At 38.3% G+C, this 144,179-nt stretch overlaps 3 protein-coding genes across 7 annotated transcripts in view; 1 reads left to right on the forward strand and 2 right to left on the reverse strand.

Moving 5' to 3' along the window:
• The first annotated feature begins 339 nt into the window (after positions 1-339).
• Positions 340-102,334, forward strand: MYPN (myopalladin). Of its 3 annotated transcripts, none has more exons than XM_081075099.1 (20): positions 340-459; positions 29,642-30,541; positions 48,069-48,244; positions 50,838-50,886; positions 53,982-54,096; positions 55,718-55,789; positions 62,542-62,683; positions 64,453-64,476; positions 67,045-67,161; positions 68,017-68,389; positions 74,433-75,011; positions 75,344-75,482; positions 86,053-86,274; positions 87,470-87,619; positions 88,504-88,586; positions 89,763-89,889; positions 91,076-91,283; positions 92,856-93,021; positions 94,345-94,478; positions 97,200-102,334. In XM_081075099.1, the coding sequence occupies exons 2-20, from the start codon at positions 29,643-29,645 to the stop codon at positions 97,367-97,369; spliced, it is 3,945 nt and encodes a 1,314-aa protein (XP_080931225.1). In that variant the 5' UTR covers positions 340-459; position 29,642; the 3' UTR covers positions 97,370-102,334. The 3 variants fall into 3 exon arrangements, with proteins under 3 accessions (XP_080931225.1, XP_080931224.1, XP_080931226.1); XM_081075098.1 differs by lacking the exon at positions 340-459 and adding an exon at positions 18,189-18,431; XM_081075100.1 differs by lacking the exons at positions 340-459; positions 64,453-64,476 and adding an exon at positions 18,196-18,431.
• Positions 102,335-109,480: 7,146 nt separating this feature from the next.
• ATOH7 (atonal bHLH transcription factor 7) lies at positions 109,481-109,939 on the reverse strand (the record flags this gene model as incomplete). Its single annotated transcript, XM_081074322.1, has 1 exon — positions 109,481-109,939. The coding sequence occupies one exon, from the start codon at positions 109,937-109,939 to the stop codon at positions 109,481-109,483; it is 459 nt and encodes a 152-aa protein (XP_080930448.1).
• A 31,121-nt stretch (positions 109,940-141,060) lies between these two features.
• The window catches only part of PBLD (phenazine biosynthesis like protein domain containing), a 43,564-nt gene continuing 40,445 nt past the window's right edge, over positions 141,061-144,179 (reverse strand). For all 3 annotated transcript variants that reach the window (XM_081074892.1, XM_081074891.1, XM_081074890.1), the window contains exons 9-10: positions 143,345-143,407; positions 141,061-142,267 (exon numbers count right to left, since the gene is read on the reverse strand). In XM_081074892.1, coding sequence (XP_080931018.1) covers positions 142,155-142,267; positions 143,345-143,407 — 176 coding nt within the window. In that variant the 3' untranslated portion in view covers positions 141,061-142,154. The remainder of the gene's footprint in view (positions 142,268-143,344; positions 143,408-144,179) is intronic.

A 144,179-nucleotide genomic window follows, 5' to 3' on the forward strand; every position in this document is an offset into this window, starting at 1 on the left:
AACAGTTTACCCACAGTAAAAACCTAGTAAATATTTAAACCTAGATAAACATGATTTGGAAATATGGCTACTGAAAGGTACAACTAAAATCGAATATAAAAAGTTTTTTTTTGATTCAGGAATAAATTCAGATTAAAGTAAGCATAATTCTGAATGATATTTTATTTATTACTATTAAATAGCTCAACCCCACAGAGGTGGGGAGGGGTGGGGAGAGAAGAGAAAGAAGTTGGAAACAAACAAGTGAGGCTCATAGGAGAAAATAGCTCCTCCGAGGGGAACCACATGCTCTGATACCCATGGCAGCCACATGAGGAAGCAGCCTAAAATTAGCAGGATGGGCAAGCCCGGGAAGGGAAAACCATCGCAACATTTCCTGCCCTCAACAGTGAGGTGAGGGGGCTGGATCCCCAGAGGAGCCCTCCTTAGCCTGTGAAGCTCCACTGCAGTGTGTGCCAGGTAAGACTCATCCTGGGCACTCACCCTGGAGGGGAAAGCAAGAGATTTCTTCAGGGGATGTCCAGACAATTGAAAGGTTTAATATTGCCTAGTAAAGAGATGCCTCCAGGAATCTAATGATTAAGCAAGCAATAAAAGTATTCTTATATCCATGCTCACCTAAGGTATTCATCTGATGCCTTTTAACCTTGTGGAGTTGAGGCTCTCTGGTGCTGTTTTTTTAAGTGTTGGAGTACTAGAGGAGGCTGTCCTAGAAAATTTGTAAAACCGTGTGGAAGAGGAATGAGGAAAGGGTACCTCTAAGGATATAAAAAAATGGATGAGATAATACAGCATTAAAAAGGAAAGATTGGAAATAACAGAAACAGGACTTGGTGGGCAATAGTGTGCTGTTTTTCATTGTTGAAGTACACAGAATGATTGAACTGGCCGAGGACAGATAACAGAATCCTGGAGGGGGCCAGGATTTTCTCAATTATTATTTCACAAAGCACTAGATGAATGATTTATTTTATCATGGATATGAGTTATTCCCAGTCAGAGTACTTATCATTCTCCGTGGTTTCTGTAAGTTCCTGCTTTCTGTACTGGAATTCATTTTTATATTACTGATTGCTTTTTAAAGTTACAACTCATTAATGGTAAAACCTTCCAGTGCTATTAGGAGGGTATCTCAGAAGATTAATCTGAAGGGATTATGTAATTAGCAGAAATTCAGAATTTTAAAAAAATTACAACTTTTTTGAGATACATTCACATACCATGCAATTCAATTGTTTAAAGTGTACAATTCAGTGGTTTTTAGTATATTTATAGAGTTTCCTAACCATTGACATAATCAATTTTAGAACATTTCATCATCCTTCTCCCAAAAAACACATACCCAGTTAGCAGTCATTCCTATTTGTACATTTCATATAAATGACATTGTACAATATGTGGTCTTTTGTGAGCTTTTTTCTTCTTTCCATTTTTTCTGTTATTTCTTAAGGGGATGCTTACTGTGTAGCAAGAGAAAAGAAAAACTCTTCTATTGGGAGTGTTAATTGTTGATTCATCATAAAAGGGAACTGTCATTGTCTTATTCACCATTTATAATCCATTACTCTAAGATTACTCCATGATATGGCACTTAAGTGCTACATAAAATTATATAATAAACGCTTTTCAGTAATAATGATTTTTATTCAATGATAATCTTGCATATGACCTGATGGAATGAAATGCATCCATTTAGAATATCATTAAGGAACATATATGGTACATATCCTAAGGTTTTAGTAAATAAATGAAGATGTAATGTGTTTAGAACAGTGCCTGGCAAGCATTAGATTCTTAGTAAATAGCCATATATTTCCCCACCCTACTTTCAATGTTAAACATTTACTCATATTATAAAACATACAGAGCAGATTTGAAGAAAATCTTAACCAAGCAGAGTGCTTTGAACATACTAGTTATTCAATAAATGCTTATTAAAACAGAGAAGGGAGATTTACTCATGGATATATGCTTTATATAGCTGTGTCATTATTTCATAAAGGCTGTATAAAACAGTTTCATATGCTAGATTAGGAGGTGCCAATTATAATGTCAAGTTTGAGGCTGACATCAACTGCAATCTGGCTTACTTTCTTTGGCCCTCAATTCATCTACAACTCCAGATCCAGATATGTTGGATCATAGCTAAAATGCCATCCCCATTGTTCATAGTGTGGAATATTTTATGGCAAGGTCTCTTAGACACACCAGCTTTATACTTATTTCATGGTAAAGGTCACTCATTGAATTATAGGATTGCTTCTTAGGGAAGTCCAGTGATTGACTCATAAAATATTGCAGCTTGTAATTACCTTGATGAAATCACCAGGTTCCATTGTCTGGTCTTCAGCTGTCCAAGCTCAGAAACCTAATTTGTTTTTAAAAAATACTTCCAGTGATCCAGTCCTTTAGCAAAGCACTTACATTAACCAAACTCCCAAAAGAGTAATATAGCAGCCAGAATTTTGTTATTTACAATGAGAAAGATGGTTTTAGAACAAACCAACTATCATGTTCTCCTATCAACATAATTTTTCTCTATAAGGAAATCTACTTAAATTTACAAAAAAACTAAATTGAAGTTAGAATGTTGCTGTATGACCATGGATGAGAGCAAGGCAAGTAATTGGTCATCGTATCTGGCAGTCTTGGAATGGGGCTCCCAACTCCACCATCTAGAACAGATAATATGGCTCTCGTGAATGAACACTGCTGATTCTTTCTTCTTTTTCCTTTCCTGATTTTCCTTTCCTACCTGTCATTCTGAATACATACCTCCTCAAATGTAGATATAGATGTAGATGTAGGTATAGATATAGACGCACATATTTATATTTACATATACACATTTATATTTGATAGCTAGATACCATCAATTAGGAAATAGCCAAATTTTGCCCTTTTTTCCCTTCTGGTGTGCTTGAGGCTTTTATTTGTTTATTTGTGGGGAGACTTTCAGTATTTTTATATCTTTATAACTATAATACATTCTTATTAGGAGTTTTTATTTTTTTGTTTAAGTACAGCTAAAAAAGAAATATGAGAGGAAAATCTCGCATAATTCCACTACCTAGATATAACTATTTAACATTTTGGAATATTGTACTCCAGAATTTCAAAAAATAAAATAGGGTCTATGTCAACAATAATTAAGAAATAAATTATAAATGAGTAAATAAATAAAATAGTCATAAACACTGTTTTGAAGACTTTTTAAATTATTATTTATCATAATTATCTTTCCATGTCAGAAAATGTATATCGTTTCCATTTTTTTCTTTTTTTAAGATTTTTATTGGGGAAGCAGAACAGGACTTTATTGGGGAACAGTGTGTACTTCCAGGCCTTTTTTCCAAGTCAAGTTGTTGTCCTTTCAATCTTAGTTGTGGAGGGTGCCGTTCAGCTTCAGGTTGTTGTCCTTTCAGTCTTAGTTGTGGAGGGCGCAGCTCAGCTCCAGGTCCAGTTGCCATTGCTAGTTGCTAGTTGCAGGGGGCACAGCCCACCATCCATTGCAGGAGTTGAATCGGCAACCTTGTGGTTGAGAGCCTGCACTACAACCAAGTGAGCCATCCGGGAGCTCAGCTGCAGCTCAGCTCAAGGTGCCCTGTTCAATCATAGCTGCAGGGGGCGGAGCCCGCCATCCCTTGCAGGACTTGAGGAGAGAGCCCACTGGCCCATGTGGGAATCGAACCGGCAGCCTTTCGAGTTAAGAGCACGGAGCTCCAACAGCCTGAGAACCAGGCTGGCCCTATCATTTCCAATTTTTTGCTATCACTTACAGTTCTTTATAAACATCCTCATAAGTAGATTGCAATGTTAGTTGTTCATTTCTTAAGGTCCTTAAATTTACATACTTTAGTCATTTTATGCTGAATTTTTAAAATTATCAGTGTTTAAGGTACTCTGCTGATGTGTCCATGGGTTTTCTATAATATAAAATTCTTTCATATTTGTACATCAATTTTAAAACTTTTTTTGTTTTATATAATCACATTTAGATTTTTAAATGCTTTGTATATTTTTTTATTTTTATACAAATTGTAAACTCCTGAAATAAGCAAAAAAATCCATTTTCCTCATTTTTCAGTAACTGAAAAGATATGTTAACTAAAGCACCTGGTTGGGCGGCAGGATGGCTCAGTTGGTTGGAGCGCCAGCTCTCAACAACAAGGTTGCCAGTTCAATTCCCACATGGGATGGTGGGCTGCTCCTCCTGCAACTACAGACTGAAAATGGCAACTAGACTTGTAGCTGAGCTGCGCCCTCCACAACTAGATTGAAAGACCACTTGGAGCTGATAGGCCCTGGAGAAACATGTTTTTTCCCAATAGTCCCCAATTTAAAAAAAAACCACACACACAGAAAACTAAAGCATGTGGAATGATTTGCTCAAGATCATATAGCTGGGTCTAGAAGGTTCTTTTTTTCTTAGATCAGTGATTTCCAACTTGTCAGCAAGACTCCTGGAGGGCCAGGAAGAAATTATAAAGGGTCCACAAATCTATGTGTGCATCAAGCATTGTCTGAAAACAGAATAAACATTATTTATTAGATAGTGCTACAATTAATAAAACACGAATTTGTTGGAAATAAGTACCATGTTTCCCCAAAAATAAGACCTAGCCGGACATCAGCTTTAACTTGTCTTTTGGAGCAAAAATTAATATAAGACCCGGTCTTATTTTAATATATGACCGGATCTTATAATATAATGTAATACAATAATATAACATTAATATAATATAATATAATATAATATAATATAATATAATATAATATAATATAATATAATAAAATAAAATATCAGGTCTTATTTTAATATAAGACCCAGTCTTATATTAATTTTTGCTCCAAAAGACACATTAGAGGTGATAGTCTGGCTAGGTCTTATTTTTGGGGAAACACGGTATTAAATTAGTGGTTGCTTTTTGTCATTATGTACTTTATAAATCAATGGATAAAAAATTATATTTATCATTGCTTGGGATATACACAACATTTTTTAATGTTGGAAAGGCATCCCTGTACTTGAAGTAATTACAGTGTTTCCCCGAAAAAAACCTTGACGTACAATCAGCTCTAATGCATCTTTTGGAGCAGAAATTAATATGAGACCAGGTGATATTTTACTATAAAACCGGGTCTATAATATAATATAATATAATATAATCTCAGTCTTATACTAATTTTTGCTCAAAAGACACATTAGAGCTGATTGGCTAGGTCTTATTTTCGGAGAAACAGGGTAGAAACTGGTGCTTTTGCGCTTGCTGGGGTTCACTATATTTGCTCTCAAGTATTATAAAACAGTTTAGAACTCTTGACAAAACCATGGTATAAAAATATAACCAGCAGTATTTTATCCCAAATAAAAGTTCCCCCACAGTATATAAATTATGCTGTCCTAAATAATCTTACTGGATCCTGCTCTTTAGAACTTTCAAAGAAAACAAAATAAATAGGTGGATGTAATTATGTAAAGATGTAAGACATTAAAGGATTTGAGACATGAAAGGCAGTACATACAGATAACTCTTTCCTGCCATAGTTTGCAGAAGTATCCTGAGTGCTGCAAGGTGCTCTAAACAACTGAGCCATCTGGCCACTTGGGATCTCATTGATTTCATTCTCATTGCAGAGAGTGCAGCTCGCTAGCCCATGTGGGAATCGAACCGGCTGCCCTGTTCTGCAGAGCTCATGCTCTAACCAACTGAGCTGCCCCTGTGTATGTCTTTCCATCTGAAATGAGTCTCTTGTAGGCAACATATGTAAGGAGTTTGCTTTCTTTTCTATTCAGCTACTCTGTGTCTTTTGTTGGAAGCATTTAATCTATTTACATTGAAAGTAATTGTTGATAGATAAGTAGTTATTGCCATTTTATTTTTCATATTTTTCTTCTTCTCCTTCTTAAAGAAGTCCCCTTAATGTTTCTTGTAATACTGGTTTTATTATATTTTTTGTAATATGGGGCTCACTGAGGCAAGATGCTGCTTGTTTGGGGTTTGTGATCCTTTGAGAGATTTTAGGAAAGGCCACAGCATGAGCCAAAACAGGCTGTTTGTATGGAAAAGCTACTGGAAGCAGCTTGGATGAGCCCACAAATTGGGTGGGGCAGGGTCTCAGGGAATCATCAGGGTGGGATGAACAGTCTCATCTGCACTCTGGGAGTGCAGGAGAGCTCAACAAAGAAACAATGGCTTTTACCAGCACTTCTGTCTGGATGAAAGCTGCCTCTCCAGCCTTTGCCCTGAGCCAGACTGTTCAGTTCTTCCCCATATGTCCCTCGCACCTTTCAAGCTGCTTCCCCAGCACTGGAACTCAGGGTGAGTCAGTCTGCTAGTAAGTCCATGCATAGGCCCGTTAAGAGGAACGCCTGGGACTCCAGCCCCTTCTGCCACACTCCACCATAATATCCATTGGTTTTCACAGCCAGAAGTTATGGGGACTTCTCTTCCTGGTGCTAGAACCCTAGGCTGGGACCTTTGTGTAGGACTGGGACCCCTCGCTCATCAGAGGGGACTTCTGTGCCCTCTTTTTTTTTTTTATTGGGGAACAGTGTGTTTTTCCAGGGCCCATCAGCTCCAAGTCAAGTTCTCCTTTGACCTAGTTGTGGAGGGCACTGCTCAGCTCCAAGTCCAGTTGCCATTTTCAATCTTAGATACAGGGGGCACAGCCCACCATCCCATGCAGGAATTGAACCAGCAACCCTGTTGTTAAGAGCTTTTGCTCTACCCAACTGAGCCATCCGGCCGCATTCTCCTAATATTTTACGGCCAGACATTGATGTGGGAATCAGCTTGTTCCGCATCTCTACCCAGCCTATCAGTCTCAACAGGCTTCTTCTGTACATCCTTAGTTATAAGACTTCTGTTCAGCTAGACTTCAGGCGATTCTCAATGATGTTTTTTCTGTAGTTTAGTTATAATTTTGATGTGGTCATGAGAGGATGCAAGCACAGCATTTGTCTACTGCACCATCTTGACTGGAAATCTTCACCAAGTTTCTAAATAAAGAACCAAAACATTTCTAATATTGAACATTGAAATAAATGTGAGCTATACATACATTTGAAAAAGATTAATAAAAACAAGTAAGACAATTATTTTCCTACCATCTTATTCCAGTTCAGGGTTGCAAGTGGTAAGAGCCCATCCTGGCAGCTCAGGGCATGGCAAGACAGGCACCCACTCTGGACAGAAGAGCTCTGCATCTCAGGATGCATCACACTCACACCCACACTCACTCAGACTCAGACAATGTAAACATGCCAATTCAGCCCGCATTCACATCTTTGGGATGTAGGAGGAAACTGCAGTCCCAGAGAAAACCCATCTAGACATTGGGAGAATGTACAAACTCCACACAGACAGTGCCCCTCACTCCAATCTATTTTTTTCCTCATTAACATTATAAGGAAGCCATGAAAAGACACTGAATGAAATGACATTATTCAAGATTCTTCTGTATTGGGGCCGGCCCAGTGGCACAGGCGGTTAAAGCTCCATGCTCCTAACTCCGAAGGCTGCTGGTTTGATTCCCAATGGACCAGTAGACTCTCAACCACAAGGTTGCCAGTTAAATTCCTCGAGTCCCGCAAGGGATGGTGGGCAGCGCCCCCTGCAACTAGCAAAGGCAACTGGACCTGGAGCTGAGCTGTGCCCTCCACAACTAAGACTGAAAGGACAACAACTTGAAGCTGAACAGCACCCTCCACAAGTAAGATTGAAAGGACAACAACTTGACTTGGAAAAAAGGCCTGGAAGTACACACTGTTCCCCAATATAAAGTCCTGTTACCCTTCCCCAATAAAATCTTTAAAAAAAAAAAAAAAAGGCTGCTGTATTGAGGTGTGTGACTCTAACTAATTATTCTTTTTGTATGTCAGTTTCCTTATATGTAAAACATGTGTATTAAAGCAGACAGGATTCATGAGAAAAAGCTAATAAAACTCAATAAAACACTTTTTAAGTACAGTGCTAATATATAAGAGCATTTAAATAACAGTATTTAAAACATCACTGTTCTTCATATTTCACATCTGCCCCAGTTAATCGGCATTATCATTGGCAGCATTTATTTAGCAGATCTAAATCTGCTTTATCTTATTGCACATGCTGTTTATATGACTTGAACATTATTTATTAGACAATTCAATATCATGGAAAGACTAAGATATCCCTCACTTCCCTATATTTCTCCTCTCTAAATCACTTAACCTAAACAATAGTTCTGTTTACCTAAGTTTTATACCAGTCTTATGTTGACATCCTTTCTTAGATCAAAAGAGAAGTAAGATGTTTACCAATACCCTCAATTATCATTTTCTTCTCATAAAGCACATACCATAGAGTGGATATACTATTCTGATATTTGTCACCACTCTACTTATCTGGCTAAAGAAGACTTGTTTGATACCTGCTTGTCAGATCAAATTATAATTTAAATCCTTTAGCTATGTTTAGCCCCTTGGCAGTAGGTAAGTTGAGAATTTATAGAATTCAGAAGCAGATGGTTCAGGAGCATGGTAACTAGATACGAAACATTTACCTCTGTGTCATTGGTTTGAATCTGAACTTGGTTGATCACTATTCATGTTCTATACAAGATGTAATTGATCTGATTTGAATCTCTAATGAACAGCACCCCATGTTACAAAAACTCATCACTCTTTGGCACTAATTGGCATTCTTGTTGTCAGCGTCAGGCTAGAAGCCAAAGACTGAATCAGTCTGGAAACTTGAACTGCTGCTGTGTCTGAGTCATCAGTCTAGGTGGCTCATTCAGCCTTTGGCCTTTCTTTAGAGTTTACAGCTCAGTGCAACTGTGTATATATACTTCACTCCCTGTGACTTCACAAAGCCAGATTAAAAGACATTTACTTAAAATATATCTTTTTATAATAATAATGTATAATAATAATGGTGGTTAACATTTATCGGCCACTCACTAGGAACCAGCTGTTGTTCTAACAGTACTAAATCGTCTCAGCAATCTTTTGAGGTAGATACTATTATTTCCCCTATTTTTTTTTAGAGATGAGGAAACTGAGGCACAAAGATTAAATAATTTGCCTAAGGCTTTGCGGATAATAAGTGATGGAGTTGGAATCCAGCTCTAAATACAATTATTCTCTGCCTAATTATAGCATCTGTTTCATTTCTTCTTTTACCATCTTACTATACCACTGATACATATTTTTAAAATTCTTGTTCAAACCAAATAGGGTACACATCAGTCAAACAGGGTAAACATCAATCTCTCAACTTTAAAATTGTTCATCTTCCTGTACTAGTTATTATTGTTTCTGAAAGAGGTAATGTATCTTTCTTAAATTTAATTCATGTGCATCATCATTCTGAGCTTAAGATACTTAAACATCTTGATTTTACAATGGTTCTTATGTCATCTATTTTTTTGTTGTTTGAGCTAAACATTACTTGAACGTGTAGACAGGCCACTGGCCTGATAATTTTGTTAAGATTTCAACAAAAAAGAAAAGCCTTGGTATAAATGTGATCATCCCAAACATATAAAATATAAACAACCTTTTTCGTCTTACCTGCCATTCTACACAAATGCTTGTCTCCAACCCCAAAGTTCTACCAATATTTCCTCCTTTATTTTTCTTCCTTGCCTTTGTTCAGTTACTATGTACTATATACTATGTACAGTTACTAATGTTACAAGTGGAAACATTCTCTGACCTTATCTTTCTAAATTAATAGAGAAGAGAGAATCAAATAAAATAAAACCCTGCCAACCACTCCATCCCAAAACAAAAACAGTGAATGATGACCAAATAGGCAGTCTATAACTGCCTCTTTTTTGTTAAATTACGTAATTGAATTCCTTCCATCTACTATTCATGCAAGATTAGAAAGCAGATAAGAATAATTTTGAAAATCTGCACCTCTGTTTTATGCGATTCCCTATAGTAGCTCAGGAGGAAGTATTTAGTACACTGAGATAAATGATATTTAAAATAAAGTTCATGAGCAATTAGATCATTTTAATGAAGAAAATAAATTAATCTGATTCTCACAATAGTTTTTCAAGGTTTAGTAAATATTATTTGCTATAATTACCAACTAAAAGTCAAAAACAATCTATGATCATCTTTTAGTTTCCTTTAGTTGCCTTCTATACTAAGTTACTCAAAGTTTGTTGTCAGTCTCATTTGGCACATATTTATTGCTCCAGTTTTGCTAACAAAGGTATCCCCAAAAATAGCTCTTTTTAAGCTAAACTAATAATATAATGTAAACTTAATAATGTTACAATAATGAAAATGCAATCTGGGTTTTACTGCTGATTTACATTTACATGTAGCATGACCATTCTAGTACTTAATTTTCCCACGTACAAAATAATCATAATAAAAACCAACTTCAAGGGCAATAGTGTTGTTTTGCTTTTGTAGTTGTCTTTCATTAGAACATAATAACCAATATGTGACTATAAGTAACTCCAAAATGATGAAATGCTAAATGTCTACCTGAAATATGGTAACCACACGGTGTCTCATGCCTAATTTCACTATGTCTAGTAACTTGCAGATAGACATGCACAGAGAGAATTATTTATTTATTGTTGCTTCAGTTCCTTTGTTTCTTTGACCAGTCAGAGATAGTAAATCATCCACATTTCTAAGGACTTGGATGGACTTTGGAGGAAGTCACTAAAGCATCATAATCCCAACATCACTAGAGTTCTCCTTTTTACTCTACATCTTCTGAGTGTTGATGTTTTGTTTTGTTTTTTTCCTAAATGCATTACTAACAAGCAGGATGCCTCTGAATGGTGGTGTGGTGTAGTAGAGAACAACTTGGGCTTTGGTGTCATGTCGACCTGGGTGTGAATCACAGCTCTGAGTGGCCTTGTGCAAATTTTTTCTCTGATCTTCAGTTTACTCCTCTATATAAAAAGGATAATGATGTAGTATTCCTTGGACAATCTCAAGGTGTACTTCCTGAGACTTTTTCAGATCCCTGAATTTGTGAAAATCACAATGGCATATAATTTTTTCAGTTTCAGCCTCCATAAAATGGGGATAATGACCCATACTTCATGGGTTGTAGTATTAAATTATATATTAAATATGATCAACAGAGCTTGGTTTGTTTGGACACTGGGCTGGATCAGCTAGGGTCACTCAGAGAGCTAAGTAATTCATTCTGGCTTATCTGTATTTCAGAAAGTTCAATCTGGAGTCAGTCCCAAACAGTTGAAATCTTGATCTAAATAGAAGGATGTCATGTGTGTTTTAGGTACTTTTTATTTCTAGGATAACAGGGAGCCCAGTCTGTGACTTGAGCTGGAATTCCAAAAACCAAGGCATGAGAGTGGACAGAACTGCCCCTCAGCTATGGACAGTAGGGTCTTGAAGTTTAAAATTCATGAGAAGGAGTCTATGGAAGCAAAAAAGAGTCTGATTTTAGGAAGTAGATGAAAAACAAGAACCTAATATAAAACAAAGGTTGAACAAAGGTGGACAGAAAAAATAGTAGTAAGCTAGCTCAGAAGTATGCAAAATACGTATAAAAGTGCCTCTTATAGAGCACCTATGGAACAACTTTTGGGTAAGGTGGGTACTTTAAATAGCCCCAAGCTTTTTCCAAAAGCAAGGGTCCCTCATTGCAATTATCTAAGGAATTGTGAGCATCCACTGAGCCAAAGCACTTACAGCTCTTTACTGGGTGACTAGTACACAATAAACATCCCCAATCATTTTCAGCTCCCTTCTTCATTTGAATCGATTCTTAACAGTATTTCCATGTTTAACTAATATCAAAAACATTAATTACAATTAAATTAGTTAATGTTGCTGAGAGTTTAGGTCCTTTGCTTTTTTATGGCACACAATAAGTGTTCAGTAAATATTTGTTGAATTCAGTGAATAATTTAGAAATCAACAATCAACATGATATCATTTTTTTTCTTTTTTTTAATTAAATTTATTGGGGTGACAATTGTTAGTAAATTTACATAGATTTCAGGTGTACAATTCTGTAATACATCATCTATAAATCCCATTGTGTGTTCACCACCCAGAGTCAGTTCTCCTTCCATCACCATATATTTGATCCCCCTTCATGATATCATTTTTATGGCATGCCATGGACAAATATTTTTTAAGTGCCTACTTTGTGCCTTGCCTTCAGGTTAGAACTGTGTAGCCTATAGAAAAAAAATTTTAATGGCTCTGATTCTCAAAGAGTTGATTTAACTAAACAGGTAAAGGATAAACATAAATGAAAAATTAGTTTAAATCAGCAAAACAAGAAATGTTACAACCACTTGTTGTGACATTAGTAATTGTACATAGTATATAGTACATAGTAATTGAACAAAGGCAAGGAATAAAAATAAAGGAGGAAATATTGGTAAAACTTTGGGGTTGGAGATAAGCATTTGTGTAGAATGGCAGGTAAGACGAGAAATGTTCTTTATATTTTATAGGTTTGGGATGATCACATTTCTGATTATACCAAGGCTTTTCCTTTTTGTTGAAATCTTAACAAAATTATCAGGCCAGTGGCCTGTCTACAAACAGATTTATCCCCAGCTCAGTTTACATTGTGGTAAATTTTTCTGTTTAACTTCTCTGTGACATTGTCTATTTACTTATCCCTTTTATTGACATTATCACCCACATTTGTAGTTAAAGTTTATCGTCTAGGCTGGAAGATGAAATGAGAAGACCTCTAAGATATTAACACAAGACTTTGTTTAGAAGAGATTTTACCTAATCCATTCTCAGTTTGGAATGAGGAGTAATGAATTGTGTGATAAGCAGAATGAATGAAAAGGCAAAACAAAAAAGGTTTTCCAGGTTTTCCCACATTAAGGTATGCTGCCTTTATTTGATAGGAAGTTTGCTAGAGCAAGAAAACACCAAATGGATAGATCCATATGCAAATAAAAAAGTGAGCTTGGCTAGGGATATAAATTACAAATTGCTTTTGAATTTGCCATGGTTTATATTCTCCAAGCTCATCCTCTGTACTCTTCCTTTCTTGGCAACACGTTGCTCCCATTCAACATTTACTAATTTCATGTAGTGAAATGGCAATTTTTCAGAAATGTGTATCAGCCCTTGCTATTTCTGTCAACTAATTCTATTGGGCCTTCTTTGTGAAAATAGGCCTAGACTTAGTCACATGCTATTTTTCTGCTCTCTTCTTGCTTCTGTTAAATAAACACCAAGTCCCTAAAAGCAAAGTAATAGCTTTAATAACCCTTTGCACACTACTTATGAAAATAATGCATTTCCTCCTCTGGGCGATTTTTGTTTTTTGAACTAACTTGCATAATTATTCTTCATGAGAAGGCAGTGGGGGGCAATGGAAAGACAATACATTTTAAATTAAAAGACCTAGGTTTGAATTTACCCAGCTGTGCAACTCATTGGTTAAGTAACTTAGAGAAAGCTAAACTTCTTTAAGCCTTAGTTTCCTCCTTCTAATATGCAGATAACAATACCTTGCAGAGTTGCTTTAAATAGTAAATAAGAGATAAATGAGGGTGCGCCCCATTTATAGTACACTAGGAAAAAAATGTTAATTCCCGTTTCCCTTTCTTCACATCATTAATGCTAGTGTGATTATTTGAATCATGCATAAGAACACTGAACTTTGTTTTCAGCTTTTTGAGATGTCATGCTGCCCCAAAATAGAATCTGAGCAGAATCACCCAGAGCCCGGCATACTGGCATTTAAGATATTTAGCACTAAGGTTATGAAGAGAGACTATGCCAATTATTTTTCTGCCCCTAACTTAAAAAACAATTATTGACCCGTGTTGATGTGTTGAAAAATAACACCAACACATTGAAATTTACTTTCAAAAGAGCAAATCTCTTAAATTCTCTCTCTCTGCATAAATAGAAACAACAACAAAAAAAATAGGTCTGTCAAGCATTCAGACTGCCTTCCAATGCCCTACCTTTCAGTTTAATGCTTCAGTCTACATATCAATTCATGTTCTCAGCTAAAATATTGCAGATAAAGTGTTTCTGAAAGCATTTCGCTTTTTTTCCTTCTGTATTTTCTCTTGTGTTTTTTTTTTTTTTGGTTTGTTTAGACATTCAAAAGAATTTCAAGATTGGTTTCAGTCAGAAAAACTATAAACTTAAAATTCTACATTAAAACACTAAAAGAGAAAGTATATTTTATGTTTGTTTTTACCCTTCATACCTTAGAAATGTAAACGTTGAAATATTTGCAGTGGTTATGAGCACAGATTTAGAGTTAGCCTTAGATTTAATCCCGGCTCAGTCACTTAGTTGTTGTGTGACCTTGGGCAAATTTTTAACCTCCTTTTAAGCCCCAGGGTCTCATCTGTAAAATGAGAATTATAACATTAGTTACTTTATAGATTGTTGAACGGATACATAAAATAAAGCACAATGTACACAAAGAGCTTAGCATAGTGCCTAGCACATAAGGACTCCTACTTTATTTCTACTGAGATGATATAGTTATATTGTGTTAATATAATCATTTATTAACGTGGTGAGAAGTGGGAATCAACTGTATACCTTCAGGCGTACATACTTGATGTTAATTGCTTTGGATATCTTCAGTAACGTAATGATAATCACAGGAGGCTCTTTTAAAAAATTCTAGGAATATATTTTCTTCTTGGAAATAATACTTTCTACAAAGTGTACATTTTGATATATGCTACATATCAAAAACACAAGTAAAGCGTTTTCACAGAAATTACATAATAAAGCTTTCATCTAGTTACCCTAAAATTGGGGCAGCAAACATTAGTATTATAATCATTTATTGTTTTTCCATATTTACTTTCATAAATATGTTTACCATATTCTTAGTTTTCTATCAAATAAAGGTATTTACCCGTGTCACCTGCATCCTGTGTATGGATATTTTGTGCATTTCTTACGCTTTATTTTTTAAAATTTCATCACCATTATCCTTTTCATCTGTTCTAAAGAGAGATCAAGAAAGTCTGTTTCCTTAGTCATCTTCATCATTATCCACCTCCACTATCCTTCCAGGCTAAGAAGTTCGTGCAGACTGAGTTATTAAAGTTGATCTGAAAGAGCAATCTGTTCTAAATGACTGTCCCTGGATCTGCCACGAAACCCTGTAAATACTCTTCATTACTCTGGTGGGGCAGTGTCACATTTCCTTCATGCTACTTTTGTGGCTGACACAAGTTAGGCAGTGAGATTTGGGCTTTGGATGACCCTGGTTGATTGATATAGCAATGGTGCTTCTCCTCAGACAGGTAACCACACGCTTATTTTTCAGTATAATCTTTGAAAATAGGTATTCTGTTTGTAGTTTTTAAAAAAGCTTTTATTTTTAAAAAACTAAATAGGTTTTAAAGTCCTCTTTTTTTAATGTTTTTAGTTTTAGGCAAGCGTTTCAATACCATTCAGATGAATTTTTTTTTAGTATTTAATTGTGTTTCTCAATTTCATTGTATTATTGGGTTTGTATAAGACCCTCGATAATCCTGTACATATATTGTTTTGAACGGTCATGAACTTGTTTCTGGTGTGAGTATTAGAAAATACATATATGCCTCTGTTTTTTTAAAAAATAAGATAGAGGGGTGTGTTTTTTCTTTCACCTGATACTGGAAAGTGGTACCTCAATATAAATCTATGAACTTTAAGCAAAACATACTGAAGCTTTAGTTTATGAGTGATTTCTTTTAAAGAATTAGAATCTATAGCAACATGGAAAATAGCAAACACAAAAATTCTATATAAATCCACTAGCACAGAAATGCTGGCATGCCTATCCTCCAAGTGAAGACTTCCTCTGTCAATACAACTTCCCGATTCCTTGACATTCCTGTGGATCATCCCAATGTGAGTAAATTGTTTCTGTAGCTGAGTGACTGAATTAAGAAAACAGCTGAAGGCAAGCACAGGATCATGTTCAAACCACAATAAACACAACTGTTGGACGGGACACTCAACTTTATGGGGAAGGCTTAAGACATGTAACCTTTTATTTGTCACTGTGAAATTTGTTTTTAACTATGTTGGATTTTTTTTTAATTTTAAAAATTATTCTTTGTACGAGTGAACTCTGGTAAAATCTGAACTTGTAGGTTTGTGATATAATGTTTATACAATTAACACTGATGATATGCAGGGTAGGGGCTTCTTTACCTAGAAGCAGAAACTAATTTTAAAAATCTAAAAGCTAGAATAGGAGTTTGATGTAGTGTAAGCAAGGTGTCCACAGTTGCCTTGCTTAAAATATTTATTTTAAATATTTAAAATATTTATATCCAGGTTTTCCCAAAGAGCTCGAAAAATTCTGTACACTATCTGCATCTAAAGTGTTACAGTAAATGAGAAAGATTACTGCTATTCAGAAATTCTTTGGCTCTTTCTTCTATAACTCGTTTTTGCATTTTAAGCCTAATTATTCCTGTTAATTCCTAATTCCACTACTCAACCAACTCTATTTTATCTTTCAATATGGTCTCAGTACTATTCTATACCTGGGTGAAAGGTGGGACACCAGGTTTATCATGACACAGCTTGCAGGGAAGTAGAAATATGGTCACTTACAGTGTGTGTAAGCACTTCCCTTTGGAAAATCAAATTGCTACCTGAAGTAGAGGTTCCACCTTCCCGTGTGCCTACATGAGACCTAGCAGCACTTATATTGATTATGCATCCAGATGTGAGTGAGATAGTGAGGGAAGATCCTCGCTTTAAGTATAAAGAAATGGTTGAAACATCTAGGTAAACTGAAAATGCAGAAACCCAGTTAAGTACTCCTGCGGTAAACACCAGCACAGGATTAGATAAGAGAGCAAATGAACTTGTACATTGAAAATCTGGATTATTGTGGTAATGAAAATAACCTATCTATATAATTCAGTTCTTCTTCTACCCTTTTCTCTCCTCAGTAATAGTTCTTTTGACCTGGATTATTTAAAATTTTTCCTCAATTTTTTTTCATTTTGCATGTGTAAATAAAAGTTCCATAACAACAGGTGTAGTGAAACCTCTAATGTGATCACAACAAACAAAGAAATTTTATATCTATTCAATATCCTACAGGGAATCTCAAGATGACTGAAAAGGTAAACAGATCTCTTAGTAAATTCCATGAGGTCAGGAACTTTGGTAGATTTGTGCGCTACATTATACCCTGTACCTGGTACATGATAGACATTAGGTAAATATTTGTTGAATGAATGAATGGAAAGACTCCAACAAGCAGTTGTGTGATTTAATTCAGAAAGCTAGATTTAAACCAATGTATTTCATGCTATCCAAATCGAAGAACGATCCTTTCAAAAAATAACCAATGGCATTTATCTGAATTTTCGAAACCCAGGCTTCTACCAAGATTGATGATGTTATAGCACTCTTAATCTGTACTAAATCATGGTATTAACTTTTCTTTCCAAATTCATATTCTGAAAATGTACGAAAATATCAAAGAACCTATACTTTAACAAAATAGGCTTTTGAGCAGATGTTGGCTTGGTTAAGGATTCTTTTTTTATTATTATTATTGATTGGTAGTGCTTGTAAAAGAAGACATCTAGCATAGAACAATATACAAAAAAGTTATTCCAGGTACTAACACATGAATAGGAGTTGTAATATATTATGTTGTATAGTAATTTTGACTTTTAAATAGTATACGAGTATACGATTAGTTTTTTCCTGAAGAAGTTTGTTCAAACTAATTTGTTACTGTTTTCTTCCTGTCCATCTTTTCTGTGATCTCTAATGAACAACTTTTAACGTTAGTTATCTTTTCTGCTTTAGCTCAGCCTTTGGACAAACAGTTCAAAGACTCTCAGCTTCATGTTGACACATTCATTTTCGTGGCCAAATTTCCTAAAATGTATCCGCAATGAAATGAAAGTAAATTTCCCATTAATTAAAATAAGGCCTTTAAAAATTAAGAAGTTTGATATAGTATTTCAAAAATAATTTCATTTTCTTTGACACATAAGATGTGATATGATGAATTCAGTGTTAATTTCAAACATAAATCAATAAACAACTTGGCTGTCTAGCTATAAGAGAAATTCTATAAGTAGAAAAACTCATTGACCCCCACCACCCATAGGTGCTGTACGGTTGTGGAATCCCTTTGCTCAGTTTTCTCCTGTCCAATCAGGTGGAATGTTTGACAGGCACATGGTTTATACAGCTCAAAATAACTTGGGACCTGTGAGCTGACAAATGCTCTGGCTCCGGTGGTGACAGGTTGTCCAGCTTCTTACAGCCATCTTCACTGAAACTAAGGTTAACTCCTCACTCTCTATGGACGGCTACTTTCTATTTCCAAGGGCGTGAAGAATTTTCTTTTTCTCCTGTGCTTTCATCTAAAAGTTCTCTTTGGATAATTATCATCACAGTGGAGTGCCTGGGTTGAACATCCTCATCTGAGTCAACTAAAAAAAGAAAGGTAATATTCAGATTTAAGTTCTCAAGTGTGTTTTTTGATAACAGGCACTGACAATGGGAAAGAGGATATTTCAGACCTCATTGCTGTTGTTTAGAGTAAAATCTAGGATAACTTTCTAATTATGTATAATGGGATACAAAATTATGGGAAAAATACATTTTTCTCCATGTAAAGGTTTTGGAGGGGATTCAGGAAATTCACAGAAATCACAGCCCACCCGGTTCTTAAGGAAAAATGTCTCAAGAGAGGAAGTCATGACCTGCTACATGTATCATTGGCATTTTCCACACATTAATTTATTAAAATAATGGTTTTTGTGTAGAGAATATGTATGCGATGCCTATTTCCTTTTTAAAGGAAATCAAATCTAAAATAATATGACTCCACAGTGAAAGACTTTCATTTAAAATTTTTTTTATCATGTAAGAGGATACGCTCGCTATATTTAGTATTGGGAGATCTGCTCCCTGGATTAATGTACACAACAGCTGCAGAAAGTCTTGCTCAAAGGACATTGCTCTTTCTTTCTCCTCTCTCTCTCTCTCTCTGTCTCTCTGTCTCTCTCTATCTCTCTCTCTGTCCGCCCCCCTCCTCTGTCTCTCTCTCCGTTTTCAACTACATCAGAAAGACACTTGACAGTTAGTGGCAAATGTTTGGCCTGATACATTGCACTATTAGCACTAACTAAACGCACATCCTGAATTATATTTTAAAAACTATATAAGCAAAGAAAAAGAGAAACTGGGTTAATCTGTATTTCTATTCCCCAAAAATGAACATTACAGTAATGATGCTGCAAAATTTTATCTTATCAAAAGATTTTTACTCATGCATGTTAAAGATGCTAGCATCAATCAGTGTGAAAGAAACAAAACAGCTATCCTCTTTTCTTTCTCTAAAATTATTATAATTCAATTACTTTCACATTGGTAATGATGAAATGAATTCTATAAACTCTAAATTAAAAATCTGTCATAATTTGGGGTGGCCGGTTAGCTCAGTTGGTTAGAGCGGGGTGCTAATAACACCAAGGTTGTCAATTTGATCCCCACATGGGCCACTGTGAGCTGTGCCCCCCCTTAAAAAGAAAAAAAAGTTTTTGTCATAAATTTTCAGTCTTTCCTTAATAATAACTCTTAAATTCACATAAAATCCATGATACTTTTCTAGGAAATTGAGAATGTCTATAACTATAACAAACATATTTTTAAACAAAAATTAAGATATGCTGTCTGACACATGATTTAACAACAAGCAAAATATTTAACATCAAGGCCAGCCCAGGAAACTTGAAATATATATACACTATACTTACTCTATCAAGAGACAAAATTATAAACATTACAGAATCTTATAATAATGGACTATGAAACAAACAGCTGAACACTATCCAAATTTTGGAAGTTTGTCTCAATTCCCACTTACAGAATATGCCTAATGCTACTGGAACTGATAATAATGTGTTAAAACCCCAATGTTCCATATAATTTAGAATACAGACTCAAGTGCATGTTTCTATTACAATTGGCTTACAAAGGCACACATTCAGTGGAATAGACTCAGAACTACAATTCATGGACACAAGAAACTGAATGAGTTTTCATCCAGGCAGGGTTTTGGAATTCATAGAGATGGTTTTTCAGATTTACTTTTGAAGAAATGAGACAGCAGGTAAGTCAGATTTTATTGTGAAAGGTCTTTAATGAACTAAGGTTAATATATAGAAAGGTGAGAGTTTTTAAATTTAAATTTTTCAACAGTTAACTCCTATACATAAAGGGAGTAATGAACTCAGTTCACTAACCTGAAAACATAAGATGAATCATATTGCTAACCCCAGAATAATTAGTTTTCTTCACTGACATTGAGATTTGACAAAGGCATTACTTGGCTCAAGGTATTATTGCCTATAACCAGACAAAAAGTGGAAAGGTTTTCTTTTCTTAACTAATTCCCTCTGCTAAGAGATAAACAAAAATCAAGTACCACGGAGATATTTTCTTACATTTCTATGGTGTTTCATAGTTAACAAAGAGCTTTTCTTTTTAATTAAATTTTATTGGGGTGATAATAATTAGTAAAGTTACATAGGTTTCAGGTGTACAATTCCGTAACACATCATCTATATATTACATTGGATGGTCACCACCCAGAGTCAATTCTCCTTCCATCACCATGTATTTGAAACGAAGAGCTTTTAAAACTACTAGAAGCATTGAGTTTTTGCCTGAAGAGAACAACCCAAGTAAAGATAGAATGCTCTGGTTAGAAATTTAAGAAACTTTTTTCAGCAGATACATTTTTGGTGGGCACAAATGTTGGTGTGACTATACCTGCAGTCACTAAAGAGTCCTTAGAGCTCATGTCAATCAGAGTCACCTTCACAAGCTCTCTACAGGCTGCATGCTAAATAGACCCCTACTTGCACTCCGCACTCTGGGAGGGGCCCTCAGAGCTTTCCCACCAACTGCTTGAACTAGAACTAGATCTTGAGATCCTGATCCTCTTTGGGACACTGGCTCCTCTCCCAATCTAGAAAATGTATTATGAAAAAAAAAAAAAAAAGAAAGAAAATTTATTATGTTAATTTATTAAGCAAGTTATCCTTTTTTCAAATCCTTAGTCACCAAAAAAATGACACAAATATTAAGGGACCGAGGAAGGATGAAAATATTAAATATTTTTTCTTATTTAAAATGAATCATTGAGTTGCCTGTCATTTTTGTGACTACCATCAAATACTTTTTTGGTCCCAGATTCCTGAAGTCTTTTTGCTTGTCTTCCATTAACCTTTCTATGGGTTGCAGAATTTACTTTTACTTCTTTGCTATCTTTCAGATTAAATACTAACTTTGGGCTCTGGCTTCAATATCACTTACACTAGTGATTTCCTACATGTTTATCTTCTTCTGTATATGAAAACATACATAGTCTGTTTCACAGTAGCCAATCTCCTTTCTCAACCACTCAAACTAAATCTTTACTTTCTTTCCTACCTTCTTACTTTACCAATTTGATTAAAACAATAATAAGAGAATGGCTTACTCACCTTTGACCTATTATCTAAAAATCTTCTAAAAAATTTTTAAATCCTTGCTTTTTAAGGAATATTCCTAAACAGATTCTACTAATTCTCCTACATATCACCTCTGTTCTGTCTCTTTATTTCAACAGTCTCTTCTAATGGATATATTTGTCTGTATTTGTTTTTATCTGCTGTTTTCCTTCTTTCAAGCTGAAAGAGGAATTAAAATAATGGACTTACATTATTTCCATATTGTTACTGACATATTTCCATATATCTCGGGTTCTTGCTCTGATAATTCAATATATACTAATTTATTAAATAACTAATGCCACTCACAGCAAAGATAGACTGGAAATAGAAATAGAATAGGGATAGGTATTATAACAATAAAGAAAGATTTATTTCAAAGTGCATCCCACCCACAGTCAAATTTTAAAAAGGTGATCTGTACCCAATATTCCAGGACTAGTCCCTATGTAATGGGATTTGGTTCTTGACCCAGCAAGTTTCTCCAAAAGAACTGATTTAAATACTTCTCTTGTGTGACATCATAGGGTATAAAAGGCAAGACACGAAGGTCAATACCAGCACTAAAGAGAGGGAGCAAAGTCTAATTTTGTCGATTATTCTTCCCCTAAAGAACATCCTAGGTATAATAATTACACATCAACAGAAAATATTACCTTAAATTTGTGTAGTGTTCTACATTTTCAAAGTGATTTCACAAACAAACCTATGAAGTAAGCAGCGTAGTTCTGTTCATCCTCAGTTTAGAGGTGAGTGACTTATAGATCTATCTTTTCCTATTCCATCTCTCTAGAAAAATAATTCAATATGAAGCTATTTTTGTGTTGACCTAAGCAGATTTGTTTTCTCATTTAAATATCTAAGGATAAAAAAAAACTATCTAAGGATACTAGATAGCCAGAAAACATCAGTATTTATGTTTGAATCCAATTTACTTCATAGTAGGTTTTGCCAATTCTCCAGCCAATGCCCCAATTTAAATACCACATTATAATCAAAATATGATATCATATGTTATTTCCAACAAGGTCTTCTTAGAGCCTACAGAAGAGTAGTGCTGAGTTCATATGAATTGAGAAACACAGTCATGTGCCACTTAACGGGGATACAGTCTGAGAAATGCATAGTTAGGCAGTTTCATCCTTCTGCGAACATCACAGAGAGCACTTACACAAACCTGGGTGGGCTAGCCTTCTACATAATTGTATATGCTATCCTTTATCTGACTGGCAGTACACTAGGTTTGTTAACACCAGCATCACCACAAACACAAGAGTAATTGTAGTGTGTGAGCCCTGATAGTTGGTTTTTCTTTTCGTAATTCAAGTGCCTGAAGAGCTTTGATTGCCCAGGCATCTACTTCAACTAAGGCTATCTAGAATAAACGCATTGCCAACCTCAAGACTAGATAGAGTCAGGTCACCTCCACCCACTGAGGTACCTTTGTTTTAGAGATCTTGGTTGATTTTGGTGATTGACCATTTGGGCTACCTGTTTGTTTGTTTTTCTTCTCATGCTTTAAATTATGTCTCTTATGTTTTAAATTCACCAACAAAGAGTGAGCCTGCAAAACCCTAGCCCCCCAACCTCAATTCTAGTAAAAGTGAATCTCAGTCTTCCGCTCACTCTCACTCTGCTGCGTTACCCCACTGTGTGCCCCCTGGCATACTTAGTAAGCTTCAGGGCCTGTAAGTAATAAACTTTTTTTTCCTTCCCCAACATTTCCTAATGGCTATCGATGAAGGGTGTCTTGTATCATAACAAGGACTACAAGGATCTGGTCCAGTTGTCATATTGGTTTAGAAAGGGGAGGTACGTGGGGAAGCTCAGGGGCCCAAGTGAGTCCCCAGGCATTTCCATCCGATAACATTGCTATCCATAAGCTGAGAAGGCACAAAAAAGGTAATGCTTTACATCAGGACTTGGAAACATTATGACAGCAATGTTATCACTAGGCGATAGCAATGTTTTGGCTCCATTATAATCTTATTGGACCACCATTGCATATACAGTCATTGACCAAAATGTCATTATGTGGCACACGACTGACTGTATGTCCAAAGGTATCAGAATCAAGTTTTGTTTTATGAACCAGACTCTTACATTTTCAGCAATTTTTTAGGGAAGATCCTCTTTTCAGGAAAAATCCTAGGAGAAAAACAGAGATATTTAGCAAAGTAAAGAACACTCAATAAGTTTTCCATGTGCCCAAATTAGTTTACATGATTTCCTAAAGACTATCTTGATTATTGTGCCACATTAATTGTTTCATTTCCAACCTAGGATGATTTCACCAAAACCATGATCTGTTTTTAAGGGCAATTACTTAATGTATTTTGAAAGTGGCATAAAAATCTAAGTTTCCATTTTGTAAGAAGCAAAAAGGAGGAAACAAAAGTTCAGTGTCACTCTGAACACCCCAGATAAATGTCCAAGAGAATTCTTAATTTCCTTTCCTGAAACCTGCTCCTGGCTCATCCCAGCAAATCTTTCCTCCACTCACCTAGGTGCTCAACCCATAAATATTGAAATCACCCTTGATTCTGCTTTCTCTCATATCCCACTTTCAACCCATCAGTAAATCATACTGGCTATACTTTCAAAAGGTATTTCAAATCTGACCATTTTTTCACTATTTCCCACTGATAACCACTCATTGATCCAAGCTACCATGGTCTCTTGTTCAGCATATTGCAATGGTCTCCTAACTGATCTGACTGTTTCCACATTTGCCCCCTTTAACTTGATTCTTTGCGTAGCAGCCATGACTGAACTTTTCCAAAACCATGTCATCTGCTTTTCAAAACTCTACAATGGTTTCCCATTCACATGTTTAATAAAATGTGAAGTCCTTCTCATGGTCTTCAAGGCCCTACATGATCTAGCTTTGTACTTCTGTGACTTCTTTTCCTTCTACTCTTATTTTTCACTCACCTCCTGGTACACTGGCTTGACTCAAACACAGCAAATATTTACTTCCCATGGCTTTGGCACTTATTTCTTTCTCAGTCAGGAACATTCTTCCCCCTAGGTGGTCACATGGCTAACTTATCCATCAGAAGCTTCTGCATCAGCTTTATCTGAGCTTCCTAGCTAAAATAACACATCTTCCTTCCTTCCCCATCATCCTCTATTCCGTTTCCCTTCTTTATTTTTCTTCTTAACATTTATATCTTTCCCACTAATTCTAATTCAGCTCCATGAAGGCAGGGACTTTGTCTTTTGTTCACTGCTGAATCCTTAGTGCCTAGAACAGCACATAGTAGATGCTCAATAAATATTTAATGGATGAATAAAGGAAAGCTAGGGTATCCATGATAGCACTTGGGCTTTTTATAAAGTACAAATTTCATAACAGGTTTTTTTTTTTTTTAACATTTATTTTTCTGTATGTAAACACTTTTTTTTTTTTTAACTTTTATTTAAGTGTGTTCTTCCAGGACCCATCAGCTCCAAGTCAAGTAGTTGTTTCAATCTAGTTGTGGAGGGCACAGCTCACGGTGGCCCATGTGAGAATTGAACTGGTAAACAATTGAGCTAACTGGCGCCCTACAGTTTTTGAATTAACACTTGAAAGAGAAAGTGATACATTTTCATATTTTTTTGTTGTAGGTAATATTTATCAGTTTAACAATTTATACATGCATTTGCATCTGAGAACTCTCTGAGATGGAGTTGTTATTATCCCATTTGCTAGATGAGGATAATTGAGATTCAGATGCATTAAATGACTTGCTCAAGACTGCAAAGTTGGGCTGGCCGCTTAGCTCACTTGGTTAGAGTGTGGTGCTAATAACACAAAGGTTGCCAGTTCCATCCCTTCATGGGCCACTGTGAGCTGTGCCCTCCACAACTAGATTGAAACAACTACTTGACTTGGAGCTGATGGGTCCTGGAAAAACACACTTAAAATAAATAAAAGTTAAAAAAAACCACAAAACATTAACAAGTTATTGAGTGTTGGAACTGGGATACAAACCCAGGTTTCTGATTATCATCAGAAGTATCATCTGATACTTTTGGTATGAGAACAAAACATAATTCCAGTCATTTTATCCACTATAAATAAATTTGCATTTGAAAGTCAATTTGAAGTTATTTATATATTTGTATATAAAATATATTTATATTTTTTCTATTTGTAAGTTTTCTTTGTAAATACGATTTCTATTTATCTATCTTACTTTACCCTGCAATTAAAAAACTGATAAACAGCAAACATTTAGCAGGAAATTCTAATGAACAAAATAATTCAGCAGATATCTATTGATCATCTTCTATGTGCTGTGTATATATAGAGATGATAGTGTACAAACAAAGTGAAGTAGGGGGGTGGCTGGTTAGCTCAGTTGGTTAGAGCGTGGTGCTAATAACACCAAGATTGCCATTTCGATCCCCACATGGGTCACTGTGAGCTGCGCCCTCCTTAAAAAAAAAAGTGAGGTAGACAGAAAAGTAAATAGACAACTTTATTATATTGTAGTAGTGTTGTGTTTGGGGATAAGGACAGTGAGCTTTGAGAGCACATTGGAGAGGAGCCCAATCCAGAGAAAAGAAGAAATCCCAGCGCAATGCCTCAGCCAAGAATGGAAGACCATGCAGAACTTGGCACAGTAAGGCAGAGAAGGGAGGTGGGGGCAGGGCACAGCCCAGGCAGACAGAATATTGTACACTTGAAGCCTATGTAATTTTATTAACCATTGTCACCCCAATTAATTTTAATAAAAAAAAAGAAAAGAATGTGTACAATGATCTAAATGCAGTACAGTTTGTTAATGAGACTACATGTATTTCAACAGAATATAGATAGATAATGTTGAATTAACTACAAATCAAAAGTTCAGTTTCTCTTCAAAATTTGTCCTTGGATCAAGTCACTTTACTAGTTCTGCTTCCATTTTTTATCATGATATGAGGCTACAGTTGTTAAATAATAATAATAATAATAATAAATACCATTTATTGAATGTTTACCAAATGCCAAGCACGTTTAATCATCATTTCAACCTATGAGATGGCTGCTGTTATTATATCTGTTTTATAGAAGAGTAAACTGAGGCTTAAGAAGTTAAGTAACTTGCTTGAGTTAATACAGCTAGGAAGTGTCAGCACTGGGATTTGAATTGGATCCAACTCCAGTCTTAAGTAATAAATACTACACTAAAACATTAAAGAAATCCTTTACTTTGAAAACCTGAAAGTTTTGTTATCATAGTAATTTCTCATGACCATAAGCATCCGAACAGGCATATATTTACATATCAATGGGCTTCTGTCATTTAAAAAAGAAAACAAAATAGTTTCAGAGAGTAGTGATTACTTATATGAGTATTTCCTTTTTTATTTCCACCATAAACAAAACTTGAAAGTTTTTCAACTTAACATCACCTTTATCTAAGTGTTGGTTTTTATTAACATCTTTTGAGAGCCCTAAATTTTAGTGGCTAGCCCTGCTTTAAGAGCTTTGCATTCATGATGTTATTAATCCTTACTCCCCTGGGAAATAGATATTGTCAGTGTTTTATAGATGAGGAACCCAAAAGTCAAAGAAGTTAAGTAATTTTCTCAAAGTCACACAACTGCTAAGAAATAAAGCCAGAATTTGAAAACAGACCTATTCCAAGGCCAATCCTCATTCCATGTTGACTTAATATAAAAGCCATCGTTTTAAAAAAAGTTAGACAAAGTTACATTAAAACACAATATAAAATAATGTCCAATAAATAGAGACCATCCTGACTTATAAAGCGCTTAATTTTCTGCCTCTGGCTAGGCAAAGTCATTTAAACATATACAGAAACTCAAACTAGGTTAATGAAATAATTGATTTACAAATGAGAAGGATTTTCAATTAGAATAGTAATTAAACTTTCACATAGGATTTTGTATCTGATTTCATTTTTTTTATTTTTACATTATTTTTAACTGTTCTTTCTATATAGTTAATGCACAAATGAGACAAATTTTCTTTTAAGATATCAATTACACTTTCATATACTATTTTGTATGTCATGCACTGTTCTACAAAATTTTAAATAGCCATATATTTCTGTTTAATGAGTATATCATAATTTAATTAATTTCTTATTGGGCATGATTCTAACTGTTTAATATTATCACCTATACTATGATGAATATTTTTGTAGATAAATCTTTGCATTTTTCAATTAATCTTTATTTAAGGCACAACAAACTTCACCCAAACAAGTGGATCCAGTAGTGGCAATCGAAGGCTATGGCAAACATGTGGAAAAATATTTTGCTGTAGATGATCTGTTTAGCCATTTCCAATTGCCCTCTCAAGGTCACTGCCTACTTTGCCAATTTAGAGGTTAGTTTTGGATAGCACTCTAAAAGTTTGAGAACTAGGGCAGTTCCTAGGAAGCCTTATTTGTGATACAAGAGAAGTTATCATTCAAGGAAAAAGATGAACTGAAGTAAGTTTTGTCATAGAACCTTAAAGCCAGAAAAGATTTAGAAGGTTACTTTCTTCTCAGTCTTCGCAGCACAATGTTGTATCTGCTCGCTCGCGGGCCATGAAAGAATTTACAAGTCAGGTAGAAATACAGAAGGAAGATTTATTAAAGTAAGAGAAAGGTCAGCTGGGCAAAGTCTGCTGGGAACTATTGCAAACTACTGCATTGAGTCTTTGGTCTCAAGTTTTATATTTTCTAACCAGGATGTAAATTGCTTTGGCCAGTAGTGGAAGCCTGTAGTGGAATTTTCCATTGAGTTTAGCTTTGTCTGTTGGGATGGGGGAAGATGCAGTGAAGCTGGTTATCACAACCTTTGCATTTGTTATGTAGATTTAAGTTGGAGCCAGGCGTGGATCCCATACAGATGCAAAACCTCTCCCAAGTCACAGGGCCTGCATGGCAGAATTAAACAGGACCATTGAAACTGCATAGTAAATGTATGGGAAGCAGAATCATTAACATTCGAGGGGAAGGAAGTGAAGAAAAGAAAGCTTTCAAAAAGTCCCAAGCTCAATTACAATTATTAAATCAAATTATACCAGAGATCCAAATCATAAAATAGAATTAGTGCCACCATTACAATCCCCGTCTTAACACACAAGGCCCAGCACAAGAATGATAAATACCGTAGTCTTCATTTCCATTACCATCTCTGATTTCTTGGTGGTGGCAAGAGTGGAGTGTTAAGAAAGTCTTGGTCAATGGGAAGAGTACTGTAATTACCTGCATCTTTCAAGTAGACAGAGGAGTAACCGCCAATGGGTCACAAGTTTGCCATCCTTGTAGTAAGTGTGTAAATGAATAAACTAATGTAATATTAATAATATAAAATTCGCTCGCATTACCAAAATCTCTAGTCTAGGGAACTTTGAACTAAAGTTATTGTACCATATTCTTAAGACTTTAAAATTTATTTACTTATTGTATTGTTAATTTATTCATATAATTAAAATTCAAAAGTCAGGGAAAGAGTATGCAGTGAAAAGTGTCCTATGTTGCACCCCATTTCCCTGTTTCCCATAATCCCTCTTCCCTAATGTTAATTTAAGGGATATTTTAAAACCTAGGCTCTAATTCATATCTTTGCAGAAATTAAATTAATTATACCTTATTTGAACAGGCTAAATCATTATAGTTTTTAAGAGCAGATTGAGCCTATAAACAACAAGCCAACCAAAAGCATTTTTTATTTTCATGATCTAGATCAAGTTTCTATTTTCACCAACTAGATGAGGTTATGTTTTCAATATCTTTTGATTTCTATTATTTTATTACATTCAGGGTAAAGGGAAGAGGATGCAGAGTAAATCTCTGTGTATGAAAGCATTTTATAAATAAAAGCCTTATACAGATATTATTAAAATTACGTTTAGAAATTGTACTACTTAATGTCACTATATTTACAGTACAGCTTTAATAACTGAACTTGTATTTCAAGGATTTAACAAAGTGGTACCACCTATATTTTTATTTTTATTTTCAATAAAATCTCACTCAGTTCCTCTTCATTTTACAACTTGAGAATAATCTTTATGTCATTATAATAAATTTCGTAAAAGTATCAAAATTAGGCAATTTTTTATTTCAAGCTTTAAGTTCTTCAGAATACATTGTGCTATAATAAACATAGACTTGTTATTCTCTGGAAATGATCCAAACTTCTGATTATTTTGTGACAGCATGCAAGACGACAGCATAGAAGCTTCTACTTCCATCTCTCAGCTTCTAAGAGAGAGCTATTTAGCAGAAACTAGACATCGGGGAAACCATGAGAGGAGTCGAGCAGAGCCTTCTTCCAACCCTTTCCACTTTGGTAGTCCTTCTGGAGCTGCTGAAGGTGGAGGAGGTCAAGATGACCTTCCAGATCTTTCAGCCTTTCTGAGCCAAGAAGAATTAGATGAAAGTGTCAATCTGGCAAGGTTAGCCATCAATCATGACCCTTTGGAGAAAGGAGATGAAGCTCCAACTAGAAAATGCCTTTCTTCTGATCAGATGAAACACTCACCTAAATCCAGTTTTGACCCTAACTTCTGCCAGGATAACTCTCGAAGTCCTACCAGCTCTAAAGAGAGCCCCCAGGAGGCAAAAAGGCCACAGTATAGTTCTGAAGCCCAGTCCAAAAAAGTATTCTTAAATAAGGCTGCCGATTTCATTGAAGAGCTGTCCTCTCTTTTCAAAGCCCATAGCTCCAAAAGGATTAGACCTCGTGCCTGCAAAAACCACAAGAGTAAATCGGAATCTCAAAACAAAGTTATGCAGGAAAATAGCTGCAGTTTCTCAGCTCTATCAGAAAGAGAAAGATCTTCTGTTCCTATCCCTATCCCTGCAGATAGTAGGGATAATGAAGTGAATCACGCCCTTGAACAGCAGGAAGCTAAGCGGCGGGAAGCTGAGCAGGCTGCCAGTGAAGCAGCTGCTGGAGACACCACCCCGGGGTCTTCACCTTCATCTTTGTACTATGAAGAACCTCTGGGACAACCTCCCCGGTTCACTCAAAAGTTACGGAGCAGAGAAGTTCCAGAAGGAAGCAGAGTACAGTTGGATTGCATAGTGGTAGGAATTCCGCCACCTCAAGTAAGGTAAAAATGTCCCATTAGTAATGTTTACTAATTGCTTTCCATCTACTATGATTCTCAGTTTATCTTTTAAGTAAGTGGTTTCAAAAATTGTATACTCCCTTTGAGAAAAACGGAATCTAACGCAGTACTGACTAATAGAAATTTAATATTAGCCATATATGCAATTTAAAATTGTCTAGTAGCCATATTTTTAAAAAGCAAAGAAAAACTGGGTGAAATTAATTTTTAAAATATCTATTTAATTAATATTTTAAAAACATCATTTCAACATGTAATCAATATAAACATTATTCATATGATATTTTACATTCTTTTTGTCATTGTAGGGCTTCAAAATCCTACTAAATAAGTGTGAATTCTACACTTACCCTCCATTTGGCTGCTAAATTTTCCTAGGAAATGCTTAATCTGCATTTAGATTTCATAAAGTTTATATTTGAAAGAGTAAATTGACATACATGAGTTGTTTCAAACATACTTTAAAATTCTGTAATTAACTGAACAAAGCATCAGTTTTTTTTAAATTTAAATTCATTAAAATTAAATACAATTTCATATTCAGTTCCTTGGTTGCGCTAGCGACTTGTCAAGTGCCCAGTACCACCTGTGGCTAATGACTATGGCATAAGACAGCATAGGTCTATGGAAAGTATTTATGATCCATACTCAGTGAATACCTGTGATATTTTTTTCAATTTTAAAGAAAGCCAAATAACAGAATAAAAACTGATAGAATAAAGATAGAGTAAGGCTGTGGCTAAGATCAATTTAGAGATTCATTTTGCAGGTATTATGTTTATAATAAACTATTGATATCAGCTACATGAGTACTATTTTCCCTAATGCCCAAGTTTTTTCCTAATATGACAGATGAGTAGACAGGATATTCATTTTCTATGTGTCTGCCAATCAGCTTTTCTGTGAAAGCAAATGAAGCTAAAGTTCAGGGCTCCTTATTTGCATCAGCTATACCTAATTTTGTGTTCTACTTTTATTTTATTTTTTGATGTGGCCCTTCCATATTGATGAGCTTCAGGCCCCACAAAATGTGAATCTGGCTGTAGCCCCAGGGTGACATTTGTTACCTCTAATACTATAATGTAATAATATATGAATAAGGTGCTTGAATAATATTACTTTTATAGAGAATTACTGGTATTCAGAGTCCTGTCAGAGCTACTTTACCTCCCTCACCACCTAATTACTACTAGAATATGACTTCATTACTATTTAACACTTATTCTAGAAAATATTGCTATTATAGGATGGTAATAGTATTAGCACGAATAATAACATTTTTAATTATACATGCATATTGACTCAAGGGATTCTAGTCCAAAGACATACTCATATACTGAATTTTGTTTTTCAAAGGCAACATAAACTAATATTAAATATTTCTACAATGGCATATACCTAACTATCTGGTTATCCAAATGACCTCCTTGAGAGGCTCTGTTGTTTTACCTTTGTATATTGAGCACCAAGCACAGCTTCTGGCCTATAGTATTTACTAGGAAACAATGAATGAACTAATGCATAAAGAAACAAGAAACTTAAATTTAAAGCAGGAGTGAGACAGTGGCTTACAATGTAGCAAAGGGTTGGCACAGAACAACACAAGGCAGTGTCTACCCTTCTGTTCTAAGTATGCCTGATGCCACTCGCTGGGACTCTGGTTAGTAATGCTGGCAAGATGTCATCACAGCACCATGATTGATGCCATTCAGTGGCACCTGGTGGATCTAAGTAAGCTGGTGAGCACTCAAGTTATGGTACACTCACAGATTACTTAGATTAGTCTTATATGACCCACTCATTTCTGGGCACAGATTGAACCAACAACAAAAAAATTAGACCAGATCATTTAGGATCCATTCTCCCCATTTCTTGACCATAATAATCTCAGATATAAAAAAAGAATTAAAAAAAAAAAAAAAAAAGAATTCAGTGCTCCTGAGAGAAAACTCAGCCAAGAAGAACTATAAGATTCCATTCTCCCCCCAAAAAACAAAGTAATCTGGTGGTTACTCAAAAACTACTTAGTTAACCAGTTATAAATTTAAAAGTGAAAAGAGATACGTGAAGCAATACTAATTTTACTTCGGAAGAATTTCTTTACTAGTTTGGTGCCGGAAATTAGTAGGTGTTCACTAAATATTTTCTGAAAGATTTACTACTTAATTTCATGACTGCAATTATATTAAGAAAAAGTTTAGGTATATATACACAATGGAATACTATTCGGCGGTATGAAAAGATGATATAGGAACGTTTGTGACAACATGGATGGATCTTGAGAGTATAATGCTAAGTGAAATAAATCAGACAGAAAAAGCAGAGAACCCTATGATTTCACTGATATGTGGTATATAAACCAAAAACAAGACAAACAAATGATAAACAAAAACTCATAGACACTGACAATAATTTAGTGGTTACCAGAGGGTAAGGGTGGAGGGGAGGGAGATGAGGGTAAGGGGGATCAAATATATGGTGATGGAAGGAGAACTGACTCTGGGTGGTGAACACACAATGGGATTTATAGATGATGTATTACAGAATTGTACACCTGAAATCTATGTAATTTCATTAACAATTGTCACCCCAATAAATAAATTTTAAAAAAAAAGTAAACGTAAAAAAGAAAACGTTTAGAATTTTCCAGGTAGACTATTAGCTGTCATTGTTTTCCTAAATATAGAATTTACATAACTAACCAGAAAGCAAATATTTGTTTAGCTTTTACTACATGCTCAGCACTGTGATCAGTGTAGTGACAGAGACAATGTACATATAAAATGTGTCCCTGTCCTCAAGGACCTTGCTATCCAATTACAGAAATCATCCTAATTTTATAGTACAAACCCATAAGGACTATCAGGCTTCAGAGAAGGAATGGAGAACTAGAAAAGTCAAAGAAGGCTTCAGAGACGTAAGGGGGTTTTAGTTAAACCCTGAAGAGTAAGAAGGATTTAGGTAGAAATTTACTCATTCATTCATTTATTCAACAAATACCTATTGAGTTACTAAAGTGATTTGCCAGGAGTACAAAACAATTGTGAGTTATTGGAAGTCAGGGACCTTGTTTTAAACCAAGTCTAAAACTATTCTAGGAGGGTAGCTCAACCAGACAAAAATGTAATCAAAACATTGCAATATTGTTTAATAAGGGCTATAATAGAAGTATGTATAGCATGCAACGACAACTCAAAGGAAGATGTGATTACTTTGCCTGGAGTTCAGGATAAATGAAGAGTTAACACCAGAGGTACCACTTTAATTTGAGGAGACCAAGGGTAGAAGAGCCAAGAAAGCACAAAGGCATGGAGACAAATTTTCAGGGAACTGCAAGTACTTGCTTATATGAAGAACATGGAGTAACAGGTGAGAAAAGATGAGGGGAAGATTGAAGAAGTAGGCAGAGGGATGGGTTGTTTTAGGCCAGGTCAACTCAATACGTTCTTATGAAGGTCCAGATGCTGAAATTGTAATAATATTTTTATGTGACGGGGACCTAACAGGAAAGAAGAGTAAAGAGCCAGATGATTTTGAAGAGCCTTGAAAACAAAGTAGAATAGTTCAAAACCAACTGGAAACTCTTTAAGGTTGTGTACAGGGAAGTAGCAATACTAAAGGGAGAATTTAAGTAGAATTAATCTGGAAGAATGAGTTAGACCCGAAATGAATGGAGCCATGAGGCACTTGGGAAGCTGTGGAGGGTATCCCAGGTATTGAATGCTCTAATGGGCCTGAGGTGGGGGCAGTGGGAAAGCAGAGAAAAGATGTGAGTGAGCAATATTTAGGAGGAAAGAAATCAAGCTGAATTTGGTGACTGACTAGCTAGGAAGGATGAGTAAAAAAATTTACTCCACAAGTTTGAAGCTGGGAACCTGAGAGAATGATGGGTCACTGGCAAAGACTGAGAAAATGGAAGAGGTGGATGACTTGAGTGTGAGGGTATGAAGGGACCATATCCAACAGGCTGTCGGAAATCCAGGGCTGAAGGTCAAATGAGAAGGCAGTGGAACTGGGGACAGTCCAAGGAATGACATGGACACTGGGAAAAGTTTGACACAATATCTCTGCAATTACAAAGAGACTAAAAATACAGGTAATACTGGGAACTAACTTCTAGTAGTGCTAGACCAGAGCAGTGTTTTCCAACCTTCTTTTAGCAATAACGCCTCCTCCCACTTTTCTCTCACAATAAATCTGTTACATGTTACCTAACACATACTTTACACACATGCTTTTTCTAAAATATAAAATTAGTGCTTTTAAGATTGAAGAGGGTTGGGTACAAAGAGCCTGCAGCCCTGCCTGCTTGCTCACCACAGAAACTCCTAAGACATCTCCATAGAACCCAGGAGCAGATTTTAATCCAGAGGATTCCTTTAAAAATTCATTAAAATAATTGTGAAACATATTGGGTTGCCATATAGGAATACCACAGTCAATAAGAAAAGTACCCTTTTTGCTATTTTTGTAAGAAATGTAATAAGTATTCCTGGGAACTGAGGTCTAACCTTGTTTCTATTTGTTCCTGTGTGTATTCAGTATTTTACCTATGTTCTTGTAACCCTAGTTTAGCAATTTGAAAAATCATTTTCGCATATCTTTGTGGATTTCCAAGTTAAATAGGTGGAAATTGTTTTGTTTTGTAGAGGTGGCATTCTATATAACTAACATTTTTTTTTGGGGGGGGTGGGTGGAATATTGGGAAACAGTGTGTTTTTCCAGGACCCATCAGATCCAAGTCATTGTCTTTCAATCTAGTTATAGAAGGCGCAGCTCAGCTCAAAATCCAATCGCCGTTTTCAATCTTTAGTTACAGGGAATGCAGCCCACCATTTCATGTGGGATTTGAACCAGCTACCTTGTTGTGGAGAGCTCATGCTCTAACCAACTGAGCCATCCGGCTGCCCATCACTAGCATTTTTGAAAGCTTGTTAATCTTGGACTTACCTTCATTGGAGTTGTTGTTTTAGAAAATGAAATATATTCATGAGTTATCCACAGATGAAAGAGTCTGCAGAAATTCACAACAAATGGCCATGATCCCTTTTGTATCCTGATTCCAAACTCTTTTCCAAGGAATGTACAGCTGGGTCACACTAATTATTAATATGTTTGCTTGTACACAACCTCCAGAAGTAGCACAAATTTACCTTTTATAAATGTCAATGTCTGCTTTGGCTGTTACATTTTGCTATTGATACTTGGACACATGTCTTTGAGTAGTGTGCTGAGGAAATAAATTAGCTATAGAGAAAGATATCTATATCTTAAATGACATAGGAGAATTCTTAAAAATATTACAGGTAATTGCGTATATGATTATAATGTAAAATATTATGTAACATTGTTTAGGGGCTTTTTCTTCTTTTGGGAAAATCTAGATGCTTTCATTCATTCATTCATTCATCCAACAAATATTGTCAATTGTGTGCCACGTAGTTTTCATTATAGGTACTAAGATTAAAGCAGTGAACAGGAAAAATTCCCTGCCTTCACAGAGCTAAGAGTCTAGTAAGGAACACAGACAATAAACAAAAATTCCACAAAAATTACGTTCCGAAGGAATTATAAATATGATGTTAAAAAGAAGGGTGCACGGAGGAAAGGGACCCAACCTTGTGAGTAGATTAGAGGTTTTCCTGAAAAGTGGTATATAAGCTGAGACATAAAAGACGATTAGGAGTTACTCCAGCAAAATGAGGTATGGGGAAAAGTGTGGCAGGGTGAGGGAATAGCAAATTCGAAGCCCTTAAGGCAGCAAGACAATTGTTGACTTAAAGGAATTGAAGAAAGTGATAGCACCCACCAGAACATAAAGAGTGAAGAGGAAATGGTTTGAGATAAGTCCAGGGTCTAGATTTTGAAAGACTCCTAGAATAGGTTTCTAAAAGTTGGTCCCTGGATCGGCAGTGTGAGCATCACGGGGGACCTTGGTGGATAGACCAATTCACAGGTTCCACCTTGGACCTACTGATTCAGGGTCTCTAGGGGTGAGGCCTATAACAACTGTATTTTAACAAACTGCTGTTTGTTTCTATGCAGAGCATTTCTGCAATGTCTTCAGAGATCTCCTAACCTAGAGGGACATTTCCCTGCTCAGTCCTTGACCCAGATGTTGCAATCTCCAGTTAACATTTTAGCACCTGTTCCTCAGTCCCTACTCCAATAGAACACCCCTCACAAGACTCTTTCTGTTGGAGTCATCTCACCACAGCATGTGGGATCTGTCTTGAGATGAAAAACCAGGCTAATTTATGTCCCTAAACAATATTGGTACAGAAGTATTTACAGGTGAAATAATAAAAATCCTGGATTTACATTAAAATAATCCAAGGTGGGGAGATATGGAGAATATGAGAGACACATTTGTCATTTGCTGATAATTTGTTGAAGCTAAGTGATATATACATGGGGTTCATTATACATGTCTCTCTACTTTGTGTATGTTTGAGTTTCCATAATAAATTTTTTTTTACAAAAAGGATATTAGTAAGTTTTACAAGTTTTGAAAATTTTTTTTTCATGAGGACTCTTTTTTTTTTAATTCTATTTATTTATTTATTTATTTATTTATTTATTTATTTTTTATTAAATTTATTGGGGTGACAATTGTTAGTAAATTTACATAGATTTCAGGTGTACAATTCTGTATTACATCGTCTATAGATCCCATTGTGTGTTCACCACCCAGAGTCAGTTTTCCTTCCATCACCATATATTTGATCCCCCTTACCCTCATCACCCACCCCCCACCCCCTTATCAAGTAAATAAAGTAGTAATTTAGTAATAAGTACTATGAGAAAAAGAAAAGATAGGAATTCTAGAAGGAGAAAATAAAAGTTCTAGTCAACCCTGTCCAAATATTTAGTTTTTTAAAAAAAAAATTTTCGGAATTATACTCATCTTCGCACTTATTAACCTTCCCTTTTGTTGTGTCTAAAATTGGCTATGTAGGGATAGCCAGTTAGCTCAGTTGATTAGAGCATGGTGCTGATAACACCAAGGTTGCTGGTTCAATTCCCGCATGGGCCACTGTGAGCTGTGCCCTTCTTAATAAATAAATAAATAAATAAATAAAAAATAATAAAATTGGCTATGTAGTAAGGGGTAGTCTTGGTGATTTTATATTAGCCAACTGCTTATTTATGCTTTTCTTAAGTTACCAAGATGTTACCATCTGGAAGAACTCAAATTTTAATAAAATTTAAAGCATAGATAAATGTTCCCCACCTGTGTCCCCACACTCCCATGATTGGAATATAGCCATTGGATATGAATATTTGTTTAACTCAGTAACAGTCAAACAGGACATATAAAACACCAAATTGTGTCATAAATCCAACATAACTTTGAGTCCTATTAGAAAACATCTGCTATTATCTTATTGTCCACTGTACTCCATTGCACTCTATATATGAAGAGTCACTCTGATGCATGGAGAGAGCTGAAGATGTTATTAAGCAAACATACTACCTTTTAGCTGATTCAGGCCTTACACTCTACACTTAAGAGATCAGGCATTGTTAGATGAAGATGGTTACAGACAATCAAGGAAAGATATTTTCTAGACCCTAAGCCTTCTTGAAAAATGAAAACAAAACAAACTTGAGGCTATAATAATCCTGATTTGAATTCATTTAACGTTTATACAACTAACATTTTTTGAAGCAGCTATGATGTGCCATATCTGGCTAGGAGACAGATAACAAGTGGCAAACAAAACAAACCCTGTAATGTTTATTGTCCAGTGAGGGAGAGAGATATTAAAAAAATAAACTTATAAATAAATATGTAATTATAAGTGATATAGAGGTTCTGTAAAGGAAACAAACATGGTATTAGGAGAGTCAACAATAGGAGGTGGGCAGGAACACTGGAAGAGCTGGAGTAGGGCTAAAGAAAGGCTCTGAGTAATCATTCTTTTAATGAACATCATTACTGGTGAGTCAGAATAACACATCCAAATTACATTTAGAAGTCGTTAATGTACTAAAACAATGAGTCATAATACTTATATAAGCCATGTTTTAGATAAAAGAGTAACCTAACAGCAGAATGGTAATATGCAACCCAAAAGTCCAGTTAAATCTAAAAAATGTGTCTCTTCAGTGTTTTAATTCCTAGGCTTGGTATGTAGCCAAAGTAGCAGATCTGGCAAGCTATCCTTAGTGCATTAAAGGTGAGTTCTTTATCATCTGGACCTGCCCCATTTCCCCAGATCACTGACTCATTTCTGCTGAGCCATGAATCACTGCCATTCTGTAAGTGTCATGAGGATTTGGCATTCTAAAAACATGTAGCTGGGCCAGGGCGTTTCTATGAAAGCATTCCCTAACATGGATGGACATTTGAAGCGAGTATGTTTTCCTCCTTATTCTCAAAAGTCTTCGGGGTAGCTGGGTAAATTTAACTACTTTCTCAGAAGGCAACCTGACCAGTGCATTATTTCTAAATGGGTCATGGTATTAAAGTCAGAGTGAAGGTTACTGATTGTTCTTTGGGGGTGGCTAAAGCCATCCTGGCCATCTGAGGAAGGACAAAACGCTCTGACAGAGTTTGGGCATTTGAATTGCTCCACTATCACCTTCTGGCTGTACAATTGCTCATAGATGTTTCCACTCTCATTTTGGTAAGGAAGAGAAACATTATCTAAAGAAATGAGATAACCTTCTAATGTTAATATAAGGAAAGATATTTGTTTTCAAATATTTATATTTGCTTTATCAAATAAATACATGTACACGGCCTACAAAGTCAAACAATATTAAAGAATGGACCACTTTCAACTTTTTTTTGCAGTTTCCTATTTCTTTACTTTTAGATTTTTAAACAATACGAGTATGTCTGTGGTTCTTAAACTTTTTTTGTTCTCAGGACCTGTTCACAGTCTTGAGTTATTGAAGGCCCAAAAGAGGTTTGGTCTATGTGAGTTAGAGCTATAATTAGCATATTAGAAAATAAAACTGAGACATGTTTTAAATAGTTATTTATGTATTCATTTTTAAATAACAATAATAAAATGCTAACAAATAATTTTATGAAAAATAACTTCAAAAAATATTTAGTGAGAAGAGTGGCACTGTATTACATTTTTTGCAAATCTCTTTAATGTCTGGCTCAATAGAAGACAGCTGGATTCTCACATTTGTTTCAGCATTCACTTTGTTGTAATATGTCGTGTGGATTGAAGTTAATTTTAAAAATCCAGCCTTATATAAATATGTAGTTGGAAACACGAGGAATATTTTAGTAGCCTTTTCATATAATGCAGCTATTCTTGTTTGATACAACATCAAAGCTCCACTTGCAGTGGTTTCTTAGAAATTGGTTGTAATGTGGTATCTGAAACTATACCAATGAATTTTATATTCTCCTATACTAAAACCCTTTGCTTGTCTTTAACTTTGAATGGATGACATCATCTATTGGTCATTTGGAAAATGAGTAATACATATCTTCCAAATGTTGACGCATTTTATTATACGATATTTTTATAAATCACATTTATCAATATAATCATTGATTTCATCAAAAAGTCTTTAAGTACTGGGAATCCCTAAACTTACCGTGGAGGATACCAGTATTCCAAAACTCTAACTTTTCCTTGAAAGCTCAAATTTTTTCACTGGCAACAAATGTTAGGAGCTATCTTTACTTGGACTGACAGGCTTACTTCCTCCATTTTTGAGAAAATGACTGCTGAATATCCAAGTCTGAATAACCATAATTTGTCAGTTGCTCTTTCAAGTTAAAATACTGTTTCATGCAGTAAGTGCCTATAAAATAATCATACAAACCCTCTTCCATATCCAGTAAAAATGCTTTATGCTACTTCCCATTTCACCACCCAGAGTGTTAGAAAGGTGTGGACTCAAAGTTGACATTTAATACAAGTAAAGATTTTTACTGCTTCATCGAGGGATTTTTAAGTAAAACTGGATTTAAAAAAAAAGGTGAATCTGGTGGTGAAGAACACAATGACCATTAGTCAATTTTGACAGTACTTTAATTTGTGGTGCAATTTTACCCACTGTGGCTTTTGCACCATCAGTATAAATGTCAACACATGAAAAGGGAAACATCTTAGTATTGTATGAAAATAATTTTGTTTTCACAGAAAGTGAACTATACTTTGAGAACGACTGCAATGTGCTTATCCCACTATTGCCTGCTGTGCTGATGTTAGTTATTTTCTATTGACTTGCCCTTGCAGAAGATCGGGGTTTAGCACCTGTTCATTAAACCAGCACCTCCATTGTTCCTTCCTTCATTGGCTCAGTATAATCATAGCACATTGTTGTTTTTAAAAATTTAATGTTTACCTCTTTGTTTCTATATAAGTATTATTCACGAACAAGCCCAGCAGGCTAAAATGAGTATTTTCTTGCTCACATAACTTTTTATTTTAACCAGGAGTTGATTGCTGCCTTGTTATTTTTATGTGCTTAATTCTGTGGTCTCATCACAAATGTGTCTTAATTCTCCAATACATTTTAAAAACATCTCCTAAATATTCCATTCCATGCAGTTAAGTCATCAGGCGCATTTGTTTTTTTCTAGAGAAATACCTCCTAAAGCCCTTCTTCCTCTTGCTCCAATATGGAGCAGCTGCTTACACAGCCAGCAACTCAACCTTCATTCTGGGGCATTTCCTAACTGCTCAGAAGAGAAGATGTGACTGGGGTGGGGACCTAAATGCTCATTTTCCAAACTTGAAATCAGTTACCCTATTTTAAGCTTCCTGTCTCCTTCCTCATTGTTAGTGTGTTTCCACATCCCCAAACTTGTATCTCCAAATTCTCAAACTTGGGGGGTTCTGATGTACAAATTGGCTTCTTTCATTGACATCCCCAAGGAGGCACTTGGTTTTCACATTTTTCAACTCTCTTGGTTCTTCAATCTGCTTTCTAACTTCCCAAAGTTTTTGAGGTCTCAGGTCTGCTATCATCTCCCTTTCCATTATTTTCGTCCTTGTGCTTTTATACCTTTTAAAAATTCCTTTATTCTCATTCTAGGGAAATTTCAGGACGGGAGTAAAGATAAACATACTTGATCACGATGTCATGCTTGATTGGATGCTTACTATTTGCGTTTAGAACTACAAATGCTCTGAGAGTTTGTTCACACAAGCTCCTCAGGGTCTTCTTGAGATTTATGCTTTGGGAAATTTAGAAACCCCTTCAGCAGCTGCATATACCACTGCTGCCACAACAGATCAAAGACTAGCATAGAATTTGATGAAGCAAATAACAAAGTACTTACAAAATATTAACTGTTAATTCTTTCCATCATTTGGTCTTTCAACAGATTCAACACACATTTTCTGAGGACCTACCATGTGCCAGGGTACTGTTGTAGGTGCTGGGATTATTTGGTGAATAAGACTGATAAGGTTCTCTCATGGACTTGACAATGCAGTGAAGGGAGCAAACAATAACAAAGTAAATAAATATATAAGGTAATTTCAGATAATAATAAGTGTTCTGAAGATAACAAAAAAAGGTAACATGATTGAATGTCTGAGGATCAGGGTGCTACATTAGAAAGAGGGTCAGAGAAGGCCTCTCTAAGGAGGTGACATTTGAGCTGAGGCCTGCCTGATGAGAAGGATCTGTATTTGTAAAAATCTGGGAGATGAGGAACTCAGAAAGTACAAAATCCTAACATGGACAATAGTTTAATGTGTTCACAGAATAGAAAAAGACCAATGTAGTTAGATTGAATAGAAATAGAAATAGAATTCAGAATATTCTAACTACCAATGTAGTTAGATTCATCCCATAGTGAAGGGAGAATGGTTGGAGAAGGGACCCAGAAGTCAGGGCTGCAAAGGCAGATATTGATATTATCCCAAATAGAAGAGATAATTGAAACTATGGGATGAGATAAGATGGCCAAAGGAGAGCATATATAGAGTTGTACTAGGCAGCAAGGATGCTGCAAGAGCATATAAGGTATTGTCCCTGCCTTCAAAGAATTTGCAATCTAATGAAATTGGTGAGACAAGACAGATTCCCAAAATACAGCCTAATACAGGACAGTGTATAATCACACTTTTTATCACATAGTATAGGTTTTTAAAAATATGAAGTTAGAAAAAGTAACAATCATTGAGAATTTATGGTAAAGGTACTTTGTGTAGGAGGTAGTATCTGAGCCAAACTGATTGATGTTACAGTATTTGCAGTAGCTGAAAGGCAGAGGAAGAGAATCTCAGAGAGAAAAACATATAGGGGTGAATATGACATATGGAACAGGAGAGAAAAGCTTGACTATTGGGAAGTGGTCAAATAGGTGAGTTTTCTTAAATATCCTTTAAAATCTTGCTTTAAAAATGATGGTGGGGGGAGAGAGATACAAGATGGTGAAGTAGATAGAGGCTGTGCTTGCCTCATCCCATGAACACATCAGAATTAAATTATAAAACAATCAACCTAAAGAACCATCTGAAGTCCAGCTGAACAGAAGTTTTATAACTAATGATATAAAGAAGAAGCCACACTGAGATTGTTAAGAGTAGTGGAGATGAGAAGTGAGCTGGCACCAAACTTCCATGTGGCAGATGAAAATTAGGAGGGATTTCTTGGCCACAGAGTTTCCCCCACAGAGGAGTAAGGGACTCCAGCCTCACATTAGGGTCCCCATCCAAGAGTACTGAAAAGAGGAGCCCCCACATCTCACATCTGGCTGTGAGAAACCATGGGGATTCCAACCATCTGGGTGGGACTAAGGGTTGCGGGGAAACCCAGATGTCCTCTTAAAGCACCTGCATAGACTTGCTCACAGGCACTTACCCTGGGCTCCAGCAGAGGGACAGTGACTCAGGGGGCATAAGAGACATAAGGAAAGACTGAGTTGTGTGTCTGCAGGGCAAGGACTGGAAGGACAGTTGACATGTTCCCTGAGTTGAGCCCTTCCCCCACGCTCATGGCCAAATCTGAATCTGAATTGGTCTGGTGAGCTCCACTGGCTCCACCCTGGTGACTCACTGAGACCTTGCCACACCTAACTCCATACTACATGAGCTGAACCTTATGGGAGCTGGCAGCTGGCAGCAGACCTCAGAGTATTCTGACTTTTTATGGAGCTGCCCAAAACCTGGTACTGGTGGCAGCCATCCTCAGTTCATAGCATGGCCTCTCCCACGCACCTCCAGGTCCAGCACAAGCAGCAACCAACCATGAATTGCTTTGTAGCTCCTACCAGCACCCCCCGGCTGGTCACAGGCAACTGCTGACCTGGGCCTGCACTGGAGCCCCTCCCAAGAGGCCCCAGAATCAACATACTTGGAGGTTGGCTTCAAACTACAGCAGAGCACCATCCAATTAGCCACACAAGTGGCACACCGAAAGGGTGGTCTCAATGGGTACCAGAGCTCACTGGGGCAAATCCCACTTAAGAGACATATAAGGCCCCCTGCACAGCAACCTGTAAGCTGTGGATGTGGCCAAACCCCACAGCCAGTCAGTCTGAGGGTCAATCCCACTAACTGATATGCCAAGAGCAACCAAGGCTCAAATATAATAGGATACACACAGCTCACACAAGGGACACTCCTGGAGCACCCACCCCAGGGGACCAGGGAGACTGCCACTGGGCCCCCCAGGGCACCTACTACATAAGGCCATCTGGCAAGACTGGAAGATGTAGCTGATCTACCTACAACATAGAAACAAACACAGAGACAGCCAAAATGAGGAAACAAAGAAATACATCCCAAATGAAGGACTGGAGAAAACTCCAGGGAAAAACCTAAACTAAATGGAGGCAAGCAACTTACCAGAGACAGAGTTCAAAATACTGGTTATAAAAATGCCCAGGGAACTTAGAAGTTCAACAAAGAGATATCAATCATAAAGGGACATTGAAACCATTAAAAAAAGAAAAACAAGTAAAGAATACAACTACTGCAATAAAGAATGCACTAGAAGGAATCTTCAGCAGACTAGATAAAACAGAGGATCGAATCAGCGATTTGGAAGACAAGATAGCAAAAAACACTCAACTGTAACAGGAAAAGGAAAAAGGAATTTTAAAAAAAGAGGATAGTTTAAGAGACTTCTGGGACAATATCAAGTGTAACAACATTCACAGCATAAAGGTACCAGAAGAAGAGAGAAAGCAAGGGATTGAGAACCTATTTGAAGAAATAAAGACTGAAAACTTTCCTAACCTGGTGAAGGAAATACAAGCAAGCCCAGGAAGTGCAGAGAGTCACAAACAAGATGAACCCAAACAGGCCTACCCCAAGACACATTATAATTAAAATGGCAAAGATTAAAGACAAAGAGAGAATCCTAACATAAGACCTAACCGGAAAATAAACACTAGCATGATTTTTCAGGATGCTTGTAATATATAATAAGCCCTAATGCATCTTTTGGAGTAACAATTAATATAAGACCTGGTCATGTTTTCAAGAAATATCTTGTTTTCAGGGAAATATCGTAGGGCTTGTTTTATATTACAAGCATCCTGAAAAATCATGCTAGGGCTTATTTTCCAGTTAGGTAGTAACTTATAAGGGAGCTCCCATAAGACTGTCAGCTGATTTCCCTACAGAAATTTTGCAGGTCAGAAGGGATTGGAAGGAAATATTCAATGTGATGAAAAGCAAAGATATACAATGATGACTACTGTACCCAGCAAGGATATCATTTAAAAACGAAGGACAAATAAAGAACTTCCCAGACAAGAAAAAGCTAAAGGAGTTCATCATCACCAAACCAGTATTACAAGGAATGTTATAGGGACTTCTTTAAGATTAAAAAATAATAATAATAATAAATTAAAAATATGAATAAAATGTCAGTAATTACATATCTATCAACAATTACTTTATGTGTAAATGGATTAAATGTTCCAATCAAAAAAATAGGATGGTTGAATAGATAAGAAAACAAAACCTAAAAGAAAACAAAACCCTTGCTGCCTACAAGAGACTCACTTCAGATTGAAAGACACACACAGACTGAAAGTAAAGGGATGGAAAAAGTTATTTCATGAAAATAGAAATGGAAAGAAAAAAAAAGTTTGAATAGCCATACTTATACCAGACAAAATAGACTTTAAAACAAAAGCTATAACAAGAGACAAAGAAGGACCCAGTAATCCCACTTCTGTGTATTTATCCGAAGAAACCCAAAATGCTACTTCAAGGGGAAATGTGCATCCATATGCTCACTGCAGCTTTATTTACAATGGCCAAGATGTGGAGGCAGCCTGGGTGCCCACTGATGGATGAATGGATAAAGAGGGGGTAGTACATACATGTATACAATGGAATATTGCTCGGCCATGGAAGGGAATGTGTTCTGTCCATCTGTGATGGCATGGATGGACCTGGAGGGTATTGTGCTGAGTAGAGTATGTCAGACAGAGAAAGATAGATGTTATATGCTTTCACTTATATATGGACTCTAAAAAACAAAATAAACAAATGAACAAAACAGAAACAAACTTGTAGACACAAAGAACATTTTGATGGTTGCCAGATGTGAGGCGGGTTGCATGGGTAGGCGAAAAAGGGGAAAGGATTACGAAGTACAAATTGGTTGTTACAAGTAGTTATGGGGATGCAGGGTACAGCATAAGGAATATAGTCAATAATATTGTAATAACTATGGATGGTGTCAGATGGATACTAGATTTCTTGGAGTGAGAGATGGAAGGGCAGTTGGGGGACAGGGTGAAAAAGGTGAAGGGATTAAGAAGTACAAATTGGTTGTTACAAAGCAGTCATGGGATGTAAAGTATAGGGAATGTAGCCAATAATATGGTAATAACTATGTATAGTGCCAGGTGAGTACTAGACTAGTCAAGGGGATCATTTCTTAAATTATAAAAATGTCTAATCACTATGCTGTACACCTGAAATTAACATAATAATGAATGATAACTGTAGTTGAAAATTTTTTCAAAGGGGGGAAAAGTGAAAGAAAATAAGAGGTTCAATTTTCCAGGTATAAAACAAGTCATCAGGATTTAATGTACAGTATGGGGAATATAGTCAGTAATGTTGTGATAGCATCATACGGTGTCAGATGGTTGCTGGACTTCTGGTGATCACTTCTTTAGGTATATAAATGTTGAGCAACTATGGTGTACACCTGAAACTGATATAATGTAGGTTAGCTATATTTTTTAATAAAAATCTTTTTTAGAAAAATGATGATGGGGGATTAATACAAAAGCTAATACTCTATATGTACCATGCTGCACCTTACTGTTAGAACTTTAACTATACGTCTTGGGGTTCTTTTCATATCAGCACAGATTGATCTTTCTTATTCTCACTTTAGAGCTGCACAGTGTTTCATCATGGGGTTGTACCAAAGTTTATTTCATCAGTCCACTAGTGATTGGGTTGTTCCAATCTTTTGCGACTTAAATGAGTAACCTGTATAGTTGTCATCTGTATGATCAATTCCTACAAGTGGGTTTGTTGGGTCAAAGGATAAATGCATCTGTAATCTTGGAAGGTATTGCCTTATTCCTTTCATAGGCATTGTACCATTTTACATTGCTGCTAGCAGTGTAGGAGATCAGTCAAACTTTTATACCTTTGCCAATTTGTTACATGAGAATTGGTATTTCCCTTTAGTTTTAGTTTCTTTTTCTCTTATTATGCACCTCCACATTTTAAACATTATTTTATGTGTTACTCTGTGTAAACTTTTGGCCAAGAGATCTGTTATACTAAAAATTTCTAACTTCAAGTATATAGAATTAAAATAAAGTACCATAACTTATAGAGATATTCTTAACTTAGGTTAGGTGTTGGGTCACTCCGGAGAGAATATGACCTCTCCTACTTACTCTGATGACTCAAGTAACTAACAAAATAATTTTCCTTTAGCTAGGTCAGAGGCAATTTCATAGTAGAGAATGAATGCACTCGATTTAATGGATCTTTACTATCCCTTAGATTTCTCTCTAAATAAGTTAAAGTAGTACTTGCTTAAAGTATAATGTAGAAAGCTGAACGTCTTTTTAGAAGAAGCCAAGTTCCCTCAAGTTCTCAAAGACCCTTCTCTGCATGGTTGGCTGTATTTGTTTTCTCATTCATCTTTTTCTCAATTGTATCATTCTTTTATTTTTTTAACTTTTTAATTTGTTTAAGTAAGTTTTTCCAGGACCCACCAGCTCCAAGTCAAGTAGTTGCTTCCACAACTTCAATCTAGTTGTGGAAGGTGCAGCTCACAGTGGCCCATGTGGGGATCAAAATGGCAACCCTGTCATTCAGAGCACCATGCTCTAACCAACTGAGCCAACAGGCTGCCCCTCAATTGTTAATAGAAGTCATTTTCTAATTTCCTGAGTAAAGTGTCATTGTGATTTGAATACTGCCAGCTCTTCTCATTGTTACAATCAAAGTATACCCTAATAGTGGATTGTTTAATTTTCTGACTTTAGGTTTGCAGTTTTCTTCTTAGGGAACATCTGGAGCCATCTATGTTATTAATTCTCACATTTCAGTCATGTCCCGTATTCCCTTCCTTGCAGGTGGTACTGTGAAGGCAAGGAGCTTGAAAATTCCCCAGACATTCATATTGTCCAGGTAGGAAATCTGCACTCACTGACCATTGCGGAAGCCTTTGAAGAGGACACAGGACGCTATTCCTGCTTTGCTTCTAATATCTATGGGACAGATTCAACTTCCGCTGAGATTTACATAGAAGGTAAATGCTCATGAACAATGGCACTTACCCGTAAGACATATAATAAATAAATATTCACTGAGGGCCTATTCTACTACACACTCTTCTAAGCAGTGAAGGTAAAGGCAGTGAATCAAATAGACAAAAGCCACTACATTCATGGTCAGATGGAATTTACATTGTAATAGAAAATAAATGAGATTGATTAACTAATTAAAATGTGATAGATATATGAAATGATTCTGATCACCAATTCCAACATGTGTGTGTTGGGGGTGAGGGTTTCCCACACTAACAAGCAATTCTCAATGACACCGGTTAGATGTCTTACAATTTAACTCAATACTGACACCATTTACCTGGAGATAGTGGCAAATCCAATAGAGCAAGGGCTCAGTCCTACAAGATTGCTCCCACCCCACTTCAGATGGCAATTACAAGTGTAGGTCCCCAGGTTACCCATAATTTCTGTCTGACTTGCCTACAAATCAGAGATTCTCATGACCCCCTCCTCAGATTTAATTAATTTGCTAGAGTGGCTCACAATTCAGGGAAACACTTACTTACATTTACCAGTTTATTAAAGGATACGATAAAGGATACAGATGAATTAGATGAAGAGATACATAGGGCGAGGTCTTGGGCGGTCCTGCGAACAGGAGCTCTGTCCCTGTGGAGTAGGGATGTGTCATCTTCCCAATGTGGAGGAGTTCAGCAACCTGGAAGCTCTCTAAACCCCACACTGTTGGGATTTTAAGTTCCTAATGTAAGCATGACCAATTATTAACTCTATTTCTTGCCCCTTTTCCCTCTCTGGGGAAATAGGGATTGGGGCTGAAAATTCCAATCATGACTTTGTCTTTCTGGTGACCAATCCCATCCAGGAACCATAGAAGAGTCCACCAGAGTCACCTCATTAGAACAAAAGATGCTTCTAGTGCTCTTATCACTTAGGAATTTACAAGAGTTTTAGGAGCCCTGTGTCAGGGATGGGGTCACACATAAATGAGAACAAGGGATACCATATATATAAACACTATGGAAGAAATAGCAAGAAAAAGGGGTAGGAGTGTGTGTGTGTATGTATGTGTGTGTGTACACGTGTGTGCACGCGTGCAAGAGCATGTGCACGCTGCTCTTCTAGTTAGGGTGATCGGGGAAGACCTCACTAAGTGACAAGTAAGTGAAGACCTGGAGGATGTAAAGCAGTGAGTCACAAGTATGTTCAAGGAAAAAGCACTCCAGGCAGAGAAATCGGCAAGTGCAGTGGCCCTGAGGTGGGAGTGTACCTGTGTTAATTAAGATACAGAGATGAGCCAACGTGGCCAGGGTGGAGTGAACAAGGAAGAAAGATCAGATGAGGTCAGAAGTTCAAGATGGGCTCAAGGTGGGAAGAGGCAGATGAGCAGATCATGCAGGTCCTTGTAGGTCACTACAAGGTCCTTGTAGATTATTGCAAGGACTTTGGCTTTTACTCTGAGGGAGATGGAAACCTACGGAGGATTTGGAGCAGAGATGTGATGTGATCTGACTTAGCTTTTAACAGGATCACTCTGGCTCCTGGGTGAGAATATACCACAGGGATTCAAGGGTAGAAGAAGGGAGACCATTTGGGAGCCTTGGAAAGGCATTTCCATCAGCACCAAATTTATATGACTAATTTTAGGGAATAAATCAATTTATGTTCTTTATATATCTATGAAAAGTTTTTGTTTCTATTTATCTCATGCCCTGGTTTTTTTCTGGAAACCATTCTTCAGCACTTTTATCGACAATAATCACTTTTACCTTACGTATGCCTTGGTTTCAGTACTTAAATATTGTATTATTATGGTATAAATGCCCATTAACTAACTAGATTTGTTAAGTCTGATACTGCCTCATTCTTCATGTCTCCAATGTAGTACCAAGTACATAGTGGGTATTTGATAAACATTTATTGAATAGATGCATGAATAATGATAATAATAATGAATACTGTATGAATAGACATGTGTTGTATGTTTTCATCCTCAAATTTTTGGAGTATAATAAATACCTCCAAATTTAGCTCTGTTTTATCTTCCTGGAATTCACTGTCTTGAGAAGTAAATCCGGATCAAAGCTCTGCTAACAGTGCTGAGATTGGATCGCTGATTTTTAAAATTTGTGGCAACAGAGCTTCCAACACTCCCACTCCTAAGATGAAGTGTGGCTTGTTAATATTAGGACTGGACGGAAGAGCATCCACCTACACTTACAATGTTTGGAATCCAATGTAATCCCTTCTTTTATTGAATCTGTGTAGGCCAAGAGCGAGAGGATTTATGGATACCACAGAATGTCTGCGAAGACAGCTCTGTTAGTTCAAAGCCATCAGCAGGTGTTTAATACACAAGAACACTTGAAATTTGGACCAGTTCATTTGAACTCTATTACTAACTAGTCATGTGACCTTGAGCATGTCTTTCAACTACTTAGGGTCTATTTCCTCATTTGTAAAAGTAGGTGGTAGTGTAGGGAATCACTGAGTTCATTTTTAGGTCTTAAATTCCATAGGTCTTCAAATGCTTAGGAACCAGTTTAAGAAATTGTTGTCTTAAAATTTTCATGCCTTGTTTTTATTTTTTTCCAGGGGTTTCTTCTTCTGATTCAGAAGGGGACCCTAAGGAAGAGATGAATAGGTAATTCTAATTTTCTATCTCATAGCCTTAGCATTCTCAGATTCTGAGAAAGTTGCTAATTGGTTAGAACTTGAAGAGCGTGGCTCCAGGGTGTGACCTCAGAAAAAAAAAAGTTTGGGTAGGTGGAGAAAGCTCTACTTCCTTTGCTTATTTAAGTCCTGCCTAGCAGATTAATTTTATTATTCCATATTTAAAAAATGAGGTACCACCTATGAAATACTACTTTACTTATATCTACAGAGTAAAAAACAGCCCAGTGTTACAAAAAAATTCATGTTTTCTGACTAAATAACAGTACTCAAGAACAAGAACACAAAACCTGGTGGTCCTAAATTTTGTACACACACACACACACACACACACACACACACACACAGACATATATGAGTGATCTGGGCAAGTCATAATCTTTTTGCTCAACAATTGCACTAAGTATTGAACAAAATTATATCCATCTATTCATTACTTTCCACAACCATTAACTAAGCACCTACTCTACATCAGACATTTCACTAGATGCAGTGGGTACTAAGAAAAATCGGATGCTTCCTGCTTTCCCAAGATTCACAGTGTAGTAGAGGTAAATATACAGCAAATATAACAAAAGAAGTAAACCAAGCATATAGACAGTAAGAGTAATAAAATGTAACAGACTATGATATAATTATGTGTAGGGTGTAAAGGACTTGGAACAAAGAACTCTTTATTGGTTGGGGAGGGAAAGAGAGATAAGGAAAGGCATTGCAGAGTTGGTGACCTTGAGCTGAATCTTAAAAGAACAGTAGATGGACATCATCCAAGGGTGTTTCAGGCAGAGGAGCCTGTGGACAGAAATCATGGGAACTGGAAACAGACACACTAGCCATTCCTAGAGACTACCCAAAACAAGCGACAATATTTGGAAAACTGGTTAAAGAATTGTGAACCGTGTTTGTGTATTGTGTCCTCCCCTACAGAGGGTAATTACTCCTTAAGGACAGAAATCATGTTTTTTCTTCCCAAAATCCTTTGTGTATGTCTACTTTGGGATGATAATTTACTTTTAGCTTTTGTGCAGATATGAAAATTCATAACCAGAGTAAATTATTTCTCCCTTTAACTCTCTCCTTATCATTCTCATGACCTCTCTTCAGTTCCTCCTTCTTTCCTGCCTCTTTATGCCAGTCACCTCCTTACCAGAAAAAGCTCCAGGATTTTCCTTTCTTTTATACAACCAGTTAGTCTCTAAAAGATCATTCTGATCCTATCATTTTCCCTACTTAAAAAATTTATTATCTTTATTAAAATAAAAATCAAACACAAAATGAACAACAACATTTTTTAAAAATCTTGACACGACATACAAAGCCTTATTCAGTAGAGTATTGACCAGGCTTTCCTGGCCCCTCTTCCACTCCCCCACGTCAGGATCTCTACCCTCCTGCCATCTCACTCAAATGATGTATGGTTCATTTAACCCCTTTGTTCAAGCTGTTCACTTTGCTAGAAATGCCCTAGTTCCTTCTCTGCCTGGCAAAATCCTATTTATCCTTCAAAACCCAGTCAAGTTCTATAATAAACTACCCCCTCCATTGCACATTTGTCACTCCTTCCTCAAGGCTCTCATAACACGGGTTACAAGCCTAATGGGTATAAATTTTAATATACACACTTAAATAAGAAATATCTCATTTGTCTGTTTTCTTTAAATCTACTTATAGTAGTTAGGATTTAGCTTCAGTTTTGTGTAATACTCAAAATAACAATGACTTAAATAAGACAGATATTTCTCATATACATAAAAACATGAATTTAAATGGCAAAATTGCTCCACATTCCACTGTGTTCCAGTCTGCTTCTAGTTTTCTGCTTCATCTCATTGTAAGGTGTGGCCTGATTTCCTCAGTCTAAAACTGGAAGAAATAAAGGGCATGCCCTGCCCCACTTTTAAGGTCATCTCTCTTACATCACTATCCCTCATATCTCATGACTAGAAAGTCATGTGACCACACTGATCTTCAATGAAGGTTGGGAAACACAGTCTTTATTTGGAGTAGCCATACTTCAGGGCCACTGATAGCCTCTGTAATACTACATAATTCTGCTTCTGAGACCCCCCCGCCCCATCATGTCTGGTTGGAAAAAATTTCAATCAGTTATTATTAGGTGTCTTTTTTCCCCTTCCAAAGTTGTGCAGAGATTCCTGGGATATATAGATACACATAGTGTTTGATATTAAACACTGCTCTAAGCATTTTATATGAATTACCTTATTTAACCCTCACAAAAATCCTATGAGCGAAAAATTACCATTTCCCATTTTTGAGATAAGAAAGCTAAGGCAGACAGAGGTGACATCTAAACAAAAGGGAAGCCCATTCTGGCATCGGTCATCTATCTCCATAGATTGTGGGAGAGAAGCCCATGTCGCAGACCTCAAGATCCCTTTAAGTCCAGTGCTTTGTTGCTTCCTGACATGCTTGGGTACTGATACCTTTAGCAGTAGTGGGACCCATGTAACTAAAGGGGTTGCCATCCCTTCTGGACCATGGTTCTTCCTCTTGTCAGATTTTCTCTCTTCTCCACAACAAAACTAAAATAATTTCCCCTGTATAGCCTTTTCAAGAATATTTCCTGCCTCTCTTGCCCTTCAAACAATTTAATTTGTGTAAACTTGAATAACTCATTGACGCAGGCTATTTCTGCTTTCTGCCATGCCAAAATCCCAGAAGCAAAGATTTACAAAGCCTGGCCTCTTACTAGAAATGAGAGGGGTAGAGAAATACAGAAGGCAACAATAAAACGAGTCTCAAAAAAATATCTACTGCACAAGCTCTCTTATAGCACTTGTCTTTAATTTCAGTTGTGAATATGCTAAAGTCCTCGGCTCTGCTAAAAGCAACTAACTCAAGGACAGGAATGCAGTCTTATCATCTTCCTGCTTACATTTAACAAAGTGTGTGACAAAGAAGCTCTCAGTAAACATTTGTGGAATATTGTTGATTGAAGATTTTTATTACATGTAACTGTAAGCAGGGATAACATTACTAGCTTTGCTGAAAGAATTTTCACAATGATTAGTCTGTTTTATAATCTATATGTTAATCATTTCTCAGAATTCAGAAGTCAAATGAGGTGTCATCTCCTCCCACTACTTCTGCAGCCATTCCTTCAGCAGTACGTCAAGCTCAGCATGTGTTGGCCCAGCCTAGTGTGTCAACCATTCATCAGGTACAAGAGTCTAAGTGATGTAAATCAATAGATGATTGAATAAAGAAGATGTGGTACATATAGTATATAGTGGAGTATTACTCAGCAATAAAAAAGAATGAAATCTGACCATTTGTGACAACATGGATGGACTTAGATGGTATTAGGCTAAGTGAAATTAATCAGACAGAGAAACACAAATATCATAGTACCTCACTTTTATGTGGAATCTAAAGAACAAAATAAACAAACAAAACAGAAATAGACTCATAGATACAGAGAACAAACTGATGGTTGCCAGGTGAGAGAGGGGTTGGGGGGTAGGGTGAGAAAAGTGAAGGGATTAAGAAGTACAAATTGTAATTACAAAATAGTCAGGGATGTGAAATACAGCATAGGGAATATAGTCAATAATAATTGTCATAATTATGTACACGTATAGTGCCAGGTGGGTATTACACTAATTGGAGGGAATCACTTCATAAATTATAGAAATGTCTCATCACTATGCTGTACATCTGAAACTAATATAAAATAACCTTGAATGTCACTGTAATTAAAAAAGAATACCAAGAGTCTATGCGAAACACAAGTGCCATGGACTTGTGGCAGGCCCTGTGACCGGGGCCATCTTGGATGGCGTGATTGCGTTCATCTCTGCTGCACCTTCCTAACGATCTTACACAATACACTTCTGTGATCATGATAGTCACTTTGTACTTCAGTGGTTCCTGTTGCTTTGGGACCATATTCTCTAGCTTCATAAGCAAGCTTCATAGGAAAAGAAACTCCTTACAAGTTAGTCTCCGATGGTGCAGCTTTAGGAAGGGCACTGATTACATATACAATGAGATGCCAGCTCTCACACTGGCCCAGGACACTGTAGATAATGAAACTCCATTACATGGAGCTGCAAAGAATTCTGCTTTCTAAGATAGGGCAACCATGAAATTATTTTTTAGAAAACATTAAGGGCTCTCATCTTTCAAGTTGATGATCATGATGACATGAATACATGCTTATTGTAAAAACATTTAAAAAAATACAGAAGCACATTAAGTAAAAACTTTAGTCAGGGTTCTGCTCCTGTGCCCACACCTCAGGGGTACCGTCTTTTAATAGCAGATAGTGCCTGGTATTTTCTATGCATATATACGAATATATATGTGTGGCATATACTTTTAAAAATATAAAATCATACTAATTTAAACATTTCTAATGTGTGATTGATATATTTGTTGATCTAAAACCATTTTTTAAAATTTAAAGTTACTTATCTAACCCATTTAATAATGCAGAGGGATCACATTTTCGTTCTAATCCAGCAGTTTTCAAACTGTAATCTGTGGAGCCTCAGGAGTTCTATGAAACCTCTTTAGGGTGGTTAGGGCTAATTACATAGCTCTGTATGTGTGGGGATGGGGATGGGCAGCATATATTTACGGCCACCATGACCTGGAAAGAAATACAATCAATTTAGTATAAAATTTGAAGTCTGTGATTCATAGACTTAGAAAATGCAGTCTTTTGGTTTTAGATTAATTTCATACATCAAATTCTGTAGATTTGTTATATCTATCTATCATCTATTTATCTAATAATCCTAGTGACAATAAATCTATTGTTGGTTCTCTTCTAACAGTGTCAGAGCCCTACCAATTATTTGCAAGGATTGGATGGAAAACCTATCATTGCAGCTCCTGTGTTTACAAAGGTAATCAAAATATTACTTCTGTCTGTCATGGCTTTAAACTCAACACCATATCCAAAGTTGTAGGATCCAAGATTTTGGTCTCTTGTAAGTACAGTATAGTGTTCGGGGGGTTTTTTGGTAGTTGTTACCGTGTCACTTGAAGTACCAGATTTCTAATAACAGTTTGTGTAATGAGAGCTATGTCTTCCCCGCTCACCACATTGATGTCTACAGCCATTCTGTTGTTGTTAAACACAATACCCACACCTCGGGATCAGGTAATAGGTTTCTAGCCACTTGATACTCCAAAAGTTTCTCTGGACTTTCAAAAGAATTGGGTTGCACCAAAAAGAATGTCTTTTGTGCTCAAGGAGGTGGAGTTAAATGTTGTTAGGAGGCTTAACGTAAAGCTTCACTCTACGACAAAGAGTCCTATTTTTCTATTTCATGGTATCAACTATCGTTCATTAATTCTGAGTCTCATAGTCTTTGTATTTTGAACGGGAAAATTCACTTAAGCACTGTGAAAACAAGGAAGGGCCAGAGAGATTAAGCAGTTTATCCAACCTCATAGAACTAGTTAGTGGTAGAATCAAGACAAGAAACAAGTTGTCCTCATTCTCAGTCTATTGTTCTTTCCCTTATGTAACATAGACTTTATTCATAAGCTACCCAAGGCAAAAAATTAAAAGGTAAAAAAATTGAGTCACATTGGATTGTTTTTGGTATTATGAAGATCACACAGATGGAATCTATGCCTGGATTTGAAGTTTATTATTTGTATGAGGCCCAATTTAGGCCCAAAGAGATTATATCCTCTCAATAGTATGCTTTAATTTAGAGCAGTGGTTTTCAGTCAGGGTTAATTTTGCCTCCCAAGGGACATGTGGCAATGTCTGGAGACTTTTTGCACTGTCACAACTGGAAGGTTGTGTTGTTGGCGTCCAGAGATGCTACTAAACATCCTGTAATGCATAGAATGACAGCCTCCCACAACAAAGAATTATCCAGCCCAAACTGTCAGAATCCTGAGGCTGAGAAATCATGGTTTACAGCAAAATAGTAAACATGGTATTTTTTCCAATGAGCAGTGATCTTAACGAAATAGTTAAATCTACAACTTCCAGAGATAACATCAATTTTAGGGGAGTTCCACCATATCAGCTCATCCAAGATGGTTTTCCAAAGTCAATCAGAGTCTACAGTGAGACATATTTATCCACATCTACATCCATACCAGTTGGGTAAACAGTCTTACGTGAAACAAGATGCCTCACAATTTTTCAGGTTCATTTCTTATAACTTGCTTTTGGAATTTCAGCTTTGCATTTTCGAAGACTTTTAAGTAGGAAAACAACACACTGCGACTTGGCAAACACAAGACTGATAAAGAGTTGAGAGAGAGAGAGAGAGAGAGAGACAGAGAGAGAGAGAGAGAGAGAGAGAGAGAGAGAATGTGTGTGTGTGTTTGTGAGTGGTGTGAGATATAGCTGATACAGCTACTTGTAATTGCCTCTTATTTCACTGCTAAGTCACTCAGCCTTAAAACAGGGCTTAAGTGACCCAGAAATCAGGACACTTTAATTTGTCATGCCCATTTGTCACATCCTAGAGACAGTGCTGACTCTTCAAAGGCAAATAACCCACAGAATAACTTATACCTAGTCCCAACTGAAGTCTCCTCTCTTCTCTTCCTCACCACCATCCACTCAGCAATACACCGGAGAGGTGTCCTTTTCTCCCTCCACTCACTTTCAAATCTTCCTAGATTCTGTCTTCCCTGCATTTGGATTACCTGGTATATATCTCTAATATCAAGATAGAAGGCCATAAAGGTAATAGGTCCAAAGCCATTTTTATTATTCCAAAAAGTCCAACAGGACTTTAACGCGTATTCTTTACATTTAATTTTCATGGACTAGTTAGAGCAACAGGTTTAGCTGCTTTTATATGTTGACTCTGATTACCTCCTTCTAATTAGATGCTCTGATTGGCAGATAGATATATGCCTTTGATAAATAAAAATGAGGAAATGAATTAATCATTAGTATATGTTGTTTGTTAGCTAAATCTCCCAACGCATTTTATCCATGGTGGGAAAACGGTCCTTAGTACAGAGACCCGAACTCTGCTGAGGATTTCTCAGCCCTCAGGATGTGCGCTTTTGCCTCCATAAATGGGATCAGGATTGTTCAGATATAAGGCACTATGATAGGCTGTGGCTCAGATTCCAGAGGGCCTTAATCAGCAGCGGTGTGCTTGCGTTAATTTCCATCAGTGAGGGCAGGATTGAGGTCATAGTCACTGCCAGTGTCACTAGAAAATTTCTGAGTCATAGCCATGGGTGATGGTAATCACGTGGCATGAGCCACGATCACTGATCATTTGCATAAGTTTGTTCAGGTTATTCCTGCTCTGTTTGCTTCTTTAGGAACTTCTGGCCTTTCAACCCCCATGACTCACTTTCTGCACTGACCAACAAAGTGCTTATTTGCAAATATAGTCATGGCAAGAAGCCAATTTTTAAAAAGCAATGATTAGACAGCAGAGTTTTACTTAACTCCTTGTGCCTCCTTTGGCGATAGGGAAGTACTGGTATTATCTTCTTTTTTAAGGAAAGTTAAAATGAAAAGGAGCAGTGCCCAGAAAAACAGTGGTAGAGTCTGAGAGAAGACTGGGGTTCCACCTGTTAGGTTACTGCTCTGCTCATAGGTGCTACCTATGTTTTTAAATATTTTATGGAGATAGACTATCCTCCATCCTCTACACAGTATTAAAAACACTTTCACTTAGTTTATGGGCTTAGAAAAACAGCACTCACACTTCTTGATTGTGAAGGAAAATAGATCAAATTAGAATCATACTCCTATCTCTGCTCCCACTCCAACAGCAGCTGCTCTGGCGGGCTTTCAAGGCTGCAGCAGCCCCGGCTCCAGCTGCTTCAGCAGTAATTTGAAGACTGCAAGGGGGCAGGGGAAGTGAGAATTTGAAGAAGAGTTCTTCATTATATAATATCAGAGGCAGGAAACCTTGAAATAACTGGACCTGTGGCTGGACTCAGATTTCTCAAGATTACATGAGCCCCTCTCCCCAATCCGACAATTCTAGAGACTTTTCTGACTCAGCTATTGCACTGGGTACGTGCGACAATCAAGGAGGAAAAAGGTCTTCAACTAAACATTTCTTTATCTGTAAAAATTGCTCTGGGGATGGCCGGATGGCTCAGTTGGTTAGAGTGCGAGCTCTCCACAACAAGGTTGCCGATTCAGTTCCCACATGGGATGATGGGCTGCGCCTCCTGCAACTAAAGAATGAAAACAGTGACTGTACTTGGATCTGAGCTGCACCTTCCACAACTAGATTGAAGGACAACGGCTTGGAACTGATGGGCCCTGGAGAAACACACTGTTCCCCAATATCCCCCCCCCAAAAAAAAATTGCTCTGATCCAACTCCATCCTAAAGCATTATACACATTCACTTGCAGCACCTTCCAAAGTGCAAAAATATCCACTGGACTAAAAAAAGAAGGAAATGACAATAAATCTTGTAGCAGACATCTTTTTTTCTTTTTTTTTTAAGGAGGGTGCAGTTCACAGTGGCCCATGAGGGGATCAAACCCACAACCTTGGTGTTACCAGCACCATACTCTAACCAACTGAGCTAACCAGCCATCCCTGTAGCAGACATCTTTTAACCAATAAAAGGATACCCTTTCCCAAGGATGCCCCTGCATTGTATTTGTGGGTATAGATCTACTAAGCAGGAACTGTAACCTTTCAACTCAGCACTTAGCACAAAGCAAGCACATAGTAATATTTATTCTGTGTTGAATAACTTCCATTTCAGCTAAGAAGGAATTATTATTAGGTTGGTGCAAAAGTAATTGCAGTTCAAAAGTTTAAAAATAACTGCAAAAACCGCAATTACTTTTGCACCAACCTAACAGTTTTATAATTTTTGTGGCTTCAGGGTGCCCTTAGGAGGAATAGAGAAAAAAATCCAATGCCAAATGGCCATGGAAGACATGCTTCTCAAGGCTTGGTGCTGTCAAGTCACCCTACCAAGAATGTCTTCCCAAATGGTCAGTATGATGATGACACACAAGCCAGATTTGCACTTTGATACTGTTTACCTCAGGAAGTTATAGACATTTGGTTTTAGTGACTTTAGTCCAGATCCATAATTCCTAGTTAAGACTAACTTAATCTTTGCCAGCTGGGGGACGTTTCATTTGTCTTATTCATCTTCAGTGAAATCTAGATGATTATGATTAAGTTTGTACACAGTGTACACATTATGCCATTAGTAACAGCCTGATACCTACTACTGTGTTGAACATGACACCCTCTACACTATGTTTAAATAGTGTAACTGGTTTGGACCCTGATGTGCAGTGATGGGAGCCAGTTCCTTCTCGTAAGACTTTTGTAGAAAAGCACAGTTTTCAGCAATAACAATTATCGTTCCTCAAGCTATGACTTTTTCTAAGTGGCTTGTAAGATGACCCTTGGCACCTCCTTTACTGAGTCATGGTGATGCGTCACACTGGAATGAGCTTCCATCATATACCACTTAGCGGGTGCATTGCATACACTGTAGTATATACTCTCAGGTATCTTGGCTGAACTCTCATATAGACCACAGGTCTTGTCTGTCAATGTGAAGTGAATAATAACCATAGTGTTGGTCTCAATTATGAGCAACATATGCTCTCAAGGAGGTCCTTTTGCAAGCAGGGCTTTGGTGTAACCTCTGCAGATTGAGAATTGCTTCATATATCTGAACGGCAAGCCGTGCCAGAACATATAAACTGACCTCATTCTGCTTACATCCGTTTTTAAAATGTGCCACATTTTATTTATTCAATCCCTTCTGCCATACCTACCTTTTTGTTTGCTTCTTTTTCTAATTTATTTGACTAAAGAAGGAATAGAACTCCATTATGCACGTATACGAATTCCAGAGAGGGGCAGCCGGTTGGCTCAGTTGGTCAGAGCGCAGTACTCATAACACCAAGGTAACCGGTTGGATTCCCACATGGGCCAGGGAGCTTCGCCCTCCATAATTAGATTGAAAACAATGACTTGATTTGGAGCTGATGGGTCCTGGAAAAACACACTGTTACCCAATTAAAAAAAAAATTCCAGGGAGATATCTTACATGCTGTTAAAGTATTCAATAAGCCCCAAAGCTGCCATTTTAACACAGAATTTGCTCAGATGTCAGGGTGGAGGTCACATTCACCAGCTTGCCAGGAGCACCCGAGACTGACTGATGTTCCCTGCTTACTGACAGCATTCCACTCTTGTCACTAGAAGATGTTGTTTTGGGTAAACAAGGAATAAAAAGGGTTTTGATCAAATCGTTTCTTATTAATTCAGAAACCACTCTGTGCAAATCCCAACCTGAATTACTTCAGCAAATAAATTTGGAAACGCAAAAGGAAACAAAACACCAACGTTGAACTATAATGCCCCCTGGCTGTCACAATATTAACTCACACACCCCTCTGAGATAAAAGTCTCTTAGTACTATAGCTAAAGCTTTGTGGTTATACCCACCCCTGTATTCCTTAGACAAAAGCCATAAATATGTTAGAGCCATGTATAAAATATCAAATTGTTCAGACAAAAGCTGTAAATAACCACAAAATATTTACAGGAGAGAATTACAAAAGCAAAAAAACTACTGGCTATCCCCTTTTCTGAAGCAAGAGCCAATATTTGCTAAATGTAGATCCCAAAACTGTAATAGAAAGCCTTGCAGCATTTGGTACTAATAATAGAGCTTGTGGACGAAGTTAATCATAACCTTTCCGTGTTTATTATCTTTGGACCAAAATTAAAAACAAAAATATGTTCACACACATGCCAAAGAAACATTTCACAATCAAATGAAGCACCTAGGTACTAAACAAATGAATGTGTGACATTAAACTCACAAACCATGAGTGAAAGACTAGTTGTGAAAGTAAAATGTGAGTTCCATTTTCCCATAGAGTCTGTTATAGAACACACTGTTATTTTACAGTTCAAAGTGGTTTTTGTAAACCTTATTTTGTGCAAATATTGGAAAAACATTTAATGATACCTTAAAAAATTACAAGATATTTTACCAGGACATAAGACTCCATGTGTGACTATGTTTTTATAAACATTGTCATTGTTTATATCCCTCAACAGATCATTGAGACTATACTGGAAAGAACACGTAAGGAAAACAAAATAGCAAAACAAAAGTCAATTTTCAGGACAATAGAATGTAAACAAGGCAAAGCCAGGAAACAGTTACTTGGGCCACAGAGATTTTCCACCTCACTTACAGTGCCATTCTTGGGTAGAAAAATACATTACTCTTATGCTGAATACACCTAGCAGATACCCACTGCAGATTTTTTTTAATTGTTACTATTTCTGGAAACCAAACTCCACTTAGGCATTTAAGAACAGAAGTACTTTACCAAAAATTAGTATTTTTGGAACCCCTCAAATTGTTTTACCTGGTATTTAATAAACTTGTCTGGCACTGCAACAGAAAGGAAAAGGAAGAAGATAGTAAGGAAAAAGTTTCTTCTGGGCTCAGAATCACCTGATCCCTGATCTTTAAAAATAGACTCAACGTACATCCACAGAATTGAAACTGCTGGTGATGTAGAAGGTTTGGAGAAATTTCAAACATGGAGACAATGATATCTTTTTCTAAAATTTAGCACTGGAACTAGATTTCAAAAATGTGTATTTTTTGATTCTAACAATATTCTTTTCATTATAGATGTTACAAAATTTATCAGCCTCTGAGGGTCAGCTGGTTGTCTTTGAATGCAGAGTAAAAGGAGCTCCATCTCCTAAAGTTGAGTGGTATAGAGAAGGGACCTTGATAGAAGATTCTCCAGATTTTAGAATTTTACAGAAAAGTAAGTTGATGTTTTAAAATTATTTTTTCTGCTAATTAATTTTTATAAATGTATTGTATACATTTATCTTTCTAACTTTTTAACAACCAATTAAAATACAATTTTAAAAGAATAAAATAAAAATCACTTGTAATTTTAATCTGCCAAACTAAACCCCATTAATATTTCGATGTATATTCTCTGAAAATTTTTCCATGGATATGTATATTTTTAATAAAAATAAATCATATTTTCTCTTTTGTAAAATGATATTTTTACTCAACATTTCATGAACATCTTTCCATGTTGATAAATATAGGCTTTTCTTACTTTTAAAAATAAATCAATACAATCAATTTCATATTTATTTAATTTCCTACTGTTGAACATTTAGATTGTTCACAAATATTTACCATTACAAACTACACTTCAATTCACGTTAAGAGAGAAAATCTTTGTGAATATCTACAGAATAAATTCAAGTACTAGAATTGTTGCTGTTAATTCACATTTTTTAAGGCTTTTAATATATGCTGCCAAAATGCCATCCCAAAAGGTTGAACTAAATTTAGGATAATCACATAATTGATCATCCAATCTGGGATACTTTGGGGAGTGAAAGAATGTGCTATTAATAATTATAGAGATCCCAGAAATAAATCATGTCTGTCCCAGCTGAAATGGGATACATGTTATCCTAGCTATATTCTACTATAACCAGCAATATGGGGGAATGCCTTTTGTCTCATACCTTCACTAACAATGAGGACTAAACATTTTTTATTTTAATCTACACTAATTTTATAGGCCCAAAATAAGAACACTTGTTTTAATCTGCACTTTGCTAATTAGATGTGAGCTGGAACATTTTTTTTCATATTTATTGAGTTTTTGTAGTTCTTTATTTTTAAATTATCTGTTCCTATCCTTTGCTCGTTTTTAATATTAGATTTTTATTTTTTTATTGGAAGTATTATGTGTATATTCCAGTGGTTAATTCTTTTTTCCTTGTCATGCAGTGCTTTCACCTTGATCCATTTCAGTCATAAAATACATTGAAATTTATTGCTTTTTTTTGTTAATTTGTTTCTGCCTATCACAAAATAGTAGCATGTGGCTCAGTATATGAATCAAACTATATCAAGTTTAACAGCCGTAGCAGCAACGATGATATATTCTGAATACCATTTAAACTGAGAAAAAAAACACTTCAATAGTTTTATCAAGATAGAAGATTGTAACTAAGTTCAAACGTTAATTGAACTTCTGTATGCAGTACCATGTGAGCACTCTCAGGAATGCCAAAGAATTTTAAGATAAAGAACCTGCTCTGGAGAAAGACTCTTACTATTAGAATCCTTAGAGCAGGAGGTATAGTCTACATTTAATGAGGATGTGAGATCACAAAGCCAAGCATGATCACTCAGTCTTCACAAACTTTTTTCCAGGTAAGGCTCAAAGGGTACCAATAAAAGCCAGTTGTTCCTGAATCCCAGGTAATGCAGTAACTTTTCCTCACCCAAGGCTTATGTGTCTCAAGTGGAACCCAGGTGTGTCTCAAGATACTGCAACATCATTTAGTTAGCTGCTCTCTTGCTGTCCTCCTGTGACAACCATTCTGTCCCCATCAAGGTCATTGGTGCTTAGGTCATTTTACTTAACATTTACTGATTAACCTTATCAAATCACTCATGAGTATGTAAGAGACTATGAAATTCTATAGGCAGCTTCTAATGAAAATATAGCCTCTCAGTAAAATAAATGCTCAGACTATTTTTTTTTTCCTTTAGAACCTCGATCCATGGCAGAGCCAGGTAAAGATCATTTTACCTTTATTAGTATGTGATCAGTGACTTGATATACATAATAAATCATGTTGAAATTACACTAGTTTCAAGAAAAAAGTGAAAAAGTGTTAGGAAGAAGTTCCAAACTGACTCTGGCTATTACTGTAGGAGAAGGGAAGGAAGAAACCATGTGCCAATCTGGAATACATATTCAAAACCTAATATGAATGCAGTTAGTTGTTGGTATTGAGGAATGTTTCTTAGGAATGTTTTTCCTCTTTCCTTGGCCCCTACTCATGACCTCCCAAAACTAGGCAGAGCAATTTCCATGATGTTAGATCCATTCCAGTTCCACAGCTTATGTGTCTCAGGTTTATGCATCAGATTCTGAAACTTGCAGAATCAATTAAAATGTCTGTGATGGTATCAGATTTGGTTGGGAGGATACTAAGGTGACATGGAAGTAAACAAGTGAAGCTGTCATCTCTAGAAAACACAAGTCACTCACAAACCACAGCATAAACACCTGAATGTTCTCTCTGTGGTCACCCTGAAATATCAGATTGTATTTGTACCCAGGAGTATGAATGATGGTTTGGAATTTCATCATTATAACTCTCTTCTAAAAACAGATCGGAAAGGCGTTTCAGAAATCGACACTGCACATCCATGTTGCACAGCCCTATTCTAGGTCCTTAGGGATACGCAGTAGAGATCAGAGTGGTCTTATTCTTGCATTGCTTGTAGTAGAGAAGTACTTTTTCCCTCTGAAAAATACTTCAGGCTTTTGCAAGTTTCACCTAGAGTCGGTGTTTTCACTAGACAGTCTCATACACAAAATAATTTTGGAGTCACTCAAAAGGGAAGTCCTTGCCCAAAACAAGCCACCCTGCTTTTCTCAGCTCCATGATCTAAAATCTCACAGCCAGAGAGTTCATCCTTCCACCTTGGAAGGGTATAATGCATGTACCCTTTGGAGACAGAATATTTTATCTTATCAGGCAGGTACAGTGTAGTGTGAATGAATTTATCATTTAATTTTTTGAGAGCAGGTTGCTTAAAGAGGAGAGAACGAATGTGAAGGGGAACAGAGAAGGAAGCCTAAGCCAAGGGCTCAGAAAAAAAGGACAGAGCAGCATCCAAACTAAAGTTTGCTCTCCACCGTTTAGGATTCCTTGGGGAGCAAGTGAAGAAGACTTAACTAACAGTGGCTTAAGCAATAAGAAAATATATTTTCTCACATAGCAAGATACCCTAAGAAATGGCAATCTTGAGACTGGTTAATTTCGCATCTCAGAGATCAAGACTTTGTTCTGTTTTTCATTCTGTCATCTTCAGAGTATCCTCTTAGGCTGGTTCTACTCATATATCCGAAACGGTTGCCACAGTTATAGATACTACATGCAGATGACAATATCGAGAGACAAAAATAGAGAATAACACTTTTTTTCCCCCTTTAAGAGCAAGGAAAACTTTCTCAGAAACTCCCCAGGAGACTTTCCCTAATATCTCATTGATTGGAATTGTGTTACATGCCACAACTTAGCAAGAATAGAGTTAGCACAAGTGACCGATCATGATTTACCACCTGAGGCGGGGAGAGGCGAGCTTGGCTTGAAGCACATGACCACTCCAAGGAGGGTGGACAAAGCAGGATTCTATTAATAAGGGAGAAGGAGGATGTAGTTATTAAGCAGGTACTCAACACTGTCAGCTGTGACCTCCTATCCAGTTTCCCTAGAGATTGTCCAGCTAATTCAATTCAGTTACCATAAAACACTGAGATGCCAACTTTCTCCTAATACAACTATGCTTTTATTAATTTTGTTTTTAATGTCAGGCCTACTAAGTGGTAACTGGAGGTTTATGCTTCTGTCTCAGACATCTCTTCATTAGCTGCCAAGGACTATCTAACGATAATAATTTTCAGCTAAAAGCATATGGTTCTATCTGGGAATCACTTCTGTAGTTATTCAAAGGGGGGTCATGGAGTTATCCATAAGAATCCCCATAGTATTACAAAGGAAAGAATGCATTTCATTCATCTTTCACCCAGAATTTCAAGTTACTCTGTCAGCTAACTACTATTGTCTAAGCAAAATATTTATTATCCAGTTTAAAAATTGTGGACTGCCTTTAAAATTATCTCATTGCAGAAGTTCCCCACAGAAATAGTGAGAGACCTGGTTAAAAAATGTTTTTATTAATCCTTTTATTTCACACAAACCTCCTTTTGCTTTAACTCCTAATGTGTTTATGTGATTTTTAAGTTTATTGTTTCTCAGTTCTATTTTTATCATCTGGACTGATGACATAAAAATAGAGGGTAATCTGAGAATCCACAATATATATTATATTATATTATCATAAAATTATCTTGTTGATAGTCTGTCTACATGGAGTTATTTTTTCTGTGTCCTTTGACTCATTTAGCCTGCTAGTCAGTCAGTTCAATCAAATAATTGTTTTGATGAATTATTTTCAAACAATATAACAAGCTTCTTATATTGACCTTTATAGTATTAACATCTGATATCAGTAAATTCCATAATTCCATAATTAAGTCAGTAACCATTCTGTTTTACTGGCATTTAGAGGAGATTTGCACTTTGGTCATTGCTGAGGTATTTGCAGAAGACTCTGGGTGCTTCACATGTACTGCAAGCAACAAATACGGCACGGTGTCAAGCATTGCACAGCTAGATGTAAGAGGTAATGGCTCTTTAAATACCATAACGATTTAGACTATGACTTTGAATATGAATATGGAGAATTTGTATTATCCTACTTACTGCTTTTCACATGAAGTTAACTTGCCACTCCTAAGAAAATTTGAATCATTGAGGAAAGTGTTCTTGAACAATATCCAATTTTCAATTTCTTATTGCATTTATAACCACTTGAGGATGATGTTAGTTGTGGGTTTATCATATACGACCTTTATTATGTTGAGATATGTTCCCTCTGTTCCCACTTTGCTGTGAGTTTTTATCATAAATGGATGCTGGATTTTGTCAAATGCTTTTTCTGCATCTATTGATATAATCATATGATTTTTCACTTTGTTTATATGGTGTAATACATTAATTGATTTGCAGATATTAAACCAACCTTGAATACAAGGAATAAATCCCACTTGATTGTGGTGTATGATCTTTTTAATGTATTGCTCAATTTGGTTTGCCAATATTTTGCTGAGGATTTTGCATCTATGTTCATCAGAGATATCGGTCCATACTTTTTTTCTTGCTGTTTTGTTTTGTTTTGTAATGTCTTTGTCTGGTTTGGAGATTAGAGTAATGATGGTCTTGTAGAAAGAGCTTGGGATCCTCCCCTCCTCTTGAATATTTTGGAATAATTTGAAAAGAATGTTAATTCTTTTTTGAATGTTTGGTAAAATTCACTTGTTCTCACCATTCTTTAATGCCTCCAGATTATGTTCTCTGTTTCTGACAAGCATTTTCCCATTAGCACATTTACTTGGTTTGAACACATGCCCCAATTCGTGGTAACAACCCTATTTCAGACTTTGAGTAAAACTAACAGCTCAGGTTATTGTCCTTTCAGGAAATGAATACCTCAGAAATAACGGGTCTCTTCACTCAGCCAACTCCACCACCAATCTGGCTGCTATTGAGCAACAGCCTTCCCCACCCAACCCAGAGCCTCCTTCTGTGGAACCACCCCCTAAACCCAAACTCGAAGGGGTTCTGGTGAATCACAATGAGCCCCGGTCCAGCTCGAGGATTGGGCTTCGTGTGCACTTCAACCTGCCTGAAGATGACAAAGGAAGTGAAATGTCGTCTGAGGGTGGCATGGTGACCACCAACCAGACCAGGCCTGATTCTTTCTTGGAGAGATTCAATGGACAGGCAACAAAAATCCCTGAGCCTTCTTCACCTGTCAAAGAGCCCCCTCCAGTCCTGGCCAAACCCAAACTGTAAGTAAAAATTAGAATGGGTAACCAAGCGTGCCTGTGAGCTTCTCTGAGTCTTTCCTTCTTAAAAATTATCTAATAATCCCTATACTCTGTAATTTCATCTTTATATTTCCCATTTCTGCTTCAACTTAAGCTTTTGTAGTCATTATGGAGAATATATTTAATAGCTTTAGATAGTTCTTTGCTATGGCTAAGTATCCTGTAGAAACCACAGGTTTTCTAAAATATAATGGGTTGAAAGAAGAAGCCATGATTTTCAGACTCACCTCAGGAGCCTGATGTGGTTGTTCCCCTCACCCTCTAAAGAGCCACCATCAGAGATACGTTACAAGGTTTAATGTTCATCCATAGTAAAGCAAACACAGAACACGATACCACTATTATGTTCTGTTTCATCCACACATCAAAATGATGAAAATTGTGTTTACAATGACATAAACCTTAAAATAGCAACGTTAAAATCTGCAGTATCAGCACTTCCATCATGTATTGCTCAGTGCTGACCACAAGATGTTCGTTGCAAGCAATTCATCTTGTTTAGTTTTAGATTCTTCTCACTCCCACATAAGGCCAAATTAAGGACACAAAATTAAATGTTATGAAACATGCTTCTTAGAAAGTCACATCCAGAAATGTCTCTGTCCCCTCAAAGTTCTGCTAGTCCCAGGAAATAGGAACCCACTTAAAGTAAAAAGAAGGGAAAAGGTTATTGTAGGGATTTAGGCAGGAATGGTAAACAAAACAGCCAGGCCCTGCATGCAGAAGGAGAACTGGAAAGTTCAGAGCTATGATCATATGGTTAGTCCAGACTCCGCCTGCTGCTCAGTCTCTGTCTATCCCGAGAACCTCCTTGTTTCCACTTTGCATATTCACTCCATACTTCTTTCTTCAAAGACTCATCAATTTTTATTTGGGCCATCATGGCATGTCTCATTCTACATCACGGTCTGTGTCAAGTTCCATTGCTAACTAAATCATTCCCGGCAGCTCGATTCCAAATGCCAGCTGGTCCAGCCTAGTCAAATGCAGGGGATTTATGTTTGGAGGGAAGGAGGGTCAAATGGATCAAATCAGAACTATGTGTGGGGGCAGTTCTCAGAGAAGGGAGTTGTGAGAACAGGTAACCCAAAACAATCTCCTTGGGAATTGCCTCCTTTGTTGGGCCTCCTCTTACCCAAGGACTGTTTCCCTAGGGGCTATTAGGTATGTCAGTTAGGATTAGGTTTAGCTTCAGGCAGAAAACCCAAACTAACCGTAGGTTAAACACATGAAGGTTTGTTTTTCTCTCAAATAAAAGAATTAGATAGTCAGTCTGGGGCTGTCATGGTGGCTCCATAATCATTAAGAACACAGTCTTCTATCTTTCTGCTCTGCCATCTTTAGAGTCTTGGCCACTTCTCCCAGTCCCCTCATGGTCCAAGATGGCTGACGGTGGTCTAGTCATCACATCTGCATTTCAAGCAGCAGGAAGGACAAATGGGTAGAAGTCCTGATGGCAGACTCCTTTTAAGAAGCCTTCTTAGGTCTTACCCAAAATCGTCTGCTTATATGTCATTGGCCAGAACTTAATCACATGTTATATTAGCTGTAAAGAAGGCTGGGAAGTGTCATCTTTAGCTGCACTTTATTCCCGTTGCCCCCATGAATAAAATCTAGTAATTTCACAAAGGGGAAAATTAGGTAGTCAGCCAGCAGTATCTGCCACGTGAGACTCTCAATGAATTATACAAATTCTTTCTACTAAATTATGCAGTGACACTCTCTAAAAATCCAGTCCTCAGCATTACACAATTCTTTAATGTTTTTGCCTTTTTTTACGTTTCTCTTAATTATGTATATATAGGTTTGTATTAGTATAGGTACGTGTGTATGTGTATACACACACACACACACACACACACACTTTGTGAATCCACATGCCTACAACCTTATCTTACTGGTTTTAATCTTTTAGGTTTTTTCATTAAAATACTTTGACTCTCTGAATAATCTTTTTGAGGGTACAGTTTTCTGCTTGTTCCTTCAAATTTGCCATTCCTATGAACAATAGATATAATTCTTATAGATCTTAAAACTGCAACAGAAAGGGAAACTGTCATTTTTAAACACTGTTATCATCAAAGCCTAGATAATTCAGACTTTGAATTTCCCACTTGCATATCAAGCTGTCTAGGTCAGGGATTCTTCATCCTGACTACACTCTAGAATAAAATGTAGAACTTTTAAAAAATATTTATGCCTTCCATCCCAATTGAACCAGACCCTCTCCACAGATTCTTTTAATGTGCAGCCAGGTTGGAAACTACAAGTCTAGAGTTGGACAATCTGAGTTACAACCTTTATCAGCCCACCCTAATCCCTCACACAGCCCTCCACATCCAGAAAAAAACAGTAATTAACATTTAAAGTAAGTAATATGTCAGACAATAATCAGAACGTACTAAGAAAGCCTATACTTTGGGGACAAGCAGTGGTTCTCTATCCTGGATGGATGCATGCAAGAATCACCTAGAGCCTTGCTACTTACAGCATTGGTTTCACCTGAGAGCTTGATAAACTGCAGAGTCTCAGGCCCCACTCCAGACCTACTGAATCAGAAGCTCTGGGGCTGGGGCTCAAAAATCTGTGTTTTAGCAAGAGCCTCTAGAGAATTCTGAGGCTCACAAAAGTTTAAGAATCACTGACCTACATTTTAAAAGATAATAATACCTATGCCTGGATTCTTTCCCAGGACAATTGACTCTCTGGGCAGTGATGCCTGAATCAGTGAGATTTGTCTTTTATGCTGTTCTAGTGAGTCTAATGTGCAGCCAGCACGGTAACCACTGCTAAAATCACAGCTAAAAGCTGATCGCACAGATATATTTACTAAGAAGTAGTTATCCTAATCAGTGATGTGCTGGCAAATGTCTTAACAATGGACAGAGGTGGGGAAGCCCTGATCTGTAGCATTTGCAAATTTCCTCCCACCGTGGCTGATTCCAAGCTACTAAAGAAAGGTCATTAAACTGGGAATAGGGTGAGACATGCACAGTCGGCACTCCAGAGCCATCCAGAGCTGGCTCCAGCACACACTGCTTGAAATTGTTGTTGCCAAAATTGTTTTCAGAAGTACTTGATACAGTATCCCAAGTTCGTTTCATGTTTGTTATTGATATTTCTTCTTGACAGGATTCAAAATCCTTAAGAAATTCTTTTGTATTCCAGAGATCCCAAGAAGCATTCTTAGAATTCTGAAGCTGATTTTCATTCTTACAAATCTTGAAATTGACATTTGTAGTTCAGAAACTAAAAAATATAATAGTCACCATTGACTGACCACTTAGATGTTTTTGGCGATTTATTTATCAATACTCATAACAACATGAAGAGATATTAATTACTCCTATTTTACTTAAAAGGAAATTGGGATCAGAAATGTCTAGAAACTACCCGAAGCCACACAAATAATTTAGAACCTAAGTCTGTGAGTCCATAGAGCCCTATTCTTGAGCATAATGCTTAAGTTGTGGCAAAAGAGGAGGTATTTTTGGTAACCCAAGAGTGCTGATAAATCTGCAGAAAGAAAGCTTGGGTATAAACCTGATTTTAGAAATCCTTACAGCAAGAAGAAATGAATAACTGAGTTTATAGCAATTTATGACAGACTGTTACTTTGAATTAGAGGGGTTATTCATGATTTTAGAACTGGTATGCTTAGTAATTAATCTTCCCTTCTTTTGTTCTTGTATTAGTTTGTATCTTCATTATTAAAAAGTTCCATATGTTAGCTGTAAATAACTACTGGTTATCTGTGTTATATGTATATATAGTAAGATTTTTGAGCCCTGAATAGCTCATACTATCTCAGGAGTATTTTATCTCCTACAGTATTTAGTAAAATAGACATATAAAAAATTTCAATAAAAGTTCATTAAATAATGGAATTGACACCTTGTAATGAATAAGGGAATCCAAACAGCTGTTTTAAATCCCTTCTGAAACAAGATAGAGTTTAATAAAATAAAAATAAAATACAACTGTTCAAACAAAAAGAGACATTATACTCAAATAAACTCTTCCAGAATCTTAGACAATCAAAACAATGTGACACTGAATCTCATGTATTATGTTTAAGTAATACAATACACTGCATTAAATGATCAAGACTAACATGCCATTTGAATCTTACTTAAAGTAGAAAAAATGGTTCTTAGTTTTCATTCAGTGGGAACTAAAGGAAAATAAGAATCAATCAATACCAAATAACTTCCTGGCCCCTTTTTATCATCCTTCTCTTTCTGAGATTACTTACCTTTCGTATACTACTTTTTCTACTTCCATAACCATAATAAAATATTTATGCAATGTCATCAGATTAAAATTTATTCAGACTACAAACAAACATGTCCTGAAAACTACACACCATTACCCTTAAGCCGTCACAGAATGTGAACTGTCCATTATCTACACACCATTATCCTTAAGCAGTCACAGAATGTGAACTGTAGAGTATAAGGTCCACTACAAATTTAAAGCTTTTGTATTTTCATGACTTTGGGAAAGTCAACACCAGCAGAAGCAATGTTAATTGTATATATTTTTCTAAGGATAATCTAACAAAATATTTTTTCTTCTCTTAATTGCTGAATCTTTCATCTATGATGAAATGAAAGGGTTTAATTAATTTTTAATTATATTACTTTATTCTCTCAGCTTAAACACTCATTTCTATAAAGGAAGAAGAGGAGAAGAAAGTTACTATGGGTAGTATTCCTGAATTTTTAGTTTAATTCAAGACAAGAGTTTTCATAGATGAACAAAGGATTGCACAGTATATAGCATCTGACAGCAGTAATGAAAGTGGAGATGGGTTTCTATTTTGAGAAGTCACTTTTCCATATATTGTATATCAGAACTGTTAACGAAGGAACGAGAAGAGGTCTTAAACTCCAAGAATTAAGAAAAATCAAGGTTTGGAGAACCTTCGGGTTCAATATTATTGGCTGTTGGTGTTGACTTTCCTGACAGTAGACAAATACAAAACCTTTCATTTTTCATAGATCCCACATTCAACAGATCACCTTCTATGTTGCAGAAGCAACCTGTATTTCTGAGGAACATAAAAGCATGGTGGCCCGAGGCCACCTAAGGTTGGTATGGATCTTCCTATGGTTCCTCATTCGAGAAGAGATTCTCCTAAACAGCAAAGTCTGACACCCCTGATAACTTTGTGCAAATATATGATTTTTAGACATTTTTATTCTTAAAAAATAACTGGTTTACTAGGAGAAATTAAATCGACTGTGGGACTTCAGGCAAATCATGTAATGCTTCTGTGACTCAGGTCCCTAGAAATGGAGAAACTCCTCCCAGTTTGATCTTCTTTTTCCTGTTAGAAACAAGAGAAGTCTAACTAGGGAAGCATATAATTTATCATTCAAACCATGACATTTATTTAGAGTGAAAGAGCACTAGTAATAAATATGCCAGGAAAACAAGAATAAGCCAGGACAGTCTAGGATGAATTGGGACATATGGCCACCTTATCTATAAAGCTTTCTCATTCTCAGGGGAGGATGACATCCAGCTGCTTTGTTAAGATTAGCACATTGGCTTGGAGAACTCAGCCCCATTCAGTGACTCACATGAGGGTGTAACCCGGTGCCTTCTGTCCCGAAGCTGAGATACTGTCTGCTCATCTGAGAACTTTGAGCACTTCCAAGAAGACCATTGTTCCTATTTCTTTTTTCTAAATTATACACATTGAAATCAGGCTGCTATATTGCACAACTCCAGGGTCACAACACAAATCCTACGATGCGAATGATGCCTCTCAGAGTTACGCATCGCAGTGGCTTTTTCCCTTCTCACTGACAACAAACAGGTTTAGAAAGGAGACAAACAACTCCCAAGGAATTGATGAGCTGATTTCTGGCAACTCTGGTTGTGTGTTCTTAATCAGCATAACATTATAATAAACAGCCCGCCTGGACATTTTCTAAAGGGTGAGGCCGATGGTGACCATTTTCCTTCTCTCTTCTCATTCTTGTTTTGTGTGCAGCGATTCCAGTCAGCTACAGCAGCTTCACAACCAAGTCTTACTGGAACAACAGCAGTTGCAAAATCCATCTCCTTCATCTCCTAAGGAGTTTCCTTTCAACATGAGTGTTTTGAACTCCACTGCTCCCCCCGCAGTGACAATGTCCAGCAAAGCTGTGAAGGCCCCTTCACCCCAGACGTTCAGCTTGGCCCGGCCAAAGCATTTCTTCCCCTCCACAAACACCACCGCGTCCCCTTCCAGCTCTCCAGTGTTCACCCTGAGCAGCACTCCTCAAGCCATTCAGAGGACAGTGAGCAAAGAAAGCCTGCTAGTTTCTCACCCCTCCATGCAAACCAAATCTCTAGGAGGTTCCGTCCAAAACGAGCTACCTGCTCCAGGTTCAGTAGAGCCAGCACAACCGCCACTCACGTTTTCCATCTCGGGCGGAAACCAGTTTCAGCCTCGCTGTGTGTCCCCAGCTCCCGTCTCTCCCACCAGCCGGATTCAAAACCCTGTGGCTTTCCTCAGCTCTGTCCTGCCTTCTCTCCCTGCCATCCCGCCCACTAATGCCATGGGGCTGCCGAGAAGTGCGCCATCCACGTAAGTGTCACTAAAGTTTCTTAATGTAAAAGATGTCAGTTAAGAAGGGACACATGCATAAAATACTTGCTCTGGGACAGGACCCTCATTTAGTGGATTCCTAAATAATCCTCTCTCTTAGACACAAAATGGGTATCGAACACCTTTGGACAAAGGGCATGATTACTTAATTTTTAGTAACTTAAATACTGATTATTTTGCGCACAAAATGCCCTCCATAAGTGCCCAAGGAACGCTGGTGTCTGTTCGCCATTTCAACCACTCTGATTTCTAGGATGCTGTACATTGGCCTGTGCTTTTCATGGGTGTGTCAGTATGAATTTATTTTACAGGCCATCCCAGGGACTAATGAAGAAAAATACAAAGTTTTCCCAGCCCGTGAATGATGATTACATTCGTGAAACTAAGAATGCAGTGATTCTAGACTTGGGGAAAAAAATGAATTTCAGTGATGTCAGATCAAACCAGCAGGTAAGATTGTTGGTTTCAGACGGTTTATTGGAATTTCATTGTAAGGAATATAATTTTGCTTAATTCAGTCCTTCTTTGGGTGCTCAGCTCATCTGACTTCACTGAGGTTGACCCTGCAGTCTTGGAAGTCAGAGCACAGATTAACCAAGGGTCACGCAGGAAACTCGTCCACATGGATTTTAAGTTTTTGATTACCCAAGTAGTTAACTCTGTTTACCTGTCTACATTTGTTTACCTAGAACAGAATATGTTAAAGAAGGAGAGAGCAACATAGTCTGTTGTCCATTCCAGCAATCCTCAGCTCAGTATTGCCAAATCCTATCACATCTTTGAGATATTTCCCTTGAGGTAACCTAGACTTTAAGGAACTGGGTTCCAAGCTGTCCTTCATGTGGCTCCTTCAATCTAATGGGACTGGAGGTCTGCTCACCATTTCCTCTCAATCTTTACATTAGACCGAAGCATGTGAAACAGCTGTTACACAATATCCTGTGGATCAACCTGTACAAATTCTTGCTTACTAGTCAGTGTTTACACTGAAAGAGAAAGAGGAAAGCCATATGTCAACATCAAATAAAAGAAAGATAGACTGAGTATTTTCTTATTTGAGTCATTTATTTTTGTATTTCATAAGGTGTTTTTTTTCTTAATGCAGGTTTACATTTTAATAATCTAATTCTTGATTTATTTCCCAAGGTGGGAACTAATATAATCTATTTTGAAATATAACATAAAATTTCAGTTAAAACTATATTCCAAATATTGTGGAATTTGTGACTTAAGTGTTGGAAATAAGGCTCCAAATCCCCCTGACCATATGCTGTTTTCCTTAGCGTTTGTCTCTTATTTCGAGTGGAACCATGTACATATAATATTTTACAATTGTATTATATGTTGGGCAGTGTTTACTGAGTAGATTCTTTTGAAAATGTGCTACATAAACCTTTTTAAAATTGACTTTAAATTATTGAATTGAAGCAGAATATTTAAGCTTGTCATAACTGAGTATACATCTCATTATTATTTCACCAAATTACACATATTTCGGGGAGGTAAATACCAAGGCAGTTACTCTTCTCTCCCACCTTCTAGATAGAGAAACTGAGGCATGGTTGTCTAACTGTTAGTGGTGGAACTAGAACTAGAGCCTTGGTCTCCAGGACACTTTCACATGTTCCCTGAAACTCTGCAGCCTTTTTCAGTTTTATGACAACAATTACTTTCACGCCTCATAAATGTTGCTGTCTAATGCAAATTTGTTTTCTTTTAACACTGTCATCCATTTGTGGTTCTTAATCCTCCTAAGTGTCATTGAAATCAGAGGTATCAGCCCATGTCTTTGTATAACTCTGAGAGGGAGCAATTAGAACACTGTAAAAATGGTACCAGGTGAGCACAGGAGCTGTTTGATTTTATTTTCACAGTTAGTTTATAAGTAGGTCCATGCTAGTCCATTGCCCAACTCAGGAGAAAATAGCATTTTTCTCTTAATTGCCTGAAATATGAGTACGTGTAAACATGAACTTCCATTAGTTGAGTATCAAAAACCCAGTAGAACTCTTTATTAAACCTCCATCATGAATCAACTTCAGGGTTAATAGCAGGGACTCAGCGTGGTCTCAAAAACATCTGTCTTCTCTTTCTGAATATCTGTGACATGAATCAGTATTCTTCTGATAATTATCATGGTAGATTAGTTACAGAATTGGTCTTAGACTACACTCTGTGCTTTAGATAATGAAAGCCAAGCCGCATACATGCAAGTGCAATTCAGGAAACTAAGGAGCCGTCTGAGCTAGGATGCTTGCATTAAATTGATAAATGCTTGTTCTGAGGAAGTTTTGAGAAAGAAAGTGATGACCATGTTATAATATTGTTTTGTTCATTGCTACTTTGGGAAATGATAGTGCAAATGTCATGAGGAACTGTCTAAAAGGTATGGTGGCCCATTAATGAAGTTAAGGAGAAAATTTGCTTAGAAAAGTGGAGAACCATCATAAGAAACGCTTGTGTATTGATAGCCATCTGTACCTGCAATCTGGGGATACAGGAGTCAAAATGGTTTTTTTTCTGACTCCTATATTGGCCTATTCATAAGAGGGAGAAGCAAGTGATTTCTCCTGAAGAGTATGCTTTGTTGGGGGGGTGTTGCTTTAAAAACTTTTAGATCCAGAAAACTGGACTCTCTTGCCCTATTTTATTCCTAAATAAATGAAGAATACCATGTCTCTCCGAAAATAAGACCAAGCCGTACAATCAGCTCTAATGCGTCTTTTGGAACAAAAATATAAGACCGGGTATTATATTATCTTATATCATATTATATTATATAAGACCCGGTCTTATATTATACTAATATTAGTATAAGACCGGGTCTTATATAAAATATTAGAGCTGATTGTCCAGCTAGGTCTTATTTTCGGGGAAACTCGATAGTAACTCTCTTGGAACATTTGTGTGGTCTAGCATTACCACATTCATTATGCTGAGCATGAAAAGAAATCAGAAGTCTTTGAACAATGAATATTATTGGCTATAAACAATTTCCTCCTCAGAACTCAAACTTCTCAAATATTTTTTAGAAAATGGGTTTCCTTTGATATATGTATCACTTTTATTTCTGTCATAATATTCCAGCATTTATCCTCGAATTCATTTTAAATGATATTTCTAATTAGCTATTAACATTTGCTTGTTGGTTCTTAGAACTTTGTGCAATACAAAGGTGTCATCAGATGTTCATATTTATTCAGACGTTCATATTTATTAAAATGTTTAGCTTTCTGAACTGACAACAAAGTTTCTTTGGGTTGAGGGTAAGCCAAGAGAGAGGTGCCCAGTTTCAAGATTTTAGGCTGTATGATTTATTTTGAAGGATATCATTCACCTTCAGTAGGTCTTCACTGGACATCAATAAAACTTAAATGGTTTAGGTTAGCAGGGTGAATTCTGAGAGTCCAAGGAACCCAGGATCACAAAATATAATGGAGGCTTCATGACTAATATTCTAATTCACAAATGACTTTGCATGATGCTCTCCACCCAGTGACTATTTATGGGTTGCTAATTTCTAAATCTACACACACACACACACACACACACACACACTCTTAATGTATTATTTCAACTGTCCTCCTTGACCTCATTTCTCTCGAAACCTTCCCATTTCTTTAGTCTGTTCCTTCCTCCCTTTAAAAATTCGTGCTTCTTTAACACTGTCTGCAGTTCCTAGATACTGGCCTGTATGACAGAGGAAAAAAGAATAAGTGCCTAATTCTTGCTCTACCTTTTGTTCCTCTAACCTCTTTCTTCTCTCAGATGCTTAATCATTTCCTCTATTTAAATCTGACCTTTTTCATATCTTACCATGAATTCTTTACAAAAACCTCTTTTGTGAGCAAATAGGCTTGCCATCCTATCCTTTTCTAATAAGAATTCCACATAGCCACTGGCCTCAGGTTGCCTACCTGGGGCACTGTAGGATCCTGGATGCTGGGACAGAGAAGTGTTCTCATGTCTCTGCCACGGGCCCAGCCAGGAATCACCAATTACAAGCTCTCTGGGAGCTGGGATTGGGGGTGTCTTGTTCGTTGCTGCACCCCTGTTATGTCTGGCACAGAGTTGGTACTCAGTGAATATTTGCTGAATTAACATACAACAATGGGATTTACATTAGTTTCAGATAGGATAATGAAACTCTTGACCAAGTAGAAAATTTTGGATTTGTTGCATATGTATAGAAAATAACCCATCTGGCTACATAGACTCTGATTATACCTAATTGTGGATACTACCCACTATGGTAGCAATTTTAATCAACTGATTAAAAAAATGAAAACTTGGGGCTGGCCCGGTGGCTAAGGCAGTTAGAGCTCCATGCTCCTAACTCCGAAGGCTGCCAGTTCGATTCCCACATGGGCCAGTGGGCTCTCAACCACAAGGTTGCCGGTTCATGTCCTGCACAAGGACGGCAACTGGACATGGAGCTGAGCTGCGCCCTCCACAACTAAGACTGACAGGACAACAACTTGACTAGGAAAAAAGTCCTGGAAGTACACACTGCTCCCCAATAAAGTCCTGTTTCCCTTCCCCAATAAAATCTTAAAAAAAAAAAAAAAGAAAATGAAAACTTTTCAAAACACACTGAAATTACACACAACAACAACAAAAAAAAAACACACGCTGAAATTAAGCAAAACTGGTGTTACCGAACATTTACATATACTATAATAAATCTGTGCAGCTTTTAGTAATTACTTAATCTTAAGGAAAACTTTTAAATTTAAAGTATTTTTATGCAACCTCCTTGAAGTCTCTGTTTTACAGAATGTTGTATCCCCAGTGCCTATCACAGTATTAGCACATAGTAGGTGCTTACTAAGAATTTGGCAGCAAGGTCAGGAAGTAGGTGATGAAGCCTGGTTATCTCTATTGGAGGTAGCTTGTAATTATTAGATAAATAGTAAAAAGAAAAAAATCCTCTATATATGTTAACCTCTAAGTTTATCTAAAAATCTTTCATCCACTGGCAATACTATGGCTCTCCCTGGGACAAAGGAGAATACTTTCTTTAACACATAAGACTTTCCTTAGAGAACATTATACAGAGTTGGTTGGGAACCCTTTGAGCAGGCTCCTCCAGCTGGCTTGATCGTCTCTGATTATTTGCCCCTGAAGCCCAGACTCGGAACCCAGAAGAGAGGAAGCCAGTGGTGAGCTCAAGGCAGTGAGTGTCAGGTGATGTCCCACGTCTTAGCAATGCCCCATCTGATTGGGATGTGTCATTACACTGTGGTTCTCAATAGAAGGAAAGCACTCTCCACCACTCTGCCAATTTGAAGAAAATTTCTGCAGATGTGTTCAAAAAAATCAAATGTTTCAAGTTGTCAAATTATCAGCCTTAAGAGGATTATTTTTAAAGAAAAAAGGAATTAGATTTTTCAAGTGGCATATTCTTCTGAAATTATTTTTAAGCTTTTTGTTTTCTTTTAATAGAGCAACTGAAATTCTATGAAATTCATTTTCACTTAAGGACTCGAACATAAGCCTGGAAAGGATGGGTCACATAATATGGATTTGACTGGCATACACGCCAGATTTACGCAGAAAAAAAATTCTCTCCTTTGAGCACAGACATTACCTACGACCAGCTGATCCAGAAACTCCTGCTTTTACTCACAAAGGGGACCAGGCAAGGGAAAATGGAGAACACAATATAAATCCAGTCCTGGAAATTCAAAGTGCCCATCCACCACCAGTGGGTCAGTCGTGCAACCTTTTTACAGAATAGTGCAAAGCACCTTTAAATTTAACGTAACCACATTATTTGTGTTTGCAAATGTCCTTACAAAACCTGAGTCCCATCATTCATAACTTGGAACGACAACCTTGATTTATGTGTAATGGGGTAGTTACCCTTGGGATGACCAACTCTTCGTTGCAAAAGCACTACAAGAAAAAAAAAAAAAGCAAACAACCTCAAAAAAACAAAAAAACAAATGTGAACTCCCGGTTTGGGGTGCTGTGAATCTTTGTTAACATCTCCGATGTAAAGGTTCAGTGCTTTGGTAACAAGCCACATACCCCTGCCACACAGTTGTATGGTTTACTTGTTCCTGAGGTTTGGCTTCCCAAATATTTTATGAAATCTTTCATGGAAACTCCTTGACCTATAGTATTCTTATTTAGTTGCCCATCTGCAATTTATACATTATTATCATATAACTGGTACATTAAACAGGTACATCTAAAAAGAATTTTTCCCCCCTTGTTCCTTTAAATTTATCTAATGGGGCTAATTCTTCTCCTGCTCCTGCTGCTAGCGATCTCAAATGTGAGGCAATCTCAAAACCATTTTGACCACTTTTAGTTCATATCAGGTTCTATGGTTACTTTTTTGCAAAATACAATCTTGATCCAGCAATACAAAATTTCCAGTCCTTGCAACCAACTCCAGTCCTTGTTCAAAATTTAAACCCCACACACAAACACCCCCATCCTCACCCCACACCCCAGGGACTGCTACAAGCTACAAACCTAAAGAGCCAGGAAGGGAAGTGTGACCAGCTTCTCTCTTTTTTGCTCTCTCCTCCCCCACTTTTTCTATCTGCTGTCCCTGACTCCTTCCTTTCCCAACCGTGAAGGGACAACAGCTGACTGACTCCACACTGGTTTTGCATTGTTTGTGGCCCACGTGCGCATGATGAGAACCATCACAGACCCTTTGCCCTCACACAGTGCAAGAGTGCAGACCACTCAAAGCTGCCTTCAGCTTGCCCAGCAACAAAAAGCCACCTCGTTCCTTACTCTAGATTTCTTATACAGGAGTCAGATACCAACCCACTATACGAACACAGCAAGCTCTCTAAATGGGCCCGTTTAATCTTCCTTGCAGACTTGAGGTGAAAGGCAGGTACCCTGGGGCTAGAGGTAGAGGTAGGTGACACTCAGACATTAATACCTCTTTCCAAAGTCTCACTGGATCTTCTCCCTCCAAACTCTTGTGTATCTCTGATGGAGGTGAAGACTTTAAATCATCTAATCTATCTTTAAACACCTGCTTTGAAATTTCTAGAGAATAGTTTGTGCCCCAACTCACTTGTTTTCTGATATTTAGCCCATCCTAGTGCTTCAGTAGAAGCTTCTAGTTAAAATCTGTTTACAACTATATGCTCAGTACATAGTTACAAATAGTACTTTTTAGATAACTCATTTTGAGTGTTCTGTTTTGGTCACCTCCCAATTTGTAGTACTGGTAAAATAATAAATATAAAACCAATATCTGTATGTTTACAGTAAAACAAAATGTGCATATTTTCATCATATTGCTTCTATAGTTCCTTGGGTGAAATCAATTTAAACACTTAAAATTCTGTAAAATCAGGCCCCAACATGATAAAATCAAGTGCCTAAAATTCGTTGTTTGGAATACATGGAGACAATGTGGTATTTATATTCTCAGGCAGACAAATAAGCCACATATATCACCCGTTGTGTTCCTGAAGAATAGGTATAATCATAATTTACCACCATGTACAATAACACTTCTGTGGAAAATTTAGTTCATTCTCTCAAAATAGGATTTCAGAAATTCATTTCCCTGTATAACTCTGACAATGTAATTAGGGAACTCACCTGCCCTCACTGGTCAGGCAGTAGAAGCTTGAGAGAAGGTTCTTTCGCTTGGAACAAGGATTCCATTAAAATAGTGACTATGTCACCAGAGGCTCACAGGAATGTCCACGAGAGGACTCAACCTGGAGCAGCAGTGTCAGGGTTCTTGTCTTAGTGCAAAAAAGAATTCAAGGGCGAGACAGAAGCAGGAAAGCGGAAATGCCAGCAAACTCCGAGAACAAGTCTCCAGGAGGAAGTCATGATCAGAGGATTTTATCCCTCCGGGGGCGGGAATTGGTGACTTTCCATTGATGTGGTTGATTTGTTTCCTCCCCCTAGGCGGGACCCTACCTTTTCTGAGTTTTCTTCCTTACTTGGTTCCTCCGGAATGGTCATGTCGTCAGATGCATGATGGGAGTTAGAGTAACTGCAATGCAAATAACATTAAAATTAGCTAAAGATCAGGTTCCAGGCCATAGGGATTAAACCTTGATGGGTGAAACTGGTTCTTGTTTTTCTCCAGCTGCAGGTACTGGATACAGTTACTTACTACTTGTGTAACCAGTGAGGCACCTCACGCTGTATGGTAGAGGGGGTTGTCCATTTCCTAGGCTACCTATCCTGCCTCAGCCAGAGGTGATTTGGGATGGATTTGGAATCTGGGGACTTAAATGAAACAAGAAGCCATAGAAGGCCAAGACTTCCTGCCACTCTCACAAAAAATATGGGGTTTCCTGAACTCTAGGATGTGGGTGTGAAGTTTAAGGATTATGTGAGTTATTCCTTTTGAATGTAATTTTTAAAATAATAAAGCTACTATTTAGCACCTACCTCACATGGTAAGAGAATAAAACAATGCACTGGTTTTATTCCTCAGTATCCCAGAAAATAAATTTGTTAAAAGGAAAAATAATATTAACTTAGAAACATGAATGCAAGTCAACAAAGAAGAAAAATATATTGCTCACGTGATTTTAAACTGGCAAGAGTAGGAAATGCTTCAAATTTGTTGGATCATTTAATGTATTTATGGAAAAGATAATCATTGTGAAGTATTAGGTTGAATCATATGAAATTTCTGATATTCTACCATTTTGACCTACAAGAATGGCAGTTTCATAAACTTCAACCTCGTAGGTGGATAGTTGGAAGCTTTAATTATTAGCTTTTTAAAAAGTTCTATAATGTAGAAAATAGTCTTAATACTTCTAAACTAAATTAGGTTTCAAATTAGTAGAAGTGAACAATTTTTTAGTTTAATTGATTTGAATTATCTGATTAAAAATTATAAGCTTAATTGGAGATTAATCATTTTTTTCTACCTGAAAGAGTTGTGGATTTGTTTTGCTTACCTACTTTGAGAGTGGCCGAGAAGGGCGAATTTAAAATTGGTTCCAAGAATTTTAATTCAAGAAACATTTGGTTTCTGTGTTTCCTAAGTTCTAATTCTACACAAATTCAAGTGATAATATGTATAAAACAATAACTAGAGGGCATGAGTAATGTGATTTAATAGCTTCAAAACACGAGTCCTAAACTCAATTACTCTGCCTATGGCTAGGAGCAGATGCATATCAGCCATGTGCTTCCAAATGCCATTTGATCCTAGTGCCATCTCCATGAAGCCCACCTAAATTTTAAAATTATGGTTAACTAGAGTCACAAATTTAACCAAAGGTCTCACTCTCATCCCAACACGCTCCAGATTCCTCAAAGATGCTGTAGTGTTGGAACAAGTGATTGCCCTTTTATGTATTCATTCATTCTTCAGATACTCACTGGGCACCTGCCATGAGGCGGGCATTCACTATTCCAGATGCTGTTGATACAGCAGGAAGCAAGATAAACCAGATCTCTGTTCTTGAGGAACTAACCTTCTAATGTTTAGAGATATTAAATCATTCAATCAATAACAAACAAACAAGAAAAATACTAGATAGCAACCAGTACTATGTAAAGAATTAGAATAGGGAATTACTTTAGATGAAGTGGGCTGGGAAGGCTGCTTTGAAGAGGTGACATTTAAGTGTCATAAACTATGGCAGGGAGAAGGAGTGAGGAATTCAGGATAAGTCCTAAATTTAGGGTTTAACTTGGTACACTCAAAGTGTGGTCTGAGGACCTGTGGCAGTGTGCAAACTATCTCCTCTCCAAATTGAGATAAGTACAGAAATTGAAAATAACCGTTTTTATATAATTTTTATAGCAATTTGACAAATTTTATGTCTGCTGAATATAAAAATTTTACGTGCTTTTAAATTTTCACTTTTCTCGTAATTCATGTTTATTTTATTTTACAAAAGTAGAGGTTGGAAATTTTTAGAAACCCGGGTTTCACCATAGATAGTGTGAGGAAACCCTGGCTTAACCACTCAATCAAGTGGACGATGAATAGTGGTGCCATTTCCTGAGATGGGGAAGAGCAGGGTAGGAGCATCTCAGGGTGACAGAAATCAAGTGGGCATTGTTTGGATCATGCTAAGTTTGAAATGCCTATTAGGAACCCAAGCCATGATGTAAAGTAGATCATCGAGTAGATGAATTCTGGAGAAAGGCCAGGTTCAGAAACATGGATTTGAAGCCATTAACATACAGAAGGTATCTGAAGCTATGAGACTGGATGAGATCACTGACCTGGGGTTAGGAGCTAGCAAAGGAGACTGATAAGATGCAGCTAGATAGAGAGAAGGAAAACTAGTATGGTGTCATGAAAACCAACAGAAGAAAATGTTTCAAAAAGGAGAAAGTAGCCATCTGTCTCTAATGCTGCTTAGAAGTCAGGTAAGGTAAGAACAGATAAGTAACAACTGGATTTGGCAAATTTGAAGATGCTGACAATAGTAATGTCAGTGAAAGAGAGAATACAAGCCTAACTAGAGTAGGTTAGCAAGAAAATAGGTGACAAGAAAATGACCTGTAACAATAGAAAATTGTTTCAAATATTTTTTTAGTGTGTGAAGGGAGCAGAGAGATGCAATGAAGGTGGGTGTGGAGTCAGGGGTGATTTATTCAAGACAGGTTTTCCTCAAGTATGCAGATGGGAATGTCCGGTGGAGATAAGAAGTTGGTGATGCAGGCATACATCAGAATGCAGTTCAGAATAGCTTTGCCAAAATACCGTATAGGCAGTTCTACATATTGAAATGGACATTAATAGTAGTTGTGGAAATTACATTCCATCTTCATTCCATTCCCTACAGGATTCTACTGGGGCTCCATGCTCAAGGTGAGGAATCAGGATTCACTAAGGCAATTTGGGATTATAGTAGAGACACTGAAATCTCCTTTAGTGCGCCATGGTGAGGAACTGGAAATGGAACATGCCTGGTTTATTGGGGTTCCATTATATAAATCTAACATCTGAATCTTAAAAAGTTGCATCTTTAATTTATACTGATAGATACCTTCTTCCTCACCCATAGAAATTGAAATTGAAACATGTTTACCATTTTAACAGGAGTACAAAATTTCAAGCTTTGAGCAGAGACTGATGAATGAAATAGAGTTTCGCTTGGAACGTACCCCTGTTGATGAATCAGATGATGAAATCCAACATGATGAGATCCCCACGGGCAAGTGTATTGCCCCCATCTTTGACAAAAGACTTAAGCACTTCCGGGTCACAGAAGGCTCTCCAGTCACATTCACCTGCAAAATTGTTGGGATTCCTGTTCCAAAGGTAGGGGGAAATCACCAGGCAGTTGGCCAACCAAAGAACAGAACTGTGGACAGTACCTTCAAGAAAGTCTTATCAGAATCTAGTGAAGTATCTAGAGGGAATAAAAACCAATACCAGAAAATTAACACAACCCAGATAATTTGACTAAAAAGAGACAGTCAGAAGTAGGATTGTTAAATAGTCAGGCCAAAAATAAATCAGATTAGTGGGTAGGTTAGAATTTTATTAAAAATTTAAAACAAACTTCTTAGTCATGATCCTCTGTTTTGGGCTGTTGATTCTCTCAGCCATCAAACTCACCAAATTGATATTTTTCTTTTTATTTAACATCTATTGAATATCCACAGTGTGCCTGTTGTACAAAGTGAGCTATATTTGTATCATTACTATTAGGTTGGTAAATGATGAAAATGTCATATCATTATCACCGGCTGCTGAAAAATCTTATGAGTCACCAGATTTTTTGGCAGTCAGCTGAGAGAAGGATTTACACCCGGTATGGCTGCAGCAGGAGATCTCTCCACTCTTCTTTCACAAACATTAGCATGGCATTATTATCTATGGTTAGGTAACCAGGAAATGTAGAGGGCAGCTGTACCCAGTACTTTATTCCCCTCTATCTTGAGAGATCTCCTTGATACATGCAGAACTTAGCATGAATATATATATATATATATATATATATATATATATATATATATATATATATAATTTTAGCAAGATGAAAAATTTAGTGAATGAATCATGGTCATATTCCACTTGGTATAATAAACCATATTATCCTTTCAAGCAATGTGAACTATTCTAGGTCCTGAGATCTGCAACTGCAGAAGACTTGAGTCTATAATAGGATAGGATAATGGCAATAGCATAATGGGGGAAAATTTAGTCTCTTGGTTTTCATTATTTTGTCTCTGAAGACCCTTTGGTTCTTATTTATGTAATTACAAAGTACAATCAAAACAGTCAAAAGCTTTATCTTAATCCTAAATTACATAGAATTTTTGACTTAAGCATTGTACAAGTAGAAGTGAAGCAGCATTTATACTGTTTGTAATATGTTTTATAATTTTTTCTAAGTGTTTTACAAGAGATGAGTCACTTATAGAGATGGCAGTTAACCCTTGCCTCACCCCACTCCCTATTTCATTATGTGTTCAGAACAATGTATATTCTTGATTATCTTTCATTTCAGGTTTACTGGTTCAAAGATGGGAAGCAGATTTCAAAGAGAAATGAGCACTGCAAAATGCGGCGAGAAGGAGATGGGACATGTTCTCTGCACATTGAATCCACCACCAGTGATGATGATGGCAACTACACCATCATGGCTGCCAACCCCCAGGTGGAGAAGCAGCGTTCAGCATTGTGCTGTACTCTGAGGAAGGAGCGGTTGATATCATTGTGAATGAGGCCTTGAGAAGTGCAAGTCACTAAGGACTGCTGAATGAGGAGCATTGTGATTGTGTGTAAACACAGCACAGTAGCGCAATCTCAAAGACCAGTTAGCCACTGATGGGCCACTCAATTCTTCAGCCTTTGTCAAAGTTCATTAGTAGGATCAATTCGCTGTGTATAGGCACCAGACAGGTTGGGTTAAATCTTGCATTCTATCTAAGAATGATCTGTTGGTTTTGTCCTTTAGAGAATAAGCAAATTAGTTCACAAAGGTTTGTGAGTATCCCTCAAACTCATAATCTCCTCTCCTTCCCCTCATAAAAGTTGGAAAGCCATAGTCTTTTACTTTCCTTTTCTCAATAAGATGAAGACTTAAACTTCCCCTAAAAAATATGGGGAATAAATATCTTCAGTTACTAGTAGAAAAGGACGTATAATTTGTATGCTCAGAACTATAGTTTGTATGCTCACCCACTCTTCCTATTAAAATGTTAGTTTTGAAGAAAATCTCTACTGAGGAAAGTCTAAAAACACTTAACCATGATCTCTGCATGTGTCTGCGGATAATATTAAGCGCACAAGAATTCCATTTTTTTCACATTTGTGCTCTGTTCATTTCTCAGCTTAAAACTGAAAGTCATCACAACACTCTTAAAAATCCCTCCCCCTGGAATATGAACAGTAATTTAAGGATTTTTATTCCCTCCCCAAAGAAAACTCATAATACCATAGTTAGCCAAAAAGTTCATAACGTTCCAGTCCAAAAATATTTACATAAATTGAAAAAATGTGGAATTCTTGTTTTAATCGTGTTCATTTTCTGTTTCTTAGGGGAGAATCAGCTGTTCTGGCCACTTAATGGTACAAAGTTTGCCTATTCGCAGTCGACTAACATCTGCTGGTCAGTCTCACAGGTAAAGATAATAAGAATCTCCCTCCTCTCGCCCCTGCCAAGCACCCATCCACCACAATGAGCACCAAGGTGTCGGGTCTACAAATTGTTACTTGAGGTGCAGTCCTCCACCTATAGCATCACCATCACTTGGGAGCTTGTTGCAAATGCAGAATCCCAAGCCCCACCCCAGACCTAATCAGAATGATATTTTAACAAGATCTCCAGGTGATTCATAAACACATTAAATTTGAGAAGTACTGGCCTACAGCACACTTTTAATTGTTCAAAATTTGTAACTATCAGTAGCATTTGTGTATATAAATCAGACTCTTTACATTACCATCTTTTCTTTAATAAAGCAGAAACCGTTAATGATCATATAGCTATAGACTGAATATTTTTGTTGTTATCTCCAATATAACAATTGTCTCTAATGCAGCGCTTGGCTTTCTTTCTCTCTGATTTTACTAACCAGCAAGAAGAAAGAGCCTGGCTTTGCCCTGAGTCTTATGGTGCCATAAAGTCTTAGCAAAGCATTCCGTAGTTGCTGACATGGATGAATTAAATTTGACTTACGAAGGGAACAAAAATAGTGACCCATGTTTCAGATACAGTGTTTCACCACCGTTGCAACTGTACCTTCTTCTTCTTCATTTTTTTTTTTTCAAGAACAGCTGTTATTGTTGGTCAGTCTTTACCAGTTTAAGTTCATGATAATCTTTAATAGTCTGCCATAATTTATAGTCAGGTTAAATTTTATTACTCAGAGACACAGGGATTGCAGCTGCCTTGTTCTGGGTAATAAACAGGACTTCTCTTTTGGCTCTCATTTGAGGATCGGCTTGAATACTGATTTATTTGTTTATTTTGAAACTTTTGAACAACTGGTCAAACCCCAGACAAGAGGAGCTGAGCCACTTAACCCAGAATGACTTCAAAGAGAAAGAAGCTAAAGCCTGTTTATTTTATTACAGATCCCACAAGATAATCCTACAGTGTATGAGATACTTACCACTTTGTTTTTTTATATCTGCTCCACACCATTATTTATTATTTGCTTATGGTCTAGCAATCCCCCTCTCTCTACCCTGCAAAAATCTGTTCTCCAGGCCCTATCATCATGCCTAAACGCCTACCTTGTTAAGTGTGTAAACTGGTTTCTATATTTAATGCCTGAACGTGTTTGTTGTTATAGAGGAAGGTCCCGGGTGCAAGAAAGAGACAAGGAGCCTCTACAGGAACGCTTTTTTCGACCACATTTCCTTCAGGCTCCTGGGGATATGGTAGCTCATGAGGGGCGCCTCTGTCGACTGGACTGTAAGGTAGACTCTAACACCCATCCTTAGTCCCAGATCTGTTCACATTTTGGGATTGTTTGTTTGTATGCACTTACTTTGGTTTATATTTGTTTTGTGGGTTGTTGTTTTCCAGTGAAAGGAGAAGTGGGGAGAGATCATCTTTTCCCCCCATAAGGCTCTTTTGGAGTGTTTAATACCAGACAAAGTATTTCATGACATTTTTAAGTCTTTATATGTTAATAAAAATGACACTGGTATTGTATTGAGTCAACTGTGTTTGTAAAAGACAACCAAAGAGGTGATATAATTCACACATTTCCATATGGTGCCTGGAAAGTCTTTATTACTATAAAGCCAACAATGTGATTTTTGCATCACTGGAGGGAATTGCTGTGAAAAAAATTATCGTCCTGCAAAGATGGCTCCAAGGCAGTTGATGAAAACAGATGCTAGTTTCTCATACTAATCAACATCCATCTCCTGTAGCTATTCTGCATTCTAATTCTAACTTTAGAAACTAAGTTCAGTTGAGCAGCATGGATATCTCTCAGTATGAAGAGAAAATACGTCACCCCCTTTGCCCCAGGCAAAGATGCTGAATGTTATGGAAAATTTAGATGTAAATTAGTAAAGGCTTGAGGTTAAGCATTCATAGAGTCCACTCCTCTTAGTGATTCTTGCCCTCCCAGTAGCTGCCTAAATAATGTTCGGGATTGATTGTTACTTCTTCCACCCTAAACCCTAAAAGATACCCACAACTGGGTCCCATCCCAGAGATTCTGATTTAATATCGTAAATGGGCACTGTGATTTTCAAATGTACCCCCCCCAAACATGATTATAATACACAGCAAGGTTTGAGAAAACTGGTTTAACATCTGCCCTTTTCTTGGCTACCTCTTGCTTATGAGCTATGTAAGCAATATATCATCTCTGAAACTGATGCTGAAAGCCTGTTTAATCTACCTACTTAGCTTTTTCTTATTTATTCTAATCTAGAATACAATCATGACCTAAATAGGGGTGAAAACTCTACAGTTTAAATTCATGTGGCCATTCATCCAGATCCCTCTGCCTTGATACCCCTGTCACCACCCCATGTTTTCTCTCACTATTTATTTGATGCCAGACAAGGATGAAGAATTCAGCCACCAAATAAATCTGCCTGTCGTCAGTCTGTCATTTGCCTCAGCTGTCCTGTTTTTTATTAGGTGAGTGGCTTACCGCCCCCAGAGCTGACGTGGCTGCTCAATGGCCAACCTGTGCTACCCGATGTCTCCCACAAGATGCTGGTCAGGGAGACCGGAGTCCACTCTCTGCTCATTGATCCGCTCACTCAACGTGATGCAGGGACCTATACTTGTGTTGCTACCAACAAAACTGGACAGAATTCCTTTAGTCTGGAGCTCACTGTAGTAGGTAAGGTTTGCTGCTGGGACCCCAAAATATAACTCCCTCCAAAGTTATTGTCCAAATATTCAGAGCCTCTGACAGAATTCCTTAGTCCTTTGCCCCAAAGTCTAATCTCAGTTTCTCCTTCACTGTAGTAAGGGCCATATTTTATACATTGCTTTCAAAGACGTATAAGGAAGCTGAAAACAATAGGGTACCTTGTGCAGATTATGCATGCCATAAATGGGAGTCATTGTAATAATCAATCGGCCAATTAATTAATTGACTATTACTAAATGCAAGTCAATTGCCCTACAGTTCATCACTCCTGGAACATACAAAGCTCTTCTCCACTCCACCCTCCAAGCTTCCGCACCTTTTCATCAATGGTTCCTCTATCTGGAATGCCCTTCTCTGCCTAACAACCTCATTCTCTAAGGCTTAATTCAAATGTCACCACCAAGACACAGTGGATTGACTAGGCACATCATCTCTGTTTCCATAGCACTTAGAAAAGGAGAACACTTACGGCCTTCTGTGTAATTGTTCACTCCTTTGCTTCTCTAAAGAGACTTTGATCTTCTAAGGTCAAGATTCTTGCTTGTTCTTCTCTATATTTCCAGTGTCTGACTCTGCCTGGAACAAAGGTGATCAATAAATGTTGAGTCGATAACTAAACAAATGAACCTTTATCTTATAAGATGATGTGAACAAAACATTCTAATGCCTAAAAATAAAGACAAGTCATCGTCACCTGAGTGGTACCAGCTCCTCAGAGCAGTAGTCCAGCCAGAATTAGATTTCAGAATGTACGAATTCTAGTGCTGGGCTTTCTCCCATGTGTGGCCCCCTAAAGGAAATCAGGGAGGCTTCAGCATATAATTCTCTCTCGAGGCTAGTGGCTGTTTCTCCCATTATATCTTTTTCTGACTTTTAATTTCTTTTTACCAACAGAATAGAATAAACTCATTCCATAAGGATATATGAATGCCAGGTTTTGATTTTTTCCCACTATTTTGTTAAAATATTTACTCTAGAGCCCTGAGATATGTGGTATCTTTGCCTTAATCGGTTCGGGCCAAAAAAGAAAAATGAAGAAAAAAAAAAGCCTCTTTAGGAAGCATAATTTGTATTTTTTTTAAACATAGGATACTTCTTTCAACTTTTCTGTAGCTATAAATTTCTTCAAAATAAAAAGTTGTGGGAAATTAATATATTTTCTACAAAATAAACCCCTATTAAAAAGAAAAAAAGGATATATTCAGTACATAAAATATATTGTTTCTCAAAATTTACTGCTGAGCAATGAAAGAATCTCCTTACATTCCACACCTACTGTTTGCACCCTCCTGTGTGCAACCCAGATCCTTGAGTGTTGTCTCTCATAGGATGTGCAGAGACAGTTTCTCATTTCTGTTTAGATCATTTCTGGAGCTTTTCTCAAGGCAGTGATCTTCATTTAGAGGCATGAGAAGTGTTCTGAAGGGGAGATTAGGTGCATAGGTGCCCACTCTCCTAAATTCCAGAACTGTAATGAGTGTGAAGCATGAACCCCAAGGCACTTCTTAGTCAAACAAGAATGGCTTTTCTCTTGTTCAGCCAAAGAGGTGAAGAAAGCACCTGTGATCCTGGAGAAACTGAAGAACAGCGGAGTCCCAGAAGGCCACCCAGTGAGGCTGGAGTGCCGTGTGATAGGCATGCCGCCACCCGTGTTCTATTGGAAGAAGGACAATGAGACCATTCCTTTCACTAGAGAGAGGATCAGGTACAGCCCCACCCACTTTCAAAGGGACTGCCAAGCTCAGTGGGGCTTGTTGAGTCATCCAAATAAGTCTGTAGTAGCCCTTTGAACCTGGCTTCTTTCACTGAGCAGAATGCATTTGAGTTTCGGCCATGTTATTGTGCATGTCAAGAATTTATTTCTCTTTGTCCATGAACCGTAGTCCTTTGTGAGACATGGGTGTCCCACAGTTTTCAAACCTTAATTTTTAAGTTTCAACACGTACGAGGAATTTGTGAAGACCCTGCATATTTTTTGTTGCATATCTTCACTCATATTAGTACCCAAAAATCCTCTTTCACTGTTAGAAGCTAAAATAAAATAAAATGAAAAACATTGTCATCCCAATAAACTTTAATTTAAAAAAAAAGAAAAGAAAATAAAAAGAAAAACAAAACATTAAAGCAGTTATACTCTTTCTCCATCCATCACTACATGATTGTTTTTAAAATAACTTTAAGGATCCAGTTTCTTAAAGTGGGCGCCTTCCTTGATTTCCTCTAACCAAACTTATTTCTTTGCCATTTTGGTTTTATGTCATAAGGGGCAAACAAAGGCAGCTGGCATACAGAGAATTATTTCTTCACAGTCGATGCAATTTGGCATTGTGTCATGCACGGATGTTGTAGCTGACAGAATTTTGGCATCTAAGAAGTCTGCATATATATAAGTCAGGATTTTTCTTGTAAAGCTTAAGCAAGAACAGAGAATATTCTTGAGTTAACACTTCAGTCTAAATCATTGTAACATGTTAAACCCAGCCTGAAATTCTAATGGAATTATCCAGAATTTCAGTCTGCAAAGTGGAGAACTACTGATGAAGAGAAAACAGAAGGAAGAGCATGCTAATTTGCTCCTGAACTGTATTTAGCTAAATGCTGCATGTGTCTAGTTTGTTGCCTTGTGAAATACTCCCTCCATGCTAAGAGGTCATCAGTCCCTGGGCTCTCGTTTTGGTCTACTTTCCCTTAGCTTCCTAATAAAGCTCTTGTTGAACTGTCCAACCTGGTTTGAGATTTTTCTGGACTTTGGATGTGAGAAGTGGGAATACCCCTGGCGGGGACTACAACTCTAGGAGAGTTGGAGCAGTGGGGAGGGCAATAACAGGTCTCAGCCTCACTACGTAGGTTAATTTCTCTTTTGTGACTTCTTCCTACCTTTGTCCCCTTTTCCTGCCCCTAGGGACAGCGAGGGGAAAGGGAAGCAATGCCCTGCTGGATGTGTCACAAGAGTTTCCCCAAGCCCAAAACTTGACATGGCTATTTCTGTCCCCAAATATAATACGGATATATTCTTTCTTTTCTCCAGTATGCACCAGGACGCAACAGGGTATGTCTGTCTCCTCATTCAGCCAGCCAAGAAATCAGACGCTGGATGGTACACATTGTCAGCCAAGAATGAAGCCGGCATTGTGTCGTGCACTGCCAGGTTGGATATATATGGTAGGTGTAATGGCATCACTTGAACATCTGTGTGTGATAGGCAGCTTAAAAATCCTTTTATAAAGGATGCGTGTAATATGTTTCCATAAATGAATTGGTTGGATTAAATTTTAGTGCTTCAGAGATGGATTTTTTTTTTTAAGTCATTTCATCCTCATCACCTCAGGGCTTTGTGCAGTTGTACATTTTACTATGAGCTTAAACTTCTTCCAAAAGAGAGCCTTTGATACCAGGAATTATAGTTACTTCAGAGTTTGCATGTTCTTGTACTTCTGATCATCCAGCATCTTCATGCCCTCTCCTTAATGCCATGGGCCACCCGCTGGAACTCCATCCCCATTGGCTGTCATTTGCCTTAGCCATACCTCCTCCCACCAAAATTTCCCTCGTCTCATTCATTTGTTAATTCATTTCACAAATACTTATTGCCTCAATCCCATAATGAGACTAATAATAGAGAGCTGTCCTAATTAATAACAATAATATCAAATTACATTTGTATAGTGAATTGTAATTTATGAAACATTACACTTAGATCCTCCCAAACTTATGAGATTTTTGTAATTGTTGTTACCCTCATTTAAATGAGGAAGAAACAGATTCAGAGAGGTTAAGTGACTGTAGCCACGATACAAATCCCAGGTTTCTGTATCATTCCTTTGAGCCATTTCTAATTGTCAAAAGGATTTAACAAATTAATCTTTATTAATGTACTTATGCATTCCTTTCCTATATAGTTTTGACATTAACTGGTATTTTTGGAGACATATTCCTTAATCTAAAAGAGTGATCCTTTTATTTTCTCCTTTTTTGAAAAAAATAGTCAGCTTAAAAAGTGTCTTATTTATTACTGGTTTAACATGATTAACCAGAATAACAAATAGGAGTGACTGTCTAGAACCTGAGGTCCTGCTGTTCCTAGGTGCTAATCAGGTATTGTCTTTTTTTTTGGTACCATACCGGAAGGGACTTGCCTGCCATTTTCCCTACGTCTAATATTTGAAGGAACTATGTAGCTTTCTGATTATTTTCTCTTATTCTTAGACTTGAAAAGAAACTAAACTCTCAAATATATGGTGATGGAAGGAGAACTGATTCTGGGTGGTGAACACACAATGGGATTTATAGATGATGTAATACAGAATTGTACACCTGAAATCTATGTAATTTTAGTAACAAATGTCACCCCAATAAATTAAAAAAAAAAAAGAAAGAAACTAAACTCTGAGGGAAGCTGACTCTAATGTAATTTCCCTGGGGAGGGTCGATGGAGAGAGAGGCCAGTGATATGTTTCTTAATCTAGGCTAAATCCCTTAACCATATCATGGGTTTCACCATGTCAGGGGGCCATAGGTCTCAAACTCAGTACCAATAAACCTTGAAACTAATGACTCTTGTCCCAATCCTGCCCTTCAGTGGCCAAGCTTTCAGTTCAGTTTGTCCTGCCTCACCTCTTCCTGGCCCCAGTCCTGATTCCACAGCACCAATAGGAGGCGCGATCTCCTCAGTTGGGACCTGGGAGTGGGGAATCGGATGGAGGATTTGGACTTAAAACCAATCCCGTACAACTCCCCACCTCTCACTACTTCCTACCCTCTGAGGAATGCGGACAGTAGGCTCCTCGCTCTCATCGAAAGTAGGGCTTCTAATAACAGAAGTTGTAGTGGTTCAGTTAAGATATCAGAGAGAGCGGGGAAAGGCTAAGGGTGGAGAACTGGGGGAGAGGTGTGACGAGCTGTTCACTTTGGCCAACGGAGTGCCTGCTCTTTAAGTTTTGTCCTCAGTTTTGTAGCTTCTGAAATTTGATTTTATCAATTCACTCAGAAGTATTTACACTCTGAAAAACTGATTCAAAATAATGCAAACAACAAAGAACCGATTTACAAATGGGAATGCTAAAAGGGTCCGTAGCTTCCAAAGACCCAGAGCATCAGTGTTCCCCATCTTGTGCTGCCCCTTCTCCACACCAAGGTCTCTGGAAACCTCATCAAAAGACTGCTTGGTAGTTTCTGAATTAGAGACAATAGCGGGGACTAGGCAGTTTGGATGGATAATTCATTCAGGTCACAGTTCAAGCCTAAGGATTATGTCTGCTATAAACAGAGTTTCCTTTGGACAGTGCTTGGTGAACATGGAAACGCTAATACACTCTCTTTGTATCTGAACCATGGTTGATTGCACATAAATTATTTTTCAGCCTCTTTGTTATAACTCGTTAGAACCTGATTAGGTTGGTGGGTAGGTAATGGCTGATTAGGGTGAGAGTGTGGGTAGGTACTTTTCAGAAGTCTGGACCCATTTTGGCGTCCATTTCCACAGGTTTCTTGTCTCCATCTTCTGAGGTGCCCCTCCTTTGAGAACCTAGAGCCATCTCTACACTGCCCCTAGCAGGCCCCATGCTAGGTCAGTAGAGGGGTTAATTATGATAAATCATCCTAGTCACCCACTCTTTCTTATTATAGTCCCAGATCTTACTGGATTAGAACCATAGATTTTGGAATTAGGGGTTTAAGAGATCACCTGCCCAGTTTCCCTATTCCTGGCAGGGAAGAAAGATTTTATTTTTCTTTTACAGAGGAGGCATTTCAGACCCAGATATATTTTAATGATTTACCAAGATCCCACAGAAAGTGTTGGAGTAGCAATAGAATGCACGCCTGCAGTATACTTGCTAGACTGCTCTCCTTTGATTGCAACATGTTATTTGGTCCATTTTCCAGCTCAATGGCACCAGCAGATTCCACCACCCATGTCCATCCGGCCCAGTGGCAGTCGCTACGGATCTCTCACCAGTAAAGGACTTGACATTTTCTCGGCCTTCTCCTCCGTGGAAAGCACAATGGTGTATTCATGCTCTTCTCGGAGTCTAGTGGAGAGTGATGAACTTTAAGAACGTCTGGGTGCCTGATGTATAAGGGGGCGGACTGTGGAGGGGGAAGGAGGACAAGCCAGAACCAGTGGTTTCCAAGCAACTGGATTTGAGTAAATTCCCACGCTGCTGGACCTGTGGCAAGGAGTGCTTTGTGTAAGTCAGCTGAGGACTCGTGCAGTCTCAACTGGGGGAGAGAGGTAGGGCTGTGCCTTTTAAAGATTCCAACAAAAATGTGAGAAGACAATACAGATGAACCAAAGATGTTATGCCGCTGCCATCCACTGCTTTGGGAAAAAGCTAGCATGCTCCCCTGCCCCCTGCTTTGTTAGGGATGTTTAGGCCCTACTAGGAGCAATTAGGGGCCATATGCTTGGGCTAAGAGGAGTTAGGCAGTAGTGACCTTAGGTATCACTAACTCATCAAACAATACAAAGGAAAAAGATGGGGAGGTCTCCATCACCTTTCATTGATTACATCCATAGCAGTAATGATGGAGTCATTAAGTGAGCTTCTACTTAGCATCGGAAGATCATGCCGTACAGCGCACACGTGTGGAGAAGCACTTTTGTTTTGCTGATCCTGAGTGTACTGAGCCACATAATAAAGTGCCAAAATGTGCTTGAGATACAGAAAAATCCCTGAAACACTCTTCGTCGCACAGTGCACTTACTCCGTAGCCAAAACAGGGCCCCGCCCACTTATCTGCACCATTTTCTTTTGGATACGGTGGTGAGTGATTTTTCTTTCTGACTTGACATTTCCCTAGACTCTAGAACTAAAGGGTTGTTAATAAACCAACCAAAAAGAAATCTTCTGCAAGGTCACTTTAAAAATTACCAGCTTCAATCACCACTTGCAAAATATGCAAGAGTCAACATCATCTGTCCATTAAATAGTGACCCTCCTACTCCTCCCATCTCAAAAGTCTGGAAGTGTATGAGGCAGTGAGGAAGGAAGAGATGCAAACAAGGGGAGGAAGTGTCGGGACAGTTGTGCTTCACTTGCCACAGCAGAGCAGTGGTTGTGGAGAGAGAGATCTTTAATAGCCATGAGCTACTTTGAGATTTTAATCACATTGCATTTTCTAGATAAAAAATATTATGCTAACTGGGAAAGTAGAAGGAAAGAGGAATATGCATCTTTATTCTAACCCACCAATTCAAAACCTGCCATTTAACTTAAAGCATTTTTACACTTAAGTTTACTGCGATATGCCAAGTTCCCAGAAGGCTGCTTAGCACAAAGTAGACATTCGGTAGATATTTGTTGGATGGATGAATCCTACATTAGATAGAGAAATCTACAATTTGCACACCAGTCCAAAACTTGCCCTGGGCATGATCATCACAGCACCGTTTGCTCCAGGCTCACCAGTGACATGAACTGGGGGTGTCTGTTACCGATTCATTGCGCCCAAGTCTTTGGTGTTCTCTGAGCCAAGCACACTCAACAGGCTTCTTACTCAAGTGAACAAGTAGTCATTGCTTAGAAAGGCTTGAAACTTTATTTTTCTTCACTTCAAGGCAAAGATTTCCATTATAGAAATAAATTCATTCACTGAAAAAATCATTTGTGTGTCTATATAAGTTGCTACGCTTGTGGGACATACAAAGATATGAATAAGACACAGTCCCTGACCTCAGGGAGCTTGCAATCTAGTAGAGGAAGTCAAGATATAAGGCATGTAGAGGGCTGCTTCTTGGGGCAAAATATCTATTTGTTATCAAATAGAAATTTCTGGTCCTCTTCATCCTATATTTTTCATGACTCTAAAATCATCTTAATTGTTTTCAGTCTTTATTTCTTAATGAAATAAAATGTCATGGGTTACATCCTTAAATAAAGATTTCAGTTAGTTACTCAGCAGAATTATTAGATTGTGTTCCCTTTTTCATGTATGCAGGAACGGTACTAAAAATATAGGCAACTATAATGAAATAGAAAGCATTTCATCCAGTATGCGTCCTGTAAAATATGTTTCCATATTGGCTTCTATTATGATATCTCTTAGAGAGAGGGAGAGAGAGAGAGAAAGACAACCTCCTAATTCCAGGATTGCTCCTTCACAGTCGTACACGCGACTTTCCCATCACATTGCTTTCTGTAAACCCTAGACAGTTCTCCCATGACAGGGTATTTTTCATTTCTGTATGTCTTAGCTTCCTGAATATTTTTTATCTGTTGCCTTGCAGTGTTCGACAGAGAACTAGGATAAGTATTATGTTCAGCCACCAGATGGTGATGTCTAACCTAAAATACAAAAGCCTAAAAATTCCTGAAATTTGAGTTAGTGGATTACGTTAAAGCAGGGTTTCTCAACCTCAGCATAATTGATAATTTGGGCTGGATAATTCTTTGTTGTGGGGGACTGTAGGATGCTTAGCAGCATACCTGACCTCTACCTACTAGATACCAGTAGCATAGCAGCCCCTGCTGGGGTTGGCTACCCAAAATGTCTGCAGACATTGCCATAGGTTCTCTGGGAGGCAGAATCCCCCTTTGTTGAGAACTACATTGTTGAACAAATCAGTGCCCTGCTTTGAGAATTCATTCGAATTTAATTACAATGAGGAATACTTATGTAAGAAATTTGAGTTCTGCTGGATACATTTGGATTCAGCATATCCAAAATTAGACGCATCATCTTCCCTTTCATACATGATTTTCAACCTAGTTTAATAATTTTTATTAATGGTACCATCACATTCCTAGTAATCCAAGTAAAAAATATCCAAGTCATTTTTTGCTTCCTATATCCAATCAACTGATAAATTCTGTTAATTCTAATGCTGTTAATTTTTTTTTTCATTCAGTCCTTCTTTCCCGTCCCCTGCAGGTCCCCAAGTCAGATATTTATTACTTTATTAATTTCCTCAATACTTCTGACTTCTAAGTGGCCTTTCTGCCTCTAGCCCTGCTATTTCTCCCCACTCAGATCCAGCCCAGTTCTCAGCATCAGCTCATTCTTCTTGAAGTGCAGCTTCAGTCCTATTATTCTCCAATTTCAAACCCCCAGTGTCTCCCTGGAGCCAATTCAGGTGCCCCCTGTTCTGCCCTGAGGAATTCAAGACTTGCTCAAACAGGATCCCAACGCCTTTCATCCATTACTCAGAAACCACACCCAGTATGGCAGAAACTTACCAAAGATTCCTGCTTTCTAGCCACACGCTTACCTTTTGCCTCTACCTGGAACCCTCTCTCCCTAGTCTACACCTATGGAAATCTTACCTGTTCCTGAAAGTCCATCTCAAATGCCACTGCCTCTGTGAAATATTTTGTGATCCCTCAGACACCAACCAAACACAATTCTACTTTCTTTGAAAACTTATAGCAAATTTATTGAGTGTGGAAGAAGAGAAGATGACTTTGTATACTATTTTATATCAAACAGAGCCTCTTTATACTTGCCTGCCCCCTCTCCTTGCACTAGCCCGGGCTTGCCTACACTAGATATTAGCTACCTATTGGTATGGACTGTGTCAAAAGTTTGCATGTACCTTATAAGAGTAGGCACTCAATAAATATTTATTGACCTAAATTGAACTTTAAAATTCTATGTAAGTCAATATGTTTCTATATAAAGTAAATTGAGCTTAGAGCAGTGGTTCTTAACCTTGGCTGCACAGTAGAATTTCCTCGGGAGGTTTTAAAAATCCCAATACCCAGGCCACAACCCCAAATCAGGAAATCATAAGTTCTGGGGTTGTGGCCTAGCCATCAGTATTTTTTAAAACTTCCCAGGTGATTCCAATGAGAAGCCAAGGTTAAGAAGTCATTTCAAAACTTACCTGGAAAGGTCCAAAGGAATGCAGACGGCATAAAGCTGTCGTGTTGGCATCAGTGAAGAATGTACTCTCCGTGTTGCCTATGAAGTGCATGCCTGGAAAGTAAAAATAAACACTCACTTTGGCCTCATTAGACCCTACTATTTTGAGCAACATTCATTAGACATGCAGCGTTCATGAAACCCCCAGAGGAAGTTCAAAAACGTGCAAAAATGGACTAGGGAAAGAGAGAGTTGGTGCAATTCATCTGTCCCTTTGTTTCAAAAAGCCACATCGATCCCATAAGCACCCTTCTCTCCAAAGAACTGAAGGGCTTTTTATAACTTAGTTAGTCATGGAAATGAGGATCAGAGGGAAAGTGAAGAAAGAAATCAGCCATTAAAGCCAAACTGCCATTTTGAAATATAGTGCCTTTCACCAAAATAAGATTTTAATCAGAATTGCCAAATAGCGGAACTGGTTTCAATGCATCTTTCTCTTTTCATTCCTCACTTAACTTTTGTAGCCATCCAATGAGAAATTAAATTGTCAAGAGACTAGCAGTGGGTAGAGCTAGAGCTCTGAATGACATACCTTGTAGAACACTTCCCAACAGAGTGAAAAACTGACTTTTGTAGGGACAGGTTAATTTGGATAATCCTTAAATGATAAATGGATTGCGTTCCAAATGTTCACTTGTAAATTGGTTATTTAAAGCTCAGAATGTATTTTCTTACACACATACCACCCAATGCTAGAATCTCAAGTGGACTCAGTAAAGCCCATTTAATTCATGACTGGGTTACAGTATCTGTTACACAGACATCCAGGTAAAGCAGCCAATGAAAGGAGAAGAAAGACTTCTTCCTTCTCCTTTTTTGTGTCTATGATGTGTCAAAGCTAAAGAATGTCTATGGTACTTTCTGTATCTATCCCCATTCTGTGTTTTTCTCCCCAGATGCCCTGTGCCGCATCTTCTATAATCCCCTTGCCATAACCCATCCCATCCTACCATTTCCCTGTGGTCTGCCAGCATGCTTCATGTTCCAAAATGACCTTAGTACAATTCCATGCATCTTGGCTTGACGATCAGAAAAAAGCAATCCAATAGAACAAATTCTGAATGAGAGACTTTAACTTCACAGAGGTGCTGCATTTTTAAAAGCAGTTGCTTTCTTACTCCCATCAACTTCTAATGGATAGAATTGCTGACAAAGTTAAATAAATAAATAAATAAATAAATAAATAAATAAATAAATAAATAAATAAATAAATCAGGCTGTGAGAGGAGGTCTAGAAAATTGGGTCAGACTCTCAAATTGTCCTTGTTGACCACAGGCTCCTCCGGTCCGCCTCCTCCCCACACATTCCCAAAGTACCTTCCGAGCTAAGATCTTGGCCTGAGTCTGTTTGTATATGGGCTATGTATAAGTTTGTTGTAAAGTGAAAGGCAAATTTACTCATAATGACCTTGATTCAAAGCTTCTTACAAGGTCCTTGGGTAACCTGGCCTCAAAGTGTTTCTGCTGATGGTTGAGTTGAAAATCAATGTGCTTTACCAGTAAGATGAACGGTTACTTAGATTGCAGTAGAGTTTGTTGAAGAGATTTTCATCACTAATTTACCTATTCTTGATTTAAGTGGATCAATATTTTAGAAAGCTAATTTCCTAAAGCATTGCTTAAAGAATGCCAAACGTCTTCTAAACTTGACAATGCAGTGGTCATCAATATGCTAAAAAAGTTGCTAGTACCATGTTTCTAAAAACCTGTGCGGTGCAAAAAAAAAAAATGCATATTTGTTAAAAATGTTTGCTTCTTATTTCTGTCTAATTATATATTAGTTAGCAAACTTAATATTATAGAAACTTAAACAAGCTGCCTTTTGTTAATATGTAAATAATGGCTACTTCAAACTGCAAAGAGCAATAGCCTTGAAATTGCAAGAAATAGAGAAAGAACACACTTTTCAATCCTGAGAATTGTGCCATAAATGCTAAGAGTAAGCATAAAGAAAATGTCTGTACTGTAGAGGCATATAAACACTAATTTTCCAAAAGATTTTAACATATTCGTGATTTGAAAATGTTTTCGTAATAATAAAAATTAAAATATTTCAATATTATTTGAAAATATTTTAAGGATGAAGTAAATGTGTATTTTTCTTAAAATGCAAGAAACAGTTCTAATTTCCAGGTTTAAAGATTACTTTTTGATGACGATGGAACTGATTTTTTAACATACAAATATATTTGAGACTTTAAAATGGTTTTTAAAAATCATCCTTATAGTTGCATAAATTCCTACGTGAACTATACCCTGGTTAAATATCTCTAGAGCAACAGAAAGATAACTGGGTTTTGGTCTTCCTAAAATATCCAGTAGGTTCAGTAGACTTCTCACAGGATGTTCTTTAACTCTCTAAGATTAAAATTCATTCTGCCTCCTAACTGAAAACAGAGCCACTTCAAAAAGTGAGACTTAAAAATGGGAAAGATGGGAGGGGGGTGCTGACCAGTTTAGATTGAAAATTAGAATCTAAACTATACTTGGAGATACAAGTATAGTTTTGTTAAAATAAGAGATGTTCTAATACCCATAAGAAACCTGAATTACGCTAAGAGTGCATTGCTTGTTGTTCCAAATTCCAAAGAATCTGAGGTTTCTACATAGATTCAATGAGTTATCTACAAACTAGAGGCAGATCCTTGTCATTTCCCCACAATTAGTGGTGCAAGAATCTAGTGAACTATAAAGTAGCATTGACTATAGTGGTCCCTACCAAAAGATTACTAATGTGTATGTGTACACGGTATAAATGGTTTTACTGTGTACTTTAAGGAGAGTTAAAACCCTGAAATAATTCAAATGAGATCATTTGAATGCAACTGTATTGTTTAACAAGCACTGGTAAATTAAATTTTATTTTTTCAGTATTTTGATTTCAGAGATACCCTATCCTCTTTTCTGATTAACTTTCACTTACTTTTTCAAATCGTTAGCGTTAAGTTTCTTGACCAGCCCTTTTCCCTTCATTACCTGCCTGTCAATAAAAAAAATCTGTAAAATATTTAATACTTTTATAATAGGAGAGCTCCTTATTTCTAGGAATCCTTAGGTGAATCCCTAGAAATAAGGGATTTTAATAATTCAGGTGAATTTCAGACACAGTCTCTATTTTTTCTATATCTCTGGGGACCCTTACTTTATCTGTAAAATAAGCAAAATACTTGAGCTTTCCCAGGATGGAGGATAGGATAAATAAATAAATAAATAAATATTTATGAAAGTACACTTTAGAGACCCTAAAAAAATGTGGTCAGTTTTTCTTATTCCAAGGAAAATGTTAAAAATAGTTTTTTCCAAAGTAAATAGTTAATTTGTTTTAAGAGTTCACATTTCTTCCCTGCCTCACTAATTTTGTTTTTCCTTGGAAGGGTAATACGTAGTGGTGGAATCTTCTTCCAAGATGGTATGCAGTTAAAAAAAAAACAAAAAAAAACTGGAGAAAAATAAATAAATTCAAGAAATATTCCATCTGCTTTCTGCAGGCAGATTCCAGGTAAATTTATTTTGGCAGAGGCAGAATAGCCTAAGGGCGCTCAGATTTTTGTGGCTATGGTTGGAGCTGGTGAAAATAATGACTCAGCAGTGCACAGAAAAATAGCAAAAGAGTTCCCATGTTCCTGTCTGGCTTTATCAGTTCAGGACAACTCCATTGTCCTGACCCAAATGCAGAAATGTTCCGTGTTAGCAAGTCAATGGCCTTATGTTGAAATGAATCGACTTTAGGATGACAGACAGGTACGGACCCTCAAAAATGAGCATATCGTTTGGTCTCTGTTTTTGCATTCTCAGATACATCAAGTCTGAATTTAACCCCAATGATTCATTTCAGCCCTGAGGACTGACAAATGATGTACTTGTGGCCACAGGAATGTATACACACACACACACACACACACACACACACACACACACACACACACACACCACTTCAAATAAGGAGTCATGGAGCACCCCTAGTTAACCTAATTCAATCAGAATCAAGTGACACCTCTTACTTAATTTTTCCTTTCTCTTCCTGCATGAGTTCTTTCCACTTGAAAACACACCAGGCCCCAGAAAGCTCACAAACATGGTATGCTTCCATCTTAGGAAGCTTGAGTCAAGTATTTTTCTAAAGTACTGTTTTGGTTATTGAAATCTTAATGGGAAAACCATTATAGTAGCCATTTTGAAATGCGTGGATTACATAAACTGTATATTTTGCCTCTATTACTAGAAAATAATTCATGGATCTTGGCTTTTATTCCTGTTCCTCTGCGTCGTGCATGTTAGATATTCTATGGAAATGATCGCTTAAGCCGAAATGTTTGTGAGCATAAACTGTGTCTTTCTTCAGAAGGTATATGGTACTGTATTCCAGTAGACCATGACATCTCCATGACACCCGTTGCTGTTTCCTAGTCGTGATTTCTTAAACATTTGTTGAGGGTTGTGTTTTGTTTGGAAATTTTGCAATTAGAAGGAAAATAAGAATTAAAAACCAGTATTTTATTCAAACTGAATGTTTTAAAAAGCAATTTAGAGAATGTGATGGACTGTTTCTTTCTTCATTAAATAAAATTTTATTTATTCTCAGTTTAATTGTTGGGTTTGTTTTGTTTTGTTTTTTGGTCCCAGACTTTGAATATGAGATGGGTAAGTTTTTGCTCTCAGTGGTTTTCTTTCAATTCAGGTATTTTTTGGATACATAACCAGTTTGAAATAGCAAATCAAATGTCCTGTGTTAATTCAATAAAACAATTGTTAAAGCTTGTACCCACTAGTATATTCATGACCAGAAAGGGGAACGAGTATACATCTAAGATAGGACATATATTTATGGTCTCATATGCACTTTGAAATTTCTTTCACCCCTAAGTAGCAAAAAGAGATATCTTTAGTGACCTAAGCAGAGAGCAGAGTCTAGCCAAATTCAATCCCAAAATAGCACTTCACTTATTAACTGAGACTTAATTGTTGAATCCTGCAGCTCTATTAACCACACTCTATCCAGCTCACATCTAGCAGAAATTTTATATTTTCATGGTATAACTATGAAACTTAAACTAAGAAAATGGCCTCCCTAGTATTAAGAAAGATAGGCTAATCCTTCTTAACATTTGCAAATACAAAGAATGGGAAGTCAATATAATCAGTTTTGGTAATGAGGTTAGTGGTGTCATAGTAGCTATTGTTTAATTAAGTGATTCTCAACCCTGAAAGCCTGCTAGAATCACCAGGGGAGCATTTAAAAAATATCCATGCCCAGGCCTCACCCCAGAGCAGTTAAATCAGTTCTTCAGCTGGGATCCCCAAGCTTCATATTTGTTTCAAGACTCCCTAAGTGTGATTCTGAGCATACAGAGTTGAGAACCACAGGCTTACATGGCTTTTCCCATCTTGATAGCCCTGTTCATTTGTACACCGTTTTTCAAGGCTTCTAACCCTGGAGTTTAGCGCTTCAACCCTCTGCTGGCATTTAGTGAGAGCCCACATATAATAACTAGTCCAACTGAAACCCTGGCCAGGGGGAGTCTTCTTTTATTAGTAATGCCCCTCGTAGGAGCTCTTAGGGCACATATTATTGGTACTACGCTGTTGAAGCATTCAGCTATACTCTGTTTAAGATGGCTTATTGATTAATACATGTGTGTGTCTTCTCTGCTGCCTCCCCAAAGACAGGGATGGTGTTGAGAGAGCCTGGGGATGAGGATGAGTACATATTTGAATATATATTTGAATACATATTTGAATATATATTTGAATATATATATATATAATTTGAACTTCAATATGTCCTGTTCTCAAACAAGAACATGGATTTTCGAAGGTGAGCAGTGTAGAATATTGTAGCAACTTTTAGGCTTCTTGGTAATCTAAAATCTATTATGTATATTTTAACTTTAAAAAATGTTTACATTTGTTTTATAAAAGCTCCTAATCCATAAACCATGATGGATTTCCCAACATACAGCTTGAGGAGTTTTATCAAAGATTGGATTTGATCACTGATACCCCTTTACGTTTCTTTGAAATATCTTCCAGGAAAAATAATAGTACATCAAGTCAGGTAGAAAGCTTAGAGATTTGGTCACTGCTTACAGAGATTTTCAACATACAGAAAAAGGCAGCTAAAGGCACAGCATTTAACAAACAGATTCCCATTCTTTTGGGGGAGTGGGGATGGAGAAGGAGAGGTATGGAATTAGATTCCCATCATTTTAATTAAATTGTCCACTTTCATTAAGAAACTGCTGTTAATAACCATAAAAGAAATGTTTATTGAGTGTTTATTCTGTGTAAACCTCTGTACTAAAAGCTATAGAGAGAAAACGAAAGGTACTGTTCTCTTTTACAAGTTATTTACAGTCCAGACAAAGGGATGTGAACCCTACCTGAAAAAGGACTAACAATCTTAATACATTTTTGAGAACTCTGATTAACATATTTTTGTTTTTGTTTTGTTTTAGCACTGATTTTATTCATTCTCAAACTTTACTGGGTTTATGAATGCAGCCTTTTAAGTCTAAATAATTAGGCTATTGCTCCCAATTAGTGAGGCAGGCAGATGCCCGAAGCCTTACCATGAGCCCAAGTACACCCTGCAGAGTGGTAAAGTGTGACCAGAAAGGGGTCCTGGCACCAGCACTTCTAGAATTGTGTTGCCTGCTGGACAAGAGAGTCTTTTAAGAGCTGTTGAGATCAAGAGGCTAAACACTGTACTCTCTAATTTGCAGTGGGGAAGTCCTGCTCGGTTTTCTTAACAGATATCAGAAGGAAAATTCAGCATTAATCTCTCAGTGGGTTTCTGGGGATAACACTTGTGACTTTGTAAGTTTAAGTTTGTATGCACATTGCTTACAGAACAAACGGACTGTGATAATTAGGGATAACTAGTAAAGTAAAAGTGTTCATGGAGACTCTGTAAATAAGTTGTAAATAGATGGCTGTATCTGATGTTTGGTATTGGAATTCATAATAAAAGAGTTTGGGGGATGTCATTGTTGTTTTTATTGACTTGTGACAAAGTCCAAATGTGAAGATAACTTAGCGTCCTACTTTTTCTAATGATTGGCAAGACATTCTCCCAAAAGCACACAGAGCTGTTGAACACAGTCACTCCTTACATTAAGGGTTTGATTCATTCATCCAATGGTCAAGCAAATTTATAAAAGTAATTCAAACAAAACCACAGGTGTTATTTTGCTTTCAACTTGATTAGCCTTGATGGTAGTGAAGCTCTTATTGCTCAGTTTCTACTGACTAAAAGGAAATCACTTCCAAAAGCAACATTTTTAAAATTTCTCTCCGTGTTAGTTCACGTACATATATATATATATGAACAAATATAGGAACTATATATATTTGGGTACTTCTAAGGAATTAATAGTTAGTAACTGGCTTAATAAGGAAAATAAAATATTGAGGAACTGTATATCTAGTTACTTAAAAGCTAAATATTATTTCAATTAATAAATGATTAAAAACATGAAAAATACACCTACATTTCCAAGTTGACAGAGAAAACTTTCCAATTAATTACTTGTACTCTCATCAGCTTGTCTTTTTTGAGGAAGTATTACAAAACAACATATTTGCCATTAGTGTGATTAGATCTAAACATTCCACATCTTTGCTCAGGGAAGCACTCAATATCATCACCCCCAAATAGGCCGTTAGTGCCATCAAGAAACTAGCTGGGCGTCTGGCATGAAAAACAAACCCACGTTTTTATTTATTTTTTATAAAATCTCTATTTTAATAATGTATAGTTTCTAAAAATACAGAGCATTCACGCCCATGTACTCTACGGGGAAAAAAAAAAGTCTATTTCACGCATGCACACACGATGCACTAAGCATAAATGCATTTATACCACAGGAAGGTAGCTCTGTTTTAAGCATATACAAGTAGTGGATACTGTAACTTCACCTGAACAGGACAAACTTACGAAGTTTAAGGAAGTGATTATTTCTCTGAGGACTACAACTGCAATATAGCCTAATTCTATTTTTTTCTTAAGACTGTTTTCCCTCAAAGTAATCCAGAAAAGGGAAAGGGGGGCATTCTTTTCATAGCAATCAAAGTCATCCACAAGATCCATCAATGAACTCTACAAAATACTGATAAGGGGAAAAGAAAGGCAATAAAATCATTGTGTCCATAGAACTAGCGGTGCGAATAAAAGTAACCTGGAAGTCTGCTAATGTTATTCTAAGAATGCATCCTGGGCCCCCGAAAGCCCCTGCAGCTGCTGGGGGAAAGGTTGCAGCTCCCGAGCTCCATCACTGGGCATCACCCCGGCGGGGCCGCGCGCCCTAACTGGCCATCTGGAAGGGCTCGGGCTGGAAGCCAAAGAGCCTCTGGCCGTAGGGCTCGCTCTCGCCCGGCAGCTTCGCGCCCGCAAACGGGAGGTAGTGGTCGCGGCCGAAGTGCTCACAGTGCAGATTGACCCAGTCCCGCTCCGAGCCAAATCGCTCGGCCTCGGCCAGGATGCGGGTCAGTGCCATGATGTAGCTCAGCGCCATCTGCAGCGTCTCGTACTTGGACAGCTTTTTATCCTGGCCCCACTGAGGCACCACCCTGCGCAGGCGGTCGAAGGCGGTGTTGAGACCCTGCATGCGGCGGCGCTCGCGCGCGTTAGCCGCCAGGCGCCTGCGCGCCGCGCTCTCCAGCCGCCCGGCGCCGGCGCACGTGCCCGCGCACTCGGCTCCGCCCGCACACGGGGGCGCGGCGCGCGCGGCGGCCGCGGGGGGGCTGGGCTTGCCGGACTTCATGTCCCGCCGGAAGGAGGCAGGCGTGGAGCTCGCTCGCGGGCTCGGGACCTGCGTGTGGGCCGGTCTGTGGAGCAGCTGCCCAGCGTGGCTCTCTGCAAGTTACACACACAGCAGCTCGCGTGGAATCAGAGTTCACAGTGGGAAGTGCGGGCTGCCGCCTTCTGTCCGTCCTACTGGATAATCAGATTGATGTCTCTTCACTTGCCCAAATTGAGGGGAACTTGAGATGCTGGAGAGAAAGTCATTTTCCCAACGTGAAGTTGAAACCGAGAAAGGAACCTACTTGCTGCCGAATTTAGTGTGGCTGGTTCAAGTCCTCTGAGAAAGCCTGGGATTTCTTTTTCAGGAAGGTGGAATCTTTCCCGAAGCTCGGGTAGGGATGGAGCGCTTTTTCCGCAGTAGCTGTCGGAGAATGCTGGATAAATCTTTGAGGGAGGAGAATTTATAGTAGAGGGCTGAAGGAGCGAACAGGTGGTGGCAGGTGGGCGGGCGTCCCTCGGCTTCCATCTCAGCACCTTCCTACCCTGGGAACTGCAGGGGGGCAGGGGGACGACGCACAGCAAAATCCTGACATTACAGCCTTCATCTGTTGAAGTTTTCCAAAGCTATGTCCAACAGTAACACACCATCTGGAGTGGCCTGACTGTCCCCAAAAGAATAACAAGGTGGGGGTGGGGGGAGAACTTGATCTATCTTTTCCCATATCAACTGGCAGCTTGCATATCAAAAACTTAACCGAGGTTTTCAAATGTATTAGAAATCATTTTTTGGCTTGGAATTATGAAATGCATCAGTTTAGTATAAAAAGATTTTGCTTTGTCAAGATGTGTGACAATTTTGGATAATGCTGATCTAATGTGCTGACATTTTAATGTTAGCTATTAAGTAAGTTGGGGCAAATTAGCAGGTCCTAATATTGCAGACCTGGAATTTTAATGTGCAAAATAATTTAGCTGTTTTCTGCAGAATAATTTATTATAACATATTAAAATATATGAATGGTATGTCAAAAGTGTATATTATTCTAATTAAATAATTGGATTGCATGAGTTTGGATACTTAGGCAAATTATTTCAGAATTTATACTCCATTTACCCTGACACAAGTTCATAAATGTTTTGGGGATATATATAAGATGATAATCACTTAATTATTTCATTTGACATTTCAATCTAATAAAACTAATCATAATGCACATACACGTGCAAAATGGAAACACCTAAGTAATTTGTGAGGTTTTTAAAAATAACTTCTAATGGAAGGTTTTCTTCCCCCCACCTCATAAAGCTGTAAACATTTCATACTACTTAGATGTTTCAATTGAGTCAACTGTCCTCAGGAACAATAATGAAGCATGATTTCCACTATTGATAATGATGAGCTGATTTATACAGAGAACCCATTAGCATGATTCTCTCATCACAACTTCTTTCTAGCGCTTAAGGAAGAGTAAACTGGCAAAGAAATCAGCTCCAAATAGATTCAAGCCAGGATTATTTCTGGATTCTTCAGGAAGGCCAAGTATGCTCTTTTTGAAATATGGGTTATATTCACATTATTCTCAGATATTTTCATTTAATTAAATTACCAATAAACTCTCACAAATCAGGAGTCTTTGTGACTTGCTTCCCCCACCATTGCCTCAGACTGAAACCCCTTTGTGACTGCAATGACTCCAAGTCCGGTCTTCCCATAAATAGTTGATTAATTCCCAGCTGAAGTAATGACAATGAAATGAAGTTGAGTAACACGAAGACAATAGGACGCAATTGAACATTAATGATCTTCAGCATGACAGATGTTGAACACAGACTTTTGCATGGAACCACTCAGCTCTGTTACTTTGAATCCTAACACTCTTGGTCAGGAACAGTAGTCCTGTGACGGGAAAGACTACGTTATTTAGTCACCAAAAGGTCATTTTCGTTTTTGACATTTTATGGAAATCTGTCCTATAAGTGCTATTATTTCCAATGTTCATTTATCTCATCCCTTTCCCCCAAGGAACATCCTATATGCTACTCTTTGGAATGTTTCCCTACATACTATACACTTGTTCTGGACACTATTGAATAAAGTGCTAATGAGATGTATGGTTTTGCAGGCCACGTATTCAGGGTTGGTGAGATAATAGCCTGTGCACCAAGAGAATCAAAACCATAACTTAAAGAGAAAACGAAAACATAGCAATATGCACATAGCACAGCTGTGTTAGAACATAAACTAGCAGATATCTATGACATGAAATTGATCCAAGGATAGAGAGTATTCCTGCAATAAAGGCATGTAGTAAGATGTAGAAGGCATGTAGTAAGATGTTTCCCAAATGTATTCTGAAGGACAGTTTATTAGTACTATAAAGATGCTTCTAGAAAAAGATTCCATTGTCAAGTAAGTTTGGGAAACATATCTTCTATCTCCTGCTGGGAGAGTCATGAAGCAAAATTGGTAGTTTCTTAGAAGTCCGAAAGACTCTCCAGCATGTCCTAGACCTTCTTGAAAACAGAACCCCTTTTTTCCTGGAAAGACCTATTAACAAAGTTCCTTGGAACACACTCTTTTCAAACCCGCTCTAGTACCTCTTATTTATTTTATAGAGGAGGAAACCGAGATCCAGAGACTGAACACTGTGTTCAAAGGCACTGAGCAATTTAGTGACTGAATTAGACAAGAAGTCAAAGCTCCCGTGTCTGTTGATTTTACAGGCTTTAAAATTATGACATTACTTAATACAAGCCCCTCAGTTTACAATGGGGCAACTGACATCCACCAGTGACTTCCCAAAGTCAGATGAGTCACTACTAAAAGTTTCAGTAGAAATTAGAAATTTTGGAATTAGAAATTTTGTCCTTAAAGGACAGTAATTTATTTTATAACCCTAGTGTTTAGCACAGTGTCTAGAAAATAGTAGATAATAAATGGCCTGGACTGAATGGCTGGAAAATAAATTAGGTAAATGACAGATAGATGCTGATCAGAATGAGTGCATTCCTAGTGTATAACTCATACAAAAGATTTTCAGTCCCTCACCTTGTGAAGAACACACACTAGCTTCACATTTTGAATGCAGAATGGATTCTTTCTTATCAAACAACACATCATAGCCATTTGAGCCATGTCAGACTAATTTCCACTGTGTTTCTATACTCAGGTCATGATCCTACCAGGTAAACTGGCAGTAACTCTATGTCTCGGGGTTGGCCAGAAGTCAAAACTGGCAGATGGAGATGGGAGAGAGAAGGTAGAAGGAACCTACACCTGTAGGAGTAGGAAAATAGGAGAAATATTACTATAGAGGTAAAAGATCAATGGCTGGAAATTATTACATAAAATGTGTAGAATAAGTCCAAGGTTAAATATTTGTTATCCAAAACCATATTTAATTTTTAAAACGGAAACTCTCCAAATAAAAACCCAATTAAAATAAAGAGAAGAACACACTTGACAAAAAAAAAATGTTCACTCTGAAATTTGCAGAGAAAAATATGGAAAATAAGGAACGGGTCTTCCTTCTGGAGGGGGAGGCGACTGGAGGACTCTGGGTCCCTGAAAGACTCAAAGGTAAGCCAGCAAAAAACAAAGGAATGATGAAGTCGAGTGCCACTTACATTTCATTAAGGACCAGAAGTGCAAGGTTTTAAAAGTTCTTGTAATTTTATAATGTGCTATGTAGTTACAAAGGGGGGCAAAACCCGCAAAAGGATTTCTGTGTTTTGAGAAAGGAAGGGAGAGGCAAAGTCTTGTACCTCTGTCCCTTATCCCTCAGAGATCCAGGGAAGAGAAAACCTAGGGGAGGGCAGAAACTAAGAAGGAACAGACTAATTATGGAGCTAAGAGAAAGATAACAAACATGGGGGTCATGCCCCAGGCCCCCAAAATGATCCCTTCTAGAAAGGACGGATTCACCAAAGGGCCCCTGGTGATTCTTTGACCCCCAGTCACGTCGCACTGCATGAGAACTCTGGCTTGGCAGTCTGATTTAATTTCTAGTCGCCATGAGCCAGACTGACTTGCATGGTTTGAACTCTGCATTCACTCTTTCGAATAGTGGGTGCTAGTGTCCTCTTAGCGTCTGAGCTAAACACCATCTTTGAAGTCAGTTTTGAATCCTGGATCTCCTATCAACTAGCTGTGTGCTCTTGCACAAATCATTTCTATTTCTCCATCTGCAGAGTGGAATGATAATACCTATCTCACAGGGCAGCAGTGAGCACTAAAATGAAACCACCTACATATAGAGGATCTGCCCGGTCCCTAAGAAAGTCACTCTCTAAATGATAGCTAATACTACTTATTCCAAATGGTTTTTGCAAATGATAATGAAAGAGAACTCATCTGTTTCTGCAGCTTTTTTTTTTTTTTTTTTTTTTTTTACGGTTTTATTGGGGAAGGAGAACAGGACTTTATTGGGGAATAGTGTGTACTTCCAGGCCTTTTTTCCAAGTCAAGTTGTTCTTTTAATCTTTGTTGTGGAGGGCGCAGCTCAGCTCCAGGTGCCATTGCTAGTTGCAGGGCGCAGCCCACCCTCCCTTGCGGAACTCAAGGTATCAAACTGGCAACCTTGTGGTTGAGAGCCTGCACTCCAACCAACTGAGCCATCTGGGAGGCAGCTCAGCTCAAGGTGCCAGTGTTCAATCTTAGTTGCAGGGGGCCAGTCCACCATCCCTTGAGGGATTCGGAGGAGTTGAACTGGCAACCTTGTGGTTGAGAGCCCACTGGCCCATGTGGGAATCGAACTGGCAGCCTTCGGAGTTAGGAGCATGGAGCTCTAACCGCCCGAGCCACCGGGCCGGCCCAGTTTCTGCAGCTTTTACATTTAATGAATAATTTTTGAATCTTACACATGTAGCTGCAGTTAGTCATGATGTGAATCCCAACTGTGACCTTGGGCAACTTAACCTGCCTGTGCCTTTTACTGTCTGTAAAGGAGGGTTAATAAGAGAACCGATCTCATAAAATTGATATAAGGATTGAATTAGTTACTCTTTGTAAAGCACTCATATCTATGCCTGGCATACAATTAAATGCAATATAGGTGCTTGTGTAGATAAACAAAATGACCTATTATTGCAAAGATCCAGGATGTACACTGGCCACTCCTCCTTATTGCTCATTTTTGCTTTATTTCCCTCCTCTGCAGTGCTTGTCCTATAGAGTGAGCAGGCACAGGAAGAGGAAGGTAAATTCAAAGGAGTTTCTTTTGCCTTTGATATTGGAGCAATCTAAGTCTGAAATATCAGAGACAGAAGCTAAAAAAAAAGAAAAAGACTACTCAAGGCCATACTGGGTAGTAAATTTGGTGGTTTCAGTGTAGTGTGAGGTTTTACAGTTACATATACAACAGGTCCTCTAGTACAATTGTTTCATTCAATGTCATTTCACTATAACATTGATGAGGAAAAATTTGATCTCTAGTGGAGCCCTTGTCTGCATTCTCCCCCATCTGCATGGGTTTTCTGCAGGTACCCCAGTTTCCTCCCACATCCCAAAGATGTGCACATTAGGTGAACTGGTGCATCTAAACTGTCCCAGTCTGAGTGTGGATGTGGGTGTGATGTGCCCTGCAATGGAAGGGCGTCCTGTCCCGGGTGGGTTCCCATGCCTGAGCTGCTGTCAGAGGCTCCAGCCACCCACAACCCTGAACTGGAATAAGCAGGTCGGGAAGGAATTATGTTACTTGTTTTTATTAATCTTTCTTAAATGTATGGACAGCTCACATTTATTTCAATGTTTAATATTAGAAGTGTTTGGGGTCTTTATTTAGAAGTTTGATGATGTTTTTGTGACCATAAATATGCCTTAGGAACTTGTTTATAACAATTAGCCTGTGGTAAAACTGGTTTTGTTATATGACATTTTGCTTAATGTTGCAGTTTCCAAGAACCTATCAGAAATTTTAAGTGAGGACTTGTATTTTAAAGTGTTAATTTTCAGGGGATGCTCCACTTTTCCAGTGACCGAATATTTGTGTTCACCATCCAGGACCCTTCCCTTCCTAGGACTGAGGTTTTTGAGAAGACAAATCAATAACCATGTGTCTTTTCATGAGGTTAGAAGCAGAACAGATGGAATCAGTCTTAGGGGTGTGCTGGACTCTTCTATGGGAAACTTGGGCTGGAAGCTACGTTTTTCGGAATACCCTCCCTGGGTGGTTCTGGGTTTGAGTTAGGCAAAAGTGAAGATACACGAGCTGTGCGGGGCAGAAGTGAAGCTGCCATGCTCTGGACATCATTGTAGGTTGGAAGCAATGAGAGCGAGATGCAGAGGTACCAGTGGATTCCAGTTTGTCCTTGCTCTTTCTTACTGTGCACCCAGTGCTCCCTCCCTACTGCCAGCCCTGCTGACTGGCAACGGACCCAGGGCCACCATCAGATGCTTCATGCAAACTCAGAGGTGGTAGCCACAGCGAAGCTGACTTCTGCACCAGCCTCCCAACCCATCTTACTCCAGCAGCTGGACGTGCCTGGCTTCCAGACTGAGATCTGGGCTGCTTAGTGACTGTCCTCTGATCCGTAAACAATCCTTTTTGGACCTTTATGACAGTCACTTCCCCGATTGTGTAAATCCTTATCCTTATAATAAATCCTTCTTCCATAACACAGTGGCTCTGCTTCCCGGGTTAAACCTGACTGGTACAAGAAATCTATCATCCAGGCCACAGTGAGGCCACAGGACCTATCGCTGTCTCCCAGTGGAGACCCTCCACACTCATACCCAACTGTCTATGTGTCTACCACAATTAGAGCCTTTGTCTCTTGGACAGTAATTGCTTTTTCCATCTGTTCAGCCCTGTGCCCGACAACACCAGGGATTGGACAGCCTTTAGCCTAATGGAATTCACAATTCAGTTGTGGAGATAAGACCCAACACACATCAAAAAACTACCCTGAGTGGTAAACCAGGGTCATGCTCCACAAGAGGCACACAAGGTAGTCCGTTAGAGTATGAGAAAAGGTTAGAAATTTTACTGATACTTATTTTATCTCATTGTTTTTATTTCTACCTTGGGGTATGTTTTATACTGTATACAATATAAATACATACGTGTGAATCTATACAGGTGATTTTTGTTTTCTGATAGGAGCGTGTGATTAGAAAAGCTGGGATGACTGTCCTGGGCATGTGGCAGTATATTATTAGCACCATTAGGAACTCAGAGTAGGGACATTTGACTGTACTCTAGAGAGAAAAGGATTTCAGCTGGTGGCCCTACCTCTCTGACATCGCCGCCTACTGCTGTCCCCTCAAAAGGCTGCTCCTCCACTGCCCACGCTCACTCCCACCATGGGGCTTCTTCACTGGTTGCTCCCTTGGACTCAAATGCTGTTTCCCCCCATTTTTCCAGGCTGGCTCTGTGTCATTCAGCTCCTGTTTTATCACATGCTTTCCATCCTTAGTTGTTTAGAAACTCCAGGAATTCAGGGGCTTCCTCTACACTGTTCCTAGCTGTGTCTCTGGTCCTTGGAATTGTGTGTACCACAAATAGATACTCAAGAAATATCAGTTGAAGGAAAGAAGGAAAGGATGGGAGAAGGAAAATGTTGATGGAGGGACCACACACACAAAGGGAAAGTAGACACTGTTCCCCTAGGAACACAGCTCTTTTTCCTCCTGCTAACATGGACTCTTAGGGAAAAATGTGTCCTCCAAAAGCTGTGGCAACAAGCCTGCTGCCTTTGTTTCTGCTCTGAAATTGTGGTATCCGCGGTTTCGCAATAAGCAGGTGGCTCCCTTCCCCAAAGGGTGGCTCTCATTACAATCCAGGTTTCAAGCAGTACCTGAGTCAGCTCAGAAGAAATGCCCAGAGGCTTCACCAGCCCAGGCCAGCCGCTGATGCCGGCTCCCTGCCCCAGGGGGAAGCCGTTTTCTGTTGATTTTAGTTGGTGTTGCTTTTTTGTTTCCTTGTGCAATTTCAGCAGCTTGGCTGAACAAGTTATTCCAAATGTCCAAACACCCAGGTCTTTTAATTCAGAGGTTGTGTTCCCATCTTTCCTCACCATCATGTCCAATTACTTCCCTGCCTCCTGCTGACATCCACTGAAGGGGGAGAAAAAGATACTATGCCTTCATGACCAGATATCTGTACCAGTCAGATTCCTAGGCTGTCTCTAAGTGGAATCCAACCTTGGTAGCCATATGAGTATATAATCTTTTCTATTCGTTTGGCAACCAACTTATTTCATTGTTTCAAACAGATTTTCATTCATTCCTTTATGCCACAAATAAGTATTGTATTTACTGGGTGCTAGATACTTTTGTAGATACTAGAAATAGAGTTGACCACACTGCAAAAAGCTTTAGCCTCTGGAATATTTAAAACTGGTATTGTTGGTACCTTATAAATGTATTACTTATTTCTCTAAATAGGTCGTAAATTCTTTGAAGAAAGGAGCAAATTTTAGATATCTGTGTCTTGCTGGAGAGTTCAATAAATATGTTTTTGCTGTGTGGTTGACTGAAGTTCTTACTCAGGCCGATCTTAAGCTGAGGAAACCAATATCATCACCATAAAAGTGAACACTTTCAGGACTTTGAGGACACACCAATTGCTTGCCAGGTGCTAGTTCCTATCTTCACAACACCCTTTGAATAGAGACTTATGAGCTTCATTTTGTGGCCCAGAAAACCCAGGGCCCTGGTTAAATTGAGCTATACGGCCAGCAACTAGATTTGAAACCCAGTTCTCTTTCTTTCTAAAGCCCATGCTCTATGCAGCACTTGGTCTTGTCTGGAAGAATTTTGATGACAGGGACAGGGCCTTATTGATCACTGTGTCCCCCGGTGCCTAAAATGATGCCTGGCACACAGTAGGTGCTCATTAAGCATAGTGAGACATGTATTCAGCACCGTGTCAGGCCCAGCCTGCCCAGCCCTGCTAAACAGTATTCCGCGGGACTGGTAACCTGCAAATACAGATTTCTGTGAATCAAGTTTGAGGTTTCCTTGGAGTGCGATCTCCCGCGACTGGTTTAGAATTAGTACCTAGCCCTGAGCTTGGTGTCTAATGTACGTGGGGGTGAATCAGGGGCTCCTGAGGACTCATTGACCTTACCTTTGGATCTTCTTGCAACTCCCCCCACTGTATATCTTCCTCCTTGGTTTCCTAAGGGCCTGTCCTGACCCCTCAGTCTGGTCAGTGGGGTCCCCCGTTTACCATGAGCTCTCTCCTCCCAAGCCCTGGACACTTGCTCTTCTCTCAGCAGAGGACTATGGCCTACCTCCGCCTACACACACCTCCCTAGCCCCCGCACTCACCACCGGACCGTTTCCACATTTCACCACACCTAGAGCTTCCTGCTCCTGCATCTCTTCACACAGTGTCAGATCCTTGGAAGTCAGTACCAAAAGAGAGAACTGAAGTTTGCAATGCCTCTCTGACACTGGACTTCTGACCATCCTCCTCTCAATTTTACAACGGAGTCAGCTCTTCCAACTGCAGCCTTCCATTGCTTGCATGTTCACCTCCCCCACTGCCTGTTCTTTAGGCTTCAGTGGACTAGACAACCGAGCACCCAGGCTTCGCCAGTCCTACAACCACGGCTAACTACAATGTTCAGTTGACAAGTGACACCCACAACCCCCTCCTTTCAGTGCATTTGTCCTGTTCCCCAGCTGCTAAAGCCCACTTGCTATATAATTTGTCACTTGACTCAGCAAGTTTGCTCTGCTGATAACTGATGAACACTGGATTGGGAACCAGGTAACATTGGTTCATCCCTCCACGCTCCCTGGTGGCATGCAAGGTGCATGTAAGTCATCTCAGATGGAAGCCAAAGGTTTAAATACTTGACGACGTTAGGCCAAAAAACACCCCTAGAACACGAATCTTCTGCAGAAGCCCATTACAAGAATCTCTTACCAATTCAATCTCCCAAGTGTCCCCAGACTCAAGTGGGTTGGAGAAATTCCAGAGTGTTGACTCTAACTCTCAATGTCCCTTTTCTCCCATTCTTCACTTTACCTAGAAGGTCATTTTTAGTGGTTCCCCAAAATGTGTTTCCCAAAGTGTATCCTCAAAGTGTTACCTTTCAAAAAAGAAAAGGAAATTCTGGCTTGAACAGAGCTGTATAGGCTTTTTACTGCAGGACTTTTCAGAGCCTTTACTATCTATCATCATGATCCTTCTTGGGATGAGATATGCAGTTTCTCAAATTACATGGCCATGGAATGTCTTTATTTCATAGGATATCCACAGAGCAGTATCCACAGAAAACATTTTTGGAAAATGTAAGCTGAATCCATACTTCTATGTTAAGCAGAAGGCCATCTTCAAACATTTTAGTGTTGATTTTTAAAAATATCTATATACCTTCACACTCAAAAGACTTACAACTCGTCAGTTTGAAATTAATGCGCCAACTTTTCCTCTACATGATACTCATTTTTTTGAGTCCTGAAGATTTCTCTTATAAAGTTACCTGTGAGCATGCACATTCTCTGGGTAGGGCCAAAGGTGGGGTGGATGTACTGGAAGAAGCATGTTGGGGCTGGGAAAACTTTCTGGATGAAAAACTGGATGACAAGGAGGATGGTCAGTTGGCAGCCAGCCCAGAATTTGACTATGTGTAAAGGGACCCAGGAAAGGAAGAAAGTGAGAGAAGGGTGTTGGTGTCAGGGTCAGATTCAAACGCTGGCTTAACCCACAGTTTATTGTCCAAGGCCTCATGGTAGACTCGTGGCTGTGAATAACCGACCTCTGTTGAGTGCTTGTAATTATTGTCCAATTAACGCATTACAAAGAGAGAGACAGAATTGAACATTGGATGCCTCCTGATGGAAAAACACAGACCCTAGTATACCTATTAAAAACTGGAACCTGAATCTTATTAGGCCTCCATCTGTAATGATCAAATTTGCATTCAGGGGACAGAAAAACACGTGATACCATGGTCAGGCAATCAGCAAATCCAGAACTGAGAATCTCAATGGGACACCTGACTGGTTTATCAACAAATATACTGCATGGCGGTGGGGGAGGGGAAGGAAAGGGAAGCCGGAACCCGTGGAATTAGAACAACAGACTAGAACCATGTCAGTCATATGCAATGCGTGGATCTTGTTTGGATCCCGATTCAAATAAACCAATTCTAAAAATATTTATGAGGAAATGAGGGAAATGTGGACACTGATTGCATATTTGATAATAAGGAATTATTGTTACTATTTTAGGTATAATAAAGATATCATGGTTATGTTGTTTAAGTCCTTATATTTTACAGATACATACTGAAATATTCACAAATGAAATTATATAATGTGGGATTTGTTTCAACATAATCTGGGGCAGAGGGAAATGGGTAGAGGTATAAGTAGAGCAAGATTGCCTCTGAGTTAATAATTGTTGGGGCTGGGTGCCAGGCATATTGTGGTTCATTATACTATTCTTCCTGTCTGAAATTCCCCACAATATAAAGTTTAAAAAAAAGGGAGTGGGGGTTAGGGTGCGGAGGGGGAAAGTTGATCATACTATATGAGCTTCTGAAATTAGAAAGAAATTAGTTGAAAATTTTCATTTCAGGGTTGTATTTGGAGATACAATTATGGGGACATAACTCAGAATAGGAGCAGTGTATGTGTTTAGGGCTGGTGGTCAGCGTGAGTGCTTTGGGGTCAAGGAGGTAACGCTCTCGCGGTTCAGTCACACTGCGGAGTCTGCCTCTGGGTTCCCAGAAACTAATCCAACGCTTTTCTAGTTTTACCCAAGACCTTACTGGACATACACCTACCGTGTTCCCCTGAAAATAAGACCTAGCGACCTAGCTGTCCAATCAGCTCTAATACGTCTTTTGGAGCAAAAATTAATACAAGGCCAGGTATATATTATATTATGTTATATTATATTATATTATATTATATTATATTATATTATATTATATTATATTATATTATATTATATTAAAGACCCAGTCTTTAAAAATGTACTTAGCTGTACAAATTTGTGCAGTTTATATGAGACTGGGGCCTTTTCTCAGAGACTTTTGGCGTTTGAAGAATTAACACTCTGGTGTCGCCCATTCGCGAGGAGGCCCGCTTGGTCATTTCGTGTGGGCACAAATTTAAATCCCAGCTTGCCAGATGTAGATGTAAACCACTTAACCAAGGAACAGATCCAGCTGGCTAACCACCTGGCACGTGCATCTCCCTGCAGCCGTACAGCTCTGGTGGGTGACTTTCCCCCTCTTATGGGGGAAATTTTATGTTGTGAGGATATTCTCAAGGTTGGAGTACCGGAGGTTTGGGATTAAACAGCTTGCAAGCATCACAAGCCTACATACAAAACCACTTTAGAAAAAAAGAGTTTTCAGTAGGAAACATTATCACTTAAGGTTCTTGCAGAAAAAAATAAATAAACGAAACCACTCTTTAGTTAATTTAAACAAAAAGGAGACGTGGAATGATATGAGGAGCAGCTCACTAAGTCAACGAAGCTTAAACAACCCATTTTCTTTTCTTTTTTTTTTCAGAATTAGCAATTGTTTTCATTTTGGTAAAATTTCCCTCATTCTTTTCTATAAGTTATTTATGTAACACAAGAAGTATATGAATACATCATCACTTTTTAATTTAAAAAAATGCACATTGTACTTCAAACTAGAGTCCCCCTTGATTTGGCACCTCAATTTTTATCTCTTTCCTAAGTAAAGAACTAACGTGTTTGAGGAGTCATCTTTTTTTTTTTTTAAGATTTTTATTAAATTACCAATTCTTTGGCAAAACATGAACGAAGGTGACCTGGGACCTTCGGAGCCATTGCTCTTGGCCCTGAAGCATGATCATGAGATGACTCTGCTCCAATCCTCTTGTCTATTCCAGTCAAGTTTTCAAATACCCGGGAGAGAGAATTGGACCAACCAGCTTGTCAGATGACTCTTGCTGTGGCTCAGAAACTGTACCATGCTCACTGGGGGGTTGGTTGTGAGGCAGAAGCCACTGCAGTTTGTGTCTGTTAGAAAAAGGAAGACAGTTTCATACTGCCCCAATGATGGGGATCCAGCAAAAACTGTCGATAAAGGAACAAAGTCGTCAAGCATTGCACAGAAACTGCGGTTCTGGCTGTGGCACAGTTCTCTGATCACCACTGCTCTCTGTTCTTCTGGGAGAACTGGCCCTTCCTCACCTGTCCAAATCACCCAGCCCTACTCAGAAGCAGGGCTCCTCTACCCTGGTCCCTTGGTGTCCCTTGCAATGAAACTGCCTCTGGTGGGGCAGAGGAGAGCGTGGGCTACCCATGGCCAGGCAGGCCCACACTCCCTCAGAGTGTCTGGCCCTGAAGAAAGCAACCCCGTCCCCAGCTACACAAAAGTTTTTCTCCCATGTGAGTTGGCACTAGATCTTGAGTATCCAACTCTCCTAGGAATGATCCACCTGAGAAATGGGACAAAACCATTGCCACGACTATTGCTGGGTTCCCTGGCATTCTGGTTCTGATAGGACCGGGAGATTGGCATGAAGTGCTTTTAAAAGGAACAACCCTTTCATTACAGAGTGAATCAAAATATAGCATTATGCCTACCTCTTCATCTCTTTATTGAAAAACAAGAAAGGTGAATGGGTCAAAACATGGGAGAAATGAGCAAGTTAAAGAATTCCCATACAACTTTAAAACTACAGAGTTCAATGGCAAAAATGTTAATATCAAGATATTAAAACCAAACTGCTCATTCAAATCTTCTGTTCCTGCCTATTCTAACATGCTTGTCTTATTCATATTTGGCTGGAACTATCATCTTTATTGTCATTTTTAATACCCACGCTTTGTTAAAAGTGCATTATTGTACCAGGCACTATACTAAAACCTCTCAACATATTATTTCATCTTCTCAGCAGCCCCGTGAGGTGGGTACAGTTATTCCCATTTTACAGATGAGAAAAGTGAGGCCCAGAGAGGTTAAGTAACTCGCCCCAAGGTCCTTCTGCAAGTGAGTGGTGGAATCTGAATTTGTCTGACTGCAGAACATAATAACCTCTTAATCACTAAAAAATCTTATGTCAGCCCAAAGAAGTGGCCTGCTTAACATGGGGCTGAGACATTGAACATCATGACTCAAAATTGCCACATGCAGAGGAACCTACATGTCTCCCTCAAGCTGAAGGCTGTGTGGTAGGCTTTGGAGGCTTACAGGTATTGCATTTGTGGTCAAACCTCCAGGCCTTGGATAAACAGTGCTAACCCTACCATTAGTCTAGCGTAGCCTGACAGCCAGGCACCAACACTAGCCTCTCGTAAGCAGACTCTAATTCAACTTATCGATGGCCTGAGAAGACATCAGACGCCATTGGAACAATCCTGGGAGGATGCTCTGAGCTCTGCCCTGCCCATTAGGGACTGTAAGTTTGTGCAAACAACCATAAAATTAAACTGACCCAGGGAAGGACATTGATTTCCAATTGGCATAGTTCGCCAGATGCTGTTTGGTCTAAGAACTGCTTGACCTCTGCTAGTGACGCCACCTGCCCTTGGCTTTGCAGGGTGTGTTCCCAGCAGGGAAGCCCTCTCCACTAATGCTTGCTGCTAGAACTTGGGCTGAAGGCGTGGCAGGTTCCCCATATGTTGTAGGGGAAGAGGCCAGCCACACCCGGGGTTGGAGTCACCCTCTTATCCAACCCTAGAGCTAAAGCTGCCCCCAGGAGATTACAGATGCTCCCACCCCTGTCTAATAAATAGGTGGCCTCCTGCTGCTAAAAGGGAATGAGGGCGGAAGAAACAGAGGATGCCTGATTTAACTAGGACCTGGGTAAGTAGCTCACCAGCCAGACCCAGAAATCACTGATGCGTGCCTCAACAGTCTAATGGGTCAGGGTGGTTCTATGCCTGAGACCTGGAGTTCTGTTTATTAATATTTTTAGCCAACTTTGTAGTTTTCAAATCTTAAGAGTCGAAAATGTTTGTCTTTACATATTATTAAAAATAATATCTATTAATGAGTATTAATCATTACAATCATTGTTATTACCCACCAATCCTTGTGCTGAAACATTGGAATAAAAGTGACTATTTAAAGACACTTTTTTCGCATGGGACATGGGACAACTTTAAAAGTGTGCGCTTGCGCACACATATGCACATGTAAAGAACAGGCTTCTAAATTCCAAGCCCAGTGTCTGCTTAAATTACCAGTGCCCAATCTAAGTGGCCATGAAATTATAAATTTAGATAGAAATGAAAATCATGGTTTGGATTAAGGAAAGAAACTTTTAGAGTTTTTCAGGAGTTGAGCTTACAAGCGAGTTACTAGTTCTGTTTTCCATTCTGTTTTTGCGACAAATCGTTTAGAAAGAGAGAAGACCTGAGATTGCAAAGAGGAAGACAGTTGTAATAATAGGAAACTGAAACTAAATTAAAATGATACTAAGTCACAGCACAGCTTGGCCTCTTTGCCAACCAACTTTTGACATTTTAATTAGGGTAAATGATTATGCAAATCTAGTCAGTCCCTGATTTCCCCGCTAAGCCACAGCGCCTGTGATTGTTTAAGTGAGGACTGTTGATGGCATAATTAAAGCTCTCCTAAAAATTAATTGGGAACTGGAGGGCAGTCTCCAAAGATGCCCTAATTTGTGGGCAGCACAGCACAGCTGCCCTTTTGTCCTGCCCGCCACCAGGACGCCTAGAGTTTCCCATCAAATATAACAAAATGTGACACTTGAGGTGTTCTCAAGCCTCGGTACACAAGATGGAGTGGAGGACATAGACTGAACCCAGGGTCACCTCCTGGGTATATTCAGCTGAGGTAACAGGATTTCAGGTGAATCCAAACATGGAGCACAGAACACCTGAGTGTGCGGCATATCTGAAACAAAACGGTCATGAGTTGATAAACGTTGAAGCTGCATGATGTGTACAGTGGGTGGGGCAGAGAGGGGGGCACAGAAGGGATACCAGAAGGACTAACTATAGTATTTGCTTTGCTTTTGTGCCTGTTTAAATTTTTCCATAATAAAAGAAAATTTTAATGCAGACACTACTGTTAAATAAACAAGGAAGATATTAGACTGAGGTGGTTCTAATGCCTTAGCCACCTATAGTAGATAAGCAAACCAAAACCTAAGCCTATACATACCTCAAGGTTAAGGAATCAAAACCTAACGACAACCAATCACAAACAGCCAACTAGCCTTTCCCAAATAATGCAACCACTTAAGCTATAGCCAATCAAATAATTTCCTTGCAGTGCTTCCAAGTCTTCTCTATAAAAGTCTTGCCCCTAGCTCCTGTTGGTGGAGTGCACCTAACCACTTCTGGTTTGGCATTGCCTGATTAGAATCAATTTTTCTTCAAATAAATTCCTAAAATTTTTAATATGCCTTGGTTTATCTTTCAACACTACGAAAAATAACATCTATCGTAAGGAGGAAGTTCGTAGTACCAAAAATCAACTTGTGGTTATCCTCTTAAAGGAGAAGAGTCATGGAGTACCTCATCTTAAAAATGAGTATGGTGGTCTATTCTTATCACATTAACATCATATCCCCAAATCCAGCCTTGACTTTTCCCACTTTTGCCAGAGGTTGAAACAAAGAGCAAAGACTGAAGAGAAAACGAGAGAAATGAGACCAGGTAGAAGACAGAAGAGGAAACACTGGCTGAGTGGGTGAGATCCCTAGATAATCCAGCTAGATAATAATTGGGAGTTGATTATGAATTAATTCCATCATAAAAAAATACAGTTCCATTCGACTAAAAATTATAAGTCAACCCTCCTAAATTTAAAAAATAAAAAGAGCCTGGTAGTCAAGGGGCAAATTCATGATTAACAAGCTCCCCTTGGCAGCTGTGACTTAAGATGCAATGAAGAAGCAGTTGAAGTAGCTTCATTCCTATAGGTAGAGATTTTTTAAAGATGGGGAAACCCTTGTCTACAGGAATCATAGTACAGGATAGCTGCAGGCCTCGGCGATCACCGATCTACCCTGGTGCAGAATAATGCTTTTGTCTTTATCTTTTAGGATTATCCTTGTCTGTGGTGACAATAATTAATGAGTTAGTAAAAAGCCACCCCAGCCAAACTGTGCCCAGTATTTCCTAGCTTTGTTAGGAAAACTTGAGAGAACCAGTGTGGGCTAATTAATTGGTCTTCAGGTAGTAACTAAATCAAAGGTGTCTTGGGTACCCTGGGAAGCCGGAGTCTCCTCTTTCCTGAGAATCAATCAGCTCAAGATTGATGAAGGGCTGCTAAGGTCAGGCTTAGAAACACAAAACCATCTGCCAACTCTCTAGGGCTGGTACCTGCAGTAGAGCAATTTTAGAAGAACAGGTGCTCACTTTTAACTTACCTCTTCTTTTCTTTTATGCTGAAATCATGATTTTTAGCTAGAAAGAGCCTCCAGTTGGTTGATGAAATTCACAAACTGTCTATTGTAACTTAAAATAACCTGGCCCAAAGGTATTGTGATAACCTCAATCGGCTCTTGCACAAAGTCATAAACCACTCATCCCCAAGAATGGCAACTCCAGCCTCTCCAAAAGCATTCAGCGGCATCAGGAAACAATGACTCTAAGACACTGCACCAGAAGGGCTGTTTAGACTGAATGTTTGTATGTGTCCAGAATTCATATGCTGAAACCTAATCCTCAGTGTGATAGTATTTGGAGGTGGGGTCTTTCGGAAGTGATGAGGTCATAAGAATGGAGCCCTCAGAAATGGGATTAGTGCCTTTATAAAAGAGACCCTAAAGCTCTCCCTTGGCCCTTCCACCATGTGAGGACACAACGAGAAGACAGGCATTTTGAACCAGGAAGCAGGTTCTCACAGACATCAAATCTACCAGGGCCTTGATCTTGGACTTCCAGCCTCCAGAACAATGAGAAATAAACATTTGTTGTTTATAAAGCCAACTAGTCTATAGCATTTTTGTTATAGCAGCCTGAACGGATGAACAAATGAAGACAAAGAGCTAAGGCAAGGAACAATGTTTTACTCTTTTAGTGTAGAACAAATCCAATCTGGTCCATCCCTTTGCAGAGTGCCAAAGATGCCTATCGTGAATCTAACCCCAAAGAGGCATCACAGAAATCCAAACTGAGGGGCATTCCACACAAAAACTGGCCTGTAATCTTCAAAAGTGTCCATGTCATGAATGTCAGGGAAAGACTGAACAACTATTCAGACTGGAGACCGAAAAAACACGCAAAACTAAATAGAACATGTGATTTACGACTGGATCCTTTTGCTCTAACAGACATATTGCTACAAAGGGCTATTGGTGAAATGTGAATCAGACCTGAGGATGAATGAATAGTAATGTATCCGAGTTTGCTTCCAGATTTTGACAGCTTTATTGTACATTTTTAGGAGAATGTCTTTGTTCACAAGAAAAATATACTAAAGTATTTGGGATACTCAGGTATCAGATTAGCAGCTTAATTCCTGAATAGTTCAGGGGGAAGTTTTTGTACTGTACTACAAATTTTTCTATAAGCTTATTTTGACAGAAAAAAGGAATACCAGAGAGAGAGAGAGAGAAATAACAAATAAACACAGGCATCTAATTTAGCTCAATTCCAAAACCCACTAAAATTAGAACAAAGGTATTTTAAAAATATTTTAGTGTGGTAATATATATACAACATAAAACTTGCTATTTATCCCAGTTTTTTCTTTTTTAACAAACATTTTTTTGTGTGCACTTCATTGGCACTTTCCCATTTAAGACATTTTACTTGTACAATTCTGTGGCATTGAATTCATTCACTGTTATAGACCAAATGTTTGTGTCCCCCCCACAAATTCGTATGTTGAAACCCTGATCTGCAATGTGATGGTATTTGGGGATGGAAGGTAATTAGGGTTAGATTAGGTCATGAGGGTGGGGCCCTTGTGATGGGATTAATGCCCTTATAAGAAGAGAAAGACAGGACTCTCTCTCCATGTGGATACATGGAGGAAAGCCCAGGTGAGCAAAGGGTGAGAAGGCAGCTGTATACAAGCCAGGAAGAGACCTCTCATCAGGAACCAAATCTGCTGACACCTTGATCTTGGACGTTGCAGCCTCCAGAACTATGAGAGATACGTTTCTGTTCTTTAAGCCCCAAGTCTATGGCATTTTGTTATAGCAGCTCTACTTAGGACAGCAACCATTACCACTACCTATTTTCAAAACTCTTTAATCATCCTCAAACAGCAACTCTGTCACCATTAAGCAATAACTCTCCATTCTTCCCTTCCCCCAGCTCCTGGTAACCTCTAATCTACTTTCTCTCTCTATGAATTTTTCTATTCTAGATTTCATACAAGTGGAATTATACAATATTTATCCTTTTGTGTCTGGCTTATTTCACTTAGCATAATGTTTTCAAGGTCCATTCATGTTGTAGCAGATGTCAGGACTTGATTCCTTTTCTATGGCTGAATGATATTCCATTGTATGTATATGCCAATTTGGTTTATCCATTCATCTGTTGATGGACAGTTGGATTGTTTCCACCTTTTGGTTACTGTGAATAATGCTTCTAAGAGCATTAGTGTACAAGTACGTGTTTGGGTCACTGTTTTCAATTATTTGGGGTACACACTTAGGAATTGAATTACTGGGTCATGTGGTAAAGATATTTTTTTAAAGGCATGGTTCACAAGGATCAAGAGAGTAGTGAGGAGTAACAATATAATTTAAGAAGCTAAAAACATATGAACAAGTGGCAACTACCTTAGTTGAACTGAGGGTTAAATTCTACCCTGGCAGTAAGGAAAGAAAAGAACCAATCTAATTTACATGACTGGAGCCTTAGAAGACTCAGGAATTGGCAGTACTAGGTATCCCTGAGAGTTGGGGGTGGGGAGTGGTATGGAGAAGATAGGTGAGGGTGCTAAAAGATCAGGACTGGTTGAAAGTTGTTTAAGAAGTAGTTATAAAAGGCCCAATTTGAGTCACCATAGAGTAGCTGGTATCAGACTTAAACTACTGCTCTAAAAATATAATAATAAAAACTTAAAACCTGGACAAAATATACAAAACCGGTTTTGAGACATTGGGCAGTGACCAATACAGGGCTGTGATCACTGAGAGAGGGGAGGCTTCACATTCATCCAAGCTTTCTCCCAGAGGACATATTCTAGACCAGACTATGGGGCCATGGACTAGAGCCAGCAGAGAATGTTATCTCAGAGAGGAAGTAGACATCAGACTCAGAGGCTGAGAAGTCAGTTGGTAGTAAAGGTTCACGATGCCAGGGAGTGAGGGAGGGGTAGGAGGTGACGCTATAAAAAAGGAACCTAAGAAGTCTGTGTGAAAACACCCCTCATGTCTTGGCCAACTCCTGGGCCATGTGAGAGCAGTGGCCAGAAAACTGAGTGCTGGATACAGAGGAGTACGCTTAGGAAATACATCTATAAGGAACTGAGAAAGGCAGGATTGGACAGAAGGAAACACTGACTCACAATCCAATTACAACTGAGGCCTCAGCCATGTTCTAGAACTAAGATGACCATTGAGAGTTGAATTTGAAGAAAGGGATAAGACTTTAGTATTCCCATCTAGGCCCCATGGATGGGGGCTTACATTGGGTAAGGCAGTTCCCTGGAGCTGGAGGCAATTCCCAGAGAGGAATACAGTTTTAAGCTCTCAGTGTCAGATATTTGGGAAACTGGAGGATGGCTGCATTATCCCTAAAGGGAGATTTAGGTTGAGCAACAGAGTACCCACTGAAATTGCACTGGTGATTTCTTTCAAACATTTAAGTAATTAATAATACCAGTATTACACAGACTCTTCCAGAGTATAGGAAAAGAGGAATTACTTCTCAGCTCGTTTTATGAGGTTAGCATAACCTTGACACCAAAACTAACAAGGACATTAGAAAAATTATAGACTAATATCTTTTACGAACACAGACTCGAAATCCTAAATAAAATATAAACAAATAGAATCCAGTGATATGTAAAAATGACAAAACATCATTGCCAATTAGGATGTATTACAGAAATACAAGTTTGGTTAACATTCTAAAATCAAGGTAATTCATCCCACTAATAAGATAAAGGAGAAAATCCATAGATTCATTTCAATAAATGGAGAAAAAGCATTTTACAATATGCAACATCCATTCATGCTAAAAATAATTTTCAACAAGCTAAGTATAGAATAAAAATTTCTTAATCTGATACAGAATATCTACCAAAAAGCTACAGTCAACATGATATCCAATGGTGAAATATCAAACATTTTCTCCTAAGGTCAGGAACAACAGAAGAATGTCCACTCTCACTATTTCTCTTCAGTATTGTACCAGAGGTCCAAGCCAATTCAATTCAATAAGGCAAGATAAAGAAGTAAAGGGTAGGGGCCGGCCCGGTGACTCGGGTAGTTAGAGCTCCATGCTCCTAACTCAGAAGGCTGCCAGTTCGATTCCCACATGGGCCAGTGGGCTGTCAACCACAAGGTTCAATTCCTCCAGTCCTGCAAGGGATGATGGGTAGCGCCCCCTGCAACTAAGATTGAACAGGCACCTTGAGCTGAGCTGCCACTGAGCTCCCGGATGGCTCAGTTGGTTGGAGCGCAGGCTCTCAACCACAAGGTTGCCGGTTCGACTCCTGCAAGGGATGGTGGGCTGCGCCCCCTGCAACTAGCAACAGCACCTGGACCTGGAGCTGAGCTGCGCCCTTCACAACTAAGATTGAAAGGACAACAACTTGAAGCTGAACAGCACCCTCCACAACTAAGATTAAAAGGACAACAACTTGACTTGGAAAAAAGTCCTGGAATTATACACTGTTCCCCAATAAAGTCCTCTTCCCCTTCCCCAATAATAATAATAAAAAAAGTAAAGGGTAAAATATTGGAAAGAAAGAGGTAAACATATTCATAAATGGCATGACTGGTATGTAGAAAATCCAAAGGAATCTACAAGCCATTAGAATTAATATATTTTAGTAAGATCACTGGAAAGAAGATCAATATATAAAAATCAGTTGTACTTATATATACTTATAATTAAAGATAAACTTTTAAAATGCCATTTATGATAGCCTCAAAAAATTACAAACCTAGGAAGAAATTGAAGAAGACTTAAATATGTGGAAGGATAATCCATGTTCATTGACTGGAAGACTCAATACTAATTGTTTTAAATTTCTTGAAGTAACATTGATAACTATAAATTTCAGTGTACATTATAATTCATTATCAGTATACTCTATTCTGTGCTCACCACCAAAAGTCTAGTTTCCTTCCATTATCATATATTTGACACCCTTTACCCCAATTGCCTTCTCCCCACCCTTTTCCCTTTTGATAACCACTAATCTGTTGTCCATATCAATGGGTTTGTTTTGTTTTGTTTTGTTATTTTGTTTGTTACTTTTTTGTTTTATATTTCACTTGAGTGAAATAATGTAGTTTTTGTTCTTTTCCATTCACTTATTTAACTTAGCATACTACTCTCAAGATCCATCCATGTTGTCAAAAATGGCAATATTTCAGCTTTTTATGACTGAATAATATTCTGATAAAATATACTGGGGGTGCCAAAAAATATATACAAGTGGACAATTTAGTCAACGTTGCTCAAGCAGTAGTTCGCCGTAATCAGAAGTGTCTGGATACTGATGGTAACCACTTTGAGCACCTCTTGTAATTGCAGAAGTCAAACATGACTGTATTCATCTTTTGTTATTGGTACATATTGAGTATTACAATTTTAATACAGTTTTCCTTTCTTAAAATGTGTATACATTTTTTGGCAGCCTCTGAATATATATATAATATATATGTGTAATCTTTTTTATCCATTCATCCGTCGATTCACACTTAGGTTGTTTTTATATCTTAGCTATTGTAAATAATGCTATAATGAACATAGGATTGCATGTATCTTTTCGAATTTGTGTCTTTATATTCTTCAGATAAATACTCAGAATAGGAATTGCTGGATCATATGGTAGCTCTACTCTTAATTTTTTAAGGAACCTCCATACTATTTTCCATAGTGGCTACACCAATTTACAGTCCCACCAACAGTACAAGGTCTCTCTTTTCTCCACATCCTCTCCTATACTTATTTCTTGTCTTTTTCATGATAGCCATTCCAAAAGGTGTGAGGTGATAGATATCTCACTGTGGTTTTGATTTGCATTTCCCTAATAATTAGTGATGTTGAACATCTTTTCATATCCCTGCTGGCCATCTGTATGTCTTCCTTGGAATAATGTCTATTCATATCTTCTGCCCATTTTTGATTGGATTATTTGTTTTTTGTTGTTGGGTTGTATGAGTTCTTTATATATTTTAGATATTAACTCATCTGCAGCTTTTGCAAATATCTTCTCCATTTCAGTTGATTGCCTTTTTGTTTTGTTGATTGATTCCTTTGCTGTGCAGCTTTTTAGTTTTATGTAACCCCACTTGTTTATTTTTTCTTTTGTTTCCCTTGCTTTTAGAGGGAAGACTTGATATGGTTAAGATATCAGCTCCCTTCACATTGATCAATACATTCAATGCAATCTCAACAAATTTTCAGTAGGATTTTGAAGCCATCATCCTCCAGAATTGGCCGACTTACATTTCAGATAGTAAGATTGACTACTATAAAGTTACAGTAATTAAGAGAGTGTATTGATGCAAAGATAGAGAAATAGGCCAGTAAAACAGAAAGTTCAGAAGAAGACCCATACAGTCAGTTAATTTAAGATACAGACATTATTGCAATTTAGTGGGGAAAGTGGTTTTTTTCAGTACATAGTACTAAAGCAATTGGTTATCTGTATGGAAAAAGAATTAATCTTTATCCTTAACTCACACGACATATAAATATTAATTTGAGGTAGATCATAGACCTATATAGGAAAAGTGAAATGATCAATTGTCTCAAAGAAAACAGGAGAAAAATGTTCATATTCTTAAGAATGGCAAAGAGTTTCTAAGCTGGACACATAAAGTACTAACCATAAAAGATAAAATTGATAAATGAGGCTTTATTAAAATTCTGTCAATAAAAGACATCATTAAGAAAGTGAATAAGCATGCCATACACTGGGAAAAGATACTCACAATACATACATCTGACAAAAGATTCATGTCGAAAATATATAAAGAACCCCCACAAATCAATAAAAAAGACAAGCAATCCAGTTACAAAGTGGACAAAACATTAGGCACTTCCACAACAGATCTCCAATGTCGAATAAGCCTATTAAGAGGTATTCAACACCAGTTCTCACTGGGATGTACAATTTAAAACCACAATGAGATATCACTATACACTCCCCCAGAATGGCTGAAGTTTAAAAGACTGATACTATCAAGGAGAGTGAGGAAGTGGAGCAAGTAGAACTCTCACACAGTACTGGGGGAAGTGCAAATTCATTCAAGTGTATTAGAAGACCATTTAGCAGTATCTGTTAAAGTTAAACATATGCTAAACCTATCACTCAGCAGTTATCCTTCTAGGTATACTATCTAAGGTAAATGAGTGTCTGTGTCTACCAAAAGACATCTACAAGAATGCTCACATCAGTTTTCAAAATAGCCAAAAATTGGAAACCACCCCAAATGATCATCAATAGAAGTTATAAACAAATTGTACTATAATTACCCAATGGAATACTATATAGCAATAAAAAGAAAACCCAACAGCAGGTATAAATCTCAAAAACATTATGTTGAATGAATGAAGCCAAACACCAAACAGTATATGCTGTATGTTTCCATTTATAAAAGCCCAAGAATAGGCATTAATTTATGGTGACAGAAGTCATAAGAGAATCCAAATAATGATTCTCTTAAAATGAGGGATGGAGAGTTGTTTTTTGTCCTTGTTTTTATTTTTTACCAAGAAGGGTAATGAGGGAAACTTCTGGGGTGACAGAAATATTTTATATCTTGATCTAGGTGGTAGATACACATTGTATACATATGTTAAGATACATATAATATATTTGTGCCCAGTTTCACATTTTGGGCAATTTCCTCTCCCCATTCTGGGAAAAACTGGAGATTTTTTTCTTTGGAAACGATAAAACAGAAGATCTCTGGTTTTAGGGGCACCAAGCACATATGAGAGAGGGACGCCATACCAAAAATTGGGGGATTAAATAAACCTATGCATGGCAAATGCTGCTTTTCCCACTCTGAGTTCTTTCCCTTGCTTGGCTCCCTGAACTGAAAACTTACCTGAATGTCTCAATAGCCAGAGCTGTGTCACATGCTTAATCCTAATCCAATGAACAGTCTAGGGAATGTGCAGGATCGGGACTCCCAAAAAATCAGGATGACACTGAAGTTTGTCATTCTCATCATGACACATTTATCATGCATGTATGCTCATGCCATACAGACTTGACTGTATTACCTAATGGGGCAAAATTACACAAATATTCCTGGAGCCATTTTTCTGAGCAGCTTCTCCAACTGTCAGAATCCTAAGGCAGCTCATGGAGCAGCCACTACAGGGACCAAGGGCCTCCAACCACTTTCACAGTCCTGCTTCCCTTGTTCGGGATCCAAATTCCCAGGAGATCATTTTGGATTTGGCTAAGCCTGAGTAGCATGCCCACATTTGCAGGGAGGGAGAGGTAACATCTGGCCTCTTTGGCTTCCTTGGGGCATTACCTCCTTGACTATGCACAATGAGAATTTCCCAATTCGAGGTGCCAGGAGGATGGTTGGTGCTCGGATGCTACGTAACTCCAAAAACCATCCACAACAAAAAGTCCTGAAATGGTTTTAATCTATCTTGAGCTAAAAATTGAAAAAAAGTTTCCTGTTATGTAGCTATCCTTGAGTTTACCTTTGACTGAACGGTCTCATTTCTTTCTCTGCTCCTACAGCACGAGGCTGTGGCTCCTCTTGTTGTGACCAGTACACAGGGTGTTCCTGGGCTCTGAGAGTCCACAACGTCCCACTCACCTGAAGCTCTCTGGTACAAAGGACTGGTATTTGCTTTTGATTAGTTCTGCTCCAAGTCCCATACCATCAATCAATGGTCTCTGTTTAGCAAAGACTCAATATAGCAGTTTGCATGTATGTAAACCAGAAAATAGGATTGAACAATCTTCCCCTTTACCAGAATCTCACTAGAGTGTTATATACTTTTTGATACAGGGATTAATTCCCACTAGAAAAGAATACAATATTAATTTGAAGTGAATGATCATCGACTCCCTAATATTGCATAAAATAAAGTTTGTTTTGGCTCACCTAAAAAACAGTGTTTCTTATTCTTGCAGGTCTCAGCAGCACAACTTGTTCTGCATATGGCTGCATGTTTAATTAGTGATCCTTCTGTAAGTGTCTGCAATTAGCACCGTGATGATTAATAAAATAACTCCTTTAAAGCTCCATTTAGCTAGCAGAACTGCACAATCAGGTATAATTAATTCATCATTAATAAATCATGGCTGATTAACTAATCTGTTTATTACCAACACATTACTGAACAGCTCCCACCTGAGCACAGCTAATTTTTCTATGCCGAACAGAACTGGAAGCTGAAAAAAAACAAAACATAGCTCCTCCAAAACTGCACTAAGCAGCAAGTATATTGGTGTGGTCAGGCAGATTTTGAGACAATGCATATTTAAAAGTTTTTGAGCTGCATAGACAATTGTCACTTGGGAGAAAAGTGGCTAAATCTGGAAGCCTGAATACCAGTGGTTTTCAAACTTAAGCATACGCCAGAATCACCTGGAGGGCTTGTTAAGAAACCAGAATTTCTGGTCCCACCTCCAGAGTTTCTGAACCAGTAAGTCTGGGATAGAGCCTGAGAATTTGCTTTTTTAACAAGCTCCCCCCACAGGTGGTACAGATGCTGCTTGCCCGGGTACCACACTTAGAGAACCACAATTCTACGCTTTCTCATACCCTGGGGATGACTCACAATTGCCAGGATTCCCAAGTCCTTTCTATAGATTTTAATAGTTAAAAAACAATAAGAGGGCGGCTGGATGGCTCAGTTGGTTAGAGCGTGGTTGTTAACAAGGTTGCCAGTTTGATTCCCACATGGGCCAGTGAACTGTGCCCTCCACAACTAGATTGAAAACAACGGCATGAGCTTGGAGCTGAGCCGCGGATGGACAGATGGTTTTCTCAGTGGTTAGAGCCAGGTCCTTATAACACAAAGGTCGCTGGTTTGAGTCCCACATGGGCCAGTGAGCTGCGCCCTCCACAACCAGATTGAAAAAACAATGACTTGACATCCTAGAAAAACACACTGTTCTCCAATAATAAAATAAAATAAAACAATCAATAAGAATACCTTACAATATCTTTTATCAGTCCTTGTGTTTACATGCTATCTCTTCAACTGGATTATTAGTTTAGGAATTACTTTCTTTTATTCCTCTCTCTGCCTACATAGACCCTAACTACTTTCTAGATGTAGAAGCTCTAGACAAAACTCAGAAATGTCTTGTGCATTCATCTCTGACTCTTTGCTCATGCCCAGTCTTTCTAAGCCCTGCCCTTCAGTAGTCCCCTGACGATGCCATAGCACTCAGTGTCTATGCCATATGTGGGCCGTAATCACAGGCCAGCACAAGTGCTCATTATCTTTTCATGAAAGGATGAACCTGGTCCCCACAGGTGGAGTCCCTTGAGAGCTCTGTAAGCTCCCTCTCTAATCTCCTTTGCAGCCTGCCCCCTAGCTCTCCACCCCTCCAGCTTCTAGTACAGTCTCTTATACACAGGAGACAGCAAATTACTTTTTACCAACCATGTCAGATTGCTGAAGAGCAGATCTGACCCACAGACTGTGAATTCAGATCCCAGCTGGACACCTAACTTGCAGAATACATGGGAGGTCCAGAAAGAGGGATTCCTATCCCAAATAGAATCTGGAAAGAGGCAAACAGTCTACCCTCTGTAGTTAAACCATTTGGAAACAAAAAAACAAAGAGACAAAAAAAAAAAAAGCAAATCAGAGAACAGAAAAGCAAGGTAAACTTAAAGCAGTGGGTCTCAACCAGGGTGATGGATTTTGCTTCCTGCCCCAACTTCAGGGGTATTTGGCAATGTCTGACAACTTCAAAGGAATGGAATGGTTTGACTATAATCTGATCCAAGTGGAAAGACAGGCTGGTCAGCCATGGAGGTCCTGGCAAAGGCTGCTCAGGGAGACAAGCAGGGCCCAGCCTGGTCGGACCTGGGAGAGAGGCTAAGCTGTGCTACGAGGCAGGTTACCTACAGTGGACTCACGTCTCACACAAGTACAGGCTAAAGTTGGCATGTCTTGAAACAACCAAGATGGTGCAGTAGGTAAACACTGTGTTTACCATCTCTCACAACCACATCAAAATTATAATTAATCTACAAAACAACCATTACTGAGAATCGCCTAAAATCAAGCTGAACTGAAGCCTTTCAACTAAGGATGTGTAGAAGAAGCCACATCCAGACTGGTAGGAAGGTCACAGATGCAGAACAGCTTGGCCCAACAACGTGAGTGACCCTTAAAGACCAGGAGGGCTATTTTGGCTGTGGGGGTCCCCCCATCCCCTAAAGGAGCTAGAGATACCAGCCCCACCCCAGCCCAGGGTTCCAGTGCTGGCGAGAGAAGTCCCCATAATTTCTGACTGTGCAAACTAGCAGAGATTGTGACTGAGACTGAATACAGCTGAAATCACAGGTGCTCCTCTTAAAGGGACTGTGAATAGACTTACCCACCAATGGAATCACTCGCTCTGAGCTCCAGGGCTGGGGCAGCAGTTGAAAAGGTGGCAGGAACAAATGGTGGGGAATTGAGTTGTCTGGCTTGGACATGGGCTTGAGAAGTGGCTTTCAACTGGACAGAGGAGCTCTCAGAGGCCATGGATTCTTTGTTGAGCCCTCCCTCTACCTGGCGCACAAACACAGGCAGCGGCCATTTCTGAGTCTCTGCTGTTCGTTCGCCCGGCCCGGGTGTTTTGAGACCTGGCCCCACCCAACTTTTGGGCACACCCAGGCTGCTTTCAGTGTCTTTCTCATGAAGACCGCCTGCCTTGTCTCCAGCTGCACTTTCCTAGGGTCTCTCAAAGGTTCGTGGAACCATGATAACCAGCATTTGGCTTGAGCGTGTCCTGTACCTCTGGCTGAGCAGTCCTAAGCTGGCACTAGCGGCAGCTGGCCTTGGTTTGCAGCTTGGCCTCTCAAGGTGCTTCCCAGCACAGGACGGGCTGCAGACATCTGCGGATTTCTTTCTGGCTCCTGCTGGATGGCACCTGGTGGGGCACGGGCTGTGGCTGAAGTAGACCTACAGTGGATCCCCTCCAAGGTGGTCCTGGGGCTGGTGCCCCCTGTGGCCAGCTTCAAACAGAGCTGGAGCATCACCCAGTCAACTCCAAGTAAGACACACCCAAGGGGCGGATTGGGCAGGCAGCAGAGTGCTGCTGGGGCAGGTCCTGCTCTGTAGGATCAGCCCCTGCACAACAACTCTTCCACTGTAGTCAAGGCCAGTCCTCACAACCAGTGAGCCCAAGGGTCAGTCCCTCACACTGATGGGCAATTATCAACCAAGGCTCAACTACAAGAAGAGGGCACGTACAACCCACACAACAGACACTCCTGGAGCGCGTGGCTTAGGTGACCAGAAAGACTGCGCCACTGAGCCCCATAGCACACCTACTACATAAGGCCGCTCTACTAAGACTGGAAGACATAGCAGCCCCACCTAATACATAGAAACAAACACAGGGAGGTGTCCATAATGGGGAGACAAAGAAACATGTCCCAAATGAAAGAACAGAACAAAGCTCCAGAAAAAGAAATACGTGAAATGGAGATAAGCATCTCCAGATGCAGATAAGCATCTGATAAGCATCAATCAGACGCAGAGTTCCAAACACTGGTTATAAGAATGCTCAATGATCTCATAGAAATGGAGATGGAAACCATGAAAAAGAACCAGTCAAAAATAAAGAATGAAATAATGGAAATGAAGAATCTATTACAGGAAATCAACAGATTAGAGGAAGCAGACGATCAAACCAGTGATGTAGAAGGTAACGTAGCAGAAAACACCCAACCAGAACAGCAAAAATAAAAAAAGAATCAAAAAAATTGAGGAGAGTTCAAGGGGCCTCTGGGACAATATCTAGTGTACTAACATTCTCCTTAGAGGGGTACCAGAAGAAGAGAGAGAGCAAGGAATTGAAAACCTATCTGAAGAAATAATGACAGAAAACTTCCCTAACCCGGTGAAGGAAATAAACAAGTCCAGAAAATACCGAGTCCCAAACAAGATGAACCCAAAGAGGCCCACACCATGACACATCAAAATTAAAATGCCGAAAGTTAAAGACAAAGAGAGACTCTTAAAAGCAGCAAGAGAAAAGCAGTTAGTTACCCACAAGGGAGCCCCCATGAGACTGTCAGCTGATTTCTCAACAGAAACTTTGCAAGTCAGAAGGGATTGGCAGGAGATATTCCAAATGATGAAAAGCAAGGACCTACAACCAAGATTACTCGACCCAGCAAGGCTGTCATTTAGAATCAAAGGACACAAAAAGAGCTTCCCAGACAAGAAAATGCTAAAGGAGTTCATCACCACCAAACCAGTATTACAAGGAATCTTAGAGGGACTTCTTTAAGATGGGAGGGGGGTTAAGGATGGGTGAAAGGGGAAGGGATTAAGAAGTACAAATTGGAAAACAAAACAAAAAAGTACAAATTGGTTGTTACAAAGTAGTCATGGGAATGTAGGGCATAGCATAAGGAATATACTCCATAATACTGTAATAACTAGGTATGGTGCCAGATCGGTACTAGATTTATTGGAGTGATAGAGGGGAATGGGGCTAGGGTCAGGGTGAAAAAGGTGAAGGTATTAAGAAATACGAACTGGTAGTTACAAAATAGTCATGGAGATGTAAAGTATAGGGAATATCATCAGTAATATCGTAATAACTATGTATAGTGCCAGGTGATACTAGTCAGGGAGATCACTTCCTAAATTATATAAATGTCTCACCACTATGCATACTCGTACACTTGAAACTAATATAAAATAATATTGAATGTCAACTCCAATTGGAAAATTTTAAAAGTGGGGAAAAGATCAACGATATTATGATAGCGTGGTACAGTGTCAAATGGTTGTACTTACCGTGGTGATCACTTCTTTTGCATCGAGAATAAAATCAGTAATGTGGTAATAACACTGTATAGTGCTAGGTGGGTACTGTTGAATAATTAGGATGCACACCTGAAACTATTATAATATTGTATGTTAGTTGTATTTTAATTAAAAAATCTTAAAAAAAATACACGGCCGACCTGGTGGCTCAGGTAGTTGGAGCACCGTACTCCTAACACTGAGGTCGCCAATTCGATTCCCACACGGGTCAGTGAGCTGCGCCCTCCACAACTAGATTGAAGACAATGAGCTGCAGATGAGCTGCGGGAGGGGCAGTCGGATGGCTCAGTTGGTTAGAGTGCAAGTTCTCATTGAAAACGGCGACTGGACTTGTTGCTGAGCTGCGCCCTCCACAACTAGACTGAAGGGTAATGACTTGGAGCTGATGGGCCCTGGAGAAACACACTGTTCCCCAATATTCCCCAATAAAATTTTTAAAAATCCCTTTTAAGTTATCGCTCTAAAACTATATATTAAGGTAAAGAAAAGATAAACACTTTTAATGTTTAATTTTTTTACCACACTAATACACATACATTTTTTTAAGTTTCTCGGTTTTTATTTAGTTATGTCCTGATTTTTAGTTATCAAAAATGAGCGTATTCCAATAAAGTAAATAATTTTTTAGATACATTAAAATTATTCCCAATTTTATTCCCCACACATAAACTGTTTTCACTTGTCTATCTTCGTGACCCATCCTTGTCCATATAAATTCATATTCTCCATAGAAAGCATAGCATTCTATAGTCTACTGTAATTTTCTTTCTTCGTATTATATCTTGAAACATTTTTCTATATTTCCACATAGTTATTGGGTCTTTTTAATGGCTGCAAAATATTCTATCAGATACACCTGAGTTTAAATGGTTTGTGATCTTATCCTCATAAATTTGTTCTTCATTCTGTGATTGGTAGTCATAATCAAAGGTGACAACATTATTCTTTGTTACTGGTTACTTACATTTCAAATACACTCACAGGAGAGCCAAAACTCCATCAGTTAATTAGTCAGGACGTGTTATTAAATCTCCATGAACATGTCTTCATTTTTCTATTTCTAACATGAGGATTAAGTGCACTACTATGTAAGTTTGCCAAAGGCAGCCCCTTATGTGTCTTTGTAAACAGAAAATACTTAGTCATTCCAGATAGGAGCATCTCAGCACAACCACTCTAGGCTGTGAGAGTACCCTCTAAAACAACGGCAGCGCCTCCCTTAATGTCAACGCGTCCATCAGGACGCAATGAAATCTCCAGTTCTCCTCCTCTGCAGGAACACTGAAAGGCTAAAGAAAACATAAAACAAATTACAAATTAAGATAGTGTTCACCCTTTTTAATTAACAGAACATAGTGAGAGACCTCTTATTACAAGCTCTAACATTCTCCCAGGTCAGTTTAAAGAATAAATTTCTTCATCTGTCCATGGTACTGCCCAGCTCACCCCATCTCCTGAGGACTGAGGGGCAACAAATGCAATTTGATCCACAGAACACACAGCTCGACACCTTCCCTTCCTGAGCCATTTCCTTTCTCACTTCTGTACTGCCCCAGACACACCCACATACGAACTTCCTCCCCAGCTCTGTCTAGCAGCAAGCAAGAATGTGCGAAAAGAGAGAGGCAGAACTAGAAATGTAAGAAGACAAAGAGGGATGGTCTTGGCCCTCCTGAGGAGGCCCCATCTTCGCAGATCTGAATAGGACAAAGGGAGTTCGTTCTCGCACTGTGGTTATCAAGCAACCACACAGGTCAGGCAAATGAGAGGCACAACCCTCACCTTCCTGGAGCTCAGTGCTGAAGAGAGTGGCTAAGCTCACCAACGAGACTACAGCCACTCTGCTGCCCAAATTAGGGTTACAGGGGCCTAACCCTCCCACTACGTAAGGCTTCTACCTTTTGGGTCAGACTCCTCTTTTAACTTTTAGAGCTGTGTAGCCTCCACAGTCTGAGACCTGTTCTCTGTGCCCCTGATACCAGGGGACTTGGTTTGACTCAATCGTGTGAAAGCAATAGCAATAAGGCAGCTTGGTGACCACCATTCTCAATTGGTCACATCATAAATTACCAATTTGGGCCAAAGTTATACAGCTATTAATTTTATTCAACAAACATTTGTTGAGCACTCATGCATACTATGCTAGAAGTATGTTTGTGCGTCGGGAGGGATAAAGGTGGGAGATGTTTGGGACTGGGGATATTTTGAGTATAGGGTTCAGGGTAAAGGAATTTAAAAGCCTTTCCTTTTCATGTGGGTGATACATAACACTGTATTATATCTCCAAGTGGATAGCACATGTGAGAAAGAATACTGGCTTAAGGTTAGGCAAATTTTTAAAAAATTTTGAAAAAAAGCTGTCCTACCATGCATGTCTTTCTTCCCCAGTTGCTGGGACCAGTAGCTGCTGAGAACAGTATGTGCGGATCCTTAAAAGAAATAAAAAGTAATGGTACAATTCCAAAGAAAACAGCGTGGCTTTGTGGCAAATTTATAAGCAATTACAATCAACTATCCAGTTTGAGTAAATTTTAGATTACTTAGTCATTATGTTGGCATAGATAGACAAAGCAGAGTGTTGAATTATGAATGGAGATAGAAAGACACAGAACTTATGAATAAGCTCCTCCAAATGATGCATTTGTTATGTCTTAAACTTTCTGAACCTGAATTAAACTGCAGGCTTTGACTCTTGTCCTGTCTACCAGTTCACTGTCAGCCCATGGTAGGAAAATCAGGGTCTTCGCAGAAGTCTTTCTACATCTTTCAAGGGAAAATATCTGCTTCCTCTCGACATACACATGTAAGGAAAGGTAGAAACTCTGACAAAATGCCAAATTTTCTATCAAGCACACATTTCCAGAATTTTGGTGCTGGAAGAACTTTATTTCAGTGAGGTATTTTTTCACATGATTATACCCTAGGTTTAGATCATCAGAGAGTAGATATTAAAATGAAGAAAGAAAACATAAAGTAATAACTGACAAAAAAGTCTTTGGAGGAGAAAAAGATGGATTGGAAAAGGCCCCTCCTTCAGGAAAACTTATCAATGCGATGGGAGGTCCACATAGGGTGACCGGCCATCCCAGTTTGCCTGAGTCTGTCCTGGTGTTGGCACTGAAGGTCCTGTATGCTGGGAAATCCCTCAGTCTCAAGCAAATGGAGGTGGTTGGTCATCACCGTCCAAAGACCTTCCCATTC

This window comes from Rhinolophus hipposideros (assembly GCF_964194185.1).
Source record: "Rhinolophus hipposideros genome assembly, chromosome: 15".
NCBI classification, from domain to species: Eukaryota; Metazoa; Chordata; class Mammalia; order Chiroptera; family Rhinolophidae; genus Rhinolophus; species Rhinolophus hipposideros.

Coding starts and splice junctions, on each gene's coding strand:
- MYPN (XM_081075099.1), top strand. CDS start 29,643: ATGCAAGACGACAGCATAGAAGCTTCTACTTCCATCTCTCAGCTTCTA. Junction 30,542..48,068: donor ATTCCGCCACCTCAAGTAAG/GTAAAAATGTCC, acceptor CCTTCCTTGCAG/GTGGTACTGTGAAGGCAAGG. Junction 89,890..91,075: donor TCTGTCGACTGGACTGTAAG/GTAGACTCTAAC, acceptor GTTTTTTATTAG/GTGAGTGGCTTACCGCCCCC.